Source organism: Gambusia affinis, linkage group LG06, assembly GCF_019740435.1.
Source record: "Gambusia affinis linkage group LG06, SWU_Gaff_1.0, whole genome shotgun sequence".
NCBI classification, from domain to species: Eukaryota; Metazoa; Chordata; class Actinopteri; order Cyprinodontiformes; family Poeciliidae; genus Gambusia; species Gambusia affinis.
In genome coordinates, this window is record NC_057873.1 from 30,732,856 (window position 1) to 30,872,153 (window position 139,298).

Genomic DNA, 139,298 nt, shown 5'->3' on the forward strand with positions numbered 1-139,298 from the left:
AAATTTCAGAATAATTTGCTTAATATAACTTGGAAATGCTGAGAAACAGTAAATCTGGTTGTTTGAAGCTGGAAGCAGTTCAAAATTTTGAGTTTTAAGCTTTTTTACTGCTAGTGACCAAAAACGCTTTATCTCAGCGAGAGAAGCCAAAAATGGACAGTTTGTGGAATTTCAGCACCACAATCAAATTTCAGCATAATTTGCTTAATATAACTTGGAAATGCTGAGAAACAGTAAATCTGGTTGTTTGAAGCTGGAACCAATTCAAAATTTTGAGTTTTAAGTTTTTTGTTTTTTTTTTCAGAAATTTCAGCACCACAATCAATGGACAGTTTGTGAAATTTCAGCACCACAATCAAATTTCAGCATAATTTGCTTAATATAACTTGGAAATGCTGAGAAGCAGTAAATCTGGTTGTTTGAAGCTGGAAGCAATTCAAAATTTTTAGTTTTAAGCTTTTTTTTAATTTCAGAAATTTCAGCACCACAATCAATGGACAGTTTGTGAAATTTCAGCACCACAATCAAATTTCAGCATAATTTGCTTAATATAACTTGGAAATGCTGAGAAACAGTAAATCTGGTTGTTTGAAGCTGGAACCAATTCAAAATTTTGAGTTTTAAGTTTTTTGTTTTTTTTTTCAGAAATTTCAGCACCACAATCAATGGACAGTTTGTGAAATTTCAGCACCACAATCAAATTTCAGCATAATTTGCTTAATATAACTTGGAAATGCTGAGAAGCAGTAAATCTGGTTGTTTGAAGCTGGAAGCAATTCAAAATTTTGAGTTTTAAGCTTTTTTACTGTTAGTGGCCAAAAACGCTTTATCTCAGCGAGAGAAGCCAAAAATGGACAGTTTGTGAAATTTCAGCACCACAATCAAATTTCAGCATAATTTGCTTAATATAACTTGGAAATGCTGAGAAACAGTAAATCTGGTTGTTTGAAGCTGGAACCAGTTCAAAATTTTGAGTTTTAAGCATTTCTTTAATTTCAGAAATTTCAGCACCACAATCAATGGACAGTTTGTGAAATTTCAGCACCACAATCAAATTTCAGCATAATTTGCTTAATATAACTTGGAAATGCTGAGAAACAGTAAATCTGGTTGTTTGAAGCTGGAAGCAGTTCAAAATTTTGAGTTTTAAGCTTTTTTACTGCTAGTGACCAAAAACGCTTTATCTCAGCGAGAGAAGCCAAAAATGGACAGTTTGTGGAATTTCAGCACCACAATCAAATTTCAGCATAATTTGCTTAATATAACTTGGAAATGCTGAGAAACAGTAAATCTGGTTGTTTGAAGCTGGAAGCAGTTCAAAATTTTTAGTTTTAAGCTTTTTTTTAATTTCAGAAATTTCAGCACCACAATCAATGGACAGTTTGTGAAATGTCAGCACCACAATCAAATTTCAGCATAATTTGCTTAATATAACTTGGAAATGCTGAGAAACAGTAAATCTGGTTGTTTGAAGCTGGAAGCAGTTCAAAATTTTGAGTTTTAAGCTTTTTTACTGTTAGTGACCAAAAACGCTTTATCTCAGCGAGAGAAGCCAAAAATGGACAGTTTATGAAATTTCAGCACCACAATCAAATTTCAGCATAATTTGCTTAATATAACTTGGAAATGCTGAGAAACAGTAAATCTGGTTGTTTGAAGCTGGAAGCAGTTCATAATTTTGAGTTTTAAGCTTTTTTACTGTTAGTGACCAAAAACGCTTTATCTCAGCGAGAGAAGCCAAAAATGGACAGTTTGTGAAATTTCAGCACCACAATCAAATTTCAGCATAATTTGCTTAATATAACTTGGAAATGCTGAGAAACAGTAAATCTGGTTGTTTGAAGCTGGAACCAGTTCAAAATTTTGAATTTTAAGCTTTTTTTAATTTCAGAAATTTCAGCACCACAATCAATGGACAGTTTGTGAAATGTCAGCACCACAATCAAATTTCAGCATAATTTGCTTAATATAACTTGGAAATGCTGAGAAACAGTAAATCTGGTTGTTTGAAGCTGGAAGCAGTTCAAAATTTTGAGTTTTAAGCTTTTTTTACTGTTAGTGACCAAAAACGCTTTATCTCAGCGAAAGAAGCCAAAAATGGACAGTTTGTGAAATTTCAGCACCACAATCAAATTTCAGCATAATTTGCTTAATATAACTTGGAAATGCTGAGAAACAGTAAATCTGGTTGTTTGAAGCTGGAAGCAGTTCAAAATTTTTAGTTTTAAGCTTTTTTTTTAATTTCAGAAATTTCAGCACCACAATCAATGGACAGTTTGTGAAATTTCAGCACCACAATCAAATTTCAGCATAATTTGCTTAATATAACTTGGAAATGCTGAGAAACAGTAAATCTGGTTGTTTGAAGCTGGAAGCAGTTCAAAATTTTGAGTTTTAAGCATTTCTTTAATTTCAGAAATTTCAGCACCACAATCAATGGACAGTTTGTGAAATTTCAGCACCACAATCAAATTTCAGCATAATTTGCTTAATATAACTTGGAAATGCTGAGAAACAGTATATCTGGTTGTTTGAAGCTGGAAGCAGTTCAAAATTTTGAGTTTTAAGCTTTTTTACTGCTAGTGACCAAAAACGCTTTATCTCAGCGAGAGAAGCCAAAAATGGACAGTTTGTGAAATTTCAGCACCACAATCAAATTTCAGCATAATTTGCTTAATATAACTTGGAAATGCTGAGAAGCAGTAAATCTGGTTGTTTGAAGCTGGAAGCAATTCAAAATTTTGAGTTTTAAGCTTTTTTACTGTTAGTGGCCAAAAACGCTTTATCTCAAGAGAAGCCAAAAATGGACAGTTTGTGAAATTTCAGCACCACAATCAAATTTCAGCATAATTTGCTTAATATAACTTGGAAATGCTGAGAAACAGTAAATCTGGTTGTTTGAAGCTGGAACCAGTTCAAAATTTTGAGTTTTAAGCATTTCTTTAATTTCAGAAATTTCAGCACCACAATCAATGGACAGTTTGTGAAATTTCAGCACCACAATCAAATTTCAGCATAATTTGCTTAATATAACTTGGAAATGCTGAGAAACAGTAAATCTGGTTGTTTGAAGCTGGAAGCAGTTCAAAATTTTGAGTTTTAAGCTTTTTTACTGCTAGTGACCAAAAGCGCTTTATCTCAGCGAGAGAAGCCAAAAATGGACAGTTTGTGAAATTTCAGCACCACAATCAAATTTCAGCATAATTTGCTTAATATAACTTGGAAATGCTGAGAAACATTGCTGGCTAGTCTGATGGAGCTGAATGAGGGTGTTTCAGGAGAGGGCTGGTCTGTGTTGCTCAACTCTGAGGCTTGGAAACTGCAGCTCTAAGGAGGAGTTGCCTCTTGAAGGCGGAACTCTGTCCAACCAGGCATTTTGAGGAGCTGAATTGTTGCTATGGAGATTAAAGTATTTGTTTTTTCAAACATGCATGAAGGAATCAGGACAACACTTCAGATATGTTTTTGATTAGGGAATAACACCATAATGTAAAGCTCAAAAAGTAGATTTTACATGATACTGCCCCTTTAACTCTAGGTTTATCAGGCTCTCTGGGAACTTCTAATTAGTAATCATTGACCTTCTGTCTTCTTGGACAAGAAATATGATGCACAGGTCCTCTTTTAGCCAGTGGCCACTACTGAGGACCCTAAGGTCACTGTTCTTAGGACCCTTGCTGTGTGTCCTCTGTCTTCACTCTGTATCTGTTTTAGTAAATTTACTGTGGAGAAGGGACTGGGTGAAAGAGAATTTCATATTCCTTTTCTGCAGAAGAGATGTACAGGTTAACGAATGAGAGCAGCCTGAGTTCCCCTGAGACTATGTGGTTTTTAAAATGCTTTATGATGTTTAGAGAAAGCAGGAAGGAGTTGGAAGAGAGTCTAGAGAAATTGTGTCAAGAAAATCCGAGATCATCCCACTTCCCCATGCTGGAGATTTTAGTTTAACAGTAACAATAAATAAAGTTATCTTTAAAATTAATTACTCAAGTAAAATCTAGACCCAACATTAGACTTAAATGTCAATAAAATCAATCTGGTTGTGTGTGTTGTTTTGTCTCCTGCAAACTTTGCTTTAATTCTACTTTTTTCTATTTAATCATAAGAAATCATAGTCAAGACAGAGAGAGTCATGAAACAGGGAGAGCAGGTTTCCTGGAAAAAGAGGAAGTAAGTTTCCAGCCTGCAGTTTTATAAAAATAGTTCAGACTATTACTTATCTCAAAGCATGAAAGTTTTAAAGAATGAATTCTAAACATTGTGAGTAATTGGATAAGATTCAAAGTAAAATACTTATATTAATATTGGTTTACTTATAATAATACTTACACTTACACTTACATTAGTGGGAACTCTTACAGGTAAAACAAGTAACTGTAACTTTGATATCAAATAATAAGAATCATGAATTATTCTTGGTTTCTTTTCAGAAAACATTTGTAATAACTCACATTAAGATTATAATAAGAGTAACTGATAAATTATGGTTATCATAACATTATAAATGAATGATAAATCAGAGAAGTAAAAGAAGTTATAAATGTGATTTTTACTCTGAACGTGAAATGGTGTAAAAGGTGTAACTGCAATTAAAGATCACTGATGTGTTGGAGGTAGATAGTAGGTGAAAGGTTAAGGGAAAAAGGGGAACTAACAGGAGAGCAGAGATGGTCAACGACTTATTTGGAAACAGGAGAGCAGAGATGGTCAACGCCTTATTTAGAAACAGGTTGTTAAGCAACCTGAGACATTAGCACAGACATCAGGACACAATGTCTCTAAGACAGTGATGGACATGAGATCATCTGTCCAAGCAGTCAGCCAATGAAATAAGCACAGCAACAGTGCTGGCCAATGCAAATGAACCAAAAGGGTGGATGAACCCTATAAAAGGTGGGTGCAAAAGAGGAAACTTTGGTTGGATCCTCCAGGCAGCTTCGAGTCAAGATCGAGATGGACAAAGAACTCTGCAGCTGAAGAAGAGCCGGGGCCACAGAGCCGAAGACTGTCCTGATCATGGGGACCAACCCGTCTGCCCCGCAACATGTGGCTTCAAATTGCACTTCTCTCATCAGCTGGGTTCAGACCCCAAAGACGAAGATGAAGACCAAGGTAAAGGCAAAGACAAAGACAAAGACAAAGAACAAAGACAAAGAAGAAGAACTGATGCCTTCCTTTCTGCCAGCACCCAAGTCCTGTGTGACCTCACCACCCATGAGGAGAAGAAAGCTCATCAGACCTACAGAGATCCCTGCCTTCATCAACCAACATCCTCCTCCTGCTGCAACACCTCCTTCATCATCAGGCCAGGTCTGGGGTTCGAAAAGCCAAACTCCGTCCGTCTCTCTCAAAGGTTCCCTTTTTAGTTCTCAGTGTCAGCATTAGGGAAAGATAGACTAGATGATTGATTTTTCTTATTTGATTATTTCTGCTACTGAATTAAGCTGTACTGACCCTTGCAAAATTGCCTTACTAATAAAATATTTAGCATAAAGAAAATCTAAAAGATGTTGTGGACATTCAATTAATGAGTCACCTTAAAGTTCTTTGATGGTTGTAAAATAGCTATGATGTTCGATTCTGGAGAGGAAGAGGTGGAAAATGTTTATTGGTTCCTGATAGCCCAAATTTAAAACATCATCCTTGGGACTCGCCCGAGTCACTAAAACCTACCTGGTTCAGTAACAAGAGCAAATTGTAATAAAAGAGAACGAGCGACCGTTAATAGGTGTGCTCTGTGAAACTAGTTGGCTGCAGGCTGCTCAGTCTGGCTAATTCACAGGGGGAAGAAGGGTGGGACACCTGGATGGAGGTCGTCAGAAACCAGGCGAATCGTTTCTCGATGCCAGCTTAAACAGAGTTTACTTCAGTTCTGGACAGGGTAAATCTCGGCAGATTTAGGAAACTCGATTAACCCGTTAGATGGAGAGCTGGTACCACATCTCCCCTCTCAGAAGAGGAAGTAGAGAGTGAGGAAGTAGAGAGAGAAGGAGGGGGGGGGGGATGTGGCGCAATAACAATTGATATACACTCTGGAGAAAGAGGTGTGACAGCTAGCAGAGGTAAGTCACAGTGCTTGTGTGGATGAGAGGAAGATGTGTGGAACAGTGAAGCTGCAAGGGTCAGAAGTCCAGAGGGTGAATGAGTAATAGGGGTAAAGAAATTTTCCACAGGCATTGAAGGCAGCACTGACAAAAGCAACGTAATGTGCAGTGCAGGATGTGAAATTTTAAGTTAGCTCTACAAATCTGCAGAAGTTGTCAGTCTAGAAGGAGAGACTTTAGGTGGTAGATGGAAGCTGAATCATTTAGGAATAAAATCTGTTTCTGTGGCAGCAACTTTCTTCAACAGGTCTCTATGTTTCTGTCGGCTCCATTATTTCACATCGGTGCACTTTGTGCCGTTTCCAAGCTCAGGGCCTCATCTGGGCCCTAAGTGAAATTTGGTTTTGGGGCCCTGTGTTTCTGCTAATAATGTTGACTGGAGCAAGTCAACAGTCAGATCATTACATCATTCACACACCTGCTATAAACCTATTGCATTTCTAACAGAGCTGTTTCTATATATATATAAATATATATAACTAAATTTATCGGTGCCGATTTCCTTAATTTTGGGTGATTCATGATCGGCCCACCAGGTCATCTCTGCATGTTTGCCATTAACAGTAGTCAACCCACTGTTAAAAACTCAATGACTTTCCTTTCTTGCTACATTTAGCAACATTTCAGACAAAAAAATTGGTATCCAAAATCAAAATCGGCAGGTCAGGCTTTTTAAAGATCAGAAATCGCAATCGGCCAGAAAACTGCAATCACTGAAACCCTAATTAAAATGTAATACATAAAAACATATTCAGGACATACTTTGATTAAACTAATTTCTCTTAGGTGTAATTACAATAACTAAAAGTATAATTTATACCAGGAGTGTTTCTCACCGGAGAATGTGAACTGTTACCAGGCTGATTCTGAGCCTTCAAATGATTTTATTTGGAGAAGTTTCATATAGCTTATAAGTTGATGTAAAAATAATTGTTTTAGATACAAATATGCTCAGCAGCAAACAACATATCACCAACTACAGCTTAGAGTAGCTCATTGATATATTAATGCAGTAGCCATGTAGCCTGATGTAAAAACATTTTCCTAGACAATATCAAACATTGAGAAGTTTTAATTATCGTTATCAAATGTTATCAAACATGCCATTTTGAAGCCAGAAAAAGTTAAGACTCAGTTTCACACAAATACAAACATTGTAACATAAATGTTTGGATCACATGAACACAATTGTGACGTGAAGAGTGGCAGGTTCTTGGATTTGAGATATAGAGCGATTCTTCTAAAAACAAAACAAAAGTGAGAAAAATCAGAAAGAAACAGAGACTCCTCTGAGAGTTTAAATTAATAATGATATTTATTATGATGCAGCAGACCTGTTGTCCTTAACCTTTAAGTAAGGTTTAATTTGTATTAATGCTTGAATATTAATGTTTATTAAATGCTGCCTTTAGACTATTGAGCATGGGTGAATCCAGAAAATTTTGAAAGAGGGCTAAAAGTGGGCCAGTGATCATCTTGGGATGTTACACCAAAAATAAGGATTAAACTACAGTGTAAAATATGCAAATGGTAGAGGTCACCACAATACCCTCAAATAGGTACAAATTTGGGCCATGCGTGTAAATTGTCCTATATGTTTCAAAAATGTTCTGCATGAGACACTTCCACATCCGCCGGTTTAGCAGACAGAACTCAGAAGTTTTGTATGTCTGAATTAATTTTTTACTACACTTAAACAAGTCTTATTATTGTCTTGTTCTCTCTGCTACATGTGAAAGAGTTGCTTTGAGTAGCTATAACAGAGTACAAACCAAATCTAGACATTTGTAAAAAAAAAAAAAAAAAAAAAAAGAACACTATCAGGTGTCACAATGAAGTTTTAGGGACTAAGAAAAAAGCTGTTTCAGCTAGCAATGTGGTATAAAGCTAATCTTGAAATTGTTGTGTGGCACTTTACGGTGATTATGAACTTTATTATCTTTTAATGCTAAACTGGTTCACCATCCCTGTGCTATACAAATAAAGTTGACTGGACTTGGTGGAGGGTGAGAGAGAGGCAGATGACCCGCTGTGGCGACCCCTGAAATAAGCCATGCTTCCATTTTACATGTAGTAAAGGCAAAGGCAGAGGTAATTTTATTTATATAGCACATTTTCAGCAACAAGGCTGTTCAAATTGCAGTACATACCATGGCCACTGGATGTGGCTGTGTTACGAAGAGAATGTGGCAAACACGCCACTAGGTGGAGCTACTCTCACTACTCTTGAGGTTATATATAGCTTGTTCACAGTTATTCGAAAACATTCTCGGAAACAGCTCAGTTATTGTTCACACCGAGTAAAAACGCTGTTTTGTCCCAATGAGAATCAGAAATAAAATTACTTTTTGGATCCAGTGAGGCCAAACTAAAGTCTGTGTCTGTCTCTTCGTTCCTGTTTACAGGCGTTGATCAACTGACCTGTAGAGTGAGATCATGTGACACAGCATAGAGGCGTCGCTGAAAACATTCACCCGTTCACCACATAGACACACCGCCGGGGACCCGTTTCACAATAAACAGAAAAGGCATCAACAGTTACTGTCTGAGCCGCTCGGGTTGTAAACGCTGCTTTCCTCAGATCGCAATGAAACGAGGGAAGCATGGGGGCTAAAGAGTCGAGGATAGGATTCCTGTCGTATGACGAGGCTGTCAAAAGAGGTAAGCCGAAAATGCAGGACCCAATTCCACCTTAGCAGAGCTAGCTTAGCTGTTTGCGCTCAGGCTAACAGCTTTAATAGAAAGACACCAGGCCACCCGGTAAAATTCATCGCTTTAAGACGACTGCTTTGGTTTATTGTTTTGGAGTTGGACAAAGGTAAATTCGTGTCTTTTATTCTAAATGCTTGGTTATGGTATCCTATTCGGCTTGAATTAACTGTATGTATATTATTAGATTTTTCTCATATGATGTGTTTATCAGTAGCTAGAGCTGTGTTTTCCGCAGTATTCTGCCCATGAAATACTGTACGTTATGCTACAGTTGAAAGGGTTTTAAACAGACCGCTTTACGAATACATTTCACTTAAATTATATTTGTTAGACCTTTCTTCATCCTGAATAGATGTATTGTTGTTTCCGATATCGCAGTGGGGCTGAGGGTGTCTTTTGCAGCGTGTGTTTACATATAAACAAGGTCAAGTTAAATTGGTTGGTTGTTGGACAGTGCATGGCGTGGCGTTGTTTCCATTAGAAGAAAAGCCTTGTTTGTACAGTAGAAGCTGAGATAAGGAGGAGGGCTGGGTTGACAGCCAGCACCAGCTTCAACAGAGGTACATGTAGCTCTGAAAGAACAGGGTTGGCTCACTTAACTTCACCGCCTGATCTAGTCTCTGCCGGGGAACGTTAACCTCTTTACTACCGCTAGCCTGTATGTTTATTGTGAAAGCAGTTAGCTGACATGCAGCTACGTTGCAAGATGGGGGGGGGGGACACTTTCAGACTGTTTGGCCTCCCTATGTACCACTTGAAGCCGACTGTGGACACGTGCTAGCCGTGTTAGGTCGTATACGTTTGATGTCGTTTCAGTTTGGGCTTAGGGCACGTTGGCGTATTATACAAGCAAATATCACACTTAAATATTTCTTGTATAAAATGGACATAAAAACACAGAAAGTCCACCAGACTGGCTAAATATGTTGTTTGCTTGAGGTTGAATGCGTGGCACCTGAAAGGTTATTTCTCAAAATATTCCATTTAGGCATTCTGCAGCAGGGCACACATTAAAATTGCAATGCACATTGGGGTATATATTGTGTATGTAAAATATATATTTCCATATTTAATTAGTTATTTTTTGGTGGCACTAGTTGCAGACATAGGTGCACAGAGAAGGGAGAGGGAGCGACATATTACAGAGGTTCTAAAGATGGGGATTGAACCTCGGACAGTTGCAGTGAGGACTAGTATCCTCAATATATGGGGTACTCACTCTTCCTCTGAACCACATATGTTTTTCAGTTTAACTTGGACAATACAGGATGACGGATTAGAGAATTTCTTGAGGCAGTTCTTTGTACTGGATTTTGTTTAAGTGGATCAGATTAAAATACAATTATTTTACCTTTACATCACACTTTTCAGGTTTTTATTCATAAACAGTTTTGAAAACCATAGATCACTTTTTGTTCTTAAATATTATGCAATTTCTCTTGGTCTACGTCGATATTAAACATGCCAAAATGTCTTGTTTAATGTTAGAACCCTGCTACAGTATGGAGTCCATGCAGGAATAGCATTGCTGCATTTATGTGTCCAGAACTGTGTCCTATATTTCAGTTCCTACCCTGTAAACCCTGAGCGAAAGTATGAGGGAGCTCTGGGATTGATTTTATAGTTTACGCCTTCAGTGAGCTGAATTGAGCTGAATTTACCTCCATCTTTCCAATACAATTGTGTTCTTGTTTAGGGATGCCTTCATCTCAAAGTCATTCCTGCTCTGCATATCACCTATAACTGCACACAGGAAGTCTCATGTTGTTCATCAAAAACTCACAGGCTGTGGAAGTGTCCAGCCACCCAGCCCAGCCTTATCTGACCAGTCACATGGCAGCATTCCTAATTCACACAGCAGGCTTGGCTGCAGCAATGGCTGGTTCAGTTATCTCAAAGGTGCACTCTGTAGGCATAGCAGTGGTTGGTTATCAAGAATCCTTTTGAAAATGTTGACTTTCCAAGATTATCTAGACCTAATTGATTCAAGTTGGTTACTGCAGAGACGATTGCTCACTTTGTTGATGGGTTTTCTTGAGAGACCTTTAGGGAAAAATGTTTTCAGAAGGAGTCAGAATGATAGTTCATTTTTCTTTGAGTGTTGTTGTCTCTTCTTTGTCCATGTAACGGCTAATTCTATGTGTAAATTAGTTTTAAATTGCCAATCAGAATTACACGGTCTAGAGTGACAGTGTAATTTGTCACTACAGTAGTTGAACACAATGCATGCGCAATGTGTCAGCGGTGAAAGTCCACTTCCTTTTCCCAGAGTATTAGGTAACAGGGTGATAAAACATTCACTCAGAAAGGGAAGAAACTTTCCTATTTGATTAGTAATATTCTAGTCTAACATACGTGACAAAGTTCATTTGAAAAAGAAGTTTAAAGGTCAAGGCTGCACATGTAACTAAGAGAATACTCAAAGTTCACCGATCTGAGTTGATCACAATGACAGATCTATTGGAATAAGATAGATGGATTTGACTGTTGTTGGGGGCAAAGTTGATCCTGCTATTGGCACAAGCTACTGGCTCCAGATTTACTGATAAATACTTAGACACATTACTTGTCACTATTTTAGATTTGCATTGGTCAAGGTAGCAACATTTTAAAGCAGCTCTGTTACGTTCGTTCTGATTTGTTCTTTTTCTATGCTTTGGTTCACAATTTCTTTTGTTCCAATTGTTGCATCTTGAACAATTTTCCCTCTGATGTTTCCATCATCATCACTGTCAACTGACCAAGCAAATATCACATGATCAATCTCAACCCTCCAAGGGTTTCCCACAGTGTACTATAAGTCTGGGCCATCAGGCTGAATCCCACCAGGCTAAGCATTGTTTATGCTTCCAACTGTTAAATTATGAACAGTGGCAGCATTATATAGTTAGTAAATACACACAGAGGGAGGCTAAGGTCAGGTTTCTTTTTTTATTCACCTGAATGCCGTAACAACTGTCTGCCATTACCAAATTCTATAGATAAATTCTGTTTAGAGCACCATCATATAATCAGCATACAATAAACACTGAATGCTGCCTGTACTGGAGCTTGTTACTAATCTCATTAACAAGACACAAAGTGTTACATGAAGGTCACTGTTGTACTCCATGTACATATCTGTCAAACTGCCCATAATAGCATAATGAGCACATGGCTAATTAGCATAGCATTAGGCATTGATTATTGAAACCTATTTCTATACAATTGTAGCTATGACGACATGCCTGTTGTTGTTAATGCACACTATTGCTTTTAACTAGCATGAATAAAGTGAGAACTACTCGGCAGTATGTGAACGTGTTTCCTTTTATGAGACAGCTTCATAAAAGGAATCAGCAAATCCATCCCATCATTTTAGAATGTCAGTTATACTAGTCAGTAATTTGTTGATTGTGTAATTATGATTTAAAATATTTGACTTAAACATTGTTTCTGCAGCTTGTAAAATAGTTTCTGGAAAGCATAGCTGCCTATATAAATGTGTTTATTTTTTATTAAAACAACAAAGGATACCTCTGGCATATAGAGGTGCCAATAGAGTTCAGTTGGATAGTTTCTTTTATTTATTTTAACAATCATTGTTATAATTCAAAGATTTTTTTAATGTCAAATCTTCTGAGTAAGTCTGTCTGCTCTGTTTTCACTCTAGTTGATCAATAAACGGTCATGATCTGATATCGTTTAAGGTGTCATGATTAAAGAAATGAAAGAGTGAAGAGGAAGTCGACATTTACTGACTTGTAGCAGTACCAGGAAGCTACATATCTCCATGTCAAGTAACAACCAGTTAATGGTTAAAGGAACCTGCTCTGAAGCGCCTCATGGAGAAGAAAACCTTCCTTCCTTACAGCAGCAGCTGCTGACTGTAAACATGATAACAGTTGATGTTAAGAAGACAGTACTGCACTGTTGGAGGTGTTGGCTCATCTTGTTAGCTTATTGCTATGATCCTGTTTAGGTCATAGGGTTCTGATCTATTGCAACATATAGAACATATCCTTGTTAATTTTAACTCTACATGTCTTGGAGTATGCACATGTGAATCTCTGTCATTCTGGTTAAAACAGTCCACCGGTCTGATCACGGAGAACAGAGCTAATGTGTGTTTGAATCTAGATTGCAGTTTTTCCAGTAACACTTTGATGTAACATTTGATCTTTGGTGGTTGATCACCATACAGTGAGGAACATAATCATGGGTGACGTAGCCTTACTGTTACAATCTGTGAGATATGTCAGTGGGCTTTTATTAGCCTACTTGATAAACCACTGCTTTGCATTTTTACCTTGTGCTCTTTGGGTCGCGGATGTGTATTTGCCTACTGTTGCTGCACATACTTTCAGTAGAGTTTTTGCCAGGGAACTTGGTCAGGCAGCTGTGTGGATTGTTTTGATTTGCAAGGCAAATTGTTATATCAGGTGGTATATTTTCAAACTGGCTTCTGGAGTCAGAATATTCCAGGTAATGGAAAACTGACATGATTCTGATGGAATCACATAATTTTCACTGTATAATACTATCTAGAAGGGTGCATAATTGAAATGACAAATTATTATATTTTTAAAATTCTTGAGTTATTTTAAGGTGAAATATTTTCATTATATAGTTATAGTATAAAACGATAATTATCAGATCAAATGTATCAGATAAATAAGAACATTTCTTTTATGTAAGGTGTGTATTACTATATTTCATGCATTTACTCTTAAATTTAAAATAGAACGGTTCAACATATGGCATAAATATTTCTCCAAATGGTGTGACCAAAATTATACGAACAAAAATAAGAATAGTAGAACTCTGAAAATAAACTTGAGCTAGTAAGGCCAGGTTCATTTTACTCCATATATCCAGTCAGCTTGCAGCACATGCAGTTCTGTTTGGGCAGATAGCTGGAATATTCCATTTACCTTGATAAGGCTGTTAACTAGCTTCCCGATCTCTTTGCTCAATCATTTTAGCCAAAGGCTACAGAAAGTCACCACCACATAAATTAAACTGGGTGTGTGATATCATTACAAGATCATTGCTTTCTATTTCTAATTTCTGAAATGTGATACTGAGGCTCCTAAATGTACAGCGAGGCCAACTCCAGGTAAACTGAGGGCTTTGACTGCCCTGAGCTCTCTGGGTAGCGAGGATTTGTAAGCTTTGTCATTTTGTCATGAAAATTTCATACAGTAAGTTTAATGAATAACTTGCATTATCAGTCCCACCGTTGTAGTCTTTTGTATTTATTTATGAATTTAGAACTTCTGTTTTCAGTGGCATGGTGGTCCACTGTGGTAACACTGTTGCCTTACAGCAAGAAGTTCTTAGGGTCGAGTCCTGGTGTCTTTCTGCATGTTCTATGTTAAACCAAAATGCCACAGACAGGACCTCAGCAGGCCACCGCATTAAACCGATCAGTCAGACCTGCTGGTCAGATGTTTAGAAAGTATGTGAAAGGAAAACATTTTTGTTTCTTTTCTTTGGTCTTTTACAGCTTATTAAACACGATGACTTGTGATTACACAGACCTTATCACCATGATCTCAGATAACTGTGGTTACATGAATAATTGTAGATTTTTTCTTTACTAAATTTAGCTTTCAGTGGTTTTAGGCAAAGGGTGGTGTTAGGCCGGTTCAGCTTTACCAAGAGTTAGTTCAAAATTGTGTTTGTTTATAGTTCATTTCTAATTTAGTTCAGAGTTTGTTCATTAATTGATAATATTTTGTCTGAAAAATACATGGTGATTATGACATTATCTAAGAGTAGGTAGGCCATTTATGTCTGTTTAATTCGCTCCTATTAAGACCAATTCCCATTACTGCTGTTCTTATTTACAGGTAATGATTTTGTCAGAATAATGCAAAATGAGTTTCAAATTTGGACTGAAAACCATTTTGGTCCATTTCTGAACTTTTAAACTTTCCAAGCGCTGCCTGGTTGGTGATCCTGTTAAATAAAATCACAGTCTTGACAATACCTTTAATATCATTACGTTGGGATTATCAGTGGACTTCACGTTGCGTTGCTCTTTACCTATTAAAATAACATGGATTTATATAAATTCATGAGTTGTCTTTATGTTTGACATAAAGAGAGAAAAATAGTATCAAAGTATCATCCCACAAAGACTTCCTGTGAGGATTAAAGCTGAACTGCTTTTCTGTCTGCACACAGATACACAGCAGTCACCAAACTCTTACCTTGCAGGGAAAAGTTTGTCTTTTTTCTACAGTAAGTACCAAAAGTTTTAGTCCTGAAAGCACAGCACACAGCTTTCTGTCTCTTCCCTATGGAGGGCTATTTAACAAGGTGTGGACAAGCAATGCTCACTTCAAGTTCATCATGTAAAAAAAACAACAAATATCATCCCAGCACTGGCTAAGAGAAGAGACTTACACGATGGTGTTTTTATTTGTTTTTAATGCACAAGTGTGTGAATCTGATGTTTTCTGTTTCTTATTCAACGTTTTGCACTTTGGATCAAAGATGTCCTGTAAACCTGGAATCTATGGGTGGCATCAGTTATTGCTGGCTTAATGTAACTTAAGGAGCCACACTTGAGTTATTCAAATATTACATGATATCATGTATGGTTGAGGTTTGGGAGCATGGTAACATAGTTGATTTAGTCAATGTAAACTTATTTATTGTGCAGTTGGTATCTTGATTTAGTGTAATAGATAGTAGAATAAGACCTGCAGTATCAGCAATAAACTTAAATAAGTAGAGGAAAATGCTTGTACTTTGTTCTATGGTGACATTTTGACATGTCTATCCAAGAAATTGCAGTGATGAAGATAGTCAAACATGAGCCAGGAACTAGGGTGTCCCTGTAAACACGTTGCTCAGTGATGTTATGCACACAAGATCCCGCCCCCAGCTTCCTGCTGGAGGGCAAAAAACAGCTGGTGACGACGACTACCGTTAGATTTAGCTGTCAAGTTGTCAACATAATGCACTAAATCTTACATGTATTTGTAACATAAAAGAAAAAGGTGACACAATGCTTTGCTACGAACACTACGACAATTGGATAACAAGGTCAGGAAATGTTTTAATTAAGATAAAAACAGCGAGGAGAGGGAAGTAGGTCAGTTATGCTATCTTGACTGACGACATTAACATTACGATGTGGAATTGGATGGGTTTCTAGGGCAGTTTCAGAAAAGGACAACCTACACAGCGTCACTGACAGATTATCAATAGAGCAGGTGTTTAAATGAGCCACAGTGATTACTTATTAATACCTGTAGAATAAACATCGAACCTGAAAACATGATTCTGCAATGGACTGAATGTTCTGTTTTTTGTGTGCAAAATGTTTGCATGTTTTTTTTATGTTGAATCCTGATACATTATTGATGTTGTTGTCATTCAGTTGCTATGGCAACAAATCTGAATCAGAAAAAGAAGGAGTACCAGTGATTTAGAGTTTTTCTGCGTTGTTGCAGAAGTGTTGTGTCTCATTTGAATGCAGCTGTACTTTGGTTGTCATGACACTAAAAGTTCAAACTTGTTAAATAATGAATAGCCTTACAATATTACTATCTTATGTTGAAAATTGTGGTGCACATTCAGTCTGTCAATGTGCTGCTGATTGAAATCACTTATACTTGGCTTGAGTTAGCATGGTTTTATTCGGCATAAATTAGTGATTATTAATGCTCTAAAAAAAGTTTGTTGTAAAAAAAAAAAATCGCCCTGTGACAGACTGGCGACCTGTCCAGGGTGTACCATGCCTCTCGCCCGGAATGTAGCTGGAGATGGGCATCAGCAACCCTCCCGATCCCATTAGGGAGAAGGGTGAACAGAAAATATCAACTATTAAAGTACCATACATATGAAGTTTTTTTGAGGTTACTCTGTTTGTAATTGTAATAAAAGCACTAGCAAGTTTGTTTCAGGATACTCTGGAATACTTTGAGCTGCTGGCTTACATAAGACACAAAGGTGTTTTCCTCTTCTGTTGTGCTGAGAAGTGCAGATCTGGTTTGATTATGAGGTGCCTGCTGGGTTACTAAAGCCTGTGATTCAGCACTTTGTTCCTAATCAGTTCTACCCTGAAGCTGAGTGGCTTCTGCTGCCCACTCAGGGCTAATGGAGGGCCAGGAGCAGCTCAGCAGCATCCTGCACCAAGAACAGCTGCTTAGTGGATCACTTTTAGTGTTTTCAAAAATCTCTGGGTTATACTGTAGCTGTCTGTATAGTGATTTGTCCAGCTCTGTGCCCAGTTCAACTCATCAATTATAAACCTGCCTTTGCTTTCACTGCTACTAGTGTATAAAAACCTTGTTTAAAATAAACAAGTGACATATAGCCTGGAAGGGGGGAAACCCTTTCCCTCCTAATTTCCCCATCTGTGCTTGCTTATTCAAATCAGACATAAGTATGTGGATGTGTGTGGGTGATGTTTGTTTTCAGGCTTATTTGCATTAAAGAAGTTTGTATATTTATGTATTTTGCCTTCTAATTTTTTTCATAAACATTCATAATGTACTAAACTGAATATCAGTTTTTTTCATAAACTGGTTCCAGAGGAACTGAAGGAATACACCATAATACTTCTCACATACAGTCAGAATCTACTGTATAATTCACATTAGATATCATTAAGAACTGGTTATTGTCTGTGCAGTTCCAGTAATGAAATCTGATTCTATAGAGGATGATTTAATTAAGCACAAGGGGCCAATCAGAAAGCAAGGCTGTTTGAGGTAATAAAACATGTCTGAATGTAAGATTGAGCTGAATGCAGTTGATGCATTTAAAGAAAAATAAATTTTATTCACGCACATTTGACCATGACTGATGTTGTTGTGAACCATCTATAGTGGAGCAGAGAGCAAGAGGAAAGTGTGAGCAGCGAGTACACGAGGTGATTGACAGCAATAAGACCCTTTTCCTGATGCTGACTGATTGTTTCTGACCAAGTGGTGTATTTCACATGACACCAGGAGAACACAGAGGAGCTTGATTTATTTTTTCTTTCACAGTTTGTCTTATATTAAACTGTCACAACATGATGACTGTTTTAGCAAATATGTAAAATTATGTTTTTTGCAAAAGTTACATAGTCCCCTTAACAGATGATGATCTGATGAACATATTTAGTAGTTCCAATTGGTGTGTGTGTCTGTCTGTGTAGTTGATAAAATACATTCTTGACACTTTCTGGGGAGTCAGGAATTTAAACCAGATATTAGTTTTTATGGAGGGTAACATTAATTGGCTCACTGTGCTGCATTTGCTAAATAGCACCTAACCCAGGGCTCTGCAGCTGTTCTAACTCAAAGAGCAATCCAACTAAATAAAACCCATTTAGAGCTGCAAATGCAACCTGACACTTTTTTCAAAAATATAAATATTTACTCAAGTTTAAAAAAAAACTAATTTCTAAATGTGCAATTTTTTTGTTTTTAAAGGGATGGATTCATGTTTTCTGAGAGGGAGACAGAGATCTTAATCACTTTAGCTGATGACATTTCTCCCTACAACATACTTGATGAAAGCGGCATTATGACAAAGATCAAAGTCATTATTATGATGCATTACTGGACTAAACAAGACTGCAACGCCACAAAGAATTGGATCCCCCTGAGTCTAATTATGTCCTTCTCTTTGTGACTGCAGTTACTGATGTGGAACTGAAGCGACTGAAGGATGCCTTCAAGAGAACCAGTGGTCTGTCGTGTTACATGACCCAGCAGTGCTTCTACAGAGAAGTGCTGGGAGATGGAGTTCCCCCGAAAGTTGCAGAGGTAAGCCACAGTAATGTCACAATTTATGTTACTTAGCGGAAATGAAAAGTTAGTAGAAGTGAGGAGAGCGGCCCAAGTAAGTGATGCCTTTTTTGGAGTGGTGAACACAAACCTTTCCTTTCATTGTTACTAGTATATAAAAACCCTGTTTAAAATAGACAAGTGACATAAAGCCTGGTAGGGGGGAAACCCTTTCTGTTTAGAAGCTCAGAGTAATTTCCCCATCTGTGTTTGCTTATTCAAATCTGGCAATATTTTTTATCTTTAGTGTAGCTAAAAAATTAAACTCCAGTGATATTTTCTGGCCACTTCAAACCATTAATTGCAACACTCTGAACCATGTTGCACTCATATTCACCCAGTAATATGCTGAATATTGGTAATCCCTGGCAGCACAATGTTCGTCACAGATCGAGGGGGAGTGTCATGGAAAATGCCCATACCAGCTCAGTGGTTTTTTTTTTTCTCCAATTTTCTGAGTTTACAATTTTGTATATTTTATTTAACAAGCATATTTTAGGATTTTCTTTCTTCTTTTGTTAGTTTAAAAGCACTGTTTAGTTCTCCTTTAAGGTTCTACATGAAGAACATGAAGTGGTCCAAGTCAGAGTCCTGACTTAAGTCTGACTGAGAAAGAGTCTCAGTCAGAATAGGGTGTGTGTGTCTGTGTGTCAGACTAGGGTGTGTGTGTGTGTGTGTCAGAGCTGAACAAATCCCTCAGCCTGCACTCTAGACTAGGATTAAGGTGATGGCATGAAGGCCTTTCAACCCAAAGGCTTGGAGCTCATAGCAAAAGTTAGTTAGAATGGTCTACGGTACCAATGGAAACATGCTGAAACCTGATAAGATATCACTCAGAGCGCCTTATCATTATATAAGAGTTTTCTCACTCCAAAAACAACAGAACTTTTTATAGGTATTTTCAGGGAGGAAATGAGAGAGCTGCCTCCTTCTGCTGAACTGAACACCTGCATAGATGTAAACTGCTGCAGATGTAGATGTAAACTGCTGCAGATGTACAGGTGAACATCAGGTTCGGTTCAGGATTGTGACGTGTGTTTGGTGCGGCCTGCTGTGATCCAATGTTCTTCTGTCACACCTGTTTATGATTGTGAACTCTTTCCACAGGGGAACCAATCAGAAACAGGTGTTCCACTCAGAGCTGCATAATGGTGGCCTAGTACTTTTAGATAATAATAGTGCAACACGGTTCCCTTCCGGAGCGTACAGTCAGCTCTCATTCAGCGTCTTCAGTGTGTGGCTGGTGTTAGTCATCCTCCTCTCACACAGCGCTTCAGTACTTCATTTCTCCCCTCCTCCCCTCCTTCGCACCCTGTGCTGCTGCTGCCTCTGTGTCACCATGGCAGCCGTTAGTTCAGTGACATCTCTCCAGAAGCAAGGTTTCAGCTGGTGTCTTCAAACACGCCTGCAGATGTTCCATATCTTTACAGTTCAAGGAAAAGAGTGTGATCAGAAAGTTAGTCCTTAATCATTTGAAGATTTATCCAGAGTTCCTTTTTGAAATGTGTGAAGTATCATCAGACCTACAGACTTAACCCCTTTTACACAACTGATCCCTTGCAAATCCCTTTGCATAATTGTCATCTTCATGCTGTGGGGAGCATTGACATTTATTTCCCTTTGATTCTATGGTAGCTGCAGGTGTTTATCTGCTATATGCACCGATGAGAAGACAATATATATCTAAGCATCTGTGGGACTGTCATTCTTGAAGCTGCAAGACTGTGATGTCTAGGACTGTTGTAAATGATTTTAGGAATCGAGTAATTCAATCAGGAATGGCCCTGTTCTGTAGCAGCTACTTTAGCTAGTAAAAGAAAAATACATAAAAGAGAAAATGTTATGAAGCATGAAGAAGTTATTTTATAAAATATATACATAAAAAAAATCTTGTTATTAGTCAGTGACATAATTTGCCATTAAAAAGAAACTGCTGATGACTGAGGATCTACCTAAAGCAGCAGGTAAAGTGACAGACCTGAGCCTTATGTTACTAGCTGTGTGGCTACAGGTTTCTATAGAGACTGTGGGGAAACTGTGGTGAGTTATGAAAAAGAAAGTATTTTTACATATAGTCTGATCTGTCCACTGACATAGCAAGGACAGATCAGACTTTAGACTTTACCTGCAGTCAAGGTCAACACTTGAACTTTGTTTTCTATTGATCTGTTCAATTTACACCATTAACCTAAACTTCCTTGAATGTTCTCTGTAATAAACTCCTGTTTGACTCGGCATATTATAATGTAGCATGGTATTGCCTTATACTGTGTCATTCAGTGTTTGAATGCACACTGTCACACAGCTGTGATGTCTACTTGTTGAATATGAACAATTAGCATCACTGACATGTCATCCTGCTACATTGATATATAAAAATGAGCTTGTCTGTTGACCCTGCTGGTATTTTGGACGTAAACATGCTCCAGCCTGTACTTTCTATGACGAACAGATGGTTTGTAGGGTTGGTGGGATTCCCTTGTAATCTCAATTTGCTATGTGTTACAAACTTGAACAAGGTTGTTTCGTCACATAGGACACAGGCTGGTTTCAGTTGTTTCACTGTGAGCTCAGCAGGTTGCTGTGAATTCATATGCCAGTGTACATTATATATACTCAGAATGATTCATTACCTCTACTGCAATTATTCATCTTCAGGGTTCAGAGGGAAAATGTCAGGTAATTCCCTCCTTGCTGGTTGTGCCATGACATGAGTCATCACTACATGTGTTTACTATGTAGTCTGTCTGTTTAGTATATTTATATTCAGCAGAACCATCAGAAGGCATCAGAGGGGAAAAGTGATGGTCGATTTAAAAGTTAGTAAAGTGTGACACACATTGACTTCATTTTCTTCAAACCACAAGTTAGACTCCTACAGTGTGTGACCTACTGACAAGGACATGCTTCAGTAGCTCACTGACTGCACAGTCATCTCCTCCAAGTCGGTTAGCATGCTTTACAGACGCTGCACCGTTTGGGATCTCTGTGAGGAAATAGTACTCTGGATCATCATGTCCTGTTGTAATAAATAGTTGAAATCTTTATGTAAACTTTTTTTTAGTATTTCTTCTTCCTGCTTTTGTCTTTAAAACTTGATTTTGTTTCATAGTTTTTGTAATGTAAAGCAATTAGTTTATACATTTTCAACAGAAGAATGAATCCGCAGGAAGCAGACCGTAGAGCAAAACAATGAGAACAGTGAGTGGAGAAATGGTCCAGTCGCTAAAATCTGACGCCACTCCATGTCTGTTTACATTTCACAAAGAGTAAAGTTGTTCTTAGTGTCTTGTTCAGTGGTTTTTATGTTGTTTCCTTTAGTGGTTCTTGGTGCAATGCCACCTCAGGTGAGGATGGGTAACAAGTTTTTCAAAGGGATTGGTTGATTTGTGAAAAAGAACTGCAGCTGCTGAAAATGTAACAAATGTTGCTTTGGTTCCCAATCAAACCAAATCTACCGAATTATAAGTTGTGAAAACATCTTTAGTGTAATGGTTCAGATGCTGATTGCTATGCTTTTTTTGCATATCTGTACCTGGAACAAATCCATACAAAAAACAAGAGGCCAAACCCTGCAACCAGAAAAAGGGGAACACGTAAATAAACTCTGTTAAACTTGCAAATTTTTGATAGGCAAAGTTTCTCAGACCTTCATCACGCTCATCAGGTTTTGTGCTCATTGGTATGAGGGACTTTCTCCATGGTTTCATATCTTTCTCCAAATATAAACTACATGTAGTTTCAAAGGACAAGCTACTCATTATTACAGTGACAAGTAATCAGTTTCAGATCTAGAATTTTGTCACTCATGTTGGCGGCATGTTGGAGCTTCTACTACGTTGGAGCTGATTTACCCATTTTTTAAAAAAACTTTTACTTATAATGTGTTTGGTTGAGGCATTGCATGGTTGAACAGTTATTTATCTGGTGTTGGAGGGTGTTCAACTGGAATGAGTTTTGCTCTGATCTACTTTCGGTTAAGATGTGTAATCGTGGCAACAGTGTTTTGGTTTTACAATTAGGAGCAGCTGATTAGCATCTCAAAATCTCAGATAAAACTTGAATTTTGACTCCCAATTCCAGAGGAGATAGAAAGGCTTTCTGGATGCAGAGCAGGACCTGAAAACAGAGGGAGAAGGAAGACGTTTACATATTTGAACATAGTTCTTCCTTTTTAACTTTGTGAATAAAACATTTTTGTGTTGTCAACAGCATTGTTTTCCATGTATTATTTCTGAATATCTTCAGCCTTTGTGTTCCTGTCTGTTTCAGGTGATCTACAGCTCGTTTGGAGGCTCCTCTAAAGGGCTGCACTTTAACAACCTGATAGTGGGGCTGGTGCTGCTGACCAGAGGGCGCGATGAGGAGAAAGCGAAGTGTAAGTACTTTCAGTTGAGCTAAGGGAAAGTCTGTATTCATGTTCCGTGTTGTTATTGTCAGAAAGGACGTTTCTGACAATGTCTCAGATTTTCTTGGGAAATAGTCAATAAAATTTCTTTCCCATCCAACACTTCTGCTGTTCCACTTCTGAAGGTTGCATTCTCCATAATGCTTAATTATGAAACTCCAGGCTACAGTAAGTCTTTATCTATATCAAATGTAGAACCAGCATCACCAGACGTAATGCTCAAAACATTCAGACATTTTGCTTTAGCTGGAAGTGCATGTTTTATGAAATGTTTGCAGATAATGGAGATAGACTGTGTGCACAATTATTAAGCAAGTTTTAGTTTTGACCATATCAACATAATTTTTATGCAGGACAATTCTCTATCGAGCATCACAGTACTCCACTAAGTGGCTACCCAGTAAAGGCCTTAAAGATGAATGGATAATGAAGTGGCCCCCCCTCCTCACCACTACAACCTACATAATAATTGTTCACACAGTGTATCTTTGTATAATCAGTTTTCTGCTCATCAGATCTGCATATTCTACTCTTGTGGGTCTGGCCACTGTTGCTCAAATAGTTAGCCAGATAACATTGAATTAAGAGCTTCAGTAGGATATAAAACTGGATGAAAACCTGGCCTTACTGAACAACCACAGAATATTCAGCTTACCTTAGCTATTAAACGTTTCACAATCAGAATTCTTTTTATTGTCATTGTGCAAGAAAGAAAGCACAAAAAATTTATAAAAATAGTGACCCTCAAAGGCACATCAAATAAATAAATAAAATAATAATAAATAAGTATATCTCAATTTATATAAAAAAATCTAATAGAAACACAGAAAAACAACTGGGGTATTAATAAAAAAAAATTGATGATCAGGTTTTAGATGAATTAGCTGTGTTCAGTGCACAGCTTGGATATAAACAGTTTCTCACTCTGTTTGTTCTTGACTTCACTGCCCTGAAGCCCCTCCCTGAGGGCAGGAGTTTAAAGAGGTGGTGTCTGGGTGTGAGGGGTTCTTGATGATGCTGCAGGTTCTGCAGATCTCCTCCAGATATCCAGCCATTTAGTATCTGCATGGGGTTTATGATCCTCTGGAGCTGCTTCCTCTGTGCTGCAGGAAGAGAGGAAGCTGGTGAACCACAGCGAGAGTGCCATGGCTCAACACCGACTCCACAGAGCAGCGATAGAACAACAACAACAGCTCAGTTCCTAGGCTGCTCTTCCTGAGAATCCTCAGGTGATCTACAGAATCCTCAGGAAGTACAGTGTCTGTTGTGCCTTCTTCAGGACTGAAGTGGAGTTAGTGTTCCAGGTCTTCTCTGATGTAGGTGCCCAGAAACCTCAGAAATTGGACCATCTCCACCCTGTTTCTGTTTTAATGATGGACTGAATGTCTGATTTACACCTCAGCACTTAGTTCCTTCGACTTGAAGGTGTTCAAACGGAGGTTGTTGGTGGTGCACCAGACAGACAGTTGTTCCACCTCCACTCTTGTTTCCTCCAGAGATGAGTCCCACTACTGTGGTATTATCATCAAACTTTATGATGGTATTGTTTGGGTGGCCTACAGTGATGGGCGTAGAGTAGGGGGCTTAGCACATATTTTTGTGGGAAGTCAGTGCTGGCGCTCATTGCTGAGAACAGGTGGGATCCGATTCTCATTCTTTGGGAGCTGTCTGCCAGGAAGAACATGATCCAGCAGCAGATGTTGTGGGACAGGAAGTCCAGGAAGAGCAGCCTCACTTGGCCTAAACCTGGATGAGCGATGGCATCCTCCTTAGACGGGTTGGTTCCACATCCAAACTGTTTTATGTGGTAGACAAGAAGTTTTGTGACTCATAACCAGTTTCTCCAAACACTTCATGATGATGGGGGTTAGTGCCACTGGCTGGTAGTCATTGAAACTACTAATGTTCTTTGTTGGCAGAGGGATGATGGTGAGAGGGAGCACTGGGTGAGGGACTGGTTAAAAATGCTGGTAAAGGGATGTGCTGTGGTGGCGCAGGGGTTAAGCACAACCCACATAAGAAGGGCTTTGTCCTCGACGCGGCCGTCGCAGGTTCGATTCCTGGCCTGGCGACCTTTGCCGCATGCAGCAGTAGGAGTTCTGCTGGTGATTTAGCCTCAAAACGGGTGCAGAAATGATTGATTCACAGCTAAAAGGAAGAGCCTTATTTATTTTAAACAACTGAAGGCTGAAACCCTTTCCCAATTCTTTTAACTGCTGTTTAATCATAACAATGGAGCATCTCTCAGGACGTCACAGTGTCATTCTAGCTTTTATCGTTGCCACTGGTTCTTTGAACAAGAGGCCTGCCTTCCTGTGATAAAGATGAATGCTCTGTGTGTGTGTGTGTGTGTGTGTGTGTGTGTGTGTGTGTGTGTGTGTGTGTGTGTGCGTGTGTGTGTGGGTGTGTGTGTGTGTGTGTGTGTGTGTGTGTGTGTGTGTTTTCAGACCTCTTCAGCCTGTTTGCCAACGATCTCAGTGGATATGCTGCCAGGGAAGATATCGAGGCAGTTCTGCAGGCTCTTGATGGAGAAGTCCCGTCCTCCCTGAAGTGGTGCTTCACAGAGGTGTGTAAACACAGCACAGACCATCTCCAGGTGTAGTGTGTAAACGGTCAGTTGATGCTTGTTGTCAAGCACCTATGATCACATAAAGTTTGGCTTCACTCAGTTATTATATCGGTTATATGTTTAAGAAATTGCTCCAGAAATGAAAAAAGTGGTTTAACTCTTCTTCATGCTGCTGCTAATAGCAGCAGGATGTTCATAATAGTTGTTCATGAAAAGCTTTTTTTTACTTCCTTAATATTTCTACAGTTGCATTTGAGAGGAAATAATAATCTTAAGTAATAGTCCATGATGTTTTCCTTCTCCTCATGTACAAGTTGAAGGTATTAAGAATTGCTTTTACAACAGGGATAGAAGAAGAGAACATCCATACCTGAAATACCAGTCAGAAAAATAATGCTTAATGCACAAAATTAACAATTTCCATAGTCTACCCTCATCACACTAATTAGAGATGGAAAGTTATTGGACACTGCTTAGCTGGGAATTCTGTTTCCTGTATGACATACTGTAATCTTTTAACTCCACTATTGTAAATTGTAAAATAGTACATAACTTGTACTTGTATAGCACTTTATCAAGTCTGGAGGACTCCAAAGTGCTTCACACTGCATTCAGTGATTCACACATTCAAAGGCTGATGAATGAGCTGATTTGGCAACCCCACCGATTGCAGGATGAACTCCTACCACCATAGCCACCATCATTTGCATGTGACATCACACTCTTAAAAAGTCACCCGCTCCACCATGACGGACATCAAAACCACCTATGCTCTCCTGTAAAGCTAGTCAAAAAATAGTTGACTATATTGCCTTTATTTGGTTGATTTCATTGTAAAAATTATCATAGGTTGCTGCGCTGTTGGCTGCACAAACTGACAAGGGTGCAAGTCAATCCGCTCATTTTTTCTTAAACCTTTAATGAGGGAAAAAAGATGGCACCTACCCCACTGCTGACCCACAGTTGTCCATTAGTAGAGTTCTATCCGGTGTCCTTTTAAAGAAACTCTGCTCATATTAATGTAAGATATTGTCAAATTCTTCCCAGCTTTGTACCATATTCAGCATTAGTATGAGATGCCAAAAACTCTGCATCAGGATATTAATGTTTCCAATATTGCCCAGTGATAATGTGTCAGGTTATTGTATTTTGATTGACATGCGTCAACACTGCAGAGTAATATTTTGAAGTATTCGTCCATGGTCTTGGACACGGGATAGTTTGGCCCTTAATGCCTAAACCTGGATGAGATGTTTAGGCTCTCAGGATTGGGCGGGAAATCAAAATGATGGAAAACAAAACATGAACCAACATAGTGATGGAAATATTAAACAGCAGTTATTTATTTTAATAATATCATCCAGAATGCTGTTCAGTGTAGGTAATGAGATGCTGCAAGATATTGTTTCCACTCTGCATTCTTGTTAAATTTGTTTAATGATCTGACGGGCTAGCATTTTTAATCTGCAGTCCCACTAAAAAAAAGGCTTGCTGTTGTAATTGATACAGCAGAGGTTGTCCATGCCTGCTAGGAAATCCTCATTTCTTAAAATTACTGTCAGTTGAATTAACGTCCCACCAGGAGGCGTTAACTCACCTGACATTGTTTCTTGCAGAGAAATTAAATACACCCCATTACAGCCAGGTGACTTGGCTCTTTGGGAACACGTAGTAATTTCTCCTCGCTGGTGATTTTCTGCAGAGTGACAAGGTCAACTATGAGCGATTCAGGAACTGGCTGCTGCAGAACAAGGAGGCCTTCACTCTGTCTCGATGGCTTCTCTCCGGAGGAGTGTGTGTCACGCTGACAGATGACAGTGACACGCCCACCTTCTACCAAACCCTTGCTGGCGTCACACACTGTGAGTCCGTTTAAGTCTTCTTGACCATATAATTAAACTATTTGACATTTCAAAAATAAATTGCAGAGGAACCACACCAATTTATTATAAGGTGTTTTTTGGCTATATCAAAATTTATTTAGATTACAAAACTCCAATGAAAACTCTTTTTTTGCATCACACGAATCACATGATCAACTACCAGATGTTACTAGTGGCACAAACCATAAAGAAGAAGACAGGAAGTGGTTGAAGGATGATGTGGCATGGTTTTTAAATGAATTATTGTGTGAACAAACTTATTCATGTGTGATTTTAATTGTATTTCTTATTTAATGGAAACACCGCAATGGTGAATTGTATTTATTCAACGTTAGCGGAGTATTGACAAAGTTTTACGCACATTTGTAACGGAAACACAGCTAGTTACACATTTACACACCCACTCCATTTGTCGCCATACACAAACATAAAGATCAGTCAAGGCTCAATCGTTTTCCTCATGTTTCTTTTCATAAACATAACAAGCAGAGTGGAGACAGAGATGAACTCAAAGCTGCTATTTCTGATGCAGTGAATCCAAGTTAAAATCTTTGTTATTCCTGTGATGTGTTGCTGTTGGTTTCCCTTCAGCAAATCCTCATTCCAGTTCTGCCTCGGTTGTAGAGGTTGTTGGTGTTGTGAATTATTAAAATGCCTCAGTTCTCAGATGAAATCCTTGCATAGGTCCCTTCAGATTGATAGACACTCCTGGTAAAGATTTACAAAAAGTACACTTTTTTACATTGTAGGGGCATAAACTTTCTTACTGCAAGGCAACAGTGCTGCCAACTGTAACATGACAGAAAGTGAAAACGGTTGAGGTCTTCTGCAAGGTACTGTACTTGTGTTTAGACATAAGGAGTTGTGTTCTGTCATTATTCCAGGAATTTATGCCTTAAGCTTTTCGTCATAGAACTTATTCAGTTGTTTTGAGGTATTGACCACATTACATAAAAGCATTTCATGAAATTGATTATTGAGGTTGCAGATTAAAGGCCAAGTAAATATAGTGAAGCTTAATTTCACCAATTAGGAGCAGAGCCCTGGAAAGAGCCTATCTTGACCAGGTAACCCGGACTTTGCCTTTAATCCGCCTGCTCCCATCTTATCCTCTTAACTTTGCGTCTCTGCATGTGAGTGGGTGTGTGTGTGTGTGCGTGTGTGTGTGTATGTTGGAGTCGGAGAGAGAGTGAGTGACACAATTGTAGTTCATGACTCTTTCCAGAATAAGATGGTAAAGCTTGACTCATGACTGAGCTTAGCAGTGGGAGTCATCTGTTTGCTAGCCTACTGTCACGGTAAAGTCAAGGTGTTGGGAGTCTCAACATTCCCTGCAGGATGTTGTAGTTTCTGTTAGAGTATTTTTTATTTATTTATTTTTTTGCGCTGAATTCATTTTGCTACATGCAGGCCGTTACAGCACCTGTCCAAGGATGTTCTCTGGATAATGGTATGGTATCTCTGCTGCCACTCTGAGAGAATTGCACCTGTAGGTGGGTATCAGGGTTTCTTCGTTCTGTTGGAAACCTGTTTTGTGTCGTAAGTTAAATGGCTTTTATGCCTAGAACCATCTCACACTTTGAACTGGAGTCATGTATGTTTTTGAGATTTATGTAATCTTTTGTTTCTAGATGAGAAGAATCTTACTCTTGCCTTCTAAGTTTGGCCTTTCTTCAGTTACACAGTTACTGCAGAAGCTTCTGACAATGTGCTTCCTCAGTATATCGTCATCATCTCATATTCACACAATTGATGGAGTTGTTGCTCTGATGCTCAGCGTGTCTTTTGAATGTTGAGGGTAGCACGAGTTCAAGTCCTTGGGTCAGTTGCTAATGTGTTATAAATACCTCAGCACCGGCCAACATAGATAAACAGACTGATTCAGCACAGACATGCATTGATAGAGATTTTTAGTCAATTTTTCATCTCCATCTTTATAAAGCTTTGATCAGCGGATGCATGTTTTGGAAGAAGTTTGAAGAACAAGATTAAAAATATGTTCTCTAACTTTGGTCCCATGAGCTATCATTAATTAATTAATTAATCAAATTAGTTGGAGAAAGAACAGTTAGTGTAACTCAGGTATTCATTATTTTAAACCAAAAACAATGTGATTTGGAGTTAACAGTCTCTGTTTGTGATTAGTGCCATCAGCATGCCTAGCTTTACCAAAACAGCTTTCTTCTTGTGTAGATTCCAGAAAATGAGATTTCCCAAAAGCTGCCAACATTTCTGTGTACAGCATATTCCCAACAGACGGGGGTGGAGAGTTTTAAAAGTCTTATGATGCAAAATTCTCTTTTTGTGCATTTTTGTACATCCATTTGGGTCTCTACTACTTCTAGAGCACTAAAAATAAACATCCACACACTTGAGCCATTTCAAAAATCTCCCGATTATTAAGTCAGCCACCCCAGGAAAGCTGAACTCCTCACCAATGCTACTGGAGCCCTGCCCACTTCATTATTAGAAGACGTTTACGTTTGGTCAGCTGGTTTTACAGCTGTATGTGCCATACAATTGCCGCTGCTGCCTAGAACCTGGTCTTGAAATCTCATAATTAGGAAAATAATTTCATGCAAAAAGTAATGAACATTTTGGTATCGCCCATGTTCAATGCAGTATAAAGAGTCCCTTTTAAGTGATGAAACGGAAAGTCGATGGTACTCCATTGAGCCTTCCTGTTATGTGCCAAATTCCTTCTTTCTTTGACCTCTCCATGTCACTACATGTCATAGAAACTGTTTTTATTTAAAAGGCTTCATACATGTCCCTTACATTGAAAATGGCAAGCTTTGAGTCCTTCCACACTGAAGAGTGCTATTGTTACTGTGATGCTAACGCAACACTAATTTATACTGCTAATCTGTATCTTTAAAAGTGTGATGTTTGTTTGCAGAACGTCTGAAAGTCTGAATGTTGTGACAGATTTAATGGTGTAGTATGCTGGTGACTGTAAGGGCAGAGGAAGACATGCAGGGCAGCTCCATTGGAAGGATGAGGAGTTTAATTGATTTGTCATCAGATGTTTCAGAATAACAATCCAACAGTGATATTATGATTCTGAAAAAGGCTGTCATGTTGGGAAAAACGCTGCCGTCTTACCTTCCTCCTCACCGACATTGAGGTTTTATACATCCATCCTGTTAGTCCAAACTCTGTAGACCACAGAAGGCCTTTCTGCTTTTTCCTTGTTTTATGATTATCTCCAAGGAGGAACTAATGTTTTGTTTTTGCTGTGGTTGTAACATCCATCTGAGCTTTGAGACTGGGATGTGTCTTCTCCTTGCCTCGGTCCAAAACCCTCAATAATTTATCAGTCTTTCATCCATTTGTCTGTGTTGCCTCAATATAGCTCCCTGAACATTCTACTGTAAATCATTGATTTTGCTCCTCTTAGTTTGTTTCAGTCAGCCCTTTGGAACCGGCAGGAACTGCTACAGTAAACAGGAATGCTGAAAGCATTTCTCAGCTTGTGCTGGCCCAACTGTCCTGTTTACCTCCAGAACTCAAAATCAGTACCACAGGTTCAGGGAACTGTCTGCTCATTCTGCCATCTTCATTGAAGCTGTGACCAGCAGTTGTTAAAAACAAGCCTTCCTTAAGGTTGATTTTATTGCCAGTTTGTTCTGCCAGGAAGTGACTGTAATTTGATTGCATGTCTGTATTTTGACACCCGTCATGCCAACAGCTACTGTATCTGGCTAGCTGCTGAATCCTATTAGCTTAATCTAAGGATTAGCATGTTGACAGGGAGAGACTAGTCCATTGAGCCTGGCAGAGCTTCATACAATTTTCTTTTTATCTGAGCAGTCAGAGAATTCCGTCTCTTTCTACTTCCCTCCCATACAGTTTGATGATTATTTATTTTAAAGCTGCAGTAGATAACTTTTATAAAAAAATATTTTTTTCATATTTGTTAAAACTATCACTATTTTCTAATTATAACATGAGACAGATAATCTGTGAAAATATCAAGCTCCCCTGCCTCCTCTCAGTGGTCCTACTGCCATATGCATGTCCTTTCAATCCAGAATGTTCTTTATTATTTTTAAACTGTTATGCGGTGTAGTGGCAAAACATGATCCTGCTCCCACATACTGAGTCATACTGTGCACATTCGTTGGACCACACGCTGTCCTCGGTCTGTTGGGACTTCATTGTCAAGTGTAAAAATTGCCTAGATTTCTCATAAGAAGTTGCTTAATTTCCCACAATTCTAATGGATACTAGCAATTTGGTTGAGCTAGTTGAGTGGCTAGCACAGTTTCTCCTCCACCAGAGCAGCCACCACACAACTGGTGCTGCGCAGAGAGCGGCGGTCACGCTATGTATTTTTGTATAGCATGCTGACTGGACATTATCAGCTTGATGTCGCAAACAAAACAATTCAATGTAAATACAGTTTTCTGTCGAGCAGTTTTAAAAACCCAGCAATTGCAGCAACTCTTCACAGCTTGGTGGAAAATCAATAAAATAAAAAACTATATTCTCACCCACAACTCAAACGCACATATGGAATAATCCAGATTTCAGGTCCTGGAATAGGTGAAGCCTGGCTTGATGCCAGTGACTGCAGCACAACTTCAGGGAGTGTGTTGAGGATTTTGACCTCTGTTGCTGGATTTTGTTAACTAACCACCACAGGGCTTCGGTCAGAAAGCACGCTGGTCATCAGGTGTTTAAATAGGTTTACTGAAGAATTATGTCAATGGTGCAAATAAATTGAAGCAATTTCTGAAAATACAGAAATAATAAATAAAGGTTCAAAATTACTATTGCAAAAATGTAAATATAACAATTCACAAGCAACTAAAAGACATCAGCATTAATTTGATCTGTGACAAGGGCTGTTTAAATTTAAATGAGGCAAAACTCGGAATCGGTCTAGCTCTAACTGGTCAAAGTTCAAAAACTAAGGGTTAAATGCTAGATAGTTTTAATAAAAATCCAACACATTAAGAATAAAACAGACATTAACAAACTATAGAAATATACCAGCAGCTAAACAACTCTGCCAGTAGTGATAATTAACATCTGCCTATTCAAGACTAATACCATGACATGACTAATACCACTACTCACATCATCAATGACTGCGACATTGGTCTCGACAGTAAACAGAAAACAGATCAGCTGACGAATGTCAAGAAGAAGAAGAAAATAAACAGAACAAACCTCCTTGAAAATGAGAGGAAGCACTTCAAAATAAAAGCATAGATATGAGACATTGAACTACTTGAAGAATTAATAACAGAGTGGATTCTGCACCTTAATGGATCAGGGTAGCTTTGGAATGAAAAACAAGACCACACAAAATAGGCTAGTGGTCATAATGTTATGCTTGATTAGTAAACACAATTTATGTTTCAGTTCCTGTTCTAGCCAGTTTTGTTGCACCAGCAGAAAGTTCCTATAAAGTTTCTTTTGGAGTACAGATTCTTTCACTGTGTAACATTCATGCCAGTTTACCAGTACTGGGACCAGACCAAAAACCCTCAGTCATTACCTTGATAAATAATGAGATTTGTTTAAGTATAAAACAAGCTTTAATGCTGAAAATTATCTAATGTTACAAGTCATACAAATGAAACAGATAGAGTAACATTCACCATCCAGCATTGGGCTCCACTCAGCACTGAGTGACACCAAATGAAGCAAAGATTGTAGCACAAGTTCTGCTTTCAACTTCACCTCATTCTGCTCCCTCTCTAAGGTGTTGGCCTGCCTTAATCAGTTTTGTTTTTGTGTGACTGTCAACATTTTCATATGTTATGGTTATGTAAGCATGTAGCAGTGTGTATGTAGTGCATAAGAGAGATAGAGAAATGACACAGAATCCATATACCCTTTACACACCTAAGTTGTAAATGATTGTAGAACCACCTGACTTGTTTGGTCTAACCCAAACAAAACTGGTCTTGGCATAAAACCTAAGAAGAAATTAAATTCTAAATTCCCCTTTTGGCAAGAAAAAGTCTCTGAATTCTGGAAGTTATTTTCTCAACTCTAGAGCGGTCTTAAAGTTCATCCCAGCAGATAAGTTTTGTGGACTCGGTATCTCTAATTGCTTTAAGAAAAGTGCTTAGTGTGAACTCAATAGAACAAGACATTACTTTACAAACCTTACACAGAACGTTTTACATCATTTAGTTACCCCTGTTGTGTGTTTTAGGATTTTGGTTCTTCTTGTTTATCACATTGTGAAGAGTGGATATATCAGCAAAGAATTATGGTTTTCTGGTAAAAAAAAAAAAAAAAGAAAAGAAAAGAAAAGGAGTTTCAAGTTTATTTGAAGAGCACATTTCAGCAACAATGCAGGTATTACAGATAAAACGCTGTCAGTAACAGTTTGATTTCTGATGTGTTTGACCTTGTGTAGGACTGTTCCCTTCCTAATGATGACACAATCCTATTAGATGTTTTCTTTTACGCTGAATAAAATGAGCTCTCTGCTTTTAGGAGTTCATATTGTTGCTAAGGACAAACTGTTTTCCTCGACATGAATAAAACTGGAACTCCTTTAGTTTAACTACACTTTTTCTTTTTATGCCAGTAGGAGAATACAAAACACCATCCAATATAAATGTAGTTAACATATCATTGTACAGTAATGGTCTAATGTTCACTCACAGTTTCCACCTTTACCTGTTGTAGGTTTCATTTCGTTAGGCTAAGGCTGTGAATCTGTTTTTTTTTCCCCATTTTTTTTTTATCTCCGAAGAGTTTTTGTGGCGCTAGTCGCTTGTATTTTTGTGACAGTAGGCAGACAGGAAAGAGGGTGAGGAGAGGGGGGAAGACATGCGGCAAAGGTTGTTGGGACCGGGAGTCGAACCCGTGACGTCCACGTTGAGGACTAAGGCCTCCAAATGTGGGGCGTGCTAACCCCCTGCGCCACCACAGCACGCCCCAGAATCTGTTGTTTTAAGCTCAATCAGCCACCACTCCTTTAGAAGACATTGAGAAACTCTTTGATGTTTGGAGCTGGAGTTATTATCCACATTGTCCTGCAGTGTACATTTAGAACTGTGATCCATGTTTTACCTGTTTGGTCTTGTCCTGCAGTGGAAGAGTCGGACATAATAGACTTGGAAAAGCGCTACTGGCTGCTCAAAGCACAATCCAGAACCGGCCGCTTTGACTTGGAAACCTTCGTCCCGCTGGTGTCTCCTCCCATCCATGGCTCTCTGAGTGAAGGTAGGTCCTATCTTCTCTGATATAGGTCTCCATGCAAAAAAAACATATTTAATAGAAACATGCAATCTTTAAAAAAAGATTAGAAAGTGTGGTTAAGCATGAAAACAGACATGGAAAAATCTCTATCCCTGAGCAGTGGTCTTGGTCTTAGCATCCATCCATCACTCCCCATCCCACCACATTCATCCACCCTAAATCTGTCATCTTGCCCCTGGACTACATCTCTCCCACCAGACAACACCTACCCACTGACATGTCGCTCAAACAAACAAACTTACCAACACACCTTACATCACTAACTGTCCATCACACAATACCCGCCCTGCTGTCGTCTGTCACACCCATAGACCCCGTCTACATACATACTTGCAGTAAATCCGCATTGAGCCTGTCCTTCTATACTTTAAAAACTGGATTGAGAATTCTGGAAATATGAGTCTGTGTGGAAAGTGGGACTAATCCTCCATCTTGGGAATCTTAGAAATCCATGTCAAACATGTAAACATATCAAGCCTGAACTAATGGGCAGTTTGATAGCTTAAACTGTCCTTAATTGGTGTCGCGGTTTGATCCCTGATTGTTGAACTCTTTGGAATTTTAAATCAAACTTTGTGAAATCATTAGTAAGGTCTTCAAGTTTCAGTGTTTGGAACCAAGTGAATCGATGCTTGATGAAACCAGTGACATGGACTTGTTGCTTTTCTACTATTCACAGGAGTCTCTGCTTTTACTTTGGAATGATTTATGATCTTTGGTTTACAAACTCTGTATCTTAATGAGCTCACATGCAATTAGCCTAGGACGGTCTGTCCAGCCAAACATAATTTCTGTCCTTCATGCTGTGTTTCAGGTCTGTTTCACGCCTTTGATGAAAATCGGGACAATCACATCGACTTTAAAGAGATCTCTTGTGGACTCTCAGCCTGCTGTAGGGGGCCTGTTGCTGAAAGGCAGAAATGTAAGCCATGCTGTGGTTCTAACTGCTTATAGATAAATAAACCCTCCTTGTCAGTTTCCATAATAACAGGCTTCCTGTCATAAGAGAGCTTTCTCCTGTCGCTCTAACATGTAGCCTCAAATCAACTTTTTGATCGATTGGATGCAGAAAGAGTCATATCAAGATATTAGCTACGTCATAAAATTAATTAGTTTTATTTCCCTCTTCAGTTTGCTTCAAAGTGTTTGATGTGGACCGTGATGGGATTCTGTCTCGAGATGAGCTCCATGAGATGGTTGTTGCCTTGCTGGAGGTGTGGAAGGACAATCGCACAGACACAATCCCTGTGAGTTCACCCTCAGGCTCAGAGAGCATTCATTTCCTGCTATGAATACATGATTCAGTGCAAAACTGCCCAACAACTTTGGCTTGAGTGGAATTATGGAGGCAAATATAGAAGAGACTGATCTTCTGTATTTGAAAATATTTACTAAAGGCTGACTGGTCCATTTGATTGACTGCTGTTGGGAAATAACAGTCAAAAACACATACTTTAGAGACACAACACATTTAGGTTTGATCAAGTCTTGTGATTGTTTGGACATGGAAAATATGTGGGAACCCTGCACATCAACTGAATGAAAATGATTCCATGTCAGCCTGCAGAATGTTCCCCAGCAGATGTGAGAGCTGAGCTTAGTTCTGCTTTCTCCTGTCTCCCACTGACATGTTGATGCTGTTGCAGGAGCTGCACAGCAGCGTCTCCGACATAGTGGAGGAAATTGTGAAGATGCACGACACGACCAAGGTGAGACACCGGGGTGCTCTTCTTCACACGCATTTCCGAAAGCCTAGGTCCCAAGATACTATCTGTTTCAATGTGAAATTAATGAACAAATTTAAATAAGTAGTAAAGCAAACATAGAACATTAATTTGAAACATTTTCATTAAATTGTCAGATCAAATTTAGGACTTTGTAGATTAATAATGACTCTTTTTCTTTGTGGTTTACATTATTTACTGGTGGTAAACAAACATACTGTATTTGCTGTTTTAAACAATCACTCTGTTTACAGCCTCTTCATTTTCCATAAATACTGGTGACCCCACATATTGCCTCTTAGGCAGCACGTATTATCTGCATTATAAAATTTGAATGCCAACCTTTATCATTGTTGTGATAATACAGTTATTAAAATGTTTCCCAAATGGTTGTGTTTTATCAGTTTTCCATTCTTGTGTATAAAACAGGAAGTCCTGCTTTAGTTAAATGTTTTTGTTGGAAACCTGCAGTCCCAGATCCACATTGATAGATGTCATTTTTCTTAAACTTTCGCAAATCCAGAGATGTAGAGTGACTGAGGTGTCAGCCAGCACTGTGGGATAGTTTACTGTCTATTAATAAGATTATCCAGGCGAAATATCAAAAATACATGTGGCAACTCATTGCAGACCTGTTTAACAGTTCAGTTATAATCTGCCATTTGAAACAGTTGACAGACAGATGGAACCGCAGACTGCCTCAGCTGAATACATCCGTTCCTCTTAAAATTTTGCACCATTTTTTGTGATTGTTGTGACATAAAATTACTAAGTTTGTAGGACCATTTTCAAAAAGGTTTAATTTTTATTTTTACCAAAAATGCCAAGAATTTCATGTAGGTCAATCAAGCTAAGATGAACTGTTTACACATCCAATAAGTGGCATCATACCTGAAATCAGACCAGCACGTCACACACATGATAACCTGGTGGAGTGAAATCTATAAAGCTTTGCGAGTTGTCAGAGCACTCTGCATTCACACAGTGCAGTATGCTGACCTGTGTGTCGTTTGGCTCCTCACAGCTGGGACACTTGACCCTTGAAGACTACCAGATCTGGAGCGTGAAGAGCGCTCTGGCCAATGAGTTCCTGAACCTGCTCTTCCAGGTTGGTACCCCTGCATGCTGTTGTGGCACATTACAGCTGCTGGAACTGCAACTGCATTCATTCATGATCATGTCAATGTGTTTGACTTATCCCAGGTTTGCCACATAGTGCTGGGCCTCAGACCTGCCACTCCTGAAGAGGAAGGGCAGATCATCAGGTAACCCACCTCTTTATCTGATTTTTCTTTTTCTGTTTCTAGATGGTATGTGCTTATGTGAAACTGATGAGAGTTTCTTGTTCTGTGTGTGTGTCTGCCTGTATGCAGGGGGTGGTTGGAAAGGGAGAGCAGACATGGGCTGCAGCAGAGCCAGAGCTGGTTCCTGATCTCCATGCTGTGGTGGCAGCAGTGGAAGGACTACGTTAAATATGTGAGTAAAGCAGAAGAAACAAAGCACCATTGTGCATAAAACAATAACCTCCATTTCATACAAAGCATTGTCAACATTAAATATTTATTCGGTTAATCAAAAAGAATATTCTGCCCCAAGTATTTAGCTTCATACCAGGTGAAATCATGTCACTGTTATCCTGCTGTTTGTAAATAACACAACAGCATCAGAGCAGTCTGTGAAAATGGTTCATTGTTCCTGAATAATCTTAAAAGGTTGCTTGATTATTATTTTTTTCATATCCAGATGACCATAGAACTATGTAAAGGGAGGATGGAGAATGGCTCTTTCCAAACTTCATTCCAATTCCTGATATTTAAACCGAGATACGCTTTATGTTCTCCATATCGTAAAGGATACTGTAACCATGGTGACACCTTTTTGTCACTTCAGAGATTCAGTGACCAGTGTAACCAGCAGTATGTTCTGGAGATGGACTTTGATTTTCAAGCAACAGCAGGAACACATTTAGCCTTTCAGTCTGCCTCTCTTGCATACTGAATGAGATGCTGACATGTTCTTATATACAGTGCATTCACTGATTAAAAAACTCGTGTTTTTGTGTTCAACTCACTAGTTACTTGTCAAAAGCTTATAATCAACCTATTCTGTTTTCATGTTTCAATATTATTATTTGTGGCTTCTCTGCATAGTTGCATAACAAATAAAAAGCATGTTACATGTTATCCAAAACCATAAACTAGAATAGATAGAAAATATTCCTTATTGTCCCACAGTGGGAAGTTCAGGTGTAACAGAGCAGTATTGAGAGATACAGACTCACACAAAAATAAAAATGTATCCAACTGTATACAAAGCAAAGTTAAGAAAATACTGTACAGTAAGGACAAAATTATAACATAAAATTACTGTAGAGTTATCAGAAATGGTGTCCACCCATTGGAACTTTTTTATTTTTTTAAATGGCTTAAAAATAAAAAAATATTCTCATTTGGCTTTCACACCAAATTTGACTTCCAATTTTAATAGACTATTTTTCTCCCTTTCTCTAAGTTATAAATTACAATAAAATATTTTCTAAAACTTTCTTTTATTTCAGTTGTTTGTCCTGAGTTTCTCTGAATTCAAAGTCCAGCTAAATACAAGCTGCTTGTAAAACATGATGGAAAGCCCTGAGTGAGGTACGGAAGCCCTAAAAAAAGTCAGATTTGCCAAAAATGGAATTTTCATACCTAGAAAATTCAGTTAATAGATAATCACCCATAAAGCATTCATAGTATTTTTCTGTTTTCCTCTAAATGGAAATATTTCCTGCTGTGCATCATTCGTTAGTCTGTTGTTTTTCATGTACTGGTTTAACCATTTTAATGGTGAAAATGTTTGTTAACATTAGAAAGGAAGAAAATATGATGAAACATCAGCAGTTCTGTTGTGTTGAGGTGTGAGAAGGGTCAGTATGCCAGACTCCATCTCATCTGAGCCAACTGTGGGAACCAACACCCTTCCTGAAATGTCCCAGTCATTTAGCCAAAGCAGGGTTTTAGTTGCTGTTGTCATGGAAACCACTGTTAACTTCTAACCACTTTGAACACTGACTAGACGGACCCTGTTGTTGTCTTCCTGTCCAGGAGCATAAAGGCATCGTTGTGGAGCAGCCGTCCATTCTGAGCTCACTCAGGCCCCTGACAGCTGCAGCCACTGTGGAGCCTGCAAACCCTGACAGGCCTGGGGGCCTGGGGGCCTTTGGCCCCTTCAGTCCCTCAGAGGAGAAGTCTCCTGATGCTGTGTCCAGTGCCTCAGAAGCAACAGAAACTGGTCAGTCTTCTTGAAATAGTCCACAATAGATAAGAGTCCACTATTGATTTCTCTGTTTGTTAGTTGATGTGGAAACAAGTAAGTGAGAGTTTTTAAATTCAGTTCAATCTTGTGTTTTTACATGCCTCCACATCTGAATAAACATATTATGTTCCTGAAGGGGATAAGCATGTCAATTCTTTACCCAATTACACTCAATTCAGACCAGCTCTAATTAATGATAAATCAGTCTGATTCATTCCAATACAATAACCCAGACCTGTTCACAGTTCAATACAATCCTAATTATTGTAAAGTACATTAAAACTCAGTTTACTACATGTCTTAGATTTGTTGTGCAGCAATAGAGGTCCAGCCTGGCTATGAATAACTACAATAACTGCTTAAGACAATTATTAATAGCATCTTTCTTTTTTTATTTTTAAAGCTGGACTGCACTCTGTTGCTCTGAGCATTTCACTGCCGGAGCAGATTTATTCCTAAAAGATATGTTTGTAGAAGATGGGTTTATAGTTTATGCATTTAAAGCCGGACCAATCACACCGCTGGCGCATCTGTGCCTTGTAGCAGATGGATGTCTTTAGTTTACCTCAGCGCAGATCCTTTCACTCAAACTGGACACAGGCTGACCTGTATGGATATTTACATCAATCCCCTGTGAGGAATTCTGTTTCTTTCCAGAGTTTTTGATCAAGGTAGGAGTTTAAACCCCACCGCGTTAAATCTGGTTGGGCAGCTCTACGTGAACCGCAGGAATAACTTGTAGTAGCGCTTTCAGAGGTGCGTTGAGTGAGAATGATTTATATTTGTGGACAAAGAATTTTGTGCGGATTTTCCTTCTCAACACGCTGCCCAGTGCCTGGCTCTGACTGTGCTAAGTTCCTGATTGGTCAGAGTGATAGTGGTTAACGAACCAGCGCTAACCTCATCATGGTAGATTCAGCCCGGTGAATTATTTTATTGATAATTTTAGTATTGACTAAAGCCACATTAGCAGCATTAAATTAAATCTCCCGTTTGTTGCGCATCTCTGCGTAGTGCAGCGGATTTAACTCGTGCAGGGCCGGTCCAAGGCTATGTGAGGCCTTGAGCAGGATTTGACTAAGGGGCCCATCTTGCTGCTAAAAACATCAACATCTTTAACAGCTTCTGTGTTAGATTTAATGACCTAAAAAACAATAAATTATAATTGCAGTTTACTAATTTGTATTTGTGAACAAACAGATCTCAAACTCAAAGATTAAACTCACAGCATCAGATTGTTGCTATGGTAACAAAACAATTTAATTATGAATATGGTTCTTTGAACTTTAACAAAGTAAACTTGCCAGCTCCTTAAAATCTTAAATTTAAATGTTAAACAATTTAAAATGTTTAAATTTATGCATGCTGAAGCCATTAAATCAAATTTAGCAGCATTGATCATCTCAATAAATAAATGTTACATTTATATATCTGTGGTCAGTGTTAAAATATTAGCATTTATGGGGTCCCTGAATGCCTGGGAGCCTTATGGAACCACTGATTTAATTTGGATTAAACAAAAGTGCAAATAATTGATATTCATTTTAATTGTGTTTTTTGATTTGTTGTTTTTAAGACTAGTTGTGGGTTTACATATCGTTTCACTGACGATGTCTTCCCATATTATATAATTACCCAGTAATATTTTTACTTTTCCTGTCAACTTAACATCTTTTAAGACAAAAACACGGTAGTCACAGAACAGTTTATTCTACAGTTCAGACTGCATTCTGGTTGATTAAATAGCATTAAAAATCTGAATAGTTACATTTTCACATTGGTTGTAATATATGAAATCACTACTGAAGACTAGTTTTGTTTGATGCTATAATTTTGATGATCTGGGTATAAAAACCCTTTTTCAGTCTATAGGTTCACAGAGTTTTCTGTAAGCTTTAAGACAGAAAAAGGTTTAGCTGAATTACTTCAACTTAAACTGATGGTGCTGTAGATTTCAAATCGGTTCAGAAATCTTTGTATAGTTATGGAACAGCTATATGATGGCTTCAGCCACCAGATTGAAAGAGTTCCTATCCATATAAGACATCCTGGTGAAAAAGTGTACATGAAATAATTAGAGACTTAATTCCTCATATTAGTATTATGTTACTGCATTTATTTAAGCCTCCTCTGTCATTTGACAGTTTTGCTATTTTCTGACTGTTTGCTATAGATGTTGATCTCCTCTCCCCAACAGCACTGAGTCCTCAGCTGGCTCCCTCTGCAGCGGAGAGCTGCTTCGCCCGTCAACACAACATTTCAGAAAACAACAATCAGTGTTTTTCTGGAGCCAACGGCCACCTGCCCTCCCAGCTGACAGCACAGAGGCCTGGAGCCATCGACAACCAGTCTCTGGTCACCACCAGAATAGTTCTTATAGGCTCATCCATAGAAAGTCCCAATCCAAAAGAACATGAAGCATTAAATGTTTATTCAAAAAATCTTCCAATCTGTATCAGTTGAAGGAGTAGTCATCCCTCTAAGCAGAATGGGTATATCTGATATTAATATTGCTGTTATTGCCGATAAGCAATATTATATATTTTTCACCACTGTAGCAACCCCTTAAAAAAAAAAAAAAAAACTACCAAAACAAACGGCAACTAGATGAAAGTAAAAATAAATATTGGTTGTTAATGTGGGCCCAGTTTTATTTATCAGATCGACACCAATGTGTTAAAAAATGACCAACATCAATACTGAAGTTTGTGCTGATGTATCGTGTAACCCTAGAAGGAGTATTTGGATTTTGAGTCGTCAGGGTCACGTAACAGGACTTCCTTTTACACACAACATTTTGCAGAAATATTTATATCTCTTAAATTTTTCTACATTTGATCATTTTACAGACACATGCTTCTGCAATAAACAAACCCAAATTGTCCACACTAAAAATCAGCCACTGCCCATCCTTCTTTGCTATCTTTAGGAAACTAGACAGAACCCCGTTGTTTTGTTTTGTTTTTTTCTTTCATCTGCTTGTTAGTGGATATGTTTAGTTTAGTTTATTAGTTTGGTAGCTGAGGTTCTCACTTCAAACCATTTTTTTTGTGGTCTGGAACCAGATAGTGTTTCCATTTAGTTTTTATCTCTGTGGTTTACTTTAATAATAAAAGGCTGCCAGTTTTTCCGCAGCTTTAGGATTTTGTCTCTGGCTGTTATGTATAATTCAAAGTGACAGAACAGCGTCTTTTCTGTGCTTTTTTTTCCTCCCTGCTTACGTATGTGCTGTGCTCTATCCCCTGCAGGCTCCTACGTTAACTATGGAGGGTGGCAGACTGAAGCGCTCTTTGCAGCTGGTGCCTGGTAGAGACTTTGAGGTGGTGCCAGAGCCTGTGTTCTTCAGGCTGCATACACTGGAGAAACAGAGCGTGGCACTGAACTTCTGACTGTAGTCCAAATTCACTTCCAACAAAACCAAGCAAATTAAAACAAAAGAGTTTTGTGAAACTGTAAGTAAAATAAAATTTTCATATATGGCCAAAATGTTTAAGACATAAACATGTTTCTATCCCTTTTCTTAGCTGAAAAAAAAAAAATTAAAATCTGATTCTCATTATTAAGATATTTCTATTTTCTTTCCACATCATTATTCCTTTTGATCAACAAGGACATGTGATATTATCTTAATGTATCTCCTTGTACATGTGTAACCTGCCAGACCTCTGCTCTGTGCTGGACTGTAGACATGTTGAACTTTATGAAGCTGATTTATAGGAAGATAGTCTCTCCTTAGAATAAATGCTACAAAACCAAAATGTCTCAGCATGTTCCTTCATGGGTGTCTCTTTTGGACTGTTCTGTCCCCCCAGGAACAGCAGCTTCATTGCTAGCTAACACAACTTTCCGCTCCACTCTGGCAGGTTATCCTGGAAAGCAAGACTGGTCAAGCAGAGCTGGAGCTGTTCCCCTGCTACCTCCTGTTCCTCCGCCAGCAGCCCGCCACGCGCTCCCCTCAGTCCAACATCTGGGTCAATATGGGTATGACCAGCCTGCGAATGTTCCCACCGTATTTGCCCCCACCAAGAGGTAACGTAAGCCTGCAGCAAGACCAGAGATGTTTCTAATCATTAGGAAAGTTTAATAATTGACTTTTCCAATCTTCACAGCTTTGCAGCGATGGCATAATAGTATGTGAAAGAAATCTGGGAGCGGCTTAGTAAATAATGAAACTATGACTATTGACTGCTATTTAAAAGTATAATACAGTGCCTTGCAAATGTTTTCACACTCCAAGTTTTGTCACCTGTTGAAGTTGATATAATAAAGCAGCACAAATTGTGTAAAAATATGAATTGGAAGAAAAAGGATACCTAGGTTTCAGCTGGTTTATTTTTTTATAGATGACTAAATCATGATGGGCCTTTTATTACGTCAATAGTTTGTAGAACCACATTTTACTGCAGCTCCATCTCCCCCCTTACAGTTTTACCTGCTCTTATTTCCAAAGTGGCTCAAGCTCAGCTGGATTATATGGACACCAGTCTTGCCACAGATTCTTTGTTAGATTTAAATCTGGACTTTAGTTGAGCCACATTAATATGTTTTGATCACATCCCCCTCTGACTGCAGGTTAAAGGTCATCCAGCTGAGTGGTGAACAGCATCGCTTTATATTTAGCTTCATCCATTCTCTCATCATGTCCAGCTTTCCTGTCCCGGCTCAACATAATGCTGCCACCACGTTTTACTGTGAAACTGTGATGCACAGCAATGCTTTTCCTGTTTCACAGACAGCCTGGTGCCATTAAGTTTGTACCATACCTCCTCCTTTAGATGGTTGGACTAAACAGAGCTGTGAAGCCTGACTCTGCCGTTAAGCTCTCCAGTTCTTCCTCCCTGCTCTGCCTGCTGGGCTCTTCAGTCTCCATGATGCTGTTTGTTCTCCAATAAACCTCTGAAACCTTCACAGAACAGCTGAGACTTTATTTACTATCAAGATGACATCTAAATTGGTTGCACTGGATTTTATTTAGTGGTAATGGAATACAAAAGAAAACCATCTACCCTTTTTCTTCCAGTTTATAGTTATGTTGTACTTTGTGTTGGTTTATGACATAAATCTGAAGTTAAATACATTGAAGTGTGCTGTTGCAACTTGAGCAAAGGAGAAGGTTTAAGGGTATGAATACTTTTGCGAGGGATTGGATTTCAAGCCATGATGCTGATCTCTACAGTATCAATAATCATTGTTTTGTAATAAAATGTAACTGTTCCTGCATGGCGTCCTCCCTTTTAGCCACAGTGACTGGAGAGGTAGAAATACTCGACGTCTGTTATCTGTATTTAAAATCCTCCTCAGTTTAGTCCTAGTCTGCATTGTCAGCTTTCTGCCTGAATATCTTAGCCTCTTCCTCTTGTTTTACAACATTTGTTGCATAAACTGAAGTCAAAAGGAAACTGTGGCCAGTGTGAAGGCAGTGTCCTCACCTCGCCATGTAATTTCTCTGCTGATGAACACCAGAGCTTTCCTGGACTTCTAGAAAGTCATTTCAGGCCTAATCAGGTTTGGGATGCTCAGGCTGACATCAGCGCTGTGTGTGTGAGCGCGCTTCTCCAAATCATGTGATCAGATCTGGATTCTGTCTCCAGTTTCACTCCTGCTATGGTTCTGACCTGGGCCTGAGAGCCTGATCCAGCCCTAATAGCTCCTCTCAGCATGCAGGATAAACATGGACAGGCTGCTTCTTATTGTGCCAAAGTGGAAAAGCAAAGCTGTGTGGGTGGGAATCAAACTAGCAAATCTCTTCATATTTGTTCAATCACCACTAATTGTATAACAGGACTAATTATGATTTGTGTTTGAGTCCTGAATCCACCAGGTTGGTTTGCTGATTATTTGACCAATCATGCCTGCTCTGATTGACTTTTCTTGCTGCTTTCTTACAACTAATCCTCAATCAGCTGATGGCTGCTGTTGGTTGCATCTCTGAGCTTGTGTGCTGGATGAACGTTCTGGTCCTGGTTTGGTCTGATCATCAGGGTTTGTCTGGTGATCAGACCAAACCAGGTGTTTGGGTCTAAATGGGGGTTTGTATTGTGCAGGAAACGTGCCGTCTCCTAATGCTCCTCTGAAGAGGATGCTGGCGTACACAGGCTGCTTCAGCCGCATGGCCACCATCAAGGACATCCACCTGTACCTGTCACAGCGGCTCCGCATCAAGGAGGAGGACATGAGGCTCTGGCTCTACAACAGTGAGGTGAGCCGAGATCACTCAGAAACCTCATGTGTTCAGAGATCGGCCTGAGATCATTTCAAAGTTCAACGCCAAAGGCAAATATAATGAGATGTTGTACTGGAGTCCATACTATTTTAAATCACTTTTTTTTTTATTAACTCTGCAATGTTACAATTATTGTGTTAGAATAAGTAAATTTAAAGAAATTCAAAATCCTAACAACCTGCTCTGATGCTTCATATCCCTGTGTGTGAAGAGGAGACTTTTAGTTTCCACAACATGACTACAATTTTTATGATTCATCTTTCTGAAAAGCAACGGAAAGTGTTGGAGCTTTTTTACAGCCAGCTGACGGGCAGCGAGTATCAAAAAGGCAGAAATAGGTTAAACTTAATGTTCTTTGTGCATGATATCAAGGGAGATCTGCAGTCACCACTTTCTCTGATAGCTGGAAGGATTTTAATCTGTAAACCTCGTTATGACTAAGCAGTTCAAAACATTAAATAATGAACGTCTCTGTAAAATGGCATCATGAACATCTGAACAGCCTGGCTGTTCCCCCCATGCAGCTGTAAAGATGCAGCATGTTTAAGCAGCCTGGAGATAATTGTTCAGTGCGTTTAAATAAAACCCTTGTTTGTCCTCCAGAACTACCTGACCCTGCTTGATGATGAAGACCACACTCTGGAGAGTCTGAAGATCCAGGATGAGCAGCAGCTGGTCATTGAGGGTAAGAGAAGCTCTACCCAATGTTCCTCTTGTTGCTGCTCAGTCACCAAACTGCAGCTGCTATATACTGACAACTTGTTGCTGGATGATGAGAAGGCTTACCATCTCTGTTTGTTCACCCTCAGTCAGAAACAAAGACATGAGCTGGCCTGAAGAAATGTCCTTCATTGCCAACAGCAGCAAAATGGACAGACACAAAGGTACACTGAGGTTCTCTGTCTCCTTCACATTCTCTGCTGCTGAGCTCAGTGGAAGACTTAAGGACCAATGCTTTATTCTTCATGGCCAGTTCACTCAGGATGATTTCAGATACCATGAAGAACCTGAACTCAGTGAGCTTAACTCTGATGGCCCAAACCATCAACTAAAAACATTTAATTGATGGTTTTGTTACAGATGCCATCCATCAGTGAGTGAAAAACACTTGCTAGTTTCGCTGCTCTTATTATTAGATTTTGTTAAAAGAGAAGAGAGGACAGATCATGAAGAACAGGATAGAAACTACACCCATGTGACCCTTTCTCCTCTTCCTCCTCTATCATTGCCTTATCACTCCAGCTGTCTCATGCTCCCAATCTGTAGCAGAAATCATTTTTAGTATCTAAAACACTTTAGCCATCAGACGTCCCCTAGTAGCTCCAGCAGGAGTTCTTCTGTGATTTGTGGATTTTTCTCCACATCACTTGCAGCAGCAGGCTTTTGTTGCATCATCTCTGATGTCCTGCTGTTTGATGTGCAGCAGTCCTCTTTGTCCTGCACATTTCATAAACTCATAAAAATGAATGTTATTGTAACACTGCTCTCTTAGGTTTATTGTTTTCAGCAGCTGTAGAGCTTTCTACTATGGATTATTCTGGCTGTGGCACACAAAATAAAAACAATAATGTTAACAAAACTTTTAGGATAATTTTACTTGTTTATGAGAAAAGAAATGACAATATTTTCTGATGTAAACTGTTAAAAGATTGCAAGAAAAAAATGCAAATTTTTCAATGACTAAAGGGATACATTTCTCATATTAAAATAAAAATATTCTATGACATTGTCAATCAGAAATGTGATTATCAACCCCACCTCAAATTCTAAAATCAGACATTTGCCACAAGACATGCCAGAAGTCTTCTCAGGTTGAAGTGACACATTTACAAGATGCACATCTGGATCTTTTCAAAGTGTAAACAGAAGATTCGTCCTGCATCAGAACTTCTCCTGGGTGCAGAATTACCATGAATGCCTTGGGATCCAGAACACACACCTGAGACGTTGAGAAATAAGTTTCAGTATAACTGCTCTGGATCTGCACCTGGGAGAGGATGTGAGAGGAAAAAGAGTCTAGATGCATCACTATAATATCCAGAAGCACATCTCCTAAATTTACCACTTATATTCTGGAGGACTTCTGCCATTTATTGTCACAAATATCTAACTTTTTCAGAAGTAACTCAGTTTTAGCATTGTAAATGTTTGCCTTTAATTCTGAAAAAGATCCTCTGTTCTACAATTTTTTGTCATAAGAACGTCCAATTATTTTTCTTTCTTTATGTTTTTTTAATCTGCAATTGCCCCTAATGCTTTTTCATTTTCACTCATTATTGTTTAAATCAGGGGTCTCAAACTCCAGTCCTCAGGGGCCTCTGTCCTGCAGTTTTTAGATGTGCCACAGCTACAAAACACTGGAATGAAATGGCTTAATTACCTCCTCCTTGTGTAGATCAGTTCTCCAGAGCCTTGCTAATGACCTAATTATTTTATTAAGTTGTGGTGCAGCAGAGGCACATCTAGACTTTCAGGTGAGTGGCCCTCCAGGACTGGAGTTTGACACCTGTGGTTTAATGGCTAAAATGTGCAGCTTAACTGAGTGGCAAAGTTCCTCTTTTGGTTGATGTATGTTTAGAACAGGTTTTTGCATTGAGCTTTAAAAATATCGATCATAAATTTAATTCTGTAAATTGAACCTTTGTTGATTTCTTGTCTTGTTGTCCACTGCCTAGTTCCTACTGAGAAAGGAGCGACTGGTCTCAGTAACCTTGGCAACACGTGTTTCATGAACTCCAGCATTCAGTGTGTGAGCAACACCAAGCCTCTGTCAGACTACTTTCTGTCGGGGACGCATCTCTACGAGCTTAACAGGTGCTGAGTTGTCTACATGACATCGGCACGCTCCAGAGTGTTTCCGTCCCTCTCACCCTGTATGCCGTTTCCCTTCAGGATCAACCCCATCGGGATGAGGGGTCACATGGCCAAGTGTTATGGAGACCTGGTGCTGGAGCTGTGGAGTGGAACCCAGAAGAGCATCGCTCCGCTCAAACTCAGGGTGAAGCTTCCATCCAGTGTGTCTTGCAAACCCAAAGGGTTCAGGACGCTCCACCTTTCTGTAGATGTGTCCAAGCTTTAAAAGAATGAATGAACCAAACTGTTTTCTCCCTAGTGGACGATAGCAAAGTATGCCCCTCGCTTCAACGGCTTCCAGCAGCAGGACTCCCAAGAGCTGCTGGCGTTCCTCCTGGATGGCCTCCATGAAGACCTGAACCGGGTTCATGAGAAGCCATATGTGGAGCTGAAGGACAGCGACGGGCGGCCGGACTGGGAAGTGGCTTCTGAGGTCAGAGCGCTGTTGATTGGCTCTCCTGTCTTCCTCCCTCCTCCCATAACACACACACACCCATGCACACAGTGTGTGTACAGTTATTAAATAAACATATCTTTCTGTCAATATTGGATAAGTCGTCACAAAAACATTCATCCATATACCCAATTTTTAATACTAATCTGGAAAGGTGCACTGTCTGGAGGGGGAAAGTGTCAGCCACCAGGGGGCAGCAGAGTGTTGCTCATTTCTTTGTAGTTCTACTTTATGGGATTTTTGGTACATTTGTTTCACTCTGGGAGTGAAGAGCTGGATCTTAATGTAGATCCAGCTTTCAAAGCAGATTTAAAGGTTTAAAAGTTCTAGTTATGATGGATAAAGATAACAGAGTCCACATCACTGCAGATGTTGTTTTAATAGTTCTCTTCGATTCAATTTGAATCCTAATCAATAAAAACTTCCCATCTACAATATCTAGTCTCTTCAAATGGATCAAAGAGTTCCTTCCCAAACTGGGGGAGTTCCCACTGTTTCCCTCTTTTCTGACCGACCCGTATCCAAGTCGCAGACTCTCGTTCTCATCATGGCTTGTGATGTACTGCATTGCTTAAGGAGCTGCTGCTGTTGCAATGGTGGTGCTGTTGTCCTCGGTATGTGCTTATGTTCTTCATCTCTGCAGGCCTGGGAGAACCACCTTCGCAGGAACCGCTCCATCGTGGTGGATCTGTTCCACGGTCAGCTCAAGTCCCAGGTCAAGTGTAAAACCTGTGGCCACATCAGCGCTCGCTTCGACCCCTTCAACTTCCTGTCCCTGCCTCTGCCCATGGACAGCTCCATGCATCTGGAGATCACTGGTTAGTACACCAGTGAGAACAAACATGGTGTGTCAAGAGAAGATCCAGGATAAATTGCAGTGTTGTTTGTGCAGTTATTAAACTGGACGGCTCCACGCCAGTGCGGTACGGGCTGAGGCTGAACATGGATGAGAAATACACGGGGCTGAAGAAGCTGCTGAGCGAGCTGTGCAGCCTGAAGCCGGAGCAGATCCTCCTGGCTGAGGTCCATGCTTCCAATATCAAGGTAGTCCCATGGTGCTGCTGGTGCTAACACAGCTGTACTCTCTGGAGTTCTGCAGCCTAACATGTAAACTGTCTGTGTTCAGAACTTTCCTCAGGACAACCAGAAGGTGCGTCTCTCTGTCAATGGCTTCCTCTGTGCGTTTGAGGTCCCGGTGCCGGGTTCGCCAACATCTCTGAGCTCGCCCACACTCACAGGTTACTCTCCTCTAGAAGCAGACTTTTCACTTACTGGAGGTTTGGATGGTCCTCTACTACTGTCTCTACATTTTCTGTTTTCATAATTTTTGCCTTGTTCAACCAGACATCACCCCAACAGCCAACGGCTCAGCTGCTAACAGGCACCCGATGGCTAACGGTGGGCCCGGCACACTGCTGCCATGCAGCCCAGAGACGCCTCTGGTCAATGGGGTTGCCAATGGACATATGAGCCCCATGCAGGACAGCCCTTTCATTGGATACATCATCGCCATGCACAGAAAGATGGTGAGAACAGGCCAAAAATCGTCCCAGTACTGATTGCAGTAAAAAGATAATGTGGTTTTGAGTTCATTTTCAGGTTATATATTCATAATGGTGTAATAACGCGAGTTCACCCTCTCAAATATGAATGAAGTTTAATTTGTAAAGAAGACAGAAGACATTTTAAATATCCAAAAACTATATCGGAAATAAGCACCACACACAACCAGAACCATAAATAAAATGGCTTATGATGTCTCTGTAAACAAAACTGACCTTCAAAAAATATTAGTCATCAGAATGAAAATGATCAAGCTCATTTTAATGTATCGTGCGATTAACTAGCTGATTAATTGCGTATTGCGACAATCTTAGGTGAGACGTCACTGAGCATGTGTTGCTAAGTGACATTTGTAAATGGCCAATGTGTTTATGCTGGTGACACATCCATGTTTGTTTCCCCTTTTCAGATGCGGACAGAGTTGTACTTCCTGTCATCTCAGAAAAACCGGCCCAGCCTGTTTGGGATGCCGCTCATTGTCCCCTGCACTGTCCACACCAGTAAGAAGGACCTGTATGATGCAGTCTGGATCCAAGTGTCCCGACTGGCCAGCCCACTGCCCCCCCAGGAGGCCAGCAACCATGCTCAGGACTGGTAATTCTCACAAACATCTTAGTCTTCCCATGCATATGTCTCCCAGCAGTGTTAGTGGTTGAACATGATGAATATAGTTGACCGTAAAATGTAGCAATTGATCAAAAGTCTTTTTCTCTTCTTATATTTATGCATTAAAAATCTATTCCGCCTCATCATATTATTGTTTGTGTCGGTTGAAATCCTTAGAAAAACTAATAAATGTTCTTCAGCACTGAGTTTTAATTTCACATTTGAAAGAAGAGGAAAAAAATGAATTCTATTCTTCTTTTTAAAAATTAGTTTTTTGACATATTTGTTAAAACTGTTTCTACATAATGACAGTATGGTATGAGACAGACTGAGCTCCTCCACCTCCTCCCAGTGCTCTGATTGCCATCTGCAGAAATGCACCCAGACAGAAACAACCAATCAGAGCCAGGAGGAGGGTAGCACTACTGACATCAGGGTCTAGTTGGGATCTATCTGTGATTGGTAGGAGGCTGAAGGTCTGTCAGGAGCAGAGCTGTCTGCTGCTGAATGCCTGACAAGCTTTGTTCATCACAAACGCGTCATATTGTTGAGCTTTCCTTTTCCTAACCTGCAGTGATGACAGCATGGGGTACCAGTACCCCTTCACTCTGCGAGTGGTGGGGAAGGACGGCAACTCGTGTGCTTGGTGCCCCTGGTACAGGTAGGATCCACTCACAGGCATTTGCCACAAGTTAAGAAGCAACACATCTGATTCATGCTCTCACATTCCATAAAATTTATAAGAAACATGTTTAATGCAACATTCAGGTTCAGAAAATGAAATATGCCATTTGTTTTGTTAATGTGTTTGTCATGGTCCAGGTTCTGTCGAGGCTGCACTATAGAGTGTACAGAGGACAGAGCCTCTGTAGGGAATGCTTATATAGCTGTGGACTGGGATCCCACCGCCCTGCACCTTCGCTACCAGACCTCCCAGGAGAGGGTAACATACACACCAGCAGCCTCAGAGTGGAGCAGCACATAACACACACACCACTGTGGGGAGGAATTTCTACACTAGCCGAATGAAAAAAAGAAATCTATGAGATTTGCAGTGCTGTTTGCCTCTCTAAACATTCCTTCTGTCTTTGCTTTTTGACAGTAATCACATTTCTAACATTGGATAAAGATAACTTGAGAAAATACTAAAAGTAGTTGTCAAATGATGATTTTGTTCATTAAAGAAAAAGAAAACTATCCAAACCAACTGGAACTTCATGGAAAAAGTTATTTACCCCTAAACCTGACAACTAGTTGTTCCAACTTTAGCAGCAGCAACTGACATCAGGAGTTTGCACTAACAGGTGGTGAGACTTTAACATCACCACTGAGGAATCCTGACACACTCTGCTTCACTTTTTTTTTTAAATTCATCAGCGTTTGAGTATGAAATGTATTTTAAGATCTGTGTTAACCATTGGTTACACTCTGCCTTTTAACAATGAAACATTAAAATGTTTGAACTGTATCCATGTCTTGAGCCACCCCTCTATTATTATAAATCAAATGATTATGATTGTTATTTGAATTAAATTACTATATATACCAAGAATGTTTTGAATCATTCAAGTTGAAAAGTTTTGAAAAAATAAGAAAAGCAAATTCTCAAAATCATACCAAGTATTTTTTTGCCTAGTTTCTGCTTCAGCACAGGGGCATTAGTACACTTGAAATAAGACAGAACAAACTTACAGTAACTGTTCAGTGAGCTTCAAGAGCTTGTTTTAAGTCAACAATTTTTTAATAATGATTACCTTTTTTTGAAATACCAGTTTTAATTGCAGATTTTTTTTCACATATAGGCAAAATGACTATTGTGCAACAAAAGTCCTAGTGACAAGTTGGCTAAATGTGTCACACATTCAGTAAAGCAAAGATCTTTACTGAATATAATCAAAATATTGTGTTTGTAAGTGAAAGAGAAGGCGGGCAGTGCAGAGCAGCAACCGTCTCTGTGTCTCCCTGCAGATTGTGGAGGAGCACTGCAGTGTGGAGCAGTCTCGACGAGCTCAGGCCGAGCCCATCAGCTTGGACAGCTGTCTGAAGGCCTTCACCAGTGAAGAAGAGCTGGGGGAGGATGAGCTCTACTACTGCTCAAAGTGCAAGACCCACCGGCTGGCCACCAAGAAGCTGGACCTGTGGAGGCTCCCGCCCATCCTGGTCTGTAAACCATGAACCCTGGAGCTGGGTTCCACAATAATGACTGTATGACTGTGAGGTGTTTAAATGTCTGCCACATGTATTTTCTCCAGATTGTCCACTTGAAGCGCTTCCAGTTTGTCAACGGTCGCTGGATAAAGTCTCAGAAAATTGTTAAATTCCCTCGAGAGAGTTTTGACCCCAGCGCCTTCCTGGCCCCCAGAGATCTGGAGCATCGCTCCCTGCACTCGCGCAGTGAGAGCGAGGACCTGCTGAGGGTCGGGGAAGACAACCTGTCCTCCATCTCGGCTCCGGCTGGCTTCTGCAACCTGCCCAAAGGTACTTCCACTAACTTCCTGCTTAATGACTCATTGAGATAATAACACCAAGCTCCATGTTAGTTCACAGCTGTTACACAGTGAAGCATAAGGAAGTTTGTCAACATTCATCGATAAGTTTCTGATTCTTTAGAAAATTGGGGTCCAGTAGAGGGAGCTCTAGTGCACGTGTGGCTATGAGAGCAACATGAGTGATATCAGGAGGATTGGGATGGTTCAAAATGTCCAAATATAGCTGAGCAGCTACCAGACACAGGGTCAGAGTCCTACTGTCTTTAAATGGATCATTCTCTGGGGTTTCCTTGATTGTTTTTAGTTGACTGTTTTCTTGAATTAATTTTAACTGAAAGGTTGACTTTATTATTACTATTTTTTTATAGAAATATTGTCTCTCTTGATTCACAGTCAGCTCTTTTAAGTGCTGTACTCGGTACCATTGCTAGCCATTTGTGTACCTTAAGCACAATTGCTTCTAGACCTGCATCAGTTGTTTCCACGTATTTCTCTGCTGTTTTATATCATTATAATTCCTTATATTGTGAGTCAAAATGGATTATGCTAATGAAAGTTGAATAATCTGTTCCTTCTAAAACTAAAACTACATTCAAATAGAAGGCAGATGGAACCCAAATTCAATTCTTTTTGCCCAACCTATATCTGACGTTTTCGCGGCAGCCTGGAAGCCCCAATTCAGATCTTTTCACCTCCCCAAAAAAACGGATGTCTGCCACTTCCATATGTGGAATATTAACAAATGTTAATATCGTCTGGACATATGAGGAGATGAATGAGCCATAACCATGTGCAGTATGTTTATTGTGTACAGTAATCCCTCGTTTATCGCGGGGGTTACGTTCCGAAAATGACCCGCGATAAGTGAAATCCGCGAAATAGAAAACTTTTTTTTTTTTACAATTAGCAACTATTACATGTACTGTATACAAATACAGTGACTCACGTGTAGGCCGTTTCACTGCTCTTCAGACTGGGCCGCTGCATCCTGACTGCGCTCTGCAGTGTTCTCTTCTTCGAAATTACAAGATAATTTGGCCAACTTAATGTAAATTTGCTGTTGTTTTATGTACATATAACTGCAGACGACAAAATGATAGCACAATTCGTAGCATGTTTTGATACAAGAAGCGGAGTGAGTTTTTAGCGAATAAGAATGAAGTGCACAATGAACCAAAAAAAAAAAAAAAGCATTATGAAAATCCGCGAAATAGCGAATCCGCGATAAGTGAACCGCGAAGTGGCGAGGGATCACTGTAATTGGTGCATTTTGTAATTTGACTTTTATATACTGATCCTATTTTGCTATAGGCCTATTTAAACTTTTTTAATTAATAATCCACCTCTTTTTATTGTCTTGACCTTGCACAACTTTTTGGTAAAAGTTGGAAGTGGAATAGTTACAGTGTGTAACCCCAGTTGGTGATAATGTGACCTTTGAACTTCCCAATTTTTAATAAAGTTCTGTATAAAGTCAAGACAGTAAAGAGATATGATGTTTCCATGTTGGTTTAGATATCTCTCTTCCCTTAAAGCTGCAGTATGTAAGTTTTATAAAGAATATGATTTTTACATATATGTTAAAAATCTCACCAGTCTGTCAGTGTAACAGCCTAGGATAATCTGGGAACAGATCGATGTTCTCCTCCTCCTCTCTGAGCCATTATTGTTATTTGAAGATATCCACAAAAACAACCAATCAGAGCCAGGGGGAGGATTTTAGCATTGTTAATCAAACTCATGTACATGCCACAAATTGTGCAAATGGCAGAGAAACAATTCACAGTTACAGAAAACCATTTAATTCTAATTCCAAAATCCAGTGAATATTCTTGGGGGGGTCCAGTCAGGTGGAGATGGAAGGTCATTAACATTTATCTGGTTTTGTTTTCTAACAGCCTCTCCAGCCTCCAGCAGGAGATCAGCGCCGTCTCTCAGTCGGAACAGCAGCCCCTCTGGTAGTCCAAAGCCTGCTGGTCGCAGGCCAGGCCGGCTACGGCTGCCGCAGCTTGGCAGCAAGCACCGGCTCTCCAGCAGCAAGGAGAACTTAGACGGAGCTGCGTCCTCTGAAGCTGACTCCCGGGACGGTGCACTGCAGGTGGACATAGAGGAGAGGGTGGCGATAGCGGCAGGAGCAGGGCCTGTGAGCTCCAGCGATCAGGCGGCGTCAGAGTCATCCTTTGGCACAGAGGCGTCCAGCAGCCACTGTGACGTAATCCTGATGAATGGAGACAGCAACGGGATGGGGTCAGACTGCAGCATAGAGAGCAACGTGGATCCTGACAGTTCTCTGCTTCAGCACAGGGACATGTGTCTGGATCCCCTCTACAACCTCTATGCAATATCAGTCAGTACCATCCTCACATTCACTCTAGTAATGAGTTTATGCTGTTAGTAATTAAACAAACTTCTGAATCTGTCTATTTTTATGCTCTCAGTGTCATTCAGGAATCATGGGAGGGGGCCACTATGTCACATATGCCAAAAACCCCAATGACAAGTGGTACTGTTACAATGACAGCAGCTGCAAGGTAACTAAACACACACACACACACACACACACACACACACACACACACAAATATCAGGGCTTTAGAAGTGATCCTGGATGGCCTTTTGGTCTGAGTGAATTACCAGAGAATTGACTAAATTCATGTGTTTTCCTGCTAACCTTGTGTGGGTGTTTCTCTTCTGACAGACACTTTTAAAATGCACATAACACTATGAAGTTTATTTTTCTGGCAGTTAAGAAAAACAAGTTTTCTCATTAGCATTTTTACACCAGGAGTGTTAAATTCATTTTTGGCCACATCTAGATCATGACCAGTTGTGCCAGAATGTATTGATAAAACCCGTGAAAACATTTGTAATGATCTGTCTCATTGATTTGATCTGCAAAATGTAAAAAATTTTTATAAGGTTTTCTAGAGTCTAGAGGGCCACGTAAGAAACTATGGCGGGCCACATTTGGCCGCTGGGCCTTAAGTTTAATGCATGTTTTACACTTTACTCTACAGCATCTTAAAGTTTTCTATGTTGCAACCAAAGACATCCCTGAATTATAAATGTTAATGACCCACCGCTCTAACTTTAGAACATGGTGGTGGCAGCATTATGCTGCGGGTTGGTTTTTTGCTGGTTATTTCCAGGACGGACAGGGAACCTGGTCAGATGGGAGAGAATCCAGGAGGTTCACATCCTAACAGAACAACAACCCTCCGCAATATGCACTTAAGTTTATCTATCATAAAGTCGTAACAAATTACATTGAAGTTTGTAGTCCTGGACTGAATGTGAGCTATTTAAAGGTGTATGTATTCTTTTGTGAGGTGCCGTAAATATATCTTCATGTGTTATCTGAAGAAGCCTTTTTTAGGTTTGGCTCCCTCTTTTTGGTGTTTCACAATGTGACATGGTGGATCTGTCGTTTCAACAGGAAGTTCACTCCGAGGAGATCGACACCGACTCAGCCTACATCCTGTTCTATGAGCAGCAGGGAGTCGACTACTCCCAGTTCCTCCCAAAGATCGATGGCAAAAAGATGGCCGACACCAGTAGCATGGACGAAGACTTTGAGTCCGACTACAAGAAGTACTGTGTCCTTCAGTGAGCGCGCCGCCTTCCAGTCACTACACTACACCTGCGCCCCGCTCTGGCTCTGGGCAGGAAGCGCCAGCTGTTTGGATCCTCCCAGACTGCTAACGGCTCGGAGCCGCGCCTCTGTCGGCCTGCATGGAGGCAGCGCAGCATTTCTAACCAATCCAAACCTAGATTAGTCACGTCCACCCCTCCCCTCCTTTTCCAAAGCATTAATGTGGTACAAGTGAAAGCGCATTGAAAAAAAAGTAATAAAAAATAAAACAATCCTCATTTATGTGTATTTTGCCATAGCATACCTGTAACATTCAGCTGAACCTCACAGATCTCTGAATGTATGCCGATGTGGCCGAGTCATGAAGTGATGTTGCTTTCTCACTGTGCATTGGTCACCTGTGATGATGGGAGGAGAAAAAGCATTTCCGCCTGAGGTTGTGTCATCAGAGGAAGAACAGTGTCACTGTTCTCTGGGCCTGGAATGCCATTTGGGGATAGTTAAAGTTCAGTACATACATGCTGGTGTCATAAGTGATGCCACAGGCCATTATTGATTTGAAACTTCTTATCTAGACTATTGGATACTGTGAGATGCTTTTAAAGCCGTTTTATTAGGGTAATATGTCACTAGGATTAATATCATATGCTACCTCATCACTTCCCATCATGCAGTCTGTGCAGCAGCTGTAGCCTAAATGTATGAAACAGTGTTAATTATGTAGGAGACGAGGTACTTGCATTTCAGAGTTCCCACACCAAAAAAAGAGAAAATGCAGCCCTCTTCGCCACGCCTGAATCCCACGGCTGCCAAATGACTGGTGTAGACGTGTGTAAAGCCACAACTCCAGGAGCTCACCTGGGAACCTCCATTTATTCTGGAGAGGTGCCATGATTTCAAAAAAACAGAAGCGCAAATATGTTCAGTATATGTTCATGACTTTTTCCCTGGATTCTGGGGAGGTGGCGTTTTATAAGACATGTTTTATTTTTGTAAACAGAAAGGCTTTCTGTTGAGGCGGATCTCTTTAGATCAGACCTGGATGTCTAGCTGAAGCCACGCCCACAGGAAGCAAGCTTCTCTTTGCACCTTACCCCTGCTGCAGTTCCCTGCTGTCACTTTACACATCTTTCTAATGATTAAATCTTTGCAACCTTGGAAACAAACCTGGAACATTTAGGGAGAAAAAATGTTGACTGTACTATCATCAAGAATTTTATCAGTGGTGTTATTATTCTAATATTTAATCCATAACCTAAAAAAACTTGACTGACGCAGCTGAGCCTTCGAATTGTAATTCAAGTGATGTCAATTTAAAGGGATAGTACCCACTTTTTGAAGTGAGGTTTTGTTAAGAGGCTGTCTTAAAACTACCGCAATCTCAAAGAATTTCCTGCACTTAATGTAAACATTGATTCATAAATCTTTAAACCAGTCATATTTGCTATGGATGTGTTTCTAGTGAGAATGTTAGTTAGTTAGTTGGTTGGAAAGTTAGTTGGTTAATCACAGGAGCAGGTGGAACATGTGCAGCTAAGCAGAAAGAGGTAAATGTACCAGTACATGTTTCACATTTGAAGGCGATTGTGGTAGACCACAATGTCCCAATTTACCTGCAAACAGGGACAGAGTTCTGTGTAAATAAAGATTTGATGCAAACATGACTGCACTGAAAGATTTGTAAAATAGTGTTGGCATAACTCATTATGCTCATTTTGAGATTTCGGTTTTAAAAATAAGTCTGTTTTAGCCTCGGCCTGGCTCTGACTCTACTGAAAGTAGGATATTGACTGCTCATGACCTCACACCTGATTTCCACTTCAGAAGATTTCTACTTGTGATTAATATCTGAACCATCGTCAGCCTGCCACCAGTTCAAAGTAAATGTGAGCGGAAGTGATTTCCACCTGATTCAGCTCCCGAGTCAAACAGGTTTTCCATGATAAAATCAGCTTGTTTAAGGCTGTACATTTATGATTTTGTGCTTATCTGGTGTCGGATTTGTAAGCCCCTTCACAGATTTTTTCAGACAACCTGCTGATGTGGGCTGATAGTAAAGTCTGACATCAGATGACTCGTGGTTACTATACAGATTAAATATGTGCAGTAGCGCCAAAGCTTCATGTTTGAGTTCATAACGTGACATCTGAGCACGCATTCAGCTAAAACTAGTTCCAACGGCCTCAAAATAGACTTGTTTGCACCATTAACACCCGGCATGAAGTGAAAAGATAAAGCTGCTCTGCATTCCTTAAGTCAGCAGCTTGGTCAAAAGTTTCTGTCATGTCAACTGAATGCAAGCACAAAGGCAAACGTGTTTCTTTCACTTAAAGCTGGGTCTGTTTTAAGTTGATCAGTAGTAGTAGGACACCTCTGCAACTGAAATGTCCTCTGGCTCCGCCACTACATACACACACACACACACACACCAGATGTTTGCTTCATTTTTAGCTGCTGTAGCCACGGAATAGACATTGTTCTGGAGAATATGTATTAGAATGAAGTCATCTTTTCCTTTGCAAAGACTGTTGAATGAATGAAAGTATGCTGATCTGTGCTATTTATGTTTGCTCTGAATGCTGTTTTTCCTCCACCTTTCTGCCTTTTAGCTGAGCTATTAATGATGTTTAGTTTTATGTGTTTGAAATGACTCAAAGGGAAACTTGCAGTAAGGATCAAATCAGTCAAGAACCCATTTTCTAGTGCTACATTCAGTTATATGCCCAGTACATGTCAGTTTTTGATTTTGTTATTTTCTGTCCATAAATGTGCCCTCAGGCCACCTGCAGCTCAAACTGTTGTTAAAAATAGGGGCTAATTTTAGCACAATTTTCAGAAATCAAAAGATCTGCCTAATGGAACCAATCTGTGACCTGAGGCTGGACAAGCAGAGCCAGTTAAACCACAGGGCTTTTGCCCCCTGCCCCGCCCCTCACCCCGCACATTACTTCAGCAGGTTGGCAGGCGGAGCAATCTACTACTGAGCTGTCTGTCTTTTTGTAGCCTCTTTTTATTTAACTTCTGTACTGTCAGATTGAAAGCTGACTTGTTAATTTAAAAAAAATGCTTTTTTGTAAGGTGTTTGTTGAAAGAAGGTGACATTGCACTGACATTAAAACATGTACATAAAGTGTTTTGTAAATAAGCCAATGAAAACTGTGTATTTGAATATGAACTGTACAAACTATTGTACTTGTAGTTGTATATGGAGTAATACTGTTGATCTGTAACAAAATAACCAAGCAACAAATTAAACTGCAGATGAAATGCCATTCATTAAAAATGACTGTTTTTGTTGTTCAGAGTTGTGGAAATAGTTTAGCAGTTTTATCATTTTTTTAAGGGAATGATGCTGAGCACATCTGTAGGAGAGAAACAGGGTACCATCAAAAAACACCTTGGAGCACCTGCTGAGCACAGCGGTGGAGGGGTAGTGATCTGGGATACTTATAGAACAGGAACATTTTCAAAATGCTTGCACATTTCTCTGCAGAGTAGATTGAGATGCTGGTGCTTTGATTTTGCTGAGTCTCAGCAGAGCACTTGTGATACCAGGTCTGCAGCTGGTCCTCAATCAAGACATCAGCAATTAATAATAGGAAACAGAACCACAATAACAAAGGAATACTCTGGAAATATTTCCTAAGCTTTACATAGTTAAAAACACTGATTAAAACAGGAATCCAGAAACTCTAAAAACACCAACTGAGAGAGGCCTCTCAGGCGTTAATGACCTTGTCAGAATGATCATCTTCCACATTGAAATGAAAACATCCCAACATGTCACATGTGAATACAGGCTTAACCTCAGTTTTTTTTCACTGTTTGACCAGAACTGGCAGACCCAGGCCACATCCTGCCTGTGCTGGACTTGGTTTGATCCGTGCCTGTCACTGTGACGGTGTGTGTTCAGGCTGTCACAGTGAGCTTCTGCTGCAGCTCAGGAAGGAAAACCACACATGCAGGGTCTCTGCAGCCGCTTCCCCGAATCAAAAGGTGCTCCTGACACATGCAAGCTGCAACCCTGCACACTATTTTAAAGGTTTCCGGTCCTCCTTTAATCTGAACCAGACTGACAGATAAAGTTATTATGAGTAAAAATCTATAAATAGCCTGGGATGCCTTTAGCAGCTTTTAAATGCTGGAAATTCTTGGGCTGTACTCGTTTTGTTAAAACATTAGGCAGATTTTTATCATGAGCTGAACATTTTTAGGACATCATTTAGTAGCTATTGACAGCATTTGAAATTTTAAAAGAACTGCATAATCTTAAATTGTAATATTATTTATTTGGTGACTTTCTTCTCTGCTACAAGTCAATGCTGAAAGTCTTACAATAAATACTTTACATAAAGAGTCTAGTTCCAGTTTTGAAGAAAAAAAAGCATCTCTTGACCCTTCAGCCACATCTTGCAAAGAACATTTTTGCATTTGCTGCTGTTGTTTGAACTGAGGGGGTGAACTCTTCCTGGTCTTCATCCCACTGCTTCAGATTGGGCCGCCTGTGCATGCGCTGTGGGCTGACTCCAGGCTGACAGCGCTGTCTGAGGGAGCTTGCATCTCAAGCCACCTGCTGCTTCTGTTCACTTCCTCTGCCTGTGTTGTGGTTCACAAGCGAGCTGCGCTCCGTCTGGTAACATTACAGATAGGTCAGAGGATCACACTGAACCCTGACAAGTTTGACGTTGTGTTTATAAGCTGCTCAGAACAGTGAAGAATTACAGCTGGTTTGGATCCTTCGACTCTCTACTGTTCTTGTCTTTAGAACAACCAGAGGTAAGGTGGTTGGATATTCAGCGCATGTCTTTCCTGCGTTTCCTTGCTTTGCAGCCAAGTTTTAAACAAAACTGCTTTTCCTCCATACCTGTCGGAAGGTTTTCACCCCTTTTCCAGGCCAAAGTGATGTTCTTCTGTTCACACTTCTCCACTTTGGGCTCCTGGGGAAGATGACGCAGAGCATGATGAATCTTGCCTTTCATATGTGTCCAGGTGAGCTGTCAGGGCTAACTTTACTCGTTTTGTTGAGTAAAAGGCTTCCACAACTCAAATTAATATCCAGCAAAATTATTCAAACATTTTAAAAGTGAACCTCTGTCTTTCTGCAGCGTTCTACGTCGTCCTTGGAGTTCTTTGCTTCATCCTGCTGCTGTTCATTGTGCTTGGCGCCGTGTTTCTAATAAAGTAAGACCTTTTGGGCAATTTGCTCATGCTAGATTTAAAATGAACAAATATATTTGAAATTTAGTTTTTAGAAAGTTCACTTTGCTTAAGTTCAGTCTTCAAAATTAAACATCCTGATTTCCAAATTTCTTCAGAAATTCATCACAGCACTAACTTAGGATTTCTATTTAAAACCACCTTGCTAGTTTAAATAACAAACATCCTTCTCATATGCAATTCAGTACCATAAATCTCTTTATAGTACTTTATGGTACTACAGAAGGTATGCAGTATGATTAGAGTTATCTTAATTCTTAATTCTCTAAGCTCCCAGGCCTTTTTAAGTCCGTGCTGTGCAAACGTTTTGCTAGTTAGGCCAAAAATCCCAATGTTGAAAATTTTCACAAAAACTATTTTCAAAGAAATATGTGTTAAGTTTTTTTTTATTTCTCCTGTTTACCGGTTTAGTTTATAGGTGTTTAGTTTACCTGCTCATCAGCAAACTAAACATTCAATAATTTAATAACAAAAAATCTCACATGTAGATCCCACACGTAGAAAAGGTCAAACACTTTTGCCTTTTTAAAGAAAGACATACAAGTCCAAATCATCAGGAGGTGAGTCTATTTTCTATTCTTTTGGTTTAAAAAAAGTTGATCTCCGTACTCACAACAAGAACCTGAATACGTGCCACTCTTCGAAAACATGTCCTGTATTTAGCCAAGTTTAATAAATAGACGTACCAAAGGTTGCTTTCCTGTAAAAGCCACCGGAAGTTTGGGATCCTTAGAATGAAAGTAAAGTAAAGGTAAAACATTTGATAAATAAGAGAAAAATAATTCATGTCAAAGCAAACGTTTTTCATTCTCTGAAGACTGAAATTTATCGCGCATAATTTTGCTTAAAAACCAAGTGAACCAAATGTTGCCTAATAAGTGCAGTCAGGGGCCACAAGGGTTGCATCACAAGGGTTGCAAATATCTCTGCAATTCAAGGCTAAAAGTGATAGAAATCCATAAATAGAAATAAATAATTAACTGTACCTATTAATTTTAAGGCACTCAATTTATTACTTCCAAAGATACTAAAGGGACAAGTTTAATTTTGATAATTTAGCATATTAAAATTATACATAAATATTAGACCTCTGGAGATAATCACCAGAAACCCCACAACACTGAGCCATTGAGGACGTCAACTGATGTTCTGAATATTTCTGGTTTCTCTTGACAGAAATATTCTGCCAGTTAGATATTTACCTCTTATTGGTTCCCAACAGAATCCAATTTAAAGGCAAACATGAAATGATACTTTAAATACTCATTTGTTGCTCTCTGACAAAAAGGGGCGTTCAAGGTAAACAGGGTTTTTTGCTTTAAATGGCCCTTTTTAATCTCAATGTTGCTTTATGAAACAATCTTTTCTGCAGGTACCGTGCCATGGTTCGAACCGTCCGAATGCAGCAGGGCAGCAAGTTTATTCTGAGACATTTGCCTCAGTTAGAGACCGCCGTTGTGGCACCCACAGTCCAGTCAGTGGAGAATGACGAGGGCGAGCCACTTCCTCCAGAAACTCCTATACGGATAACCAATGTCCGGTTGTCTTCCAAGAGGCTGTGGAAAGGCCTGCAGCAGGTACCGTCACACAGCTGGGTCCAGATTTATTCTTCGGAGGAAAATGAATATTTAAGTCTCAGTATGGGCTGCACAGTAGCACAGTTGGTAGAACTTTTGTCTTGCAGCAAAAAGGTCCTGGGTTCAAATCCCAGCCCTTTCTGCATGGAGTTTGCATGTTCTCCCTGTGCATGTGTGGATTCTCTCCAGGTACTCTGGCTTCCTCTCAAAAACATGACTGTCAGGTTAATCTCTCTAAATTCTCCTTGGGTGTGTGTGTATGTGTGTGTGCATGATTGTGTGTCCTGTCTGTTTTCCTATTGCTCAGTGATGGACCGGTGATTTGTCCATTTGTCTGATTTGGAATCTTCTCTGGAAACAGTCCATATTAAAATAATCCTGGTCTTTCTTCTTCTTCTGTGGATGACTTCACCAGGAGTGTTTCATTGCAGGAACCTCGTTTCACCAAGTCAGACCTGAATCTGCTGCAGCTGATCAAAGCAGGGAAGGAGGGAGTTTTCTACCAGGCCAGGATGAGCAGAGGGACGTGTAAAGGTCACAGCATGTTCACCTGCAAGATCAGCAAAGAAGGTCTATTTACTGTAACAGTCACTAAAGTAATAAAGGGGATTTTCAACATCCTATAATTCAAACCTTTACTAAAACTTTTTTGAGTAAAATGTTTTCTTTAAGGTCGTGGGTGTCAAACTCTATTCCTCAAAGGTTGGGGTCCTGAACCTTTTTATGTGTTTTCTGCTCCAACAACCTGAACTAAATACAGTTTGTAGGACTTTACTGCAGGTGGAGGAGACATTTCAATCATTTAATCCAGGCGTGTTGGACCAGCGACACATGGAAACGTTTGTTTGGTGTGTGTTTCCACCAAGTTAGCATTGTGAGACAGCAAAGACTTGCTCTTTGGCGCCCCCTCTTGTTGTGGGGGACCTATAAGCAGCTGCTTAGTTTGCCTCAGGAGCCAAACTAGGTCTCCTGAGGCTGAATAATATTCATTTATCATTCTGTCAACATAATCATGCAATAAAACCTGATTTATTTGTATTTACCCAATAAATAGTATGGATTGTTGCTTGTTTTGCTCTGTTTTAGTATTTATTTATTGTTTTAATGTTTTTATTATGAAAGTGTTTGATTGAAAGATTGGTTAATTTAATCTGAAATGTGTTTATGGTCATAATTTAGTTTCATCTTATTGTGTTTTCGTCCCTCTAAGGTGTGCGTCCCAAACATGTGGACATGGAGATTTGCATCATGAGGAAACTGGTTCAGCATAAAAACATCCTCCAGCTACTGGACTGGAACACGAGTGAACGTAAGTTAAGACATGCTCATATAAACTGTAGAAAAAGATACAAGACCATTTGTTCTCACAGTGAATCAGACTAACATTGTAATGTTCGACGTAAGCTACAACTTATTATTAATGCAGAATTATTTGTACTTGTTGAATGAAAGAATAATGACAGTTCTTCCTTCAAATATAGAGTTTAGAATACTCAGAACCAATCACAAACAAATACAGGTGCATCCAAATGAGAATATTATTTCAAATGTAATTTATTTCTGGAACAAATTTTTGTTTTCAAGACTTTCTTTTAATTATAATGATTTTCTGTTAACAACCAATGAAAACAAAACATTTAGGTAAAGAATATGTTTAATCCCTGTTGAGAGGTTATTATTTTAAAGACTTACTTTTATTCCAACAAATGAGCCCCATCAGAACAAATATTCCAGTTATTCCAGAGTTGTACCTGTAGTAGCTGTTCAGGGTTCCAAAGCCTTCTGGGATGCTCATATTCATATGCTGCTGCAAGATCAAACAGGGCAGATCCTTTAAGTGAATATTATAAGAACAGTTCTTTTGAATATTTAAATATTCCAGCTCTGGAGGTGTCTGAGTGAACCTTCCTGTGTGCAGAGCCCTGTATTCTGATCATGGAGTATGTTAGTTATGGCACACTGAGGACCTTCCTCCAGACCAACAGGGTCCACCTCAGTGCAGACCCGGAGCTGCAGAGTCTCCTCACCATTGCTTCCTACCACATCGCCCTGGCGATGCAGCACCTGAGCTCCAAAATGGTAATCCTCTCACACACTACTGCAGGTTCTCAATATATTTTATATAATGTTGGAACATTTGTCTCATTGAATTCATATATTACAAAATTTCAACACGACTTTGATTCCATGTAGATTTTAGGTAAAAATTGTTTCACTATTGACATATTTTGGTGTTAGAGAGGAAACAGCTTTTTTCATCCTCTGAATGTGTGTAGACTTTTTCATATATTACAAAATTCTTGCAGGTCAAGAATCTAAAACAAGCAAAAAAAAAAAAAAAAAAACAGATAAGCACTTGGAGCTCATTAAGCTCATTTTCATACTCTGAATGTGTGTAGACTTTTTCATATATTACAAAATTTCAACACGACTTTGATTCCATGTAGATTTTAGGTAAAAATTGTTTCACTATTGACATATTTTGCCATTTTGTTTCTTTTGAAAGCTTAAATTGTTGTAAAATATATATATATTTTTTTTACTTTTCTTTAGAACAATCTTTTGCCACCTCTTTCAGATGATGAATTTTTGACTCTATTATTCATATTCTTACATGTCAAGAATATGCAAGAATAACTTGAATATTTGTTTTTTTCGACACACACGTGTTGCTGTGGTCCTCTGTGCAGATCATTCACTGTGACTTAGCTCTGAGGAATATTATGGTCAATAAGTTTCCTTGGGAGGTGAAATTAGCAGAGTTTGGTCTGGCCCGGGACCTGAGCCGCATGGTGAGCCGCCGCAGCAGCCGTTGGAGGAGTCCACGAGTAAGAAATACACACACACGCACACACACGCAGACAGACACCGTTTGTATGCTGGGTTTCTTTAGTACTGTTATCTAGTATTTTGGGCAAGCACCATATATACAGTTTAGCTTGTCTTACATCGTTCCCACTTTTTTTCTTCAACTATCAACTTGCACACAGTTCTGCATTTATTCTAACAAAAAAGAATAAAATAGGTTTGCCACATACTCACCACTGCATTCTTTTGTGTTTCACTCAGGCTTTATATGATTCCAGCAACATTTAAAAATGACCTCTTGCTAGTTTAATGCACAGAAAACATTGTGACCTCATGGGGAAACCTGATGTGCTGATTTGTGAGATGAGTTAAGGGCTGGGCAATAAACCAATTTTATCAGTTAGTTTGATTTTCTGTTTTTAAAAATTAAATCCTTGAAAAATCTGGATTTTTTTTCATGGGTTGCCATAGTTCAGAGTGATGTCAACCCAGAAAGCAAGAACAAAAATGATTAAAATCTGATTTGGTATGAAGAAAAACAGCCTTAGTTAAGCATGGTTTACAGTTCAGTTAATTCACAATGTCATTAAAAATTATTCTTTCGGGGGTTTTGTAACAAATTTTCTCTGCACTTTTCATTTCGGTGTTTTAGCAACATTTTATCTCACCTTGCTGTTTGATTCTCATTCTCTTTGTTTCATGACTAAGTTTCTTCACTTTTTTAAGGTAGTGACACATGCCTCAAATAAACCTGCTGCCTGGGGACTTGTGAAGTATTCTCTTAGTGTGTTCACACCACACACACTGGTGGCCTGTCATCTAGCACACAGCTCTCCTCACTGACCACACAGTCTCCCATGTGTGTGTGTCTGAAATGAAAGATCAAATTCTTAGTTGTGTGGGTTTGTGGGGGTAGTGACATTGTTTAGAACAGGAAGCAGCCCATTTACAGACATACAGCTTCAATCTAAAACAAGCAAAAAAACAGATAAGCACTTGGAGCTCATTAATCTAAATGTATGCTGAAGATTCTGTAGTTTCATTTCTCCTTTTGATTTAAATTTATCTGCTGAATGAGATTTGGTGTTAGAGAGGAAACAGCTTTTTTCATCCTCTGAATGTGTGTAGACTTTTTCCGCTGTGTGTTTTGTGCAGCCCCGCGTGCCGCTGCGCTGGTACCCCCCTGAGTACTTCAAGAACAACTACTACAGCTTCAAAGGAGATGTATGGGCGTTTGGCATTGTGCTGTGGGAGATGCAGACATTTGGTAGGTGGTGGTAGGAACATGAAATATACTGTAATGGGAGGGAAAACAAACCTGGAGGATGTGTGCAGACTAATGGATGGATGACCCACTTCAGTTAGAGCAGCACCAGGCTTCAAATTACTTACTGTAAACAGCTATTAAAAGCACCACAGTGCTGTACAGTATTCTCGAAACTTCTGAATTCTTGCAGTCAGGCAATTCTATCAACATGTTACAACCAAAGAACTGTTTTTCGTTAGCTACATAAAAAGATTATCTCAAATCAAGGGACCAAATTATGCTGCCTTTTATTTTTAGTTTAAGGAGCAGTATGCAACAAGTGCTGACCTCTGGTGGTTAAACTGGAGATTGCAATCATGTTACTTGGCATCCAACAATCTGAATCTTTTTAACACTAGCTGTCATGGAGAAAGCAAGCTGGTAAGAGATCATTATACTGGAAATAAATATAGTTGATAGTTTATGCTTATTCTTCCTCTTTTGAATTCTCTCCATCGTCTTCTATTTTAAGTAATGTAATAAATTAGCTGTTCTATATCTGAGATGCGTACCCTCCAAACATATGGAGAATATCTTACCATAGATTCTGTTTTCATCCTTTTGTTTCAGCTTATAAGCAAGTGTTAGTGTTCTGTCATGAGGCTCTGCTCTTCAAAATGTGAACAGGATTTGCTCTGAGGTTATAATATAAAACATCTGAGTGATGTCTAAAAATAAAAAATATTATATGAGCAAATGTAGTTAAGCAAACAGCACATTACCTTAAAATTGTGTTTTCTAGATAATTATAACTCATATGGAAATCTTCAAATCTCAGGTACATTACCATACCCCAACCTGGAGACATCAGAGGAAGTGGTGTTCCACATCTGCATGGGTCATAAGAACACAAACCCTGAAGGATGCAGACCAGAAATGTAAGCAAAAGCTCACTACATAAAACCCTTTTTTTCTCTCTAAGCTTCAAAACATTACAGAGTGACAAATATATGATTCATAATGATGACTAAAACTTTTTTTTGTGGATACAGTTCACAATCATACAGAGGGATGAGCTGCGCAATGAATCTAATGTTACTGCATTTAGCTTTGGTACAAAAGCGTCACCTCCTTCAGTACTGTTACATCATTGGTCCAGGTGAAGCTGGGAAAGAGTCCAGCTGAAGTCAATATCAGTCAAAATGGAAGAACAACCCTCTTCATTAGTAATCAATGCTTAACCCTTTAAAACCTGATAACATAAATAATTATCGGAAAATTAAGATAAAAAAAGATATTAAAAGTGTATCAATATACAAAAAAACTATATTTGACTCATTGGCTTGTTTTCTAAATTTGTTTATTGTCAGATGTTAACTAATACATCGGACTTTTGCATTTATTTAATTATCATAAATTTATTTTGTTTTGTTGTTTTGTAACCACTATAAAAACAACATTGCATGATATTGCATTAATTGATTTGATCAATTTTATACATATGTTGCATATGAGATTCCACAGTGCAGAACTTATGCTGGCATCAAGTGCATGTGCATCTGTACAGACAATGAAGCAAAGTCTGTTGAACAATTTCATTGTGACAAGAGGGATGGCGATGGAGCCCCTTTTGAAAAGAAAACATGAAGGACGGTCTGAAATTCTGCAGGAAGTCCAAAGATGGACAACAGAAGCTGGTGCAGTTATTTTGCTTGATGGATCATCCTTTTCATTGACTGTGCAATAATCAGATAAATATTAACAAGGGTGAGAATCACAATGGGTTCTGTGGGGTCCCAATAGTAACTCCCCTGATCAATTTTTGAAAGGTTGCTTCTTATTTGGACGAGTGAGCTTACTGCTATGAATAAAATATGGATAATATACCAGAAGTCCTCCAAGAGCAGATTTGGGAAGAGGAACTAAAAACTGCACCCAAATAAGAGAAGCTCTGCTCTTAACATATTTTACTCAAGTAAAAGAAGTAGCAAGAAATAACTCGAGTAAAATTGTATTTTGTAAAAACACTACTTCTGCTCTGAGTAAATGATCAGAACATCTAATTTTTTATTCAAAATATTAAAATACCCATCACTGTCCAAGAGTAACCTCTTCCACCAATCCAGACACACCTTGGAAAGGAGTTGTGTTTGGCATAATGATGGAGGTCTATGTCACAAGACAAAAGTGACTCCAGGAAACTCCTCAAATCTGAACCTGCTTTTCCCTCAGAAAGCAGGAAAAAGTAGAAACAAAATCCAAGAAACTGATCAACTCCAAGCACCAAAAACATGACAGCGGATCACTATCGGCACAAATCCAACGTCAGTCTGAAAGGTTATTATTAAAGGAGATCAGCTTTGTAAATACTGACTCTTTCCTAAAGAAAAAACAACTCAAACGTCTGAGAAGAATTCCTAAATATTCTACAACATCTTCTAAAAACATGTTTAGAAAATAAAATATTAAAACCATAAAACACAACATTTGTGTCACTGCTGTAAGTTTTGGGCATATTTACATCTTTATTGCGATGTGTATGTGAATAATTACTATTTGTATTCCAGAGTCATTTTCTGCATTGGTAATGAAATCATACAACATTTTCTAAAACATCAGTACAGTCACTGACAGCGGACATGTGCATGAAAGAGAAAAAGTTTGAATGTTGCAGGCTTCACATCATGCGAGACTGCTGGCAGGAGCCCTACACCCTGAGGCCCGCCTTCACGGACATCGTATCCATGCTGGAGAACATCATAGAGGCTGATGCAGTGAGCATTTTTGTTCATGTTGTGGAGATGAAATTTAAGGTTTTCAAGTAGAATAAAATTAAACATTTAAAATTATTGAAGAAATATGGCCTACTTTGAATCAGACTTTTTCCTACACAATGAAATTATAATATTAAATTTTTGTTCTTTGCAATTATGTTCTCATTTTTACTTTAAATATATCAGTAAAAATGTTACCTGCAAAAATTTCGTGCTCTTTCAAGCCTAAGTGTCAGATTGGTGAAAAGCCTTGACTTGGTCTAATACTAATTGTTGTGGCTTGGCTCACCGGAAGGTCACCACTTTTATAGATGAAGTTTTACAAGCAAATGATGGAAGTTGAATTTTTTATTTTTTTTTTTTGCAGGTAAAAGCTTTGCTTGTGAATTTAACATGAAAACAACAACAAAAGCATATAAATCATCTGCATTATAAATTCAGTGTATAAAAGAATTATTCTGAGACAACTTTTCTAAAATTTGCCTCCAGCGATTTTTTTGTTGTTGTTTTTCCTGGAAAGATTGCTGACGCTTTCAAAGAGCAAATGTAAAACTGATTTCTTCCACATCTTAGTTTTGTAGCCACAAATAAAAATTCATATGATGTGAATTTTCTGAACAACCGATAAATTGTCTTTGTTGCAGGATTATGTGGATGTGGAGAGTCCGCAGAATTTGGCTAAAGATCGAGCAGAATATCATGAAGAGCAAAGACAGCGAGGGAGTGTCGTCTTGAAAGAAGAACATCATGTTTGACTATTTATGAAGGCTATGTTAATACAAATAATTTAAATCAGGAACTATTCGATTATTATGTTTTATATGCGTTTCTTTGTGCATAAGCATTTAAAATGCGGTTTGACACAGGAGTGGAAAATAGAGGGATAAAGTCAAAGATTTTAGTTTCGCCTTTCTGTTGGATCTTATTTTACTGGGTCTTATGTTAATTTTTAAAACATGTATTATACTTGTCATTTTGCCATTAAACATGTATGTCCTTTATGTATTGAATTCTTTAGCAACACAGAAGGGGGACGTCTAAGTTTGGGGGAATTTTACATTCTTGACAGAAATACATCGCGATTTTTGCATTACTATTTCCTAGGGGCACCAGAAGCAGCTGTGTATGGGGGAAAGTTTTCTGCCATCATTTCATCGAAGTTTTTCCCTGCATCCAGTGGGCGGCGCAGGTTGCCACAATAGATAGTACCTACACAGACACACTCACTAAAAGGAAACAAACGGACCCAGTGTAACACTTCCATTCTATTGGATAAGAAGTTGCTAGTCATCCATTATAATCCACCCATCCACTTTCTTTACATCCTTGTCCCTAGCAGGATCAGGGGTCGGGGGACAAGAGGGCGCTAGTGCCCATCTCCAGCGAACGTTTTGGGCGACCCTGGACAGGCTGCCAGTCTGTCGCAGGGTTGCCAGACAATGGTACTTTTTTATTCCCATATAGCAGCAAATAATTTGCAAGCGAGCAGAGGGGTTTGCAAGCAGATATTTGATCCGACAGAGACAAGTTTTGAGCGCGAGGAGAAAGGTTTGAGAAAGGACAGTGAATATTTGAAAGAGATCAGAAGTTTTGTTTAAGCACTACAACTTTTGAGAAGAAAGAGATACTGTCCTGCTTTCAAACTGAAAATATAAGCAAAAGTATTACAAGTTTTGAGAACAAAAGATATGAAATCCTGGTTTTAGATTGAAAATGTGTGCTCTCGGATTATGGCAGGAACCACAGCTGTGGTTACATTCTGGTGACAGGAAGGAGTGGTGCGTTCAGGAACGCCTGCTCTCCTTGTGAGCCAATAGGCTTGAGTCATGGAACATGCGTTTTTACGCCACAGCGCCGTTGTGGATTTTGGACTCTGGTTCCAGTCTGTCCATGACGCCCATTCACTCATAATGGCTGTTCGTGTGTTAGAAATAATCTTTTTCTTTTATTTTGCCTCCCACATTCCTATTACGTTATTTATTGACTTACAAGCCCTGCTGCCTGAACATGTGTACCCCCAGCCGGTAAGTACAGACCACAGCGTCTTGTTCTTCTGATTGCTCCGAGATGATTCACCCAGTTTGTCCCACCAGCTGAAGAATCTTCTGAGGTGGTATGCAGAGGAGTTCAAAGACCCCATGGTGCTGGATCCTCCTGAGTGGTTCAAGTCGTTTATTTTCTGTGAGGCTTTTCTCCAAATGCCATTTTTCCCCATTGCAGCTTATGCTTTTTTGAAAGGTGAGTAAACTTAAAAAACAATGTGTGAAATCTGCAATCCTACTGCTTAAACAAACATAAAATTGAAACAGAGTGAGGATATATCTTCTGATTTGTATCTCCGCGTTAGGATTTGGAAAGAAAAAAAACCTACGGTACTCAGTTCCAGGTCTTTAAAGTTAAGCTGTGGACACTACATAACTTTAAAAGAGTAGAAAGTTCTCACTAACAGACTGCTTTCATGGTTGAAAGGCCACACCATTGATATAATACTATAATACTACTAGTATTAGTTTTTACTAGTATTAGTTTTACTAGTAGTAGTATATATCAGTGGACCACATGCCTAATAACTGAACTTGCTGAGGGACCACAGACCACAAGGTTGATTAAACAGACTGAAGCCAGCTTAGGTTAGAAATACCTTTATTGTCCCTTATTCAGCAACAAAGTGACAGAAAGCTTACAGAGTTACACAAAAATAGAATTAATAATAACAAACTGAGCAGTAAGAGGGAATGCACTGAGCCTGACGCAGACTTCCCCCACTGGGAATCCAGGAGGTCACAGGGAATGACAGGGTAAAAGATGATGTAAAGCAAAAAATATGAAGCTTTATGGTGAACAACAATAATCATAAGCCCTGCTATTACATGCCATTACTTCTAAACAAAAATATAGAAACAATGTGTGGAATGTTGACCACATGACCTAGGATTTAAGAGGGACCATATCTGTTAGTCTTCAGGAAATTTGAAATGCTTCAAGGTCGGTTGGAAATTTCCCAGACGTATATGTCCAAATAAGTTTACTGAAAGATAAAGTTATTAAAGAAACTGCAAAAATAAACCAATAAAATTTGGCTTGTAGAACCCCCTTATGTAAAAAAAACCTGACAAAACATAACAGAGAGCATCTTGGACTAACTGTCAAGCAGGGTGGTGGAGGAGTTAGGGCTTGATTTGCTGCCACAGGATGCAGTCACCCTGTAAATCAAAGATTTATAAAGTTAAATGTGAAATCTTGGCATCATGTGCTCATGAACTAGAAACCCCCCCCCCCCCCCCCCAAGAACAAGTGCAGATAGGTGAAAATAAACAAGATGGTGAAAACTTGAACTAAAGAAGCTCTGTGTGGAAGAGAGGTTCCTCCACAACCATGTGAAACCTTGATAAAAGGTATTTCTTTGCTTCCATTATGTTTCCTTTTGATTCTCAGTAAAACATAATGTTTTGTTGTTGATTTGATGTTTAAATTGCTTAGTTTTAACACCTGGTAAAGATCAGATTATGTTTAATGGCCTGATGATGTGGTGAGAGTTCACTTTCTTTTTACACAATCAGTGATGGTAACAGTATTTACAGCCCTGAGAAAAAGAAGTCAGGACATAAACTTGCATATATGACTTCTGCACTGTGTATCATGTCCATGTTTTTATTTCTTTAGTAGTTTAAATGTCAGTGAAATTCTGCAACCAGATGCACCTTCTCCTGATCCCTCTCATCTTCCAGGTGGCTGTAAGTGGATCCGGACTCCTGCCATTGTGTACTCCACGCATGTTGCCACCACGCTGATTCCCATCCTAGCCCACGTCCTTTTCCATCAGTTCCCTGTCAAACCCCACCCTGGCCCCCAGACTAACTGGGAGCGCTGGCTGCTGGTCTCCATATATGCGCCGTACCTGCTGGTCCCTGTGCTGCTGCTGCTCACAATGCTGCTCTCCTCCAAATACAACCCCACCTCCAAACCTGGCAGCACATCAGGCAAAGCCAAGAAGAAAAACTGAATTCAACACAAAACTTTGTAATTTACCTTGATTTTAGAAGCAATCGTCCTCCATCTGGGAATGAACTCTTTAAGAAGCATTTATGTAAAAGCTCCTGTGAAACACGTTTTGAAGTATCATTTGTAGGAGTCTGCTTGATGATTGTTAAATTAGTTTGTTTTGCTTGTTGTGAGTTTTTAGCTCAACCATTTGACTAAGATTTTGTCAATGACTCTTTTTATTATCTAGATAATAAAAAAGAATTATTGATCTTATTCAACTCAAATATTTTGTTTTCAGATTGTTACTCCTGTCAGGTTAAAATCAATAAACATAATTACACTGGTGTGATTTAAGTTAATTACAAATGATACTGATAGTAGGTATGTTGTACACATACAGCAGCTTAGGATTGATAAAGCATTTGGTGTTAACAGGTTGGTATGGGCCCCCAAATAAAAATCTGCTCAGGATCCTATTAAGACTTGGACCAAAACATTTCACAATCATGTATCATTTTCCTCCCTTTTCACACTTATACAACACTATTGGCCTGCCAGATAAAACCCCATAATGGACATTAGAGTTTGTTACTGTAAGGTGTCAACATACTGAAACACTCCAGGGTCATGAATGTTTAGCAAGGCTGAGTATCTATTGCTGTCTGTGGGCCCTGCTTCTGATCTGATCCTCAAAGTACCAAATAATACAATCATTTCAGTTTTGGGAGTCTTCAGAACAATTAAGGACCACAAGATTTTGAGATTGAGCTGAGAATAGTTTTAATGATACACACTTTGGGCTTTATTACCTGTGTGTAAAAAGTTGAAGTATTAAGGACACTGACAATCAATAACACTGACAATGTTTTAACTGGCAGCTGCAACTCTATCTGGCTGAAGAGTTACTCAGATGTTTCAATGTTGGTTCACCTCATGACAAAAACTATGCAACTACTGAAACAAAACACAGATATTGCATAGCATTGTCTCATTTCTCAGCAGAACGTTCTGGCTTTGTTAAGTATAAAAAACTGTAAGAACAGATCATAAAATTCTGTTTTATGATCCGTTTGACTAGAAAAGAGCTTTTCCTCCTTTCAACTCACTGCACCTATGAAGGTGCACACAGTCTCTCAGAGGTAAAAAGAAAGACAGGGTATACCTGTTTTATGCAGTGGATGACACTGAACAAAAACATAATTGGTTATTAAAAAATGGGCGGAAGAATCTGTGGTTTTTAGATTTCTCTTTGATTGAGTCCCAGTTAACCCCTTCCTTTCAGCGAGGAGTAAACCTCTACTTGTCCATCTCCAACGTCCATAAGATGCAATATCTGCATGTTAAGTCCTGTTGTGTTACTGCTGTGTGCTTCACCAGATGGTTTTCTGTATCAGTTGGTTGTTAACCACACGTTGTTCTGTGTTTGGTTTATCACGGTCACGCTATCCATAAAACATACACCCAGCTTTCTTTCTCTGCCTCCAAGTCAAATCATTCAGTCTTTTTTTTGTTTGTTCCTATCTTTGTGTTGCCCTGTGATGGACTGTCGACCTCTCCAGGATGTACCCTTAAGATAGGCACGACCAGCCCCCATGCGACCTCACAAGGAAGAGAGGACTAGTGGACCGGTTCCAATTCCAGCCACTGGGGGGAGGTCAAATCTTGATGTTCTTCTTTAGCTCTTCCTGTTGTTTAAAGAGACATTTCGGTTTTACAAAGTGTGCTATGTTGTATCGCTACAGAGACTGTCTCAGTTCAATCAGATTATCAATATTGCCCATGCTTCTCATTTTTGACCCAACCACCTTTATCTGATAATATATCTTCATAGTCCTGGAACATAGCTATGTACTGTTTTACCACAGAGGAGCCAAAACATGTAGGTTGTTCCACATAAACAGCAAAAATATCTCATAGCATAAAGATAGAAACTGTACTTCTCTATCTTTAAGAGACTCTCTATCAATAAGAGACTACTTATTCGTGTAACGGATTAGCTCTTGTGGCGGAAGGACATACCGTTAGTCTGTGCAGCGGCAGCAGCGTATAAAACCTGAGCATGGCACTATTTATGGGTATTGTTTAACTCAGTGGCAGGTAGTGGTACTGTGGCTGTCCTTGTAATATACTTGAGCGTTAGTGTTTATATCGGTTTAGTGTGTTGTAATAGACATTAGAACGTGTAATTGCAGGTGTCAGTCGCTCCAAGTGGTTAATTTAGAGTAGTTGACGAAGACAAATAGTGACGTTCGAAGTTTCCCCACGGATGAAACGGGCGCTAGGCTGGGAAAACGGCAATGTTTATCAGCATCGGAGAGACGTCTTCTGGACCTGTACGACTTGTGGAAGATGACCAGTAATTTGGTCTGCCTTGTGTGGATGAACAGGAGCTCAGTGTTGACATTTTTAAGATGTTTTGGTTAACTGTTGAACGCAAACCTGCTCGCAAATGTTAGTTAGCCAATGTTTCCTATAATTTGTCTGTATTTTAGCAAAGCGGTGACCCATTGAGCTCATGTTATTGTTAGCATGTTTGCGCAGAGCTGCCGTGGTATGCAGCCGTGACGTTAGGGTAGCCGCAGGGTTATGTCACGGTCAGGCTAACGCAGTGTTCTGCAGCTGCAGCTGATCCAGGCTTCGCAGAGTCATGTCTCCCCGGCTTCCCATCATGTAGACAATCCACCGGGACAAGTCAGGTGACCGGGCACAGAGCGAGTTAGTGAGCAGTCGTTCAACTGGGTCACAGACAAGTAGACAGCTGGCACTGACATAGTTAAGCTAAGGGTTGATGCTACCCTTAATCAACGCCGTCTGATCGGTAGTGATATTACAAACGTTCCAGCCTTCTCGCGGGGCACTTGAATGCATCATCTCCGGCCTTCAGCTCCTGTTTTTACCTTATGGGAACATCAGAGGAACCTGCCATGAAATAACTGAAACTGAAGCAGCATCAGCTCGGAGCGGATCTGTCCCCCTCTGAAGAGGACAGCGGGGTTTTGAGGCATCTGAGCTGATCTACTTTCCCTCTCACGATGGAGACTGTGGGAGATTTTGAGTACAGCAGGAAGGACCTGGTTGGACATGGAGCGTTCGCAGTGGTGTTCAAGGGAAGACATAGAAAGGTAATGAAATGGCTCGATTCAAATTGTGTGACTCTAAATATTCCTGCATAGAGAGGACAAGCACCAGTCCAATGATAAAATGTGGGTCAGTGAGTGGAGAGCGCAGCTCTGCAGCAGATTGTGGGCTGCCGCCTCCTCAGGATGCTGATTTATTGAACATTTTAACAAAATGTCGGAACCCATAGGCGCATAGAAAGCATAGCAGTCACTCTTGTTGGTCCTCAATGTATTTTATTCACATTGTGCGTCTTGTAAACAATTAATAATGTTATTTGGTTCATTCATAAAACGGATGAGTCCAGCAACAGTCAATGACTCGCTGACGTCCTGAGGTAGGAGTGGCTGTCTATTTAAGAATACAAGCCTTCCTTATATAACAGCTGCATAGTGTTCATTCATGCTGCAGATCAGAAACCTATTAGATTATAAAATAATGCTCGGAAAATTAAATTATGTCCTCAAATCTGACCATGCTGTGAGGAAATCTGGGCTCATGGGTTCGTTTGTTCCGAGTAGAACAAACGAACCCATGAAGAGCAAATGGAAGCACATTGTTCTCTCCAGCTCATGTAAAACACACTTTAGTTTACTAAATAGAAATCTATAAAGTAGATTTAACTGAGTCCCAAAGCAAGACTAATGGGATGCAAATTTATGTTTGGCCAACTGTGTAGCTAACATGTCAAACAGGAGGAATGTTTGACCTCCTGTTTATCTAGTTATAGATTAGTTATCTATCTATTATAGATAGATAACTAAGTTATCTAGTTATCAATCTATAACTAGATAACGTGCAGTTTTATGGCTGCTCGGTGATTACCGATCTTTAAGAATTCTGACTTTCTGATTTAGGCCATTACCATGTTTGGGTGTGAAGTGCTGCTAAATATAGAGAGAAAGTTGCAGAGTTGGCAAAAGTGGGGTGATTATTGTTAAATGTGAATGTTCAGATGTGCTGGTCAGTTAAAGCTCTCCCACAGCAGAGCAAAAGAAGACAGACCTTTGCTGAGGTAGATGAGCATCGGCCAATCATTGTTCTTTCAAAATTAAGGAAACTGGGGCTGATATATTGGTTCACACCTAGTAATAACATCTGAATGTATTTTAACCACAGTCTGTAGAGCATTAATGTTTTCACCTTCCCTATAATTTGTTTGATCCCAAAAGAGAAGTAAACCTAAAAAGGGATTGCAGCTCTAGAGCAACACACAAAACTAGCTCCACTCAAGATTTAAGATCTGGAAACTGAAATCCAAATAGAATGGTTACTTCTGTGCACAGTTGTTAGCATGATTGCTTTGCAGAATGAAGGTCTTGGGTTTGAATTCCTAGCTGAGTCTTTCTGCATTGTTTGCATGTTCACCCTATTCATATAAAGGTTCTATTTGACTCCTCTGGTTTTCTGAAGGAAGTATTTGAACACTCTTCGACTTTGCAAGTTGTCCCACTTAGAAATCATGGAGGGGTCTGAAATTTTCATCTTAGGTGCATGTCCTAAGAAAGACATAATCTAAAAAAACATCCCTGAATCACAATGCAATATGTCTTTAATAATTTATTTGTGTTTTACTGCTTCAAATAAGTATTTTAACATCTGCCAATCAGCAAAAATTCTGGCCCTCAATGACCTGCTGGTTTGCCTCTAAAACGTCCACCTCCTCTAGGCTGACAGAATCAGATCTCCTAGTAATTCTTAATTTCTTAGAATTTTTTTTTTTAAGAGACTTTCTTTTTGTTTGTTTGTGTTCCATCTCTATACACTGATGCTGAGTTCACAACCCTGTGGGCCTAGAGGTTACAAAGGTGGTTGTGGTATTTGAACTCATGTGAGCTCGAGGAATCTTTATTTTTAAAGTTTGTCTCTGACATTGGATCTTATTTTGGGGGTGGGGGTTGTGTTAGCTCTGTTCCAGAGTAAGTAGGCTGGCACTGGTTCTGTTGTTGCCTCACCACCCAGTGAGGCAACAACAGAACACATTACAACGCATCACATTACAGCCATACCAACAAGGCTCTGTGAACCATGGGACGCAGCTTTTCTTCCCCTTGTAAACATCATACATGTGATGGACCGGTTTAAAACATTGTGGTGCAAATGGACAAAAATAAACCATGCTTTAAGTTCACTAGGGTTAGGTTATTAAGAACTCCTAAAATGAGATAAAAACAGCAACCAGGAAGTAGAGCAATAACAGGCATTTTTATAATGGTGATTGGTCATTGATCAGAAGGCAAGATGACTGAAACTGAAGACAGAAATATATTATTTGGGGTTGGATAAAGTGTGTCAGATGTTACAGACACACCGTGATGATAACTTACTATAACCTGTTTTCGTCTCTGTGCTGTAAAGAAAACTGAGTGGGAAGTGGCCATTAAGAGCATCAATAAGAAGAACCTCTCAAAGTCCCAGATCCTGCTTGGCAAGGAGATCAAAATCCTGAAGGTGAGCAGAATGATTCAGTGCTTCTCTCTCACAGAAAGAATGATCTGAAACCTGAGTGTGTTGTCTCAGGCTTGGAGGAGCTATTCATTGCACTAACTCATATTATCCATTTATATATCACGGTGATCTCTTCTTTTTACTCAGGAACTGCAACATGAAAACATTGTGGCTCTTTATGATGTTCAGGTAAGTGTAAAAAGCAGTGTGAACGTGGAGGGTGTGTCTGAATGTTGTGTCCATTTTAAATTGACTGGTATCAGTAATGATCTTAGATTTCCTGTTTCATAGTTGTCGTTTTGTCTTATTTAGAGATGCATCAATCAGAGTCTGACTGATTTCCATGTGACCTGGTAATTCTTGGTGACTCAGACTCTACAAACTACAGTAGAAGAAAACATCAAATCACGTTGATTATATTGGGAGTAGAGACAAGGTCACACAGTGTGTTTGAGGGAAGAGTTTCTCTAAGAAATCTTTTGACTATTTTAATTTGAGTCAAATGTTTCCAGATAAACCCACCTCACTATTCTGGTAATTCATGCCATACTTGTTGTTTCTCCAAGATCAAAAGCATCTCTCTGAATCTTCTTTATAATTTAATAGATTAACTTTGGCTTTTATTTTTGCTCAACGACACTCATGGCCCACCACAAATATTTAAAGAAGAGTCCCTTTTAAAGAAATTTTAATGCATTATGTTCTTAAATTCAGTTTGTAGCTGGACTGAAAATCTTGGAGTTGTTATGGAGCCCTGGTTTACCTACCAGAGGGAGACAAAACAAGAAGTCAGTTGCCAAACATCACAAGAAAATGATCCCTTGTAGTAATTCCTGTCTGTCAGAATGTTCTGAAATTTGAAGTGGTTTTTGGCCTGCTGTAAAATATTTCTGTCCAAACAGAGTCTGTTGTTTGTGCTCCTCTGGCAAAGACTTTTGAAGCGTTTGAGCACATGCGTTGTGCCTGCGTTTACATTTCCACTGCTGATGTCATAACTTCCTCCAGAGCCAGATTGTAATGTGCCTATTTAAAACCCAGCCTCTGTTAGTAAGTAGGCTTTGAAAGGTAATGCTTGTGATTTTGATTTAAAGTGCTTGATAGAATGAAATGACAACTTTATTTCATCTGGTCTATTAAGCATTAAACTATTCATAAATCATGCACATTTCCAACCAGAGCTACCAGCTGTATTCCTGGTTGAAAAGGCCTCATCAGGGTCACATGGTGTGCTCACAGCACTTGACTTGTGACAGATAATGGAACAGAGCCGCTGTTACTATTATTCTTTTAAATATTAAGATTGTTTTAGGCTATTGCACCACTCTACTTTTTTATTTTTACACCTTGTTTGGAGGTGCTATGCTTTTCGGTTTGTCAACCAGAGTTTAACAAGCCAGTCTGTTTAAACTGTACCATAACATGCAGTCACACTATGATAAAGGTATTTTTGTCCTGCTTGTGGTCATAAACATAAAGTCATGTAGTGGATTCCCTGCTGAGGCTGAGATTGAGGTATACAGGTCAAATGTCAATTTGGCTTCATAAAACTGTTTTGGAATGTTTTGGAATTTTAAAATATTATCATTTAGCCTTTTGACTTGAGCTCAATTTCTTAATCCAGCCAGGTATCATGTTTTTGTTGTTAAAAACTTATGAAATCTTAATCTATGCAAGCAAAATGTTTCTTCAAACAAGAAGATAAATGATTCAAAGTAAATATCAAAATCACTAGTGGACCTTGGTTCTAACATTGTGACTCAGTCGTGTGATGCAGAGATGTTTTGGTTTGATCTATGAGTGTTTTGGCTCTGCTTGGGTCTGCTTAGTTATGTGGCAACAGAAGCAGCTACTGTAAAAATATATTGAAAACGAGATGTGGGCTTGCTGGTACGTAGGATTACAGATTACAAGAAAACACGTAAATCAGGATTTGTAAAATAGTTTCTAAGAATTTTAACTCAAACATCATACATTTCACACCTTTACCTGAGTGTTTAACAGGAAACTTGATAAAGTTGAGCTCTAAATATTTTAGGTACGATTGTTTGTGTTTGTAACCTATAGTTTATATTCCATCCATGAACTACGTGGCTGTGTTGGGGTATGGTGAGATAACTTTGGCTTCAGCACTAGGACAGGATTAACACAGTGGTTTACTTACAGTCATTGTATCCTTAAACATCTCACCTGCCTCACACAGATTAACACACATAAATGCACCGCTGTAAAAAGACTGTAGAGAGCTTGCTATACAGAGGGAGGGAGGACATTTTATCTGAATAGACTTGAATCTGAATTTCTCAGACAGCAGCTGGATCTACAAATTGTTAAACATGAAAGAATTTTAATGGTTAACAACGTCTTTATAAATCAGTGGTTTGACTGACTATTTGCTGTTCTTATTGTATTTATTCTGATCCAAAGAGCTTAGTTTTTTGTGTTTTTTCTATTCAAACTGAGGTGAAAAGTAACATTTCATATGAAGTATGGGTGCACGGATCGCATTTTTCTGGTCAATTACTAATTTTTAAAAACCTGGCCTGCCAATTCCGATTTTGGACGATCCTGATTTTATAATTTTTTTACTTGTCTGAAATGTTGATAAATATAGCAAGAAAGTTGCTGAGTTGGCAACAGTGGGGTGACTATTAACGGCACCTGTGCAGCCATGACCTTACAGGCAGGCCTGTCAGAGAGACCTGCAGAGCAAAACTGGATGGTGATTGATTTTTAGACCCTTGCTGAGGTTGATAAGATCAGTGGATAAGATCAGCTTCACATGTAAGTATTGGCTGATTGCAGACCTGTTATGTAATAGATTTGTTTCTTTCGAGGTTTTTCACTTAAATGACAACGGTAACTATCCATGCATAAAAAAAACTTGGAACTAAAATTAAGACTCTTCAGTCAGTGAAATCCAGTTGAAAACTTCATTGTAGAGACTAGCCCTTTCAAGTGGGGTATTGCACAAGAAAACAAAACAAAACTTGACAATATTCACCAAGGTGAATGTGGGTAGTTGTGCGCTGCTTTATCTGCTGTCTGGTTGTTCCAGATGTCTTTTTCTTTTCTTGCATTGAGCCTTGATATATTCATACCCCGTTATGTATTTGTTTTTTTAAATGCCATATTAGATTTATTGTGTTGATGGTTAGACATGCTTCACCCCGAAGCATGTCCGCGTGGTGAGGAGGGAAGTTTTTCCGCAACTTCCCTATTTACTCTGAGAGTTATAGTTCCACACCACATTGCTTAGCATTTGCTGCTGCGTGCTTGCGCAGTGTGAAGGAAAGAGGGAATCAGCTGCACAGGCAGGCTGCGAAGTGAGATACAAGTGATCGGTTTTGGTGATCAGCAATTACCGAGCATACACTGTGTCAGAGAAATCGGCCGATTATAATCGGTGGCTGATCGATCGGTACACCTCTAGTATCTTGTTATGTAGAATTGTTGAGAAATCTTGATCACTATAAGTAAAATCTACTGGTCAGAGTTTAAAAGACATAAAGGTTTAAAATTTGCCCAAAAGACCTCTGATCGGTGCATCTTTAATTTTAGGGCACACACACACTAGCTCTGTGTCCTCCACTTTTAATCAAACTCTAATTTGTCTGGAAAGTCTGGTTCATTTGGGGAGATGTGGATGAGTAATCAAACTCTGATGCTGACCAAAAAAGTGTAACTCTGGCTAGCCTACAAACCTTTGTCTTTGTTCAGTTAAAGTGAACTCTGGTTCAGTTTGAATTCATATGTGAACTCCAAGCGAACCAAAGACCACTCCAAAAGCAGGAAATGGACTACAGCGTAGGGCATTCTGGATACATGCAACCAAAACAAATGTGTGCGTCTGGCCCTAGTACAGCTGGCCAAAAAAGGAGTAATGTATATCACAATAGACACTTGATCAATATCAGTAAAAAATACGTCTGATAGAATATTGATCGTTTCACTGAATTCTGATCTAGTACTGCACAGCATTCTGGGGGATGTAAGCAGAGGAAAGGCAATAGTTGCTCAAACTCTGATGACCAGCTAAGCTAGGTGGTTGCCATCTACAACTCGGTCACTTTTTGGTTACCTAATAACAACATTGATAATTTGCACTGCAGCAGTGTCAGGTTTTGGCACTGTGCCTCATAACTGCTTAAAATAAAAACACCAGTGGTACAGACTGAAAGGAGAAAATGAGTACAAAAGCTAGAAGAACATGGATAAGACATGAAAGGTCTTATCACCAGTTTGGCAGCATTTCAGATCTTTAAAACAAAAAACTATCATCACATTTTCATCCATGTGGCACAGCCCTATGCTAGCTGAAGAAATGGCTCATGGTCTTTTGCCAAAGACGAAAGAGAAATCCTACAACCGCTAAAATCTGATGCCATTCTATTTTTGTTTCCATTTTGTGAAGAAGGAAATTGCACTCAGTGTCGTCTTGCTGAGTGCAAGACCCCATGACTGCTCAGCGCAACCATGCAGGGAGAACAGGTTTTTAAAAGGTTTTGGTTGGTTTGATACAGTGCAATGTGAAAGAGAACCACAGCAGCTGCAATTGAAACACATTTTGCATTTTTGGTCCCTAATTGCACAATACCTCCTGGACTATGACTTTAATATACATTGATATAGTAATGTTTAGCCTAATTATATCTCGACTATCTGTAAAGCTGACATTTTTCTCCACTGACTGGCAGGGTTTGCATGGTCTTACCATTGAAGAGTACAACTGCATATGTCTTTGTATGTTTGGACTTTTGTGTGAGAGTGTTGCTTCACCCACATGTGAATCATGGGATACAGTTGTGCGTAAACAGTCCAGCAGACACAGTCAGCATTCTTTATGTCAACTGTTGAACTCTGTGGTAGCAAACGTTGGAACTGTACCATGAGAGGTCTATTTAGGCTCCAGGCCCAGTCCAACAGTGTGGCTTTGTCTTTGGAGGGGCCCATGTTCATGTCCTAATTTCTTGAGACATTCCATCTAGATTGAGGGTACGTGAGAAGGAAAGGGGGCTGAGGGTGAATATATCTGGATCCGCTTAGTTAAATGGGGAGTCAGCTGGAGTTTCCTAGAAAGCCTACATTCCTCTAGCAGTTTGCTTTCCAGACATTTGAGTGGGTGGAACTGAAATGCTTTGACTGCTGCTGACTGAGGCACATGAACACACTCCCAGTCACCTTCACTGTAACATGTGCCTCTTGTGTTGATATGTTGTTTCACCACAGGAGCAGGATTTAACACACATGATGCACACCAGCCTGGGCCGTGGGATGATAAACATCTACTGTTCTTTATCTCCAACTTTTCCTGGACTTTCACCCTCCCATGTGGTGTTTTCCTGCTCGTTCTGACTTGGTCACCGTTGTGTGTTGCTGTTTTCCTAAATGGACAGGCTTATGTTTGCGTGACATTGCTAGCCTAGTTGCGAACGTACTGCAGTTACACACAAACATGTTCTCTTGCACACACACACACACTCCTGGTTCTTGTTTTTCCTATTCCACACACTGTTACACAACTGCTGTTGGAATGTGACGCAATGACCCAACAGCCAAACAAACGCTGGTTTTCATACTCTTGGCGGTATGATTTTTGTTTACGTCTGTGCTGAGTTTTTTTTCTTGCCTTTTCTGCTGCCTTCAATTCTCCACAGCAGCTTGTTACTTTTAGCTACTTGGGAAACTGTTACATGACTGTGAGCATGTTCTGATGACATAAATGGCTATTTATATCAGAGTTGTTTTGGAGGATTTTGATCTGGAAAGGATTGTTTTGGAGTCTAGTCTCTGGCTGGCAGCCCACCATCTGCAGTCAAAACCTTCCCACTTTATCCAAGGCAGTGTGATGCCAGAACACACTGGGTCATAAATATGATCTGAGCAGCCGTTTCTTTCATAACGGTTAGCTGCTACTTCCTCTATCTGTACAAACAAAGGCTGGACTATGTGCAGTCTCCTCCACCTGCCTTGTTTACAGTGAGCTGAAAATGGAAGCTTCTCTCCTCATTGTTACAGTTAATGGCCTCCGTCTTCTCCAGTAGCAGTTTTCCATGCATCAGGGAGGTTGTTTTTGAATGACAGTCATTAAGGATTATTATATTAATGAACAATTGGATGTAACAGAGTGTGTTTCTGTGGTTTCTGAGACTTATCGATTACCCTTGTCCCATCCAGTGACAAAGTTGCTGATAGGCCACACACACTGTTCCCAGCTCTGTTCTCTTTAAACTGTGCTGCACAATAAATCGTTATGCAACCTCCCTTTAGCACACTTGGATGCATACAGTAGCACCTCCCCCTCCCCCATCTTGTCCGACTACCTGCAGATAGAGAAATTGCAGGCTTGAACTGGTCAGTGTTGAGGTTTGGATGGTTCAAGACATGAGAACCTCACACACAAGCTTGGCTTCTGACTAAATCTGCTGCATGACAGTGCTGTATCTGCAGCCTGCTATTTTATGCTGCTATATTGGGACTCATTCAAAGGTGATAATACAAGTTATTACCTTGTGCTTGGCCAGATGCAAATCTTAGAAGAAATTAATTTTTTGCTTAAGTTTGCAACTCTAATAGGTGATGAATTCTAGGGATGGGAATCTTTTACATATTTTTTTTTATTTTAATTTTTGGTGTCTATGATTTGATTAAAAATTATGAATAATTTCTGTTCAATATATAGGTGTGCAAATGATATTCATAATTTAGTCTAGTCCACTTTGCAAGGCAGAATGACAAATGGAGGCATTAGGTGTCTTTCTTAAGTTTCCAATATTAAACATGCTTGGATGTAATTGCTCCCTTCCATCATCCTCTGTTTTGCTCTAACAAAACGGTCATGGAGCCTCCTTTGTGGATAACTGCATTTCAATTTACACCCAAGAGTTTTTAGCCATTTGTCAGTGTTTGTGAACAATTTACATAATTTATCACTGCTTTGGCTAAATGTTTCATATTCGTGTCGCCTTCAGTTACAGAAACATGATAATGGGAGCAGGCTGTAGTGGTCATAAGTTTAGAGTCTATATTGCTGTCTGAGCTAATTTCTGTCTAAAATCTGGTCACATTTATTCATCTTTTGAACAAATGGAAATTCATTAGAAAATAAAGAATTCCAAAAGTTGAAGAGGGAATTGATATACATTACTTGTAGCAGAAACTGCAGATCCAGTCAATTTGAAAAATGGTTTACATTTATTTCAGTTGTTTATTAAGATGACTCATTAAACCAGAAAGTTTCTATTGAGAAATGTGGCATACTAGAACTTAAGTAAAAACAGATTATGGCATGTAGTAGACTTCCACCACCACACTCTCATTTCACTCCGTACTGTTCACTATGGTTGACATTTGTATTGTGACAAACCATTTAACCATCAATAAAAATGTCTTTATGCTAACACAAAGGAAGTGTTGGTGTTTTGTACTTTAAAACAGTTCCAGTGTCTGTTTTTTTTTGTTGCTGTGGTGAAGCAGACAGCTGCTTCAGGACGAATGGCTCCTCTTACTGATTCTGCCTCCTCTCTTCCAGGAAACTCCCAGCTCTGTGTTCCTGGTCATGGAGGTAAGTTTAGAAACTTGAGTCAGGCACTGAAAATACTCAAAATTATGTATCCTCTAGCTAGCTTGTGTAAGTCCTCCTCTCTGTCCACTTCCAGGGTCACATTGGCCCCTCATAAATAAGCAACAACTATTAAAGGGGCAATATTATGTTAAATCCACTTTTTTGAGCTTTCCATCATGTTAAAATGCTATTCCCTCATCAAAAACATATCCTGGAGTGTTATTTTGATTCTTCCATGCATGTTTGAGAAATCCTTTAATTTCCATGGCAACCATTCAGTTATGCAAAACACCTGGGTGACTGTAGCTCCACCTTCTAGATGTAAATCCTCCTCACATCTGCCGTTTCCAGGTTTCTGAGCTTCCGCCTCACAAGGCAGCCCTCCACTGCCATTTTCTCCCTCAGCTCCTTAAGACTAGCCATCAACAATTGGCAAACACCTGGTAGAACTGCATATCTGCTGGGCTCATTATAGGTGCTAATATTCAGTAGCAACATTGAAGGATTATTAGAGGAGCAATGTTGTGATAACTTCGCAGGGTTTCAGAAAGTAGTATTTTTTAAAAAGACAGGTGCAATTTCAAGTAGTTAAATTACAAAATCAAATTTCTTGTAGTCATATTTGATATATATGTATACAAGGCATTTTTTATAACAACTAAGTCTAAGTTAAAATAGCTACTTTATTGTGCTATAAAATGACATATATGCCTGCAAGATACATAATACTGACCCTTTAAAGGAGGGGTCTCAAACTCCAGTCCTCAAGGGCCTCTGTCCTGCAATTTTTAGATGTGCCACAGGTACAAAACACTGGAATGAAATGGCTTAATTACCTCCTCCTTGTGTAGATCAGTTTCCAGAGTCTTGCTAATGACCTAATTATTCTATTCAGTTGTGGTGCAACAGAGGCACATCTAAAAGTTGCAGGACTGCGGCCCTCGAGGACCCCTGCAGCACTCAGAGCTTTAAATACGAGTGTTATGCACCGTCCTCCACATGTCACTAGAACAGATCATTAAAATGAGATGACTAACACATTTCTCAAATTGATGCTGGAGGACCAATCTTTTGTTGGTGCACATTGCTTCTGATCCAGACTGCTGCTGTCTCCCCTTTACAGTTCATTCACAGCAGTGTTTATATGTGAAAAATTCCTTGATTGAATTGAAAACAAAAAAACGGAATGTATCATTTATATGAGTGCAAAATTAATTAATTACTAAGGTCCAAAAGCCAGAGTTGTGTTTCAAGGGTGGACATAATTAGCCCATAAGTCTAAGATGTGGGAAAGAACAAACAGCTTCTGAGCATTTTTCTTTTCTCTCAGAAGGTCACCTTTTAACATCTTATCAGCCTATTGTGTTCCTCTTCTTAAATAAGGGTAAGTGGTTGTCAGCAGTGATAAAGGCTCCAGACATCCTCTGCATTAATTGATGAGTCTGCAGTTATCAGGGCTAGGACTTGGAACATGAGCAGAGACACCCTCCAACACTGCGCAGTTCCTATGTTCTCATGATGAAATAATGCACCCTTCACACTGAATTATGTTGAGTCTGATGGTGTCTGTCTTCTTCACAGTACTGCAATGGAGGTGATCTTGCTGACTATCTGCAAGGTAAGACTCTCACTAATCTGTCTGACATGCACACAGATTATCATGGATCAAAGTTAATAATGCTGCATCAGAGGAAAAGCCATGTGACTGCAGTAGCTGTTTCAAGTGTAGGTGTAGGGATCTCTGCGTGAGATGGCGTGTGTATAATTGAGGTGGTGTAAAGACGTCCGCCTCTCTGTCCATTTCCTGGATCACATTGGCCCCTCATAAATAAGCAACAACTATTAAAGGGACAATATTATGTTAAATCCACTTTTTTGAGCTTTCCATCATGTCAAAATGCTATTCCCTCATCGAAAACATGCCTGGAATGTTGCTTTGATTCTTTTACACAACTTTGAGAAATACTTTACTCTGCATGGCAGCCATTCAGTTGTGCAAAACGCCTGGGTGGACCTAGCCCCACCTACGAGACACAGCTCCTCCTCAGATCTGCAGTTTCCAAGCTTTTTATGTTGATTTACTGTATAAAATAACCATGTATTTCTACTATCTGCTTAAAATTAGGTCCCATTCATGAATCACTGGTTTACTTAGTTGCTAGCACAAACAACAACTTTTACTCATCCAAAAATTTGAAAATAGGATATTTTATTTTTTGTGTAGCATCTGAATCCTCGTAGTTCTGAGTTTTAAACTGAAGGCAAGGTTGTTGAAAGTCAAGCAAAGCATGGAAACTCCTTCTTTCTGGAATTTCTTAAATAACTGTGGTGTAAAGGTTATCTGTATGTACTCTTTGGTAATCCTTTCCACTTATTTTTAAGCATTACAATAAAAAAAGCATGAAAATTCTCAACCACTGCAGAAAGCAGTTTTGTTTTTTACTAACAAAGAATGCTTGATTCAACAAGCTAACATTAAATCAAATTAATACTTTGATTTGAAACCCTTTTATTTGTTGATGCATCCTCTACAACTATCAGTTACATTCTGGACGTACTTTTGAGTAACAATAATTTTTTCTGTTTTCTTTTTAAAGCTAAAGGTACCCTGAGAGAGGACACACTGAGGGTTTTCCTCCAGCAGATTGCTGCTGCCATGCGCATCCTTCACAGCAAAGGAGTCATCCACCGTGACCTGAAACCCCAGAACATCCTGCTGTCATACCTGGGCCGCAAGAAGTCCAGCATTAGTGGCATCCGCATCAAAATTGGTAATAGAAGAAGAAAACAACGTTTCGTTTTTAATCGTACTTGAAATTACAAAGGTTGTGAACTAAAGTGTACTATAAGACTGATTGGAATGAACACATTTAAAATGTTTCTGGTGGAGTCATCTTCCACTTTCTGAGCTCTGCATGGAGTTTTTTTTTACTCTGTTTTGCAGTTTCCTGAAACATTCCAGATTTTTAGAATAAAAGTTGCTGTTGTTTGTGATGACATTGATAATAACTTCTGTTCTGGTTTTCTGTTCTGCAGCTGACTTTGGTTTTGCACGATACCTCCAGAGCAATATGATGGCAGCCACACTCTGTGGCTCACCAATGTACATGGTCAGTTGATTAGAGATGCTTCTTTGTTTTATATACCGAACTATGTTTCATTTATTAATGTTTTTTTTTTCACACACTTAATTCTAAAAGTATATTCTGCACAACTATATATATTTTTTTATGCCTACTCGTATATGAGTGGGGATGGGAATCGATTAGTATTTCAGTACCAATTCCATTATTAATCTCACTTACCGATTTTCACAGAGTGAGAAAAATAACTATAATTCAAAATATATATTATGTTTTATTCTATTCAAATAAAATTAAAGCTGGCTTAAAATATAAGAATCATTTTTTTCAAATAAAAATGTCATCATGAAATGCAACTTTCTGCACACAAACAGTTTTTGTGCAGACAAATCTGCATGTTTGCCTTTTCAGGAACGCTTTTTCAAGACTTGAGGTGTGTCTAGCTGTGGAAATCAGCTTTTCAGATGTTATTTATTGTTTACATTTGCCTCTGTCATTTTACTCTTCCCTGCCTCGATGAAAGAGGTTCCTAACATTGTGAGAGCTTACCTCTGAGCCAGCATCACTCTGGCAGTCCTCAACTACAGCTCTGTTCAGTAGAGCAGAATACTAATGAAAAGTTCATGCATTTCTGTAACTCTGTTCACAAGTTAATGTTATACTCATTAATTCCCCACATGCTGCTATAAAGCTTAATGTATGACAATTTTTTGGTTAAAGCTAATGAAAACATATTTAATATTAGACTATTAAATCAAACCAATAAAAAATATTCCTAATGAAGAAATGTGGGTCTTATCAAAATATGTTTTAGAGCTGTTTTCAAAAGGTTTTTTTTAATGTAAAAAAACAAGCCTTATTGGAACCCATATTCTAATGTATTGAGTCTGACAGTAAATGACATGGAGATTATTTTCATACAGTATGACGCCAACATTAAAACAAAAACCAGGACACATAATTTAACGTTACCTGGGACATTCATAGCAGATGTGCAGTGGTTGAAGCTCTCCTCGAGAGTTACTGCTGTTGCTAAGCAACATATCAAACTCTACAGCAGGGGTGGGCACTCCTGGTCCTGGAGGGCCGGTGTCCTGGAGGGCCGGTGTCCTACAACTCTTGGATGTCTCCCTGGTCTAACACACCTGAATCTAATAGCTGAATCACCTGCTAAATGCAGTCAGGTTCTCTAGAGTCCTGCTAGTGACTTCATTATTTGACTCAGGTGTGTTGAAGTAGAGATACATCTAAAAGTTGCAGGACACCGGCCCTCCAGGACCAGGAGTGCCCACCCCTGCTCTGCAGTCATACAAATCAGTTGCATGCTGTGTGGTCAACTGTTTGAAGATGCTGGAGGCATGTCTTCCTTTTGTTGTGATTAAAGTTCTGAACCTGTTGCAACTGACCCTAGTATTGTTTAGTGTTTTTGTGAAATGTAAACATACTTTGAATATTTTCAAAAGCAAAATAAATAGCGTGTAAATATGTCATCACGCAAATGTGTCGCATGTTACTGGAACCATTATGCGGGATCATTCTAAGTAATTGAACTAGAAGAACTGATTCTCGATTCCCATCCCTGCTGATGGGAACAGGGTGGGTGGTGGTGCTCAGCAACTTTCCCTGAATTCTGCATTTGGAGCTAAAAACTGATGTAGTTCACATTGTTGGGGAGCGATATACGGGGTCAACATTTGGAGTTCTTACCTTTGCCAGGAGCTTGAACTGTAACTCTTCCTGCTCTCCTTGTTGTGATGTGTTCTATCAGGCCCCAGAGGTCATCATGTCCCAGAACTATGATGCCAAGGCTGACCTGTGGAGCATCGGAACGGTCATTTATCAGTGTCTGGTTGGCAAGCCACCATTCCAGGTTAATGCACAAAAACCATAGCAATCAGAAAAGTGACTCAAGTAATGCGTTCCAACATCACATATTTTATTATCACCTTTCTCAGGCTAACAGTCCACAGGATTTGAGGACGTTTTATGAGAAGAATAAGAATCTACAACCTATGTAAGTCACAATCTTTGTACTGATGGTTGTCTGCTTAGATCTGCTTGGTATTACACTTTATTTTCATTTACTGTGGCTCTGATCCTGGGTTGAGTCAGTTGGGCTCTTCCAAAATAAGTAATTGAGCTCCTAATGCAAGTTGTTATTTATTGGAAAATTGTGTTATATACCCACATCTCCTACAGGTAGAGCAAAGAAAAAGATGAGCACTGCAAAAAAAATTACTTAAATGGTGACCAATCACATTGATGCTTGGCTGGTAGAAACCACTACACCCTACTTGGAAACAGCTGTAGGGTTTATTCTCTGATATTAATGTTGACATTCTGCAGAATCCCCAGGGAGACATCTCCTCAACTTGGTGACCTTTTGCTTGGATTGCTGCAGAGGAATCAGAAAGACAGGATGAACTTTGGTGAGTCTTTTCTCTACATCAGGAGTCGTCAACCTCCTCCTCACCCTCATTGCAATGGCTCTTCAAAACGGAACAAAAAAGACACAGACATGACCTATGCTTTATATGACAAATGTAATGGAGTGATTTTAGCACTTATTTCTGTACATTTTTACACATCTATGTAGAATTTCTACAACAAAATAGCACTAATAGTGTAAAGAGATTTTTAAGTTTATGCTAGGGAAGGATGTGAAGCTCTAATAGCAACCAGAAATGGAGTCTCTTAAAGTTTCGGCTACATTTAATTACAAAGAACCCAGTGCACCAACATGCAACGGAACTCAAAACGTTTTTTCATTTTCCATTCATATTGGATTTGGTCTTATTCTAAGAAAATAACATGCTTTATTCCTCTTTTAAAAAGTTGTTGCTTTAGAATATAAAAAACTTAAATTTAGTTTTTTTTTTTTAAATGGATTATGAGTATTTCATCTAATAACAGCAAGAACAAAAATGACAGGATTGAAAAGGTTTGCTGAATGCTTTGCTAAGTAATGAGTGGTTAATGAAAAAGGTTTTGCATAACTTGAGCTCTGCCTTCAGGCTTGTTGAAGTCTTGTACACTGTCCTAAATCTGTAATTCCCCCCTCTGCAGACACATTTTTCAACCATCCTTTCTTGGAACCATCATCCACCATCAAAAAATGTAAGTACAAAGATTACAAACTTGGGAAATTTCTCAACCATGCTGCAGTACAATGCACAGTAAATGCTAATAATAGTCTATGTTTTCCTCAGCGTGTCCAGTACCTGTCCCCAGCGTCCCCAACGCAGTGACAGAAAGTCCCTGTGGCTCCTCCCCCTCTATCCGCTACAGCTCTCCACCTGTGAGTTTGATGGTACTTAATAAATCCTTGTTCAGAAGGGATTATTGTTAAGTGGTTAACTGACCAGTCTCCATGGGTTGCCACCTTATTGTGGTGGAATGGTTTGAGTGTCCCAGTGATCCTAAGGGCTATGCTGTCAGGGGCTTTTTTTGCACAGTGGCTCTTCTGCATTGTGGTGAATGCAGAGCAATGTGTCTCTGTGTGTGTTCTGCTGATCTGTGTAGTTTTCTTCATTTAACTGAAGCGACAGGTCAGCCTGGAAGCTTTAACGGCACCTTTGAAGGCACAAAACAGTTTGATCCTGTCTTCCTTCTCTTTATGGCTCCTTTACAGTCTCTTCCAGATATGCAGACTTTGGTTGAGGATGGTTTGTCATCGCCTCCACTTGGTCCCCCCAACTTCCTGCAGCTGTCCAAGGAGTCTGCAGGAAGCACCAGCAGCAAGAACTCCTCCTGCGACACGGACGATTTTGTTCTGGTGCCTCACATCTCCACTGACAGCTGTAAGTGTCCCAGTTTTAGTCCGTTTAAGTCTACATTAAAAAATTTTTTAACTTTGACCCCTTTGCCTTCAAACCAATTGGTTCAACAATGGTAATTGCAGTAAGGCTATAAAGTTCTATCCAATAGTTTAAATATTATTGACATATAGAATTTTCTGCAAATAAGTATTGCATTCAAGCAGACATTTGCGATTGCCGTATTGGACACCTTGATGCAGCATCATTCATTTATTTCATAAAGGATTTTTAGGCTCTAGTGATCTCTATTTTACAGTAGATTGACAGGACAGAGGGTTGTGAGAGAAGGAGAAGACATGCAGCAAAGGACAACTGTAGGCTTGTCACAATAATAAATTTTGCTGGGCAATTAATTGTCCCAGAAATTGTTGTGATAAGCAATAATATTGTCATTTTGAGACCACTGTTAACTAATAGCATAAAAAATTACATAACAATGCAGTTACAGATACAGCCTTTTTCTATCTTTTGTATTTTGTAAAAGAGAGACACAGGACAAAAAACAAACTGGCAATATTATTGCCCTTGATTTATTATCAAGCTCATTTTAACTTATTGTGTGATTAATTGATTGTTTATTGTGACAGGTCTAGACAACGGGCAGCCGCACCATTAATTTCCCTTTTTTAAACAGCTTCCTCTGACTACATCCATACAGAAAACAGCTAACTCTGAGGCGTCTTCACTCAGTAACAGCTTCAACAATGAAGACTGTTTATACGTCAAACTGTTTGTGTTTAAGATATTTACAGTTTTGAGGTTCCAACGGCTTCTGTTATCGGTCAGGATGAAAACCAGCAAATTCCTGTCACCAGATGATTTCTAGGTGCAGCTGTTCTTCAGATTTACTGATTCTTTAACTAATTCTAATGCATCTATGTTGCAAATCTATTTATTGAATCTGAAATCATGCATATAGTTTACTTTTGCTGGGATGTCTTAAACCCTGACGTTGATGCATTTAACTTTTTAAATGTCATGCAAGCCCATTTCTGTCTTAGTCCACAGAACAGTGGTGTTTCTGCAGGTAGTTCATCACAAAACTGCCTGTTTGTATTACTCAGGTGTCATTTTACTTTATACATTAACTTCCACAGAAAATTGAGATATTATTGTTTGGACTATGTTATGCTTTACAGGGTGTCCGTGTATATTAAAACAATGTTAAATTAATAAAAAAAAAATCAGATAAGTTGGTTATGAATAACCGACCAGCTGCTAATATATCCTTGCTAGCCTGCTTTTCTGCATCCATCGTTGAGGAGTGCAAATATGTTTCCAGTTGGCCGAAAGTTAGATTTTTGCCATATGCTGTATGTAATTCTGTATGTATTTTACAAGCTAATATAATATATATTTACCTAGAACAGACTCTCAAGGCAGCAGATGCTCACACAGGACACTAATGATATTGCCCAAAGTTCCTAAGATCACAGAGTGACAGATGAGGAGAGGGAAGAAGAAAATAGACATGATGTAGTCATCACAATATTTCCCGTTATCATGCAGTCCTATGTGAAGTGTACCGCTGCATAGCATCTACTCTAAGTAACTCACACACGCTGACACTGGTCCATCTATGAAGAGTGCTTCAAGGTAGAGCAGGGGCATGGTATTGGCATTGTGCCAACACCATGGCATTTAAAGACCTAGTTTATGTTCTCCTCTTTGTTCTCATTAAGATGCTGCACACTTCTGACCTCTATACTCACATATATAACTGTTTTTGTCTTCCTCCATAGATGACCATCCAGTAGGAGCAGGTCACCGACCTTCCAATGACTTTCTTATGTGTGGAGGGTGAGTATGAGACTTTAGCACATTACACAAGATTTATGTTAATTTGTTTTAGCATAAGAGTTTTTTTAACCAAAAGCATTTATGAGTGTGGTGTTTTTTTTTCTAATTTAATGTTCCTGAATGTGTCATTTTATTTCAGATTAGAAATATGCTTAGTTTATACCCCTATTTTTAGCACTTCATGTTACTTTCAGGCTTCTAATTGTTTAAGTTTTCATGTGTTTTATTATTTTTTATCTCATGAATCAATTATTGAGAATAATCAATTAAAGAGATAAAGAAAGGGGGGAGAGAAGCATGGCCCCAGGGACCCTAGGAAGGGAGTCGGACTCCAGTCTACAGTCTCTACATCCGGGGCGCCGTGGTAACCACAGTGGTTACCGCGGTTCTGTGGAGTGCTATGGAACCTCCCTATAGATTTTCTTTAGAAAATTATTTACATTTTTATACAACTTAAGTTGTCTGAGGAACTCACCTAGTTCATCTTTTGTTTTCTTGGAAAAATCAGTTTTGTCACGTGATTACGTCTAATCGACTAGCCCTGAAGAAAGTCATTGCAAAGTAAAGAGTCGACTAGTCTGTGGGAGTGGGGGTGTGTGTGTATTGAAACCACTGCTCCCTCAGTGGTTTCAATAAAGTTAGCTAATTCTGAGCAGAACATCACCTCTAGCTCGTTTAAAGTGTTGCCATATCATTTGTGAGAGGCGCTACTCGACACTCCACTGCCACTCGTAATATATAAACCAGTTCTGTGGAAAACCCTGCTGGCCGCAGAGCAGATTGGATGGAGACCATCTGCTTTACTCAGTTCTGCTATCTAATAATGTTTTGAATGTAACGCTGATGGAAACATTGCTGTAGAGCATTAGGAAACAGAGGAAATCTGAGGCCTCCACATAGCAGCTGAGGAATCTGTTTAATTGGGGATTTATGAAAATGATTGGTTGTAATAATAGATATGAAAATGAATGCAGAGCTAAGCCTGTCACAATAAGCTTTTAATCAATTAATCACATAATGGATTTAAATGAGCTGCGGAATTTTCATTCTGATTATTTTTGAAGGGCAATTTTGGTTAAAGACATCGTCATCCATTTTATTTCTGGTTTCAGTTGTTTTTTATTTATTGTTTTTGCTTGTTTTGTTTTGGATATTTAAAATATCTTCCAGTTTCAGTGTTCTGTACAAGTTAAAAGTGTTAGTCTTTTACGGGGAGAACTAGCATGTTTACTATTATTACACTACTCTGAATTTGGCTCATTGACATGCAACAAGCCAAAAATGTGGAAAAGTTCAAGAAGTGTGAATTCCTTTTGTTGTTGCTCCATCTCTGTGCTGTTGTTTTCCTCCTCCTGCTACAGCCATTTGTTTCTGTAATACTTGTCTCTGTACTGCCTGATTCCTGTATGTCAACAAGTGTTACATAAAGTAGCTAACTATTAACACTGAAAGATAATGTTCCAAAAATATCGGAGTTGCCTGTTAAGATTTATTGATGGTAGTAACACTGTAACCCTGTTTTTGTGGAAGTGTTTATGTTCACATCCTATGTGGTTTAGGATTGGAGGTGGGGGTGGGGAGTGTCCTAAGGGCTAAGAGAAGGGACGGTTCTGCAGCTCAGTTGGATCCCATCCCCCCTCTGCTGGCCTGCTTGGTTAACAGGCAGATGGCTGGCAGCTTCTTCTTCTTCTTGTTGTTTCACTTTCTATAAACAGATTTACACATTTTCTTCCTCTCTTCAGCATGCAGCAGCCCACTCCTTCTGTAGCGAGCCCTCACTGGGATCAATAAAATTAGCAGACATCTGATTGTTATTGGAGTGTGAAGGAGGAGGGGGGAGAGCAGGATGGGATGCGGTGATGTTTAGATCTCAGATCTAGTCATGTGAGCAGGAGGAGGGTGAGGAGCAGGAGGCTGCTCCCTCAGTGGTTTTTTGTCTGGACTTGTCCTCTCCTCACATGTCTGACTCTCTAAGACCCTCCCAGCATTTCCACAGTGCTGTTTCCCTCTGGTCTGTCCTGCTCCTCCCACCATGGTCCTTGTTCTACATGCTGACAGAATTCACTCAGTCATGACAAATGTTCAGAACATTCTGCCTCCTCTGAAATAACAAAAAATGCAAAAGCTGTGCCTTTATGCACTTCTCCTCTCGTGTTTGATAACATTGAGCCCCACTTAAACACGTGCCTCTAGTCCCACCTCTAGCACCGCCTCTAGTCCCACCTCTAGCACCGCCTTCAGAAGGATGTGCTCTAGGCTCATTGGTTGTTTGGTCTTGTTTACAGGGAAGTCCAACCACGTTTTTGTTCTGCAAGTATTGAAGTTTTTCAACCTTTTTCCAGGCTGCTCAAACAAAGAGCTGTGAGCTGTAGAACCAGAGTTCAGCAGACTGGGCTCTTCTCCCATCAGCTGTGGGTTTCTAACTGACTTCTCTTATGGATGGCCCTGAGAATATTCTTCCCATGTGGAATCAGCAGCCTTGTGCTGGATGTCTGGTCTCAGTGTCTTCTCCACTGTCCTCCCCCAGGCAGCCTCAGCCCACCCCAGGACAGACCACCATGCTGTCACCGCGGGCAGAGACCACGCCTATTCCTGTCCCCACCCAGGTGCGGAACTACCAGCGGATCAAGCAGAACCTGTCCAGCAGCCCGAGTCCCACTCTCTACAGCTCTCCCAGGTAAGCTGTGCCTGCTGTGGGAGGACTGGGTTACATGAACATGAATTAACCACATTCATGTTCGTAGCAGATAATGAAAACACTGACTTTTATTGCATCAGATCACTGAAATGAGATCAACTTGGGTCCTGATTATATTTCTAACTGTCCAAGGTGTTGCTGGAAGGAGCCATGGCTGGTATTATTATGGGACTAATACCAGCAGAAAATCCTTTTCTGCATCGCTGTCACATAATCAAACACACACTTCATGTGAATTGTGTGTTTGATTCCCTCCCCAACCAGAAACAAACGGCAACAAGATGGAAATAAATATTGGTTCTTAATACCTGCCCAGTTTTATTCATCAGTCTGATACTGATGTTAGTGCTGATATATTTTGCATCCATAGCTCTAGCAGCTGATTATTAGTTTAAAAGATGAATTATTTAGTAAGATCTGTGAGCTTTTTGAAGGTATCCTTTTACTACACTGTTGATGAAAATGTATGGAGAAATGAATTGTAAACAGTTATGAATTTAGGACTTTTCAGATACTGGAGAGCAGAAGATACTTTTTAAGTAACCCTGAAAGTTGATTTGTTCTCTTATTGCTGGATGTTTGTCTGGGTTCTCCAGGTCAGGAACAGTAAGGCGCTCCAATACGAGTCCTATGGGCTTTCCAAAGGTGGGCTCGGGGTCTCCCAGTTCAGTGGACACCCCTCAGACGGCGGGGCGACGCCTCTCTACTGGCAGCTCTCGGCCTTACTCCCCATCACCTCTAGGTAGGTCCTGACTCTGGTCATGTGGGCCTAAAGACAGGCACACAGGAAGTCAAGGTGTTCTGCTGCTGTGTGTGTTTGCAGTGGGTACCATCCCTGAGCAGCTAGGCCATTGCTGCTGCCATCTGCAAAACCAGGAGCCTCGCAGCCGCAGCTCTTCGGGAGGTCAGTGTGTGTTCCTGCACTCTGAGACATTAGATATTCAAACCTTCCAACCACAGTTTTTGAAATTCTGCAGTTGAGCTGGAATTATTTTCACAGCAGTCAGAAGTTTTGGTCTGGCTATACATGACGTACGAATAGTATAGCTGTTCTGTCAGTTGTCACGGTGACTTGTTTTTCATCAGGTTGTCTCCAGAGTCAGATAAACTTGGTACTCTCTGTGTTTAGAGAGCCACCACCGACTGATCTGTTATGTGTTCCTGCTGCTGACTGTAGACGCATTGCAAATCAATCATTTGTAAAGCTGAATAATACTTGCAATCAATGCTCACCAGGTGCCATGGCAAGGCTTGCTACTCTGACTCCTGACTCGCCACAGGGCAAAAAGGGTCAGGGGAGGCAGTGTGCTTTTTTTCAAAGTGATGAAGTTGTACCAAGCTGTATCGCTGCAATCTGTAGGAAAGTTCAACTGCCTGAGAACTGTTTGACTGAAGAAGCCAGTATTTAATGGTTTTAGGTGAAATAATGCAGAACTAAAAGAATTGCACAAAATTGACAGAATTTACACAGAAACATAAAGATGGAACCTCAGATAATTAGACAGTTTATCCACAAAAGCATAGATTTAGGGGTGGGTTTCACTTAAAAAAACTCAACTGAATGGGACCAAAGTAAATGAAACGTCGGTGTGAAAACGCCCTGAATGTGACTACATTCAGGGCATATACCTGACCTGGTTTCTCTACCTTCTGCAGGTTCTCCGATTCCCTCTTCTCAGCTCCTAGGAGCCCGACTCCAAAGCGCCCCGACGCTGACAGACTTCTACCAGACCAGGCAGAAGCTCCATAAGCAGCTGTCTGACCCCGTGCAGCCTTCCTCCTGCTCCTCCTCATCCTCTTGCAGTCATTCCCCCCAGCTTTGTCGCCCAGCCAATCTTGGCTCTTCCCCCACCAAATTGTTGGGGTCTTCGCCACGCACGTCTGACTGGCTTCAAAAGTCCCCGTTGCCCACTATCATTGGTTCCCCTACCAAGGTGAGAGCAGTTACAGCTTCACATGTAAATATCTGCTGATATTTACTTGCTAAATTAAGGAAATTCTGGGCCGATTTATCAGTGCAGCCCTATTTGCCAGTTTGTACTGTACATATTCGGTATGAACGGAATTCGGTTTTGTGTTGGGTAAATAGTTTACAGTCTTTCTGTAAACTCTTTTAAAAAAAACTTTCATTTTCTCAGCTCTACCTTTTAATTATCCGATTAAGTAATTTTGATCCATGAACAAAATTACTTAATAAATTAGGTGTCCCCATTTTGTGTTCAGACAATTTCCGCACCATTCAAGATCCCCAAAACGCAGGCGTCCTGTAACCTGATGGCGCTGGCAGACAGTCCGCTTCCTAGCAGGACGCTGGCAGACTGTCGGGACGTCTGCAGCCACTACTGCAGCCCATACCTGACAGGGCGGGCGGCGGCCCCAGAGGCCAGCAGAACCTTTGGCAGGTAGATGACCCCTAGATTTACTGCACTAACTGTTCTTCTGTTAGTTCAGACCAACATGACGGCATACAGAAGCTCCTGAATCCATTTGTTGATTTGTTCCAATTCGTTGTTTATCTAGATTGACATCATTCTAGCAGACATGATAGCCACTTGTGTAATCTTTACAGACTGTGTTTCATGTTATTACATTTCATCAGTATGTCAACTCTGTTTCCTCATAGGTCTGTCAGTACAGGCCGACTGTCTGATCAACCAATCAGGATCACTCTGGGCGGACAGGCCTACCAGGGCAGCACTGACAGCCTGAACACCGAGCGACCCATGGACACAGGTACACAGGCACAGCATGCTCTCCCCGCTACTCACCTTTGACTTTACCTGAAAGCAAAGAATTCATACAGATTTCAAATCTGATAATGACCGTTGTCCTTTACTCTGAAACCCTCAAAATAAAATCTACTTCAGCAGGCTACCACTTAGTTAGCTAATAGAGTCCCATTGTGTGTCAGTAGTTATGTTTCCGTCAAGGTTTTTTGATGCACATTTGGAAGTGTCGCCTTGGAACAGGTTGATGGAAATGGCCTCAATTTTGCAAGAAAGCTTTTACACTCACTAAGAGTTGATGAGGTGTTGGAGGTTTGGACTTTGAAACTTTAAGAGGGGAGGATTTTTGCCTAGAGTGGCCTGCGAGAGAGACTCCAGGTTGGGATGGGAGTGGTGGAATACTCCCATCCACTGGTGGCTCTGTGTGTTACTAGAGCCATGAAACTCTGAAAGGTTTTTAAGTCCAAACCTCCAGCTCAGAGAGAGAACTCTCCATTTTTCTGAGATGTTTGGTACATTCTATTGTTCAACCACTGCCTCTAGTTAATCCCAGTTGTGTAGTATCAATATTTGACAAAATCACACTCTGTGTTGTCTGCATAATTCACACCAAACTAATAGCTGGAAAACTGCCTAATTCACATTCTCTCTTTGTTCTTTTCTTCATCATTTCAAAAGTTGGCTTAAAATTTGCATGACTGTTGGCTGGAAAGAGCTATGGCACTTCAGTATAAGTGCAGCTGTTCTCTGGGTACCTCAGAGATAACATTGTATATAAATAAGCATCATGGGGTGGACTGTGGATATGTTTGTTAGGCGCTGCCATCATTGTTTGCCAGTGAATGAACTCATTTCCTGTCTCTGCAGCCCCCAGCATGGCTCAAGGAGGATCAGCCAGTCCCCGTACTGTCCTCTTCACCGTGGGCTCACCGCCCAGCAGCAGCACGCCTCCCACCTGCAGCCACCTGGGCGCCAGACCTCGCACCACCTCTGGTGAGACCACTCCAAGTCCACTCCCCACTCTGCTGAGCTGCAGTCACATGCTCCCAGTGTTCTGCATATTAATGATCCCAGTTCTTACTGTGTTCTTAGTGGGCTCCAGCAGTTCAGCAGGCTCCTTGTGCTCCACCAGCGGTCGAGTGTGTGTGGGGTCTCCCCCAGGCATGGCCATGGGTTCCTCTCCACCAGGGAATCTAGGTATTGGGCAAGGTGTTCCAGGAGCAGACGGAGGACCCAGCAGCCTGCGCTATATTCCCTATGGGACATCTCCCCCCAGCATGGAGGGGTTCATCACTTTTGAAGCCCCAGAGCTTCCTGAGGAGACCCTGATGGAGGTGAGGGGATGGGGACTGTGACACATTACTAGATATTTGGTTCTGTTGACGTATGCTGTTTGAAAAATCTAAATTTGTTTTAAGTTAGAATGTTAAGGGCTGAAACTAATGATTATTTTAGGAATTGATTATTCTAGGAGTTATTCTGAATTAATCGAATAAAAAGAATTGACACATTCCACAGATTATGCTTTAACTACTTAAGATTTTTAAAACGTGGTATAAAATGTGTTGAACAAGTAACAGTTCTTAAACAAGAACTGAGTGTTACTCAGTTGGGGCAGTTTTTTTGCCCAAAAGAAAAACCTTTTCTTTTTAAATAAGAAAACAAAAAAACTTTTCTTGCTCAAAATGCAAGGAATGTAACAGCATTCCTTTGGTGAAAGTTTGATCATTTATAGCTAAAAATCCTTTTAAAATCAACATGTGAAAAGCTCAGCCGTTTCTGCTTGACTTAGCATCAGTACAGAGTAAAGCTGATTTGGTTATTTTATTGGATTAACTGATTGATAATTGGATATCAGATGGAATCTAATAGATTTTTTCTATTATTTTGAACAAGTTAAAGCTAAAACTGGATAAAGCATATTTTCAAAGCAGTTTATTTTATTTTTATTCAAAGTGAATGTCTTTTTGTACAATCTATTTATTTGAGTGCTCTTGTTTCAGCAAATAGCCTTTTTAGGTGTCTGTATCTTCCAGTTAGTGATTAATCAGTTACTGAATTAGTTGAGGATTATTTCATAGATTATTCAAGATTAATCCGATTAATTGTTTCAGCCCTAAAACGTTTTAACAGAAAAATGTGTAAACCAATGGACCAGCTTGTGATCTCATGTGGTGGTGTTGGAGTTGGTTCTCTGCTGTTAAAGCATCATGTTGTTGTCTTGGCTCAGCGGGAGCACACAGACACCCTGATTCACCTTCGGATGATGCTTTCCTTCACTGACTGCATTCTGGAGATGGCGGCGCTCCGAGCTGGAGGGGCGGAGTTCGGCATGTCTGCTGGCCCCGTTTATCCCCCTCAGGACAGTGTGGTTGTGGACCAGATCAGCCAGCTCAGTAAAGAGTGGGGGTAAGTTCCTGGGGTAAAAAAACGAAAAGGGTGACGCATGAGTTCTTTTGTTTCATAGTGCAACTGTGCTGCCCCCTGCAGGCAGGTGGAGCAGTTGGTGCTATACATGAAGGCAGCTCAGCTCCTTGCTTCCTCTCTCCATCTGGCAAAGGCTCAGATCAAATCTACCAAGCTGAATCCATCAACTGCTGTCAAACAAGGTGGGGGCATTTCCCTCCTCATCTCTAATAATGTAATTTTATTCCATTTAGAGAGTTGAACTTCTCATTAGCACCACATTTGTTTTTCTCTTACTTTAAAGCATCAAAGTATACACAAATTAAAGCTCTTTTCCTCATTTTGTCAGTGGTCAAGAGTTTGAATGAGCGCTACAAAAGCTGCATCGCCTTCTGTCGACACCTGACCGACAAACTCAACCACTTCTTCTCTGACAAGCAGCGCTTTGTGGACGAGATCAACAGCGTCACTGCAGAGAAGCTCATCTACAACCACGCCGTGGAGATCGTGAGTTCCACACACTCGCATGACTCCATGTTGTGAATCGTCACATGTACTGAGCATGCAGGTGCAGCCTAATGGTTCCATGATGTGTGCATCAGGTTCAGTCTGCAGCCCTGGATGAGATGTTTAAACAAACGGAGGACATAGCGTACCGCTACAGCAAGGCTGCCATGCTGCTGGATGGCCTCTCCAAGATCCTGCAGGACCCCGCTGACACTGAAAACGTCCTGAAATGTGAGAAAGCAACGATGAACAGACATTTTGTTCATTACATGGATATGTTTTTTTTTATGTTTAACGCTGACACTTTTCTACAATTACATTCCTCTGTCTCTCATAGATAGATAGATAGGTGGATGTGACAAAAGCAAATGAGTCAGAAATAATACTGACAAATGTTAAACAATAAATACAACACAACAAAGAAGTTCCTAAGTATGTCACTGTACTAATAAGGGCATTACTAGGCTCCACCTTTATACTAGGAACTGTTTTTTGAAGATTTAAAGAGTATGTAATTTCCTCCATCACATAAATGTTCCAGACTCTTTGGCTCCATGTCATCTGTAGGAGGCCCTGGTTTCAGCCTTCTGGTAGTTATGCATTTCCCATTTCTGCTTTATATTTATGGACAGAAAAAGATCATATACTTTACTAATTACTTTATGGTTTCCGTTTCCCCTTTTTATGTCCATTAAAACTTATTGAAGTTTAGTCCAGTTGTTATGTGTCCTCACAAAGCTTCTAAGTTGTAAATATCTATAGAAGTCTGTCTTAGGTCACCAAGTTCACTTTTCATCTGCTCAAAGGTTTTGGAATTTTCATCTTGAATTAATTGATGAATATGAGATAGTCCATAAATAGACCAGTATTTTATTCCAGAGTCTAACTTGTTTGGTAAAAAGGTTTTTATAAATCCTGTATTTGATAAAAGTGAGATAACTTAAAAACTGATTGTATTTTGTTTCAGATTTTATGTGTTGTTTTTTTTTTTGTCAAAATTGCCACTTCTTTGACAGGAGAAGTGGGATTATCTCAGAATGGTGATGGCTGCAGTTGCACTGAGCTCATGCTTTGCTCTACTTCAAGCCATTGAGTATCTGTACTATTCTGTGTCCATCCTAGTCAGGGTTGAAGTTGTGCAGGCCATTAGTAATATTTTAAGTTTGGCAGTTTAAGGCCCCTCTTGGATTTAGCTAATGAGTTTTTAGTCTAATTCTAGGGCATTTTTTTTGGTTATTTTTTCAAATAAATCCAGATATCATTTTAGATATTAAAGGTAGATTTGGGAATCTCCACCGGTCATACCTGTCAAGTCTCCCATTTTGTCTGGAAAACTATCACTTTTATGTTCCCCTTTCCCACCATTACTTACATATTACTTACAGTGGTTTCTCTACAGGGGGTAACGCTCCTAAGAATGATTGTCATTTAACCAAAATAATTGTGCCTTTTCTTTGTGGACTTTAGTTACATTTTTCCTTGGTCAGTTCAATTGTTTTTAATCTGGTTACTAATAAGTGTCTCTGTGTGTGTTGCAGATAAAGTCAGTGTGGAACGCAGGATCTCCTCTTTGTGCTACTGTACGGTGACGCTGTATGAGTAGCAGGCGCTGCCTGATCCCCACAGCAGGACCACGCCCTAAAAAGACTCTGGAATTGAGGAACACTCTCCCAGCTTCCTGTTCCTTCCTGTAGCAGCTCAAGCACTTTTCATTTGTTCATTCTTTGTTTTTGAGAGGATTTTTGTGGCCGTTCGTCGTCAGTTTGTTGTACTGACTGTGTTTCAGACTGAGCTCTGAGTGATGCACATTATTCCAACCAAAGATGACAACAAATCAAGAAGAAAATAGTAAAACCAGATGTGGACATCAAAGCATTCTTTTGAAGGTGCTTTTTAATATGTTATGATGGGGGCATCGCATCAGGTTACCATAGAAATCCTGGATACCATTGGTTTCTGGCAGACAGTGAGACAGTGCTATGGACTCTAAAAAGACTTGAGCTCTGGTTGGAGAAACCTATGTGAGATTGAATTGCTGATCATTTACTCTCATTTCAGTTTTAGTGTATTTATTTGGAAATGAACAGACTTCTCTGCCTTTCAAGAAAACCTCAAGTATTGCAGTTGAAGGAAAACCATCTCAATGAACAAAATAGAAAAAAAAAAAAAACACAAGCTGCTGTTACATGAACCGGACAGCCATGAGAGCAAAGGATACCGTAGATTTGTAATCACTTTGTTTAACTTTGTGTTATAAACTCGAGCACTTTATTAAGGAACAGAAGGAGGGGACAGTGGGAAGAACAATATGAAGACTGGGTGAACGCTTTTCTCATCACTCTTTTAATCACCCTCATGCATGATCAATAAGTCCTCACACGTGCGTTCAATCGGATCAGTGGGCTGCACTTTGCAGCCATTTTAAGGCCTCTGACCTTTTATCTGTTAATAACAGAGCAACATTTTGAAAGCTTTGCTTCTGACTTGTTGATCATGTACCTGACAGTAAGGTGTAGTCAAGGTAGGGTTCGGTTAGAGGGACTGAGTCTTCTCACATGAGCATCCAGATGTGTTGAGTGGATGCACATCCTTCTCCTGCAGCCAGCGCGCTGTCCACTGCAAACCCTGCTGAAGTGAAGCTGATCTGTTGCATTACTTCACAAGTTCCAACAATAAGATTAGTTTTCCTCAAGAAGAAGAAATCTAATCAAATGCAGCTTTTTGTCTTATCAGAACTGTAGCTCATTTTTAATAAAACTAAACTTGTTGCAAACTTGTATATATCTGAATGAGCTGCATGTCAGGGTTTTCCTTTTTGAGGGGGCCGTGTGTTTGAGGTCCTCCTGAGGGCGGCAAAGGCTGCTGCTCGTCAGTCAAAGAGCACAAATCTTTATATGTAGATAGATGAATTTCTATTGCTTGTATTTGTGTTTGCCAAGGGTTTGATAAGAAGACCAATCTTTGGCACACCTGGCGTGTGCCAAAGATTGCAACAAAACTCATGGCAGCTCCACTCTTTCTACCAGGACTGTTTGTTGTTGAGATCACATTCTTTAGCGCTCGTTTAGAACGCGACCCGCCGTCATTTCCTCCCACTCTGGATTCAGAGTTTTCTCGTGTGTCCCCTGCCTCCCTCTGAAGTCATGTGCTACGTTCCAAACACTGTATGTACTGTATGTGAGAGCTGCCAGGTGTGCATTAAGGTCAGTAGTATCTAGATAGAACAGGAGGTGCCTTCTTCTCCTGAAAGCAGACACAGGCCTACTCCTCTGTACAGGTGTGAACATGTTTATCTGTGTAAAAAGGAAAACCTCTGAGGAGTTTCAGGGCCTACATTTCAGATGTACTGTTCTTTATCTAAACATATCCCTGTTTGAGTTGTTCCCTCCTCTTTACCATGAGCTCTGATCAACATGAAGCCTTTTACTGCACACAAACTAAAGAGGGAACTGAGGAGGTGGGGGGGACCGCAATCTTTGTATAGTTTTGGACTGTATTAAACTATGGAGCGTTTAAAATGAAGCATGGGTACCAAGTCTGTTTCTGACCCTGTAGAACCTCTAGAATGTTGAATGTATCTACCCTGTTGTTTTGCACCTCTCCAGCTTGAACTGAATGCCTATTGAAGTCAGTCACAACTGTTATTAGACTCTGTCAGAGCACCAGCTTTGCAAAGTGAAATGTTAACGTTCTGCTCGTTTGATTCAAAGCTGAGTCTCCCTTTGTCCTTGATGGAACTCAAATACAGTCTTTGTAATTAAAAGAAATCCAAATGTGTGTTAATTTTTTTATGAGCTTGAAAAAAATTGCCTTAATTTTTTTTTATGCAAACACAAGCTTATGTTTCAGATTTTAATTGAGGTACATATACCTACTAGTGCTGACCATTTCACGAGGAGGATGTCGGTAATATTGGCATGTAGAGAAGTGATAAGCTTCATAAAAGGTGGACTGTTAGCTGTGACTTATCTGTTATGTATCAGAAATATCTCATTAAATTCTTACTAAATCTTTCTGAAGGTAAATGCTCTCAAAACCTAAAATTTACAGTTTCTGAAAATGACTTTTGTCTCTGTCTGAAACATAATGTAAGATTCCTCGCATAATGAAGAGAACTATTGTAATTAGACTTAACATTTTTTTTAACTAATATCCTGTAAGAGCTGGATCCCATAGCCATTCTTTAACGCTGTCATCAGATGACATCACGATTCAAATGGAACTGGTATGGTTGTAAACTGGAGTACCTTTGTTTGGGAGGGGGGGATTCAGTGCCAAAATAGTCTTTGCTTTGGCACCCCTTTATCACAGCGCCCTTAAGCATTATAGCTTTGACTGTAGCTTTATAACTCCTTATAAAGCAATTTAGCTTTATAAGGAGTTGATCATCCCTGTCGTCACCAGAGTGACAGGGATGATCAATAGGAATGCTACTTGTGGAACGCTGGTTCTGTTGTCTCTCTAGCTGTGTTATCTCTCCAGTGGGTTTGTCAGCAACTGACCAAATGGTGATCACAATTTATCCTGAAGTATAAATTGGTAAGGTATGAAAGATGAATCAACGAGGGACGGATCAGTGCAGCTAGTCTGCTGACAATATTTATGTAATAAAACCAAAACAAAAAGCACCATGATTAAACTTTAATATTGTGTCATGTTAAACAAACAGAAATTAATATTAACAACTACCAGAGAGCAAACAACCATCATGTAGCCGAATGATTATTGAAAATAAAACAAGAAGAATTCCTTATCTTAGAGTTCCTTTATGGGCTCGGATGAAACACATTCATCTTTTGCAAAAGCAATTTAGCGCTCTTTATTTGTAATCTTTGCAGATCAGACCCTTGGGCTTTAACAGCAATTTATTTGTGGTTTCTGAAAATAACTTTATGGATCTCGTGTAAGACTCCTTCAAAAAGAATTGCCCATTTTCTTTCCTTGACAAGGCAAAAATGCCTCAAAATGTCTCATTTCATGCTGTGAGCTTCACTACCTTGAATATTAAAGTATGTACCAAACCATGATTTTCATGCCTCATTATGCCCCTGTTCTTATTACATTTAATTTTCTGTTTATGACAAGGATGTTAAAGATGTTTTATTGTATTTTAAACATGTCAAATTCTCCTTAGTTGTGTGTGTGTGTGTGTGTGTGTGTGTGTGTGCTTGGTTGTTTGTCCTGCCTGTCTCTGTGTTACCCTGTGATGGACTGGTGACCCCGCCTCTCGCCTGTTGACCCCTGGATATAGGCATCAACACCCCTTCCAACCTCACTAGGATAAGCGTGTATGATGATGGCTAGATGTCCGTTAGAGATGGATATACAGTGATATTTCTCTGTCAGATGTGGATTATGTAAGCTTATCACCACAAATGCATCTTATGGTGAACAACCATTAGATGTCAGTAGTGATTTCTTGCATAAAATATCTGAACGTTATCTTTTCTTCAATAATTTATTGTTCATAATTAACAAAGTTTTTTTCTTGTGTCATCCAGAATGCTAATCAGTGCTGGCACCACAGGAGAGTTATTTATTGGAGCCTGGTTCCCAAAACAAGAATTCTGCTCAGGATTATCAGTAGTAAAGCAGCTAGTTTTACACAAAGTGAATTCTGTTTGCAACTTTATAAATATTATCAAATCATTTTCCATGTTAATCTGACGAGTACATGCTGTCCCCTCAAACAGCAATGGCTTTGTCTCTGAGAGACAATGTGTTTTTGTCCAGAAAACCTGCCCACACATCTACCCTCCTTTTAATTACCCAACATGCCTCACTGCCCCTGGTTGAAGGCCTCCTTTGTTCTGGTCAGCTCCACTGTTGTTGACGTCCATGTTTGTTGTGCTCACATGCAACAGCTCAGCCATGTCTCTGTTTTCTGTGTCTTGTTGCCTGCAGCGGTTCCTGCGCTGAAGGTGAGCAGTCGATGCAGGTCATCTGCAGCTGGAGTCCAGTCTGGTCCATCACTGTACTGGTCCAAGCATTTCATATTTGTACTAATGTGAAGGACACATGATTATAGTTATCATTGTAGATCTGTTTTGTGTAAACCAATTATAAGAAATCTTCGACAGTTTTATGCTCACATTTCTGATTTAACTGTAGGAGTCAATGACCAGCAATATGTTACCATGGCAATCCATTAGAGTTCATAAAAATCTCTCTTTAGTTCTGGCTGTTGTTCACATTTTCTGTTAATTAAAAAAATAAATAAAATAAAATTTCTTCACTTCTTTCTTTCTGTACCGTTTTTCCTCCATAAGGCCTTTCATCCAAGCTGACATCTGTGTCCTTATGTTCCATTTTAAGGTTTTTGGTTTTTATGTCTGGCTGCCTTCACTGATTAGCTGCTATATAGATAACAGTGACCTCTGAACTGCTAATTAAAGGCTGTAAAACTAGTAGCCAGAAAGCAGGTCCTGTATCATGTAATTGCTGAATGAAAGGATGGGAGGGAGGGGGGAGTGATGCAGACTCGGTATCTGACCCCAGAGCTGCGCCAGTGGCAGACGGCGCACACAGGTCAGTTGGAGAGCAGGAAGCCTCGCAGCGGGACAGGAACATTCAGCTCATATCTGACCAGATCAAGCTCCAGTCCGGCTGCAGTGAGTTCGGTACGTAGACACGCTTCATGGACCAGCTTCCATAGTCAGTGTGGGCTCAGACACATTAATATTTTAGGGCTGAGAGATGCAATGCAACAGATAAAAATGGTTTTAGTTGACCTACGTTGGTGAGATGATGCAGACTCAATTTAATGTAATCTGTTATATTGAGAAATATGATGTCATAACGATGCTTATCGGGAGTCTGAAAGTCAATTTTTCTACAGAAATGTGGGGTTCATTGCACTAAAAGCCTGGATTGTACAGGCTGAATTATTGGTTTGATCTAGAATCCTGAGTTCAGTTTTCAACCTAGCAGATAGACGTAACACTAAGGGTAATAAACCTGGATTTATAAACAGGCAATTAGTGGTTAAGATACATTTTTACATGTAGCTTCATTTATTTATGCAACTAAGATAATGTCAGATAGACAATAAAGGACAAAAACATCATGACCACTAAGACGTTTTTACTGACAAATCAATTTGAATTTACACTAATAAGTGTTCTATAAAGCACATGAAATCAGTTTTATGTCTGTTCTTGACGTAACTTTACTAAATAATTACTTTAATTTTTAAGATGGCATAACCGATGATGAAAAGGCAGTGGTAGAGATCAAGATGTTACCAGAACAAAATGAACTGAATTAGAACTTGAGCTCTAATTCAGTTCAGTGGAAGGACTGGGGTGATTCCTGTATCTTCTTTTTCATTCATTACTTCCAGCATTGTGTTCATGTTTATGTAAGGCTGATGTTTTAAGCAAATTTTTTGAAGCCATTTTATCTGGTTTAAGTCTTTTACTCAACAAGCACTTTGATTCATACTTTCATTAAATATATTAGTTTATTGCTAAACTAATGTATTTGTATTTTAGTTTTCTTCTCTATTTTAAAATAAACTGAAACCCCTCTATATTTGCCTTTAGAAACTGTAAATGTGAGAATAACAACCCCCTGGCTGCCAAAAAGCAGCCAGGGGGTTGTTGGTTGTTGGTTCTTACCTGTCCAGGGTGTAAACACTGCTGGAGACCCACGGTCTGGGCCTTGTCATTGAGCAGGTGACTGGATGGAAAGGCAGCTGTTACAGCGGGCCAAGGAGGCCTTCGTCAGTGGCAGGGCTCGACCTCTAGAGTTCAGACTCCAGCAGCTTCACGCCCTGCAGAGGATGATCATGGAGAAGGAGACTGAGATTTCCACTGCTCTCAAACAAGACATCAACAGGGTGAGAGGACACACAACTGCTGGAGCACCAAACATGCATGTTCATACACACACAGAAGAGTGGTGTATAGCTGGGTTTGGTTCCATGCCGTACATCTGGGTTTTCCACAGAGCCAGTATGACACGCCTCTCCTGGAGCTGATCGGTATTGAGAATGAGATCAAGCTGGCCATAGAGAAGCTTGCACAGTGGGCTGCTCCTCGTCCTGTAGAGAAGAACCTCTTTACTATATCGGATGAGGTCTACATTCAGCCAGAGCCTCTAGGGGTGGTTCTCATCATTGGGGCCTGGAACTACCCCTGGGCTCTAACTCTGATTCCGCTGGTTGGAGCCATCGCAGCGGGTAGGAGCTTCTTTTACTTTCTGCTTCTGATTTTGGCTGCTGAAAAATCAGCATGCAACCCAAAGTTTACATCAACAAATTCAATGCAAAGTGCTAAATACACATCACCACTGGATGTGCATTTAGGTGTGGACTTTGAATGGACCATTCTAAGACTTTAGATCTACATCATGCCCTTGTAGCTGTGGATGTAGGTTTAGGGTTTCAGGTCTGCTGACATGTTTTTTTCCAGCACTGCCATACATCTGCCCCACCTCCCATCAACTCAGGTTAGCTTCCTGTCCCCGCTGAAGAAAAGCAGCCCCAAATTATGACATTGCTACCACTATGTTACAACTCTTATAAACAATATGTTTTGTTTTTTACACATTTATTAAAACTGCCACTTTGTCATGACAATATGATATGAGAGAAAATCTGACAAAATCGAGCTTCTGTGTCCCACTACCAATGGTGTATGCAGAAATACACCATTTGATCAGAAACAACCAATCAGAGTCAGGAGGAGGGTCTTACCGCTGACCTTCAGGCTTGTGTTCAGGCTACTTAATGTACTAATGGTGGAGAAGCAACTTACTATTTCCAGAAAACTGTTCATCCAAGCTTACTAGCCTGTGTGTCCACCTCTGGTTTTGGTGTGGGTAACTAGCTGTAGCATAACAGAGAGCCAGGGGGTGCACATGAGGGTGATTGACAGCTCTTTCACTCCTGGCTCTTATTGGTTGTTTCTGACTGAGCGGTGTATTTCTGCAGATGGGAGTAGGACCACAAGGAGAACATAGAGGCGCTACATTTTTTTCAGATTAGCTGTCTCATGTGATACTGCCACAATGTGGAGACAAATATGACTTTAACAAATGTGTAAAAAACATATTTATAAAAGTTACATACTGCAGCTTTAAAGAGGTGATTTGTAATATTGGTTTTTAGCCACACACTGTTGAGTATTTGCAGTAGTTGATGTTTTCTGGCCTGAACTCCTTCTTCCACATGTTCCTGTCTCCACCTTCAGATGATGGATTGATCAGAGCTCTGTGAGAGACATTTATATCTTATTTTATTTTAGAGCCTAAACCTGCTTTAAACTTCTCCAGAATTTTTCCCACAACTGTCCACTGCGTGGCTTTGTTTTCATATTTGTTCTATAGTGTGTAATAATCTTTACATGTAGAACAGCTGCATTTATACTTATATTATGTTATACACAGGTGTACTTTATTTACTACAGAGCCTTCAGAAACTGATTGGTCAGCCTGGATTTTCATTAGTGGTATTGGAGTAAAGGGGGTTTGAATGCGATTGTATGCCACAACCTTCTTTGTGGCATACAATCTTTCTTTATAATTTTTCAAAAAAGTTTAATAACTATGTACCATTTTCCTTCACCTTTACCAGGACATGCTGGATTGTGTTGATGATAAAATCTTTTTTTTTAAAATAATCCAATGAGGTTTTTGTCTCAAATAATATGAAATGTGAAAAGTTTATGAAGTATGAACCCTTGTATGAACCCTGCAACAACTGTACAAACTTCACTTGATACCCCTCCCCCCACTCCCTGGCCAGCATTCTCATCCTCCTACTGTCCCTGCTCTGCGTCACTCTGTGATTTCATCCCATTCACAGGCAACGCAGCTGTGGTGAAACCGTCCGAGTTGAGCGAGTGCTCGTCCCTCCTGCTGCATACACTGCTGCCTCGCTATCTGGACAAGGTCTGAACACCCACTGCTAGTGTTGATAAGATAATGTTGGACGAAAAGGCTGTTAAGTCTCCACATAGCACAGTTTATCACTGAGATTAATTTATCTCTTTTTGATGGAGCTCAAGAATCAGGAGTCCTGATTCTTGAACATGATTTTTCTTTATTTCACTCAATGAGTACAGCATTGAGTACTCAATGAAAAGAAAATATCTTGTTTACCTCCAGGATCTGTACCCAGTAGTGACAGGTGGTGTGTCAGAGACCCAGCAGCTGCTGAGGCTCAGGTTTGATCACATATTCTACACGGGTGGCAGTACAGCAGGCAAACTAGTGATGGAGGCTGCAGCGCGTCACCTCACCCCTGTGACCCTGGAGCTGGGCGGGAAGAGCCCCTGCTACATCGACAAGGACTGCGATGTCAGGACGGCCTGCCGGTAACACTTTCATCACCAGCACACTGCTGAACCGATGTAGAAAAAGTACAAACTTTCCTGGAGATTTTAGACAAATAACACATGATAGAGAATCAGACGGCTTTTCCATCTTTAGGTGTCAACTTTTAAAAGGGCAGTATCATGTAAAATCCACTTTTTTGAACTTTACATCATGTCCCTCATTAAAAACATACCTGGAGTTTTGCTTTGATTCTTTCATGCATATTTGAGAAATCCTTCAATCTCCATGGCAACCATGCAGCTGTGCAAAACACCTGGGTGGACCTAGCCCAGCATTGAATGCTCAACTCCTCCTCTGAGCTGCAATTCCAAGCTTCTGCCTCAGGATAGCCCCCTCTGTGACTCTCCCACTCAACTCCTTCAGACTAGCCAGCAGCAATTAGTAAACACCTGGTGAACATCTTCAAACATTGTTAAAGGGTTAATAGAGGAGCCATGGTGGAGTGTTGGAAAGGGAGGCTGAATGCTGAACAAAAGACCAGGGCTAATGCACTGTAAAAATGAACTTAGGGGGTTATCAGATTAACAAAAGAATATCATGTACTTTTAACTAAATAATTTAATGTTTCAAACAAAAACCTGATAAAATCATGTTGGATAAACAAAAAATTCAACAACTTCATGTTTATGAAATTTAATCATGTTGAGATAACATGATTCATTATAGTCAGACTGATATAGTGCTGAAGCCGAGTGAAATCACAGGATATCACACAAGTTCACGCGAGACATTCGTTTTTGTCTCAACTTGAATAACATATTCAAGTTGAGATAATGTGATTCAATTTAGTCAGTTTTAGGGGATCACGAGAGATTATGTGAAATAACTGTTTCGTGCCTGGAAAGACTTCAAAACGGTTTTAGTTACACATTAAACTAAAAAAAGTCTTTTTTTACAAAAATACTTTTTTAAAGAAAAGTCTTTGAATTAACGTAATTAAATCATGGAAAGGATTTTCACACGATTAAATAGCTTTCTTTCAGCATGAAGCATGTTTGTTGAGCTAACTTAATTTTCATGAGTTGGATCAACTTAATAAGTAGTGTGAAGGTATCACAGTAACATAAGTTGGCTTCTCCAGCATGCTGTGGTGGCGCAGGGGTTTAGCACACTGCACGTTTGGAGGCCTTAGACATTGCTGGTTTGACTCCCGGTCCTGGCGACCTTTGCCGCATGTTCTCACCCTGTCTGCCTACTGTCTCAAAAAAATATGAGCCACTCTTTGGAGAAAAAATAAAAAAGGAAAAAAAATTTGGTTTCAACTAAATTGCCATTAATCTTAGTCAAGTAAATTATTTGGTTTCCAAAGCATTGCAAATTAGTTGGGCTGGTTCTTTTAAATTACATTGGGTCTAACTATAGTAAATGAGTTGAATCAACCTTAATAAATTAAATTGAGCCAATACATTTGCTTTAAATTGGAATAACCATAATATATTAAGTTCAGCCAAAACTTAATAGAATAACCATAATAAAATAAGTTGAGCCAACTCATTTTATTTAAATTAGAATAACTATGATATATTAAGTTCAGCCAACACGTTTGATTTGGAATCAACCATAGAATAACCATAATAACATTAGTTGACCCAACTCATTTGATTTAAATTAGATTTACCTTAATAAATTAAGTTGACCTAACACATTTGCTTTAAATGGGAGTAACAGAATTACATGGTGCTGAAATAAAGCAAAAATAATCAGGTGGAAAACCTTTTCATGATTTTTTTATGTTCATCCAAAGAGGTATTTTTTTCAGTGCGAGCTAACAGGTTGCAAGTGTTGGTGAGAGAGCAGAATGCTGACTGAAGAGTGCATTTTGCATAATATTGCTCCTTCGACATTTTCAAGCTGGTATTGACTGGAACCTTCAGCTGGCATCACTACGTATTCTTCCATTGCTTTCTAAAGCATTTCAAAGATTCCCCCAGTAATGACTGTTCTGTTTGCAGGCGCGTCACTTGGGGAAAGTTTGTGAACTGTGGCCAGACTTGCATCGCTCCAGACTATATTCTGTGTGAGCCCTGCATCCAGGGCCAGGTGGTTGAATTCATCCGACAGACTCTACTGGTAACACATCAGCTTTGACCTGCTGTTAGTTTTACATTAAACTGGGCAGTATGAAGCTTTATTGAAACCTTTTTTTTTTTTTTTTTTTTTTTTTTACTTTTCACAGGAATTCTATGGTGCTGATCCGAAATGCTCGCCTGATTACGGCCGAATCATCAACCAGCAGCACTTCAGCAGAATCATGAGTCTGATGGAGGGATACACTCCTGTTGTTGGGGGGCAGAGTGATTCCTCACAGTGCTACATTGGTAAGAGGAGGCATTTTAAATCACTGTTCACGTTTCTGTTTTCATTCCAGTTTTATGAACTGAACTATATTCTTCCTTTGACAGCCCCAACGGTGCTGAAGGATGTACCCCCCCACTCCAGGCTGATGCAGGAGGAGATCTTCGGCCCTGTCCTGCCAATAGTCACAGTGAGCGACATGGAGGATGCCATTAACTTTATCAATGAGAGGGAGAAACCCTTGGCTCTCTATATCTTCTGTTCTGACCAGAAGGTGGGGCTCACTAAACAGAAAACAACTTTTAGACTTTTGGACCTTTCTCTTTGTGACTCTTGTGCTTCCTTCTATCTGACCAAGGCAATAAAACGGATGATTGAGGAAACCACCAGTGGAGGAGTGACAGTTAATGATGTCATGATGCACTACACAATCAGCTCACTCCCATTTGGAGGCGTTGGTGAGACTCATGACAAGCAGTTTTATTGAGTCTAATTAAAGAATGTCTTCAGAAAGCTCTTTGTAGATATTTGGTCCTGTAGTGTAATAAAGCATTTACATAACATAAATCATTTACATAATGACACAAGGTAGTTTAGCTTGGAGAGCTCCACCTACGGTTTTCCAGTACAGGTTTGTTTATCTCTCCTTTTCAGTCCATCCATCCATCCATCCATCCATCCATCCATCCATCCATCCATCCATCCATCCATCCATCCATCCATCCATCCATTCATCCATCATCATTTTATGGATTTAACCGACCCACATGCAGACATTACGCACAGGGAAAACAGTTTGAGGTGATTTATTGACAAAAAGGAAATAGAAAGTGTTTGGGGAACTCTGGAGGATGCAGGAAACTCAGGTTTCCACGGAGATGCACACGGTTAGGTTCGATCCGGGAAATGCAATTGAGAGATTTGAAAGATGAGTCTGATTCTCTTGCTGAGTCCTGTCTCTACTTGTACATGTGGACCCTCTCCAGGCCAGAGTGGCATGGGTCGTTACCATGGCAAACACACCTTCGACCAACTGAGTCACCAGAAAGCGTGTCTGATTCGCTCGCTGAAGATGGAGAGGGTAAATCTGGCACGCTATCCTCCCCAGGACCGCCGGCGAGCGCGGAGGGTCCGCATGGCCCTCAGGTCTCCTCTGATCGACACGTCGAAGAGGACGCTCATCTGGGCCGTTGTGGCCACCATCCTGGGCATCGGCCTGTTCATCACTCTGTTGGTCATCCTGCTCATAGCCGCTGGCCTTAACTGCACCTGCTGGTATTGGAGAGGCTTCTATAACTAGCAGAGCTACAGAACCACTTCCCTTCACAAACTCTTTCCAAAGATTTAAGAAATGCTGCAGTGATTTTACACTGAGATCAGTTTGGAGTAGAGATGTTTTAGAGATTAATGTACATAATTGTTTAATCTAACTTTGTTTCCCCCTGTTTCTTAATTTTGTGTTGGAGGTTTTGGCTCAGCAACTAAATAACATTAGCTCAGTCATTACTGTTGTAAATGGTTCTTTTCTTAAGGAAATAAATTCTAAACAAACAAATCATACACTGTGATTTATGTATGTGTTTTTGTTTTCAAATAAAAGATTTGATACATTATCCTTGCTTGACAATGTTTAAAGTAATCTGACATGAAACTAATATTTTTTATACAGCGCCTGGAAAAAGTATTCATACTGCTTGAACTTTTCCATGTTTTTGTCACAATTATCATGGACATCTGTGTATTTTATTAAAATTGTAAGTGACAAACCAACACAAATCTGGGCGTAATAATGAAGTGAACATTTTTGCAAAATGAAATTCTGAAAAGTGTGGTGTGCATTTGTCCCTAGCCCCTTTTTATCCAACACCTCTAGATAAAATCCAGTGCAACTAAATGCCTTCGGAAATCACCAAACTAATAAATCAGTCAGTGAAGCTTAATATTTTGAACAATATTAAGACATATGAGTACAACACAAACTGCTTTGCACAGGTTCAACCAACCGGCAGATATAAAAAAAAAAAAACCCCTCTAGAAATCATCCAGTTTAGTCAGGTACAGATCTATTCAATACATTAGAGTATTACTGAAATTCATTTCAGGAATTTTATCACTTACCTAATCACATTATATGTTAATTACACAAATGGATGTTTGAAAGTCTTTGTTCATTATGGTTATGGTTCACTTACATTTAATGAAAACATGTCATTTAAAATTTGAATATCATATAAAACCAATAAAAAAAGCATTTTAATATAGAAATGGAAACTCAATGAAACAAGTTTTAACACCTGCTTAAAGGTTGTTTTCAAAAGACATCTGACAAGCAAGATGTCTTGCACATCAGGAGATATGTTCTAATTTGTTGAATAGTGTATACATCGCCTACTCACACGTGTCAATAGGCAACATATACATGTTGTCCAACACATGTTGTCTCAAAGTACCTTAATACTTTGAAGACAACAACATGGCATCACTGTGTGTGATTGAAATGTTGTCTCAAAGTAATGTAATGTACTTTGAGACAACATTTCAATCATACACACAGATTTAAAGTCACAGATATTCTATTAATGAGATGAAGCCAAAAAGAATAGACTCTAATTATGAATTTTGTAATCCCTGGATAAATGCAGCTGTTCCATGATGAGACGCTGGAGTACATTAGAGAACAAAGAGCATGATGAAAGAACATGAAAGGAATAAAGTGGCTGAAAGCAGGGTTAGGTTGACAGGCCATGATGGGAAGATAGAGATAAACAGAGACCTACACCCTACTTTGTGCCTAGGTCTAGAAATATGGTTCTACAGTGTATTGACAATATATTGATTCGGAGTACAAATGCAAATTTACCTTTTGAGGTTTGTGTTTTTAACAATTTACCTCACATCTCACAGTTATGTACTACTTTATGTTAGACTTCAAACCCAACAGTATTAAAATTTGATTTTGTGACCTATCAAAATGTGCAAAGGGTACAGTAAAATATTTTTACATAAACTAGGTGCAATCCAGTTTGATCAGTTTTAATAGAATTTATGTTCATCTCTGACCCACAACATATAAATCTAACATAGTAGTTAGATCAAACTGGATTCCCGTATCCAACAACAGACAGATAGTTAATCCTTCTACAAATAGAAGACCTTCACTTTTTAACATTTTCAATCTTTGGAAAATCTAGAGGCACAACAGTTTGTGTCTGCAGTACAATGCTACATTTTTGGAATTACACACTTCCTTTTGTTTTCACTAGATGGTATCATTGAGCTATGTAAGAGAAGACGGAGCTCTTACAACAGTCATGGAGGATTTCGCCATCCTTTCCAACAAATCCTTCCTTATAGCAGAGGAATTTTCTTTTTATCCAAAAATGAAGCTATCAAGTTGGCAAAAGACAGCTAATCAGTATATTTCCAGTTTTTGTGTCATGAATGTTAACATTTAGCTTGCTAAACATGTCTGATCTTAATTCATAGACATCAGATGGTTATAAAACGGACCAGATAAATAGGCAGCAGCGTTCATTAATGTTGTCTTTCCTTTCTGCCGTTGGGCTAACACATCTCTAATGGTCTGGAGCCGCAAATAGCAAAATTCTGGGCTTATCTAGAAGTGGCCACACTCAAAATAATCAATAATGAATTGATCATTTTGACAGAGCAGCACAACTGCTCCTTATTCTTTACTGTCAAATAATAAACCTTTTCCTTTAATTTATTTATTTTTTAGTATAAATCACAAAACCTTGTGTAATATCTGTTGTTTTTTGTCAAATGCTGTCTTCACCTCATGCATAAAAGTGAGGGTTGGATTATTTCCTGATATGTGCAAATCAAGAACTGAGAATGAGAGTAAGTTTTCTGCACCATATCAATGTTCACATACTCAACTCCCTTTGCACACGTACAAAAGACTTGATGATGATGCTGAAGGTTCAGCATAGGATGTGGAAAATTGCTTTGTCTTTCAGGTTTTCCATCAGATGAGTTAGATTGAACTGTTCAGCAGCCAGGTACATTTTCCTAGAAAAACAACTATGATCAGAAAAAAACGAAAAAAACAATTCTTTAAAAAAAAATTGTGACTGGATGAATATATGACTTCAGTAAGTCACTATCAGCTGTTTTACAGTCTCAGTTTAAAAATTCTATATTTTAATTTCAGTATTTTCATGATTCTCAAAATGTGGTAGATGTACTGCTGGTGGTACTCAGCCTTCCTCTGAGTACGACCCTCTGGTATGCAAGAGAAATGTCAGACATAAACATAGCTAAATGTGAGACATTTTGTTAAATTCCATTACCATTGTAAAACTGTGTCCATTTTTGCCGCTGTTAAAATGTCTTTAATGCTCACTAAGTGACTCTGGTCTTGACTGTAGTAGTTTTCTTTCTTATGCAGTGAGTTCTTTAAGGATTTTTGATGCCAGGTTAGAAACAAATTTTGGAAACCAAACTTTTCTCTAACATAATTTGTAGAAAGTATAATTTAGTGTTGCATAAATTTTCTGTTAAGTCTTCCTTTGAGTTCTCATTTGGGCTGTGAGGAGGCAATTATATTGAGTTAAATTTGTTTCACAATTATTCAATTAAAAAAAAAAGTCATGTCAAATAAAAAAGAATTAAAACTTTTGGATTTTCAATATATTTTTGTTTCAAGCAAAAGAAAACTTATCTCAATCAAAAAAAATTATTATTTTTTTTATTTTAATAATTTATCCTTTTAAATAAAAAGATTTGTTTAAAAAGTTGCTTTTTTAAAATTAAGGTCATTCCTTTTTGCTTGATGAAATGATAAAGTTATTTGCAGAAAATAAACTTTTATTTATGTTTGTCAGAATTTATGTGGTTGAAATTCTCAACGTTTTGTTTGATGCTCAGTTTTTTTGGTTGAACTCAAAGAGTTTTGCTTGCGATTCTCACAGTACTTTACCCTAAAACTAAACCCAATAAACATGAACTCAATTCATACCCTAGTCCTAAACCTAAAGAGCATTTCTTCTTATGTGGCCCATAAGTAGCAAAGAATCCTCACAATGTAGTATTTGTTGAAAAATATTCCTTACAATAAATAGGCCACACACTCACACACCTACACACACACGCACACAAACACCTACACACGTGTTTTCCCTGTGAACCTCATGACGTGGTGAAGATGCAACCAAAAAATCATCAAAGTACTTTAGAAAAAGAGCAGCTCTACATCTGGGCCTTCAGATGATTCACAGGCACATGTGGCCTGCAAACAATGGCGGTGTTTCATGCCTCTCCATCGCCATGGCAACCCTTTCCAGTGACTCCACCCTGACCTTGAGGGATGGTGTGATGTCAGGCATCCTATGCAAGCTCATCATTTACAGAGATAAATAAAGAACAGCAGAGAGCAGCGTTCCCTGCTCTCTGCACTGCAGGAGCCAAGGCAGCAGGAGAGGAAAGAGGAGGAGGAGGAGGAGGAGGAGGAGGAAGAGAACGAGGAGGAGGAAATCTACCCAAGAAGCTACTATCAGGTCAGGAAATTACATTTCTTTGAAGAAAGCATAAATTCAGTTATGAATCACTTTTTTAATGCTCTATGCATTTCCTGTAATAACCAATTCTAACCATGGAAGTGAATAATTGAAAACTTATGATTTATACATCATGTGACAGATGATGGTGGCAGCATAGTTTTCTGTATCTGGGACAAGGGGACTAGTCAGAGCTGAGAAGGGCCTTAAACATACAGCCAGAACTCCAAATAATTTAAATAAGAGCCTTTTGATGTGATTCAGGGGTTGAACGGTTAAAGTCCAGACCTAAATTCAACTGGGAATCTGTGACACAATGTGTAAATTTCAAATGTAACTTATAGGGCTAAAATCTTTAGTTCTGAAGAAAATCCTAACATATCAGCTGTATATTACTGTAGCACGTGTATAACATTTCTTACATTTCACTTCAAATCCCCTATCATTATCCATATACAGTCACATCCATAAACAATACCTCATGTTAATTTTATTTATGGATTTTTATTTTTATTAACTAGAACATTTAAAGCCTCAGCTTTTCTTCATGTGTTCAGCGTTACAGTGGATTTAATGGGCTGAGGTGCTTTTTTAACTTGATGGATGGATGTTTGGGTAAAATAGTTTTGCACCCAAACAAATGTTAAAACAGTCAAGAGCTGCATCCCGTTACTTTTAATGCATCCCTGCTCCAACACCTGAGTCAAAAGGCTCAATTCCCTCAGCAGTCATCTAGCCCTGCAGAGGTCTGGTATTGAGTCATTTATTGGATACAGATTAGAGCAGCAAAATAACAGGACCCTGAAAATAAGAATTTATTTGACTTTGCCACAAAACCCATACTAGATCATTGTTAGGTCTTTCAGGAGGATAATGATATAAAGAAAACAGCCAAGTCAACACAGGATGAAATGCACCTTTCATCAACATCACAGATCTGCAGTCTACTGATCTAAGCTGGCATCAGGACCATGAATACCTCTTTTCTGTGTGTGCCAAGCTTGTGAAATAGATTTTTTGTGACACAATTTGTTGCTAAATGTGTCAATCATTTTTTTCTTTTCTCTCTCAGTGAAGTTTTTCCTCTGCTCCCTTCCTGCCCTTGCCCCTTTGCCTTTATCTTTTTTCTATTTTTGGAGCCTTTTTTTGCACATCTTCCAAATTTTCAAATTATGGATCTAGTCAACCAGTCTCTCAATGCAGTTGATAAAATTTTCTCTACGAGAAGATTGGGCACGGGAAAGCCCTCTTGTCCTGAGAGGACCCTCCCTGGATTTATCCATGATAACAGGATTCCTACCTGGCTTATCAACAAATTTGTGACGGACTTGGTGGAACTAGCAATACACTAAGACTGTTGGTGTAGACAGAGACACAAGTTGGATGTGAGTCTTGGTGAGACTTGCAGCTATTCACTAACGAAATGGAATCAATCTTGGAGAAGTTGCTAGTTTTGGTTCAGTGGAACGGCCGCTCTAATTTGGATAACTGGGAACTGAGATGTATTCAAGAGACTTTAGGGGAGATTGAAATTTATAATCTACCTTACCTAAGACACTCTGTATCCCAAAAAGGAATTAGAACATTTGAACATCTGAATTTGGAATTCAGAGACTCTAGTTTATTAGTCTAGTTTATTAGTAAAATAAACTATTTTACTTTATTTTATTAGAAACTTTAGCGTACTCACTATTTAGACCAATATTATACTTTTTAGATTAATTTCTAAACTATTATGCAGAAAGCTGGAGGTGCATACAGCAGAGAAACTGGAAGTGAAAATTGTCAAACCATTTTCAACATGAAAGTAGTGCATTTTCAAACATCTTTTTTTGTTTTTTTCTACTTTTCATTGTTTTATTAAACTTTCAAATTGCTATGTAAGTAAGGGACATTTTGACTATGCAAAATACATATTCAAGATATCAGTAATGTCATTCTGACTAGTCAGAATGTTACATTAAGATATCTTAAAAAGAAAAGCTGTGTTATTCAGGATATCTCTAATTAATTTGGAGATATCTGAAAAGGAATCTTGACTAGTCAAAATTACTATTCAACATATCTCTAATTTTGTTTTGTGTAGTCATTATTTGCTTTTAAGATATATATAATTTAATTTTCACTAGTCAAAACTCCAGATCATCTGTCCAAAAATAATAACTAAAAAAATAATATATAATAAAACATAGATTAAGATATCTTGAATTATGGTGTCATTTGAGATATCTGTAATTAGAATTATGACTGGTCAAAATTAAATTGAGATATCCTGAATTTACCTCATGACTTGTCATAATTTAATTGTAGATATCTGAAATGTGTATTTCAGATAGTCAGTTCATTGTAGAGATCTTGAATTGAAAGTCAATGGTAAATCTGACGTACATTTCAACTAGTCAGAATGTAGTTAGAGATATCTGAAGTTATTAAAACATTTAGTCATAAAACAGTTTGAGATATCTGGAATGTAAGGGCGGTAAAACCAAATTTATGTTAAAACAGCTTGCCACATAACCAGTGTTGCAACTCTAAGTGACAGCAGCAACAGAGAGAAGGCACATAAAGCTCAAAGAGACAGTTCTAAAGTATGGTTCTGTGAAGGTTTCCTTCCCTGTATCCTGAGAGGCTGCCACCACTCATACTCCACCATCTTGGGTTCTAATAGTAATCAGTTTATTATATATATATATAGATATAGATATATATATATATCTATATATCTATATCTATATATATATAGATATAGATATATATATATATATATATCTATATCTATACATATATATATATATATATAGATATATATATATGAGTGATGTAATTCAATATGACTGAATACAAATAAATGGATAAATAAATAGGAAGCATGCTGAACTCAGTTGAACCCACATCCAGTTTGTGTTATCAATTGTACAGCATGTCTCTTCAATTGAAGTACATGCTCTTTGTGGGTTTTGCTATCGTCAGCAAACACCATAACTTTATTTCTGATGTAAGCAAGCAGCCAGTTCCTTCAGGAAGGAAGCTGCAGGGATATTGTCAGCTGATTTATTGGGATTTATTAGGATGTGATTGCATGGCACATCAGTGTGCCGGGATATCAAATTGCATCTGGTCATATTTGCATAGTGTAGTCATTCTCTCCAGACAGCTGTTATAACTGTTACAAATCAAACCAGTTCTTTGTGTATGTGTGTGCGTGTGTGGGCGTGTGTGTGTGTGTGTTTTTACATCAGAAGCTTCAACATGAATTACTAGATAGGACAGGTCTTCTTACCCCTGGAGCATTTTCTCATTTGGTCACATCATCACTATTTCAGTGGGATTTTCATGCGAAAGACTGAAAAGTAGTGCATAATTGTGGTGAAGTAGAGGAACATCTATGCTGGATTTTTTTTTTTTTTTACAAATAATGTACAAACAGTGAGAACATAAAGTAAAGAAAGCATCCTAAATATCAAGCAGCACAGCAGACAGACCAGAGAGAAATCTGTGGAGAAGTTTATGTTCTAAAGCATCTTACAGAGTTCTGTTCAATCCATCATCTGAACATAGAGAGAAGATGTTAGGTATTTAGCTGAGATTTTTTTTGGTTAAAATGTATCCCATGTTTGTATGTTAACGGTAATGCCAATTGCTTTGATCCATTTGATATTGCTGATCAACAGAAGCTTTCCAAAACATGGTAACTTTGAAGGAAATGTAGAGGTGCACAGCTCATGCTGGGAAATCTGTTGAAAGAACATGTATTAGTTACACATACACATAGAAGAGTAGTGAGATGATGAAATAGAAGTCATATTTAAAATAATTCACGACAGGAAAGGTAGTAAAATGTGTTCTTGTCAGATAGGACCAAAATGGAACTTTCCGGCCTGCATGCGGAATCCTCTGTCTAGAGGAAAGCTAACTCTGCCCTTTGCACTGAACACACCAATCAGATATTGTAGTTCCATGTTAGTGTAGTGATGCTTGTAATCTGCTCAGTCACATCGTTCCACTTTTCTATACTATCTTTACATTCAGTTATAATTAATAAATTAAACGTGGTACTTTTTATCTTGCTGTGTAATCTGTCTGATTTTATTGAGTAACATTTTGACCTCTTTAAATACTATTGACAAAAATTTCCTGCAATAGAAAAATATGACGTTAAGCAGACATTTGACATAATCCATTTAACACAGTTTTATGACCTTTTATGTGTTTATATGCGTGTTAGACCCTTCTTTCTCCAAATATGCCATGTTTGATGAACATATGGGTTGAATATAAAGTTCACTGCTGTTTACTATCTTTCAAGGCTGTAAGAGATTACAACCTGCATTGACTGACATTGGCTGTGTACCAAGAACAGGAGTTCTTGGCAATCTATTGATCAGCTCATAGGCCTGAGTAAACAGAACATCCTGGACTTTCCATTTCCTGTTCTTGTTCCCAACAGCTGCTATGATGTCACATTTCTCTTGAAAAGGTTCAGATTCTTTTTACAGTTTATATCTCTCTTACTCTCTTTGTTGTTCATAGGTTTTTCTGTTTACTTGCACTGCATCCCTTTTTCTCAGATTCTTTGCTTGATTGTGTCATTTCCCCCAACCACTGATATTCCTGACTCAATGCAAAGAATGTAGCGCACAGTAAGTCATGTGATGTCCAATCTACTAGACCGGACTTGCCATTTATGTTTTGCAAAGGAATTTTCAATACAGAGTGAAGCAGCTGCCGAGTTACTGTCCGCACATAGATGCAGGCACAAAAAGAAAAAAAGGTGCAGGAAATATTGGTGGGGACTGTTGCCCTCAGTCCAAAGTTGGTGGGGACATGGCCACACCAGTCCTTCGGGAAGATACGCCTAGGCTTATACCTCACTGCTTTGTTGTGGAAAATTACTTTTCTCTAATATGAATTTTCCTATTTTTCTTGTTTATAGTCACAGAAATTCAGTATATGTGTGTGTGTGCGTGTGGGTGTGCCTGGGTGTGTGTGTGCGCGTGTGCGTGTGCGTGTGTGTGTGTGTGACAAGAATATTTCATTTTAATTTTGCTGCCTTTCAAAAAAGCTCCAACCAAGGACTGGGCTTGTAAACATTTAGCTTTGTTTATTGTGCTGTCCTTGTTTAAATAAATTTGAATTAAATCGAAAAGTTGGGAAAAACTATTAATCCTTGAAATAAGGAGGGGGTCTGAAAGGGAGAGGTGGGCCTTTCCAAGGCCAAGCACATAGTCTGCAGGTATGGAGGAAAAACAACATGCCTGCATATATATATATATATATATATATATATATATATATATATATATATATATATATATATATATATATATATATATATATATATATATATATATATATATATATATATATATATTCTTTTAAGACCAGATTTAAAATTTGCTGGAGGGCATTCTGACCACTTTCCTAACTCTAATACACACTCGTACTACTTGTTCCTTTAGTTCAACTTTATATCTGCTTTTTTCTCTTCATAGAAGCTACACTGAGTCCCATTCTGTTCCACTGGAGATTAAAGGGGAGTGTTTCCCTCTCCACTGTCGTTATATGCATGCTTGGTAGGGATTGCTGTAAAGTCAACTACACAATGAAAGCGGCTCTCCAGTGTTGCTTCCTGCTCATCCAGAAGGAGTGAATATTGAAAGTCAGTGACTCTATGCAATTGGCTGGGTTCATTTAGATAGTAAACTGGGTAACAATTTATTTAAATGGGTGTGCATAAAACTGACATGATACTGTCATAAACATAACATAAAACCTTCATGAATATGAAGGAGTCTTCATTAATGCTTTTGACTGATGTTATGAAATGTCTCTTGGTGAATAATAACACTTTTAATACAAAGTTGGATTATGAGTTGCATTAAAACTTGCAGTGTCATGTCAGTCTTATGTACACCCCTTCATATAAAGTGTTACTGAAAACTGTTTAACAAATTAATATAATAAACTCCAATGTTTGAGGATCAGTTTGGGATGTAATTGACTTAGAATCTTGGAATTACGTTTTTTATTAAGCATCATAAAATGAAGAACAGTGAATTGGTACTAGTAAAACTGGTTGGTTTGAAATTAAATCTTGATTGAAGAAAATTCTGATGATAAAATATATCCTAAACCAAATCTCTAGATATCCTAATAAAATATTTTATTCCAATAAATATTGTTTTAGATAGTTTTCTAACTTTTGAGCCTACCAAGTTCAAACTTTCAATTTGTTTCACAGGAGGACACAACTTAAAGTGATGTCATTGTTTTAAAAGAGTTATTAGTATTTTTGAGTAGGTATTTTGAATATTCAGGTACCTTTTTGTTTTCATGACAACAGCAGCAACTGATTATTTATTATCTTCTTATTATTTGTTTAAGTCATTCATTACAATATGGGAAAATCTATTAACCTCAAGCTGTTCATAATCTTCTTTAGCTGCTCACTCACTAATAGTGACTCACTCAACAACGTCACAAACTTTATTAACCCTTGAGTTTTTTTTCCCTTTCCCCAGCTGTTCAGTATATGGTTGATTTTTTTCTCATCCTGCCCCACTAGAGAGTTCTGAATCATGCTGTCGTCTTCATGCGCGCTGTCTGTCCTCTCTCCTTACATACTTCCTGCCAACGTCACAATCGTGACAGCTGGCAAAGCCTGGCTCTGTTAGTGTTCCCTTGTTGCTTTCCTTTCTGTGCAGTTGTTCAGCCAAGCTTTAGAGGAGTAGAGAGCTAAAATCTTCCTCCAGAGGACTGATCCCACTTCCACCATCTTAGGTGTAAATCCAAACCTATCAGCTCATATCATGAAAAGAGATATATTTGCTATATGACATTCTTGGGAAAAACACATAGAATTTATGTAGACAACTCTTTGTTAGTGTCGTCTCTTCATAGAACAGCCTGTACTTTGCAGAAAAAACAAACCATTTAGAAAGCACTGAATTATGTTTGCACTGGTTTGCATGCTATTGTTACATAATATTTGAATGCATTGGCTTTTGTGCATTAGATTCATGTCCTCTGAATGAAAAATGGAAAAATGGACATGCTGAAAGGAGCCATCTTGCCTCCATGAAACATTTAGCTCCCTCAAACCAGCTGCTTACAGACTTTGGCTTTTGTTTCTGCTACTACAGGCCTAATTGTAAAGTAGAGGACCAGGTCAGCCAGTATGTTCAGATGTGGGCAGTTTGTTCTCCACCAATTGGTAACTGTAGTTCTGCCACACCACAACCACAACACACAAGGAAAAATTACTATGTATAAATTTAAAGTTGTTATTTTTAATTCTTACTTTAGTTTTCAGACATGGATCAAACAAGTTGATTGATTATTTTTTTTCATTATACCACCTAGAAGTGATTGGGATATATTAATTTACTGAATATTTAGTTGTTGGCAGTAGTATCTCAGACAGAATGCCAGACCTGATGTAGCTTCTGTGGAGAGACAAAAAAGAGGTTAATAGTTGAAATAGCAGGAAATAATACAAATTGGAGTGTAATAGAAGAAGAAAGTAGCAGAGTGAGGAAAGGTGGTCACTTTGTCCACTTAGAATGAGGCATAGGAGGCAGAACTAGACCGCATTCCCCCCGCCAGATCATGTCTCTACCCCCTGCACCCTAAAACATTCAACAACTGGCCTGCTGAATATTGATGTTCACTGAGTCACACAGGAGTCACCATCTGGTGAAGTAGAGTGGTCAAAGGGTCAGAAAGGTGCACAAAAACAGCATCAGCCACCAGTTCCAGATTCTTCTGATTAAGTTTTTTACATTGTCTTTCTTTTTTATTTATTTTTTATTTTTTGCCTCCGACATCCATCTGGTAAATACCAGAGGTCACACACTTTTTAAGATTTTTTATCTAAACTTCAACACTAACTATTGTTATTGCTATATTCTCACTAGCTAATGAGGGTTAACTGTTACTTAGTTTGAAATAAAACCCCATTTAGGGTCTGAATTGGTTTGATTGTTGTTTAAATGGCTAAAATAAGCTAAACAATGCCTCTTTTTACTATAACCTTTCCCACTGATGTGAGATTTTCCTGCAAGAAGTAAGATAAATTTTAGTAACAATTGCTTCACAAAAAATAACCTAATAAATCAAAACAAGGTCTGAGATCATGGAACGAATAAAAAAATATGTTCCAGCATTACTGTGGATGTATGGTGAAGCTTAGCGCAAACCTATGGATAGCCTTAATATCTGTTATGGCTTGCAATTAACTCTGTTATTATGAATCAACGGTATGCTGATACAGAATCAGTCATTAAATGCAGAAATACAATATTAGAAAACTGAAGAAAATCTCCTACCCCTCCCTGAGCTCTAGCTTCCATTGACTCTGCTATCAGTTACTGTGCCATCAAAGGAAGACGTGATTAGTGGTGGCCCTGTCAAAATTAATGATCATGTTAGGACGACGTATTGTACTTTCTGTGGTCATCTCCTCCACTCTTAATGTTGACTTGGAGGCAAAATCTCTGACATGGTACAATCAGAAGGTCCTTATTGGAACAATCTATTGTCTTGATTGAGCTCAAGTTTCGCCAATGAGGCACCAGCAGGGGCCTAAGCTCCCTGGGGCATTGGTGAAGTGGGAAGAAAATACAATAAAGTGTCAAAGCCAATTAAACTGTAAATGCATCATGCCTAGCTCAGTCCTTTGCTTACTTGATGCAAAAGGATTCTAGCAAAGTGACTTTCACAGATTTTAGATGACAAAAACATGCTTTTAAGAATTAAATTTCTTGACTCATATGCTAATTGTAAACTGGAGTAGACATCTGTTTGGCTATTAAGAATAACTCGCCTCTTACTAGAAGCTCCTATCAACAGCCAAACATTATTTTAACAACTTTGCACAGTTCTCATCGAAATAAATACATAACATACACATGAAAAGAAGAAATGAAACCAAATTATACCATTGCTGGGATCAAACATTGATCATAAAAGGCAGTTGATGAGTTTGTGTTTATGCAGGCTCACAGTTAAGTAATTGATGTCTGTATTAAATCTGCTGCAGTGATAACTCAGGACAATAAGAGGGAGTATCATATAAACTAAATGCTTTGTGCTTGACACATGACTGATCAGTTGGTTACATGGCTGACATAACCTAATGCTGAAAGAACATTAGCAGAGTAAAGCTTGATTGATTCCTTGTATTGCATTAATCTATAAATTCAACTCTGATATGTTATCTGTCAGAAGATGAAGGTGATTCAGTGAGCTGGATAGCTGCTTACACTCTGGTTGATATCAAGAATGATTTTTTTATTAAGAGTCAGGTTTTTTATTAACATGAATTAGTTTTGCCATATTAAATTCCTTACATGAACTGTGTGCCTATGGTTGTGTATGATACACTAGGTTAAATAAAAATGTGTTTTTGTCCAAACATGTTTCTTCTTCAGGAACGATGAAAGCAAGTGTGGTTTTCAGATGCCCTTCACCATCTCATACCTACTTATTTACATGGACGCCCTGATTATAATAACTAGTTATTCAAAGTAGTTTGTGTCCTTGGTTCTGATTTTTTTTGAGTAGGAGATGAAGCCGTTTTATCATGGGACAATTTGGACTCACCATGCACCATCGCTCACCAGTCAGGGGGACCACATAAAGTGGACCCTGCCTATTCACAATGCAGTCACGTATTTGCAGATTTTTCTATGGAACATAATGGTCAGGACTCTGAGTCTTTCAGTTCATTTTTGTTTTTCTGTTCCCCTTTAGTTTTATTAGTTATATTCTAGTTCACTTTTGTTTAACTCTTGTTGGTCATTCTAGCTTCATTATTTGATATCACTTATTTTGTTAGATTTGGCTTGTCCTTGTTTTCCCTTTAATTCAGCCCTTTGTAGTTATGTTCATTTCTTATTCTTACTCTAGTCATTCTTCAGTGTCAGAGTTATTTTCTGTTTCAAATTATCATATTTCTTTAGTTGAAGTTTATTGACAGCCAATCCAGGAGCACCATTACTTCTCCTTGGCACTAACTGGCTGTTCCCCCAAAAAAGCAGACAGCAACAGTTAGTTTCTGCAGTGGAGCCAAAATGGTTTCCAATGTGTCTATGCATGTTAAGGTATAATATGTGTTCAAACTACAGGCAGTCATAGGCGTTTTCATACAGAACTGAAGTATTTATTTATTTCAGTTATTCACAGGTGCCTGTGGTTTTTATCCCCTGTGGATACCAGGGGTTCTTCTTTTGTATGGTTATAAAAGAAGACAACCTTCCTGATATTTCTTTACAGTGATATTGTATTTCTGTTTTCTTTCATTATTTTTTTTGCAACCAAAGTTTAGTCTTCCAGTGTTGCTACCTAATTTGTTTTTGCGATACAAATTCAACCTGACCGTAACTGAGGCAGCTCCTCCAATAGATCCTCAAGGTGAATCTTTCCAGCTGAATCTATATCCATCTGCTGTCATATGGGGAGCTCAGCTGAAGAAATTTATTTTGAGTGAAATAATATGGATTTTTTTTGTAAAGTGCCTTGAGACAACATTTGCTTTGAATTGGCACTAAACTAAATTGAATTGAAGTATGGAGTTCACAGAAAAAAGAGAGAAGCAGAGTGAGGATGTTTGCGTCCTCTGTCATTAGAGGAACTCTGTATGACATAAGAATGATGTTCAGGGAAATTGCACTTTTTCTCAGTGTCATTGCCAGTAAAAGGATGGCTACTTTACAAAACAAATTATAGTCCGCATTAGGAAAGATTTTCTGAAATAGTCAGTTGTGATAAAGCTGTGTTAAAAACTTGCTTAAAAGCTTTATTTCAAAAAGCAAAGCAAGAAGGAAGCAGGGGAACTCCAATCCTCTCATTACAGAACCTTACAAAAGGATTAATGTTTTGTTCAAATCTGTGGTTTTTATTTGAGTGCTATAAAAGATTTGAATGTTTCCCTTCAATCCATCGAGTTTTATTTGAGCTTTTGAGTTTTATTTGCCTGTGCCTAAATACTCACCAAGGACCAGTTGGGAGTCTTCCTTCTAACCATCTAAAACACACATTATTATCTGGTCACTGCATGTGTTCCTTTTAGCTGTGTGCACAGAAAAGAAAACTTTTAAAAAAACTTTAACCTAACTTGAATTTTTGCAAAACGAAAATGACATCTGCAGTGAAGATGCAGATGTAGGCAAGTAAACTTTATATATACCGAGTTCCAAATTATTATGCAAGTGATATTTTCTCAGATTTCCTTAAATGGTCAATGCAAATGATGGTCAGTATCATTTTCAAATCAAGAACTATTACAGTATAAATCTAATTTTACTGAACAAAGCTCCCCTGGAGAACAGTATTTTTTTTTCTTAAAAAAACAAACAAAAAAAAAAAAACTGAAAATGCCCTGTTCCAAATTATTATGCACAGCAGATTTTTTAAAACATTTTATGGATTATAAAGAACTGCAAATGGTCATTCTTTGAATGTGCAGCATTCAAAAACATCTTAACAGACTGAGTTCCATGTTAACAAAGAACCTTCTTTGATATCACAGCACAATTCTTGATCCATTGAACTTAGGAGTTTGTGGAAAGTTTCTGCTTGAATTTTTTTGCAGGATGTCAGAAAGCCTTCCCAGAGCTGCTGCTTTGATATGAACTGCATCCCCTTGGGCAGCTATCCAGCTCAGATCTTCTGCTTGAGGAAACTCCAAAGGTTCTCAATAGGGTTGAGGTCAGAGGAGGATGGTGACCACACCATGAGTTTCTCCCCTTTCATGAGTTTCTCCCTTTTCATGAGGAGAAACTCATGAAAGGGGAAGGAATACCACTGTGTCATACCACAATGACACAGTGGTATTCCTTGCAGCGTGAGATGATGCATTGTCATGCCTGAAGATGATTTTGCTGCTGAAGGTTCAGCTCTTCTTTTTGAACCATGAAAGAAAGTGATCAGTCAGAAAGTCCATACATATTCTTTGCTGAGGTCACAACAAAAAATGTATCTTTATGACACTTAAATTCAACTCGCATAATAATTTGGAACACGATGTATAGCAAGTTTCATAAGTCAAAAACCAAAAAGTGATTAAAAGGACAGTGTTATGTATTTTTCAGGCACATACTGACAGTTTCCAAAAAAATTTTAATATTATGGAGGGGTTATTTAATTCCCATGATTCCACTCCAAATGTTAAACTTTCATAGGGTATAGATTCAGGGCCTACAGTTTAAACAATTTCAAGTATTTGCTTGTTACATAAATTGGGCTTCCAGCTCATGAAACCCACAAAAACAGAAATTCAAAAAGTTAGAATACTTTGGACAAATCAGCCCAAATTACGTTTCAGTTTTGGCAGAAAAAAATTTAAATCAAAATATGGTACTTTTAAGACAATATGTCAGTGGGAATCCCTTTGCTTTAATCACTGGCTTGATGCAACGAGGCATTGAAGCAATCAGCCTGTGGCATTGCCTGGTAATTATGGAAACCCAGATTTCCTTGATGCGTACTGTCAGCTCTTCTTTGTTGTGATGTCTGGGCCCCCTCATTTTCCTCTTGATAATAAACCTGTAGATTATCAATGGGGTTTAGGTCTGGCAAGTTGGCTGGTCAGTCAAGCACTGTAATGGCTCCAAGGATTTCTCAAACGTGCATGAAAGAATCACAAACATATGTTCTCTTGTTTTTGATGAGGGAATAACATTATAAGATCGTAAAAAGATTTTACAAAAGAAGAAATTTTACATACTATCCCATCCCTCCCCTAAATAATAAAATGAGCATAAAACATTCCTGAGAGGTGGCATTTTCTTTTACAAATTGATTTTATTGCATCATTTGCTTAATGATTATTAAAATACTGGCAAAAATAAACAGAATATAATAAAAGCTGTGTTTGGCTTACATTTCTGGCTATTCAGTCCTTGGTATGTTTTGGCTGAAAGTGTATTTTTTCCTGGAAGATCATTCAATGAGGGAAGTTCTGTTATGCTTTTTAATATTGCCTTGGCTTCATAAAACAGAATACTCAAAGTTCAGAGAGCAGAGCATGCAGTACATGGATTAGTGGTCCAGCACATTTGGAGGGCCTGGAGGTTGAAACATCAACCCTGAATGAGTGGTTTCCTTCTTTTCCACTTTAGGTCTGTTGTCATGGTAACTAGTCTTGCCTTGACCATTGTACTGTGAGTTTAAATGAGATTTCTTGTAAATAAAGAAAAAGTATAAGAGTGCTCTGTTAATAATACAAATTTGATGTCTGAGTATAGTAAATAGCAATTCCTCATTAACAGGGCTTTTTGTGTGTTATTCCTGCAAGGTTTCATATGTAATTTTAAGTGTTACTGCAAAGTATCCTTAAGTAGGTTTCTATCTGAAATAATAATAAACAATTCTAAGGTTCAGTAGCTTTTCTATCAACAGTGGTGTGAAAAAGTCTTTGCCAATACCTGACTTCCTATTTTATGGCACGTTTGTCACACTTAAGTGATTCAGAACATCAAGCTAATTTATATATCGCTCAAACACAACAATAGTAAACACAAAATGAAGTTTTTAAGTGATTATTATTTTGGGAGAAATAAAATTTAATTTAACATTGGTTATTATGGTTATTATGGTTATTCCAAATAAATTGGAAAAACCACAATAAAATAAGTTGAGCCAACTCATTTTATTTAAATGAGCATAACCATAATAAAGTTCAGCCAACACGTTTGATTTAGAATCACCCATAGAATAACCATAATAACATAAGTTGAGCCAACACAGTTGCTTTACATTGGAATAACCTTAATAAATTAAGTTACACGGAGGGCTGACGGAGGAGCAGAGGGACAGGAATCTGGGTAGGTCTTCTCCATGCAGAGACTGCATGGAGAAGACTACATGGGTGAAGCAGATCTCTGGAGTCCAGAATTCAGACATCAACAGCAGGTGTGCTTCAATTACAAATGGGCAAAAAACTTGATCAATATTCCACTAATGTTGAACAAGCATAATTTCGCAATTGCAGTGCTATTGCTATTTGGATAGTAAGCTATTTTGATCAAGACACATAGAAACTACTGTAAAGAAGATGTAGTAAAGTACTGCCTGCTGATATGCTGAAGCTTGTAGTCAGAACTTTTGTCTCCTAGCTTGAATATTGTCAGATAGCATGGACAAATGCAAAAAGTAAAGACTTGGTTAAACTTCATTAGATGTGGAATACAGCTGTCCATCTAGCAATGAATTGTACAGGACTTAGTCGCCATTTCATTCTTAGTAAAACCTTGTAGCAGCTACTGTTGTAAGAACTTTTATCTCCTAGCATCTCTGTGTCACTGTGGATACAGCGACACAGTGATGCTTAAAAGAGAAAAAGAAATACGATTTCCTGTGCTGGGAAATTGCATTTCATTGTTGAAACCACAGCAGGTGATTGCTTCAGTTCCTGAGAACCTCCAGCCTGCAGTTCAAAAGACAGATGATGTAACACACAAGTAAACATCTTGTAGAGATCAATTTGATCAAATTTGACCCTAAACAATAAATAAGTAGAGATCATTCCTAATGCTCAATATTTGGCAGTTTTAGTATTTCAATTATGGTAAATAATTGTAATTCAACACAGTATTATCAGGTTTTACATCACAGTCTCCTTGGAGAGAATTGCTGCTTCTCTTCTGGACCCCGTATTGCCACATTTAGCCAAACCTTCTCACTGCTTTTTATTGTCTCTACAACCAAAATCTTTTCTGAATCCAGAGCTTTGGAAGCTGATACAGTAATCTGTCTGAAATTCAAAAAGATTTTATATTTCAGCACTCAAAGAGGAATTTCATCACCCCGCTTTGTTTTGAGATTAAAGTAGTAAAAAAGAAATAATTATCTGACATAAATTTGTTATAAAAGTATTACTCATTAAACATTAGCTTTAATAACATAAGGCTATGTATTTTTAAGTTTAATCAGCAATACTTTTTATAACATATTTATGTCAGATCAGGATTTCTTGGTTAATGTCAAGTTGTCATAAAGACATTTTGAATAATGTCAACTTTGTATTAAAAGTGTCATGATTTACCAAATGACACTTACTCATGTTTATGACATATGTTATGTCATGTTTATGAAGATGTCGTGACAGTCTTATTCAAAACCTGTCAAATAAAGTGTTACAAAAAAACCTTCTCTTATGGATGTCTCATGGTCAGCACACACACTAACTCTTGGAAATATACACAGCAAATCCAGCAGGCCCAGATGAAGTCTGTCAGACTTTATTTCAGCACTTTTAAAGTGTCTCTATGGGTCCACCAGAAAGAGTTAATTTAACTCTTTTTGGAGAGTTGGTACCTTAACTCTAATTAAGTGTCAAATACCAAATCTGTCTGAAGTGAAGGGCTAAAGATGTAAGCTAAACTTCACAATGGTTTCCCTAAGGACATTTAACCAGGGGTCTTTGGAGTATGGGAGTGGATAAGGGGATGAGAAAATGGGAGGAAGTGTTGGCCATCTAACAATGCCAGACTCCTCTGGGAAGAGGTGAAAAGGTCAAGTTGATGAGGTCACAAATTACTAATGGAAACAAGTACAAAGTCTGGCTTAACCCAAAACAAGTGAATTTTGAAAAAAAATATTTCAACAGGGACAAAACAGTACGTTAACTTTTTAAACTTCTTTAAATGACATCCGAACTTACTGTACTGTTTAATAACTAGGATAAATTGGAATGTAGGAATGACATTTGTTGTGCATTGGTGCTATATAAATAAACCTACATGAAGCAATTTCAGAAGTCAGATCCACCATGAATTTTATGAATCCAAGCTCTGGCTGATCCCTATGCCTCTTGGGTGGGATTTTAACTGTTTGTTTCAGATCATCACTGTGGGGATAAATAATCCAGGATCTCTCTAACCGGC

At 39.1% G+C, this 139,298-nt stretch overlaps 5 protein-coding genes across 7 annotated transcripts; all 5 read left to right on the top strand.

Annotated features, from left to right (window-relative positions):
- The first annotated feature begins 8,513 nt into the window (after positions 1–8,513).
- Positions 8,514–60,758, top strand: usp32 (ubiquitin specific peptidase 32). The gene is made up of 34 exons (XM_044119573.1): positions 8,514–8,765; positions 18,444–18,571; positions 22,865–22,970; positions 25,448–25,566; positions 27,272–27,431; positions 34,518–34,649; positions 35,500–35,607; positions 35,817–35,932; positions 36,332–36,394; positions 37,434–37,517; positions 37,613–37,674; positions 37,783–37,885; positions 39,496–39,682; positions 41,904–42,071; positions 42,944–43,077; positions 43,540–43,687; positions 45,751–45,905; positions 46,533–46,614; positions 46,739–46,813; positions 48,605–48,743; positions 48,822–48,927; positions 49,042–49,215; positions 49,880–50,054; positions 50,129–50,280; positions 50,363–50,474; positions 50,581–50,762; positions 51,209–51,393; positions 51,980–52,066; positions 52,228–52,348; positions 53,374–53,565; positions 53,658–53,883; positions 55,793–56,241; positions 56,333–56,425; positions 57,331–60,758. Exons 1-34 carry the CDS (start codon positions 8,708–8,710, stop codon positions 57,502–57,504), a joined length of 4,755 nt encoding a protein of 1,584 aa, XP_043975508.1. The 5' UTR covers positions 8,514–8,707; the 3' UTR covers positions 57,505–60,758.
- A 1,337-nt stretch (positions 60,759–62,095) lies between these two features.
- On the top strand, positions 62,096–72,090 carry si:ch211-167j9.5 (tyrosine kinase receptor Cad96Ca). The gene is made up of 12 exons (XM_044120427.1): positions 62,096–62,262; positions 62,361–62,475; positions 62,592–62,667; positions 64,076–64,280; positions 64,712–64,850; positions 65,491–65,589; positions 66,199–66,359; positions 66,971–67,108; positions 68,244–68,355; positions 69,173–69,272; positions 71,009–71,108; positions 71,753–72,090. Exons 2-12 carry the CDS (start codon positions 62,433–62,435, stop codon positions 71,861–71,863), a joined length of 1,284 nt encoding a protein of 427 aa, XP_043976362.1. The 5' UTR covers positions 62,096–62,262; positions 62,361–62,432; the 3' UTR covers positions 71,864–72,090.
- An 876-nt stretch (positions 72,091–72,966) lies between these two features.
- On the top strand, positions 72,967–75,556 carry tmem97 (transmembrane protein 97). The gene is made up of 3 exons (XM_044120252.1): positions 72,967–73,132; positions 73,202–73,346; positions 74,837–75,556. The coding sequence occupies exons 1-3, from the start codon at positions 73,019–73,021 to the stop codon at positions 75,109–75,111; spliced, it is 534 nt and encodes a 177-aa protein (XP_043976187.1). The 5' UTR covers positions 72,967–73,018; the 3' UTR covers positions 75,112–75,556.
- A 1,615-nt stretch (positions 75,557–77,171) lies between these two features.
- ulk2 (unc-51 like autophagy activating kinase 2) lies at positions 77,172–110,283 on the top strand. Of its 2 annotated transcripts, XM_044119700.1 has the most exons (28): positions 77,172–78,214; positions 80,568–80,660; positions 80,805–80,846; positions 88,186–88,218; positions 89,800–89,836; positions 90,816–90,989; positions 91,255–91,328; positions 93,070–93,171; positions 93,257–93,315; positions 93,648–93,730; positions 94,368–94,418; positions 94,511–94,599; positions 94,933–95,101; positions 96,862–96,919; positions 99,447–99,596; positions 100,214–100,359; positions 100,441–100,521; positions 101,274–101,551; positions 101,841–102,019; positions 102,241–102,350; positions 103,211–103,336; positions 103,436–103,677; positions 104,574–104,752; positions 104,834–104,952; positions 105,099–105,256; positions 105,352–105,487; positions 106,795–106,810; positions 108,223–110,283. In XM_044119700.1, exons 1-28 carry the CDS (start codon positions 78,125–78,127, stop codon positions 108,296–108,298), a joined length of 3,150 nt encoding a protein of 1,049 aa, XP_043975635.1. In that variant the 5' UTR covers positions 77,172–78,124; the 3' UTR covers positions 108,299–110,283. The 2 variants fall into 2 exon arrangements, with proteins under 2 accessions (XP_043975635.1, XP_043975636.1); XM_044119701.1 differs by having other exon boundaries at positions 106,795–110,283.
- A 1,485-nt stretch (positions 110,284–111,768) lies between these two features.
- Positions 111,769–119,505, top strand: LOC122833113 (aldehyde dehydrogenase family 3 member A2-like). 2 transcript variants are annotated; one of them, XM_044120421.1, is made up of 10 exons: positions 111,769–111,876; positions 112,933–113,096; positions 113,207–113,438; positions 115,065–115,150; positions 115,367–115,575; positions 117,550–117,667; positions 117,774–117,915; positions 118,000–118,166; positions 118,251–118,350; positions 118,879–119,505. In XM_044120421.1, exons 2-10 carry the CDS (start codon positions 112,941–112,943, stop codon positions 119,190–119,192), a joined length of 1,524 nt encoding a protein of 507 aa, XP_043976356.1. In that variant the 5' UTR covers positions 111,769–111,876; positions 112,933–112,940; the 3' UTR covers positions 119,193–119,505. The 2 variants fall into 2 exon arrangements, with proteins under 2 accessions (XP_043976356.1, XP_043976355.1); XM_044120420.1 differs by having other exon boundaries at positions 118,000–118,350.
- The last annotated feature ends 19,793 nt before the right edge of the window (positions 119,506–139,298 follow it).

What these genes read in the sequence shown, in the direction of transcription:
- usp32 (XM_044119573.1), top strand. Translation starts at nt 8,708, where the DNA reads ATGGGGGCTAAAGAGTCGAGGATAGGATTCCTGTCGTATGACGAGGCT. An exon ending in TGACGAGGCTGTCAAAAGAG is followed by an intron (nt 8,766 to 18,443) that starts GTAAGCCGAAAA and finishes TTGTGACTGCAG; the next exon opens with TTACTGATGTGGAACTGAAG. An exon ending in ACAATGACAGCAGCTGCAAG is followed by an intron (nt 56,426 to 57,330) that starts GTAACTAAACAC and finishes TCGTTTCAACAG; the next exon opens with GAAGTTCACTCCGAGGAGAT.
- si:ch211-167j9.5 (XM_044120427.1), top strand. Translation starts at nt 62,433, where the DNA reads ATGACGCAGAGCATGATGAATCTTGCCTTTCATATGTGTCCAG. An exon ending in TGTGGAAAGGCCTGCAGCAG is followed by an intron (nt 64,281 to 64,711) that starts GTACCGTCACAC and finishes GTTTCATTGCAG; the next exon opens with GAACCTCGTTTCACCAAGTC. An exon ending in AGCACCTGAGCTCCAAAATG is followed by an intron (nt 66,360 to 66,970) that starts GTAATCCTCTCA and finishes TCCTCTGTGCAG; the next exon opens with ATCATTCACTGTGACTTAGC.
- tmem97 (XM_044120252.1), top strand. Translation starts at nt 73,019, where the DNA reads ATGGCTGTTCGTGTGTTAGAAATAATCTTTTTCTTTTATTTTGCCTCC. An exon ending in AACATGTGTACCCCCAGCCG is followed by an intron (nt 73,133 to 73,201) that starts GTAAGTACAGAC and finishes TTGTCCCACCAG; the next exon opens with CTGAAGAATCTTCTGAGGTG. An exon ending in AGCTTATGCTTTTTTGAAAG is followed by an intron (nt 73,347 to 74,836) that starts GTGAGTAAACTT and finishes CTCATCTTCCAG; the next exon opens with GTGGCTGTAAGTGGATCCGG.
- ulk2 (XM_044119700.1), top strand. Translation starts at nt 78,125, where the DNA reads ATGGAGACTGTGGGAGATTTTGAGTACAGCAGGAAGGACCTGGTTGGA. An exon ending in TTGGCAAGCCACCATTCCAG is followed by an intron (nt 93,172 to 93,256) that starts GTTAATGCACAA and finishes CACCTTTCTCAG; the next exon opens with GCTAACAGTCCACAGGATTT. An exon ending in GAAAGACAGGATGAACTTTG is followed by an intron (nt 93,731 to 94,367) that starts GTGAGTCTTTTC and finishes CCCCCTCTGCAG; the next exon opens with ACACATTTTTCAACCATCCT.
- LOC122833113 (XM_044120420.1), top strand. Translation starts at nt 112,941, where the DNA reads ATGGAAAGGCAGCTGTTACAGCGGGCCAAGGAGGCCTTCGTCAGTGGC. An exon ending in TCATCCGACAGACTCTACTG is followed by an intron (nt 117,668 to 117,773) that starts GTAACACATCAG and finishes TACTTTTCACAG; the next exon opens with GAATTCTATGGTGCTGATCC. An exon ending in TTCCTCACAGTGCTACATTG is followed by an intron (nt 117,916 to 117,999) that starts GTAAGAGGAGGC and finishes TTCCTTTGACAG; the next exon opens with CCCCAACGGTGCTGAAGGAT.